General features: G+C 43.8%; 1 protein-coding gene, 1 long non-coding RNA gene and 1 other non-coding gene across 5 annotated transcripts; 2 read left to right on the top strand and 1 right to left on the bottom strand.

Moving 5' to 3' along the window:
* The first annotated feature begins 6,610 nt into the window (after positions 1-6,610).
* LOC124521473 (U6atac minor spliceosomal RNA) lies at positions 6,611-6,740 on the top strand. The gene has a single exon (XR_006964553.1). It is a non-coding gene; the product is annotated as a U6atac minor spliceosomal RNA (small nuclear RNA).
* A 36,179-nt stretch (positions 6,741-42,919) lies between these two features.
* LOC124520674 (uncharacterized) lies at positions 42,920-49,824 on the bottom strand. The gene is made up of 3 exons (XR_006964362.1): positions 49,705-49,824; positions 49,099-49,499; positions 42,920-43,479 (listed from the first exon to the last, which is right to left on the bottom strand). It is a non-coding gene; the product is annotated as an uncharacterized LOC124520674 (long non-coding RNA).
* Positions 49,825-50,170: 346 nt separating this feature from the next.
* On the top strand, positions 50,171-118,966 carry AGPAT5 (1-acylglycerol-3-phosphate O-acyltransferase 5). Of its 3 annotated transcripts, XM_047090804.1 has the most exons (10): positions 50,171-50,529; positions 65,733-65,802; positions 70,693-70,808; positions 73,438-73,527; positions 85,382-85,472; positions 99,692-99,853; positions 106,113-106,236; positions 108,711-108,918; positions 118,162-118,186; positions 118,438-118,966. In XM_047090804.1, coding segments are annotated over exons 1-10 (1,107 nt in total). In that variant the 5' UTR covers positions 50,171-50,310; the 3' UTR covers positions 118,440-118,966. The 3 variants fall into 3 exon arrangements, with proteins under 3 accessions (XP_046946760.1, XP_046946762.1, XP_046946761.1); XM_047090806.1 differs by lacking the exons at positions 118,162-118,186; positions 118,438-118,966 and having other exon boundaries at positions 108,536-108,756; XM_047090805.1 differs by lacking the exons at positions 118,162-118,186; positions 118,438-118,966 and having other exon boundaries at positions 50,173-50,529; positions 108,711-112,863.
* The last annotated feature ends 25,213 nt before the right edge of the window (positions 118,967-144,179 follow it).

Below are 144,179 nucleotides of genomic sequence, written 5' to 3'. Positions count from 1 at the left end.
TAAAGTGACTTAAAAGGAAAGACTTTGAAAACTATTTTTAGCATTTGTTTTCAAGAATGAAAGTCCTCAAACACTGAATGTAACAATACTGCCTCCAATTCTGGCAAATTTGAGTGTCACTGGGCTGTAGACATCAAGGACAATAGGTCCTGAGTGGGCGAGGCGAAGAGGAAAATGTGACACTGGTGACCGCAGTAATCAACTGTGAAAGATTACCTGTTACGCCTAAAGAAAGCTGGGAAAAAAAACTTCCCGCAGTCTAGTGACCTAGCTGACCTACTGAAAAAATCTTAAAGCCTATACTTTTTGTTTGCAAATTAATAGCTTGTAATCAAGTCTTTAAATGTGATTTTTGTCCTACTGGGTGTGCTATTGTAAAATTGAAGTTAAGAGGCAGAGAAAGAAATCAGAATGCTCGCTTTAACGTCTGTTTCATCCGTCAAGATGAACAGAAGCATATGAAGCCAAATTTAAATCAGCATGTAAAATATTACTGATTTATCACACATATAAACACATAAGGCCAATGTAGATGGAGTTTAAGAGTGGAAGTAACAGGGGCTCCTGGGTGACTCAGTTGATTATGCGTCGGACTCTTGATTTCAGCTCAGGTCACGATCTCATGGTTCGTGAGTTCGAGCCCCACATTGGGCTCTGTGTGGATGGTGAGGAGCCTACTTGGGATTCTCTGTCTCCCTCTCTCTTTGCCCCTCACCCCACTTGTGCATGCTTGCTCACATGCTCTCTCTCAAAATAAAGAAATAAATAAACTTTAAAAAAAAACTGTGGAAGGGACAGTGACAGCAGACTGGACAACAGATTGTGTAGCTCGATGCCAGCATTACCATCTCCTAGCTGTATCACCTGGGCAGACTCAGGATTTGTGGGGCCCAATTTCCTCATCTTTAAGATAACAGGCTAGCTCAACATTCTGACAGTCCTTCTTGGCTCCTCTTACGGCAACTTGTCTAAAGTGGGGCATTTTTCCTTCTACCATAAAAAATAGAGGATGCATTTTCTCACCTATGCGGATGACACAGATTTCATCACACACTAGGAGGTTCCAGACAGATAACTGGCCCTGTAACCTAACCACCAATCGAAAGAGCCAGAGATCTGGGGCACCTGGGTGGCTCAGTTGGTTAAGAGTCTGACTCTTGATTTTGGTTCAAGTCATGATCTCATGAGATCGAGCCCCGCATTCGGCTCCGCACTGACAGTGAGGAGCCTGCTTAAGATTCTGTCTCTCCCTCTTTCTCTGTCCCTCCCCAACTTGGGATTCTCTCTTTCCCTCTCTATCCCTTCCCAACTCACGCTCTTGCTTTCTCTCAAAATTAATAAAGAGCTACAGATCCATTATCCTAAAACAAAAGTTGTCATTGTTAATAGGTACCTCCCAACTTCTAACAGATTTTAGGTAACAATCACAGAAAGTGACTCAGTTTAGTATGTTAACCAAGTATAAAGAACCGGCTTATTCCGGAAAGCATGAGAAGTTTCTTTGTTCAAAGCTGAACATTCAGAGATAATTAGACCATATAACTAAAAGCTAAGAGGAGAGAAGAAATGGAAAAAATCGTTTAATGACAAAACCCAAATACGGCAGGCAAAATGTAATGTGGTACTCTGGATCCGATCCTGAAGCAGAAAAAGGACATTAGTGGGAAAATGGGTGAAATCCAAATAAAGTCTAGATTTTAGTTCATGGTAATGCACTCATGTTAATTTCTTAGTTTTGATGACTGTACCGTGACTATAAAAGGTGAAACTTGGTCAAGTGTATACAAAGGTCATTTGTATTATGTTTACAATTTGAAAAGTCTAAAGTTATACCAAAATGAAAGCATTTATTTTTAAAGAGTCTTTCTTCAAAGAAAATTTACAAAAAAGTCCATCTTGGAGGCAGTCCAACATGCTGATGACGTAAGAATATCCTGAAACTCCTTCTCCCATGAGCACATCAAATCTACAGCTACATAGGGAACAATTTCACCCGAAAAACACTTGAAAACTAGCTGAGCAGCTCCTTCACACTGGCAATCACCAAAAGGTCCACATCATGGCGGTAGAGGAGGCCGAGACTTTAAACCCCACCGTAAACCCCACTCTGGTATTGTGATCCATGACCGGGAGGGAACTCACAAACCCAGAGCTTCTCCCTAAGGAGACAAATGTTGTACCGTACATCAGATATCTCAGCTTATAAGCCTTGCCCCTGACAGCAGAGTCCCTATCACATCGGCCTTGGAAAACCAATGGGACTTCCATCCACAAAACTCAAAGGGCTCTAACAAATTAAGAAACTGCTTTTCAGGGGCTTGTTCTCAGACTCACTCCTTTCCTGGCCTCAGCACAAAAGAAGACATTGGAAAAGCCCTCAGAAAACATGTGGAAGAAATTATTTTGCTAAACCTAAAGCATCAGTCAGAGGATCGGGGCCTGTTAGGACACTCTCCAGAGATGAAGGTGTTGGCCGGCACTATTTTTGCTCTCTCCCTTGCTACAGCCATGGGCACCCCTTTGTTTGTTTTTCCCTGGCAGGGACCATTTCTGCTTCCCCACTGAAGGGCACCATATTTACCCTCTCCCTCTGTCTTGCTAATGCTGGCAGGCGTGATTTTACCAGGTGACATCTTCTACTTCTGTTGCCATTATTATGTCAGCTGCCACCCAGGAGACACTCACGGATTACCCGGCTCTGGAGCCCAAGGGGGGGTTGTGCTCCCGAGACACGTGGAACTCTAATAATCAGAGACAGTTCTTGGCAGTTCACACCAAGGACCCTACAGAGATGACAGATGGAAACACAGCCCCGTCTTTCTTAGAAAGAGTTGCTTGTCCGGGAGATTTGGCCTAAAGGGTAGGCTTCCAGTCTGGAACACGTCTCAGGGCCCACAGAGTCGCTCTCAAGAAACGGAGGCTGGTAGACAACACTCTCTTTGTGACCTCTCTCTGCCTCCCTCCAACTTGAAAATATCTCCCAGAAAGGAGCTGATATCCTAACTTTCGCAACTGCTGCAAATCACCGGGCTCTGGTGGCATTATGCTCACAGGTCCCATAGGACCAGAACCAATACAGAAAAAAGCATTAAATATCAACCGCACTCAAGAGTGTGTCAAGAGGCAAAAAAAAAAAAAAAAAAAAAAAAAAAAAACAACTTAAAAAACAAAAAACAAAAATAACCAGGAACTCAATCTTCCTCCAAAAGAGGACTATCAGCTTATCAAACAGAAGACAAGGGGCAGGTTGCTAATTAAACTCCCATTTAGTTCTCACCGTAAACCTTTCCAGAGAACTCAGAAGGTGGGCATTATTTTCTCACTCTAGGCCACACCAGTATCAATTCAAGGAGAACTCTTCTACATGTCTGTTCCCCTAGTTTTCATGCCTGGTGCCCCGCTGGTGCATCTGCGACCCAGGGGATGCTCTTTGACTGCCTGGGTCTGGAGCCAGGGTAGCTGGTATTCCTGGGTCCCTGGTGACTGTAGCAAACGAAGAGACAGTTCTTGGATGTCTCACCCCCAGAGAGTACCGCACAGAGAGTGGCTAGAACACCCCCCGACCCCCGTCCAGACTTTTTGTGAAGGAGACCTCTTTGCTTATCCTGGAACTTCAGCTAAAGGGGCAAACTTCAGGTTTGCCGTATATCTAGAGTCTACAGTTCTTATCAGCGGGCATAAGCTATGGGGATACCATGTCTCTACCATGTCTCTGGGGGGAGAGAGAGGGGATATCATCTTTGTGCCCTCTCTCTACCTCACCGCATTTTTCTGCTATCTCCCTGAAGGAAGCTTATACACTCGACCAGAGCCCCAACTTTTGCAACATTTACCAGTGGATACGTCTAAATCATCTGTCTTCTAGGCCAGAAGGTTTTTTCAGTTGTAGTCCAAAGAACTGTATATATTGTCATATTTTAAAACCTGTTGCCTGTACTATGTTAAATAACAGTGATAAGAGTGGATTGCTGTGTCTTGTTCCTGACTATAGAGGAAAAGCTCTCAGTTTTTCCCCATTGAGAATATTAGCTGCGGGTTTTTCATATATGGTCTTTAATTATGTTAGGTGGGCTCCCTCTAAAACTACCTTATTGAGGTTTTTTATCATAAATGGAGTTGTACTTTGTTAATTGCTTTTTCTGCATCCATTGAAATAATCTTATGGTCCCTAACCTTTCTTTTACTAATGTGGTGTAGCACATTGATTGATTTCCAAATACTGAAAAAGCCTCGCAACCCAGGAGTAAAACCCCCACTTGATTGTGGCAAATGATTTTTTTAAACGTATTGTTGGATTTGGTTTGCTAGTATTTATTGAGAATTTTTGCATCCTGTTCATCGGGGATATTGACCCATAGTTCTTTTTTTTTAGTGACGTTTTTATTTGGCTTTGGTATCAGGAAATGCTGGCCTCATAGAATGAATTTGGAAGTTTTCCTTCATTTCTATTTTATGGACTAGTTTGAGAAGAGTATGTATTAACTCTTCTTTAAACGTCTGGTAGAATTCACCTGTGAAGCCATCTGGTCTTGGACTTTTGTTTGTCGGGGGTTTTTTGAGAACTGATTCAATGTCTTTGCTGGTTATCAGTCTGCTCAAGTTTTTTTTTAATTTTTTTTTTTAACGTTTATTTATTTTTGGGACAGAGAGAGACAGAGCATGAACGGGGGAGGGGCAGAGAGAGAGGGAGACGCAGAATCGGAAACAGGCTCCAGGCTCTGAGCCATCAGCCCAGAGCCTGACGCGGGGCTCGAACTCACGGACCGCGAGATCGTGACCTGGCCGAAGTCGGACGCTTAACCGACTGCGCCACCCAGGCGCCCCTCTGCTCAAGTTTTCTATTTCTTCCTGTTTGAGTTTTGGTCGTTTATGTGTTTCTAAGAATTTATCCATTTCTTCAAAGTTGTACAATTTGTTGACATAGTTTTGCATATCAGACAACAAAAAGAAATAAAAGGCATCCAGATTGGCAAGGAGGAAGTCAAACTTTGACTATTTGCAGATGAGATGATACTCTTTATGTAAAACTGAAAAAGACTCCACCAAAAAACTGCAGGACTGATAAACAAGTTCAGTCAAGTTGTAGGATACAAAATCAATGTACAAAAATCTGTTGTATTTCTATACACCAATAATGGAGCAGCAGAAAGAGAAACAGGAATCAATCCCGTTTACAACTGCACCAAAAACAGTAAGATACCTTGGAACAAACCTAACCAAAGAGGTGAAAGATCTGTACTCTGAAAACTATGAAACCCTGATGACAGAAACTGAAGATGACACAAAGAAATGGAAAGATATTCCATGACCATGGATTGCAAGAATATTGTTAAAATACTTACACTGTGCAAAATAATCTACAAATTTAATGCAATCCCTATCAAAACACCAACAACAATTTTTATAGAATTGTTTTATAGGCAAAGAATCCTAAAGTTTGTATGGAACCACAAAAGACCCTGGATAGCCAAATCAATCTTAAAGAAAAGCAAAGCTGAAGGCATCACAATTCTGGACTTAAATTACAAAGTCGTAGTGATCAAAACATTGTGGTATTGGCACACAAATAGACACATAGATCAATAGAGCAAAACAGAAAATCCAGAAATGAACCCAAAACTGTACAGTCAACTAATCTCCAACAAAGTAAGAATGAATAGCCAGTGGGAAAAAGAATCTCTTTAATGGTGTTGGGAAAACTGGCCAGCTACATGCAAAAGAATGAAACTGGACCACTTTCTTATGTGATAAACAAAAATAAATTCAACATGGATAAAAGACCTGAATGTGAGCCCTGAAACCATAAAAATCCTAGAGGAGAACACAGGCGGTAGTGTCTTTGACATTGGCCATATCGAGTTCATTCTAGATATATCTCCTAAGGCAAGGGAAACAAAACAAAACACTCTTGGGACTATATCAAAATGAAAAGCATCTGTACAGCAAAAGAAACCATCCACAAAACTAAAAGATAACCTACAGAATGGAAGAAGATATTTGCAAATAACATATCTGATAAAGGGTTAGTATCGCTTTAAAATATATAGAACATTTATAAATATAGAGACCATTTATAAAACTCAACACGCAAAAGTGAACAATCCAATTTAAAAAAGGGCAGCAGATGTGAATAGAAATGTCTCCAAAGAAGACAAAGAGATGGCCAATAGATACATGAAAAGATGCTCAATAGCACTCTTAATCAAAGAAATACAAATCAAAACCACAAAGAGTCATCACCTCACACCTGTCAGAGTGGCTAAAATCAACCAGAAAAAAACAACAGGTGCTGGCAAAGATGTGGAGAAAGGGGAACCCTCTTACACTGCTGGTGGGAATGAAAACTGCAGCAGATACTGTGGAAAACAGTGTGGAGGTTCCTCAAAAAGTTAAAAATGGAACTACCTTATGACCAACAATTGCACTACAAGGTATTTACCCAAAGAATACAAAAATACGAATTCAAGGGGATACATGTACCTCAATGTTTATAGCAGCATTATCAACAATAGCCAAAGTATGGAAATAGTCCAAATGTCCACGGACTGATAAATGGATAAAGAAAAGGTGGTGTACACACACACACACACACACACACACAGACACACACACACTGTATGAAAAGAGAGAAGGTTAGCACTGCCCTTGACAAGGATGGAAGAGGCCCCTGGGCCTGACAACACGCATACATGTAGTTAAGGCATTACCACCTACTTTGTGGCATCTACACATATAATGGAATAGTACTCAGCCATAAAAAAGAATGAAATCTTGCCATTTGCAACAACATGGATGGAGCTAGGGAGCATTGTGCTAAGTGAAGTAAGTCAGCCAGAGAAAGACAAATACCGTATGATTTAACTCATATGGGGAATTTGAGAAACAAATGAGCAAAGGGAAAAAGAGGGAGAGAAGAAAACCAAGAAACAGACTCTTAACAATAGGGAACAAACTGATGGTTACCAAAGGGGAGGTGGGGGGGGATGGGGAAAATAGGTGATGGGGATTAAGGAGCACACTTGTGATGAACACCGAGTGAGGTATGGAAGGGCTGAATCACTATACTATACACCTGAAACTAATATTACACTGTATGGCAACTGAAATTTAAATAAAAACTTTAAAAAAGGAAGTAAGGGGTGCCTGGGTGGCTCAGTCAGTTGGACGTCCGACTTCGGCTCAGGTCATGATCTCATGGTTCATGAGTTCAAGCCCCACATCGGGCTCTGTGCTGACAGCTCAGAGCCTGGAGCCTGCTTCTGATTCTGTCTCTCCCTCTCTCTCTGCCCCTCCCCCACTTGCACTCTGTCTCCCTCTCTTCCAAAAATAACATTAAAAAAAATTTTTTTAAAAAGTAAAAACAATAGATGTACAATATAAAAAGATAGAAAATGTGACATCAAAAACCAACTATGGTGAAGGGAGTATAAATATAGAACTTTAGAATACATTTAAACTTAAGTTGTTATCAAAATGACTGTTACAAACCTAAGTTGTTATATGTAAGTCTCCTGGTAAGCACATAACAAGCTTATAGTAAAGAAAAGATTAAAGTGTGTATTCATACTGCTGGAGAAAGTCAGCAAACCACAAATTAAGGGAATAAGACAATAAGAAATAGAGAAGAATTACAAAACAGTCAGGAAATAATTCAAATTGTAATAAGTAATTCAAATTGTAAATGGAGTATATTTTCCATTCATAAGACACTGTGCTTAAATGGTTTAAAAAAAAACCTAAGTATATGCTACCTTCGAAGACATATTTCAGCTTTAAGCACACACACAAATCAAAGGGATGGAAAATGATATTTCATGGAAATGGAAATGAAAAGAAAGTTGGGGTAGCTACACTTATATCAGACAAAATGGACTTTATTTTTTATTTATTTTTTTTAATTTTTTTAATGTTTATTTATTTTTGAGAGAGACAGACAGACTGTGAGTGGGGGAGGGGTGGAGAGAGAGAAGGAGGCACAGAATCTGAAGCAGGCTCCAGGCTCCAAGCTGTCAGCACAGAGCCCAACGCGGGGCTCGTGAGATCATGACCCAAGCTGAAGTCAGATGGTTAACCGACTGAGCCACCCAGGTGCCCCCAAACAAAATGGACTTTAAATCAAAGACTGCAATAGCAGACAAAGAAGGTCATTATACAATGATGAATGGGTCAATCCAACATGTACATATAAAATTTGTAAATATTTATGCAACCAACACGGTAGCACCTAAATATGTAAAGGAAATATTAAATTTAAAAGGGAGAGACAGAGAGGGGTGTCTGGGTGGCTCAGTTGGTTTAGCATCCAACTTCAACTCAGGTCATGATCTCACAGTCCATGGGTTCCAGCCCCACGTCAGGCTCTGTGCTGACAGCTCAGAGCCTGGAGCCTGCTTCGGATTCCGTGTCTCCTCTTTCTGCCCCTCCCCTGCTCGAGCTCTCTCTCTCTCACTCTCTCTCTCAAAAATAAACAAACATTTAAAAAAATGTAAAGGGAGAAACAGAATGCTGCATAACAATAGTCAAGAACGTGTATATCCGATATACATCAATGGATAGATCATAAAGACAGAAAATAAATAAGGATACACTGGCCTTAACACATTAGAACAGACTTCTTAGATATATAGAGAACATTCTGTCCAAAAGCAACAACATAAACATTCACTTAAGGGCACATGGAACATTCTTCAGGATACTTCCATGTCAGGCCACAAAGCAAGTCTTAGTAAATTTAAGAAGACTGAAATCATAACCAGGACCTTTTCTCACCACAGCATTATGAAACTAGAAATTGATGTCAATAAGAAAACTAGAAAGTTCACTAACATGTGGAGATTATACAATATACTGTGAACAAATGGGTCAATGAAGAAACAAAATAGAAATGAAAACACAGCTTGAACAAATAAAAGTGGGAACAAATTATACCAAAACCTATAGGATATAACAAAAGCAGTTCTAAGAGGAAAGTTCATAGCAAGAAAGGCCTACATCAGGAAATAAGAAGTATCTCAATTAACAACCTAATCTTACAACTCAAGGAACTAGAAAAATAAAATAGTAGAAAGAAGGAAAAACTACTAGAGTAGAAATAAATAGAGATTAAAAAGACATGGGGGAAAAAAATCAATAAACTAAGAGCTGATTCTTTGAAAAAATAAACAAAATTTGACAAACCTCTAACTAGATTCTCCAGGAAAAAAAGGGAGAACTCAAATTCAGACATGAAAAAAGAGACGTTACAACTGATACCACAGAAATACGAAGGATCAAAAAGGACTAATATGAACTATTATAAACCAACGCATTTGACAATCTAGAAGAAATGGGTAAATTCCTAAAAATATAAAATCTACCTAGACTGAATCAGGAAGAAATATAAAATCTGAACAGACCAACTACTAATGAAGAGATTCAATCAGTAATGAAAACCCTTCCAACAACAACAACAAAAAACTTAAGGATCACACAGTTTTACTGGTGAATTTTACGCAACTTAAAAAAGTATTTTTTTTTAATGTTTATTTTCCAAGGAGAGAGAGACAGAGCACGAGCAGGGGAGGGGCAGAGAGAGAGGGAGACCCAGAATCTGAAGCAGGCTCCAGGCTCCGAGCTGTCAGCACAGAGCCCGACACAGGACACAAACTCACAATCTGTGAGATCATGACCTGATCCGAAGTCAGACACTTAACCAATTGAGCCACCCAAGCACCCCAATGCAACTTTTAAAGAAGAAATACCAATCTTTCTCAAATACTTTTTAAAAGTTAAAGAAAAAGGGATTTTTCCAAACTGTTTTGTAAGGCCTGTGTTACCCCGATAGCAAAACCAGAGGACACGATCAAAAAATAAAGAAAACATGACAGGCGATATCCATGATGAATATAGGTTGAAAAATCGCCCATGGAATATTAACAAAACAAATTCAACAACACATTAAAAGACCTAAATGATGGTCAAATGAGATTTATTCCAGAACACAAGAAGGTTCAATATCTGCAGATCCATCCATGTGATACCACAAAATAAAATGAAGAATAAAAACTATATCATTAGAGGCTCTCACTCAACATGGCATACACGCCAAGATCCTGTGCTCACCCCTTCCCATGGACATACCAAGGTCTGAGAAGACCTAACAACTAGCATAACAGCTGTTCCACAGCTAAAGATATAAGGAAAAAGGCACATCAAGATGGGGAGATGAGGCAGAAACACATTCAGTTCAGGACCCACATCCCTGGCATGGTGACCCACATCCCTGGCATGGTGACCCACAAAGAGAAGGATTACAGACTTGGAGGTCCTTCCTCAGGAGCAAAGGCTTCAAGCCCCACCCCAGACAATACCCCCCCTACCATAGGTACCACTGGTAAGATCAACTCCCATAAAATCTGGCTTTAAAAATCAGTTGTACTCACCTCAAGGATCTTCAAAAACCAACCAGAATCACCACCAGGAGAGCCAGAGGGCTCTAGAAAGCGGAGGCTCTGCTGTTAAAGTGCAAGTGCATGAACTCACTTGCTCCCAGACTTAGCACAGAGGCAGCAGTCTGAAAAGCACCTGGGACATTACGTGAAGATTACCGACTAATTTTAGGTTGTATGCTGGAGGAACAGAATTCTGTAGGAACTTTATCCAGGGATCAACGTGCAGGCAGGTGCCATTTTTCTTGACCTCCTTCTGCCTAGCAGGACTGATGCTGGTGAGTGTCAGTTCTGACACCTTCATATACGTTGCTAGCAACCCCTACCCTTCCACTATCTTCCCCTGCAGACACACTCCTCCCCATCTGCCCACTCTGGAGCTCTCCCAAAGCAGCTCCCAACCCACCAAACATGATGGTGCCCTCAGCCAGCACTGTTGTCCCTTTTCCCCTCCTGTGGAACCTCTCTGCCAAACCTGATGCATGGACTCAGATGGGACCAGCACCCCACAGAGTGGCTACTGTTCTGCCACATCCAGTAGGCAGTCTCAGCTGTAAACTGGGTCGCTTAAAAGGGGCCCCTGCATTAGGCAGGGCAAACCTCACCTACCAGCACACCTGCAATATTCATAACTGGGCCTAACAGCCAGCCAAACCTGGGGCCAGCCCTGCCCACCAGGGCACCCCCAGCAGATGTTGCCGGTCCTCTCAGCCAGCCAATCCAGGGGCCAGCTCCACCCACCATCTTGCTGGAGCTGTCACACTGCAGCCACAAGAGAAGGCTGCCTGCAGGGGACACTGGCGGAGGGCTCGGTTCTGGTAACCAGGGAGGAATGTGCTGCTGAGAGCCACAGGATGCATTTAACATAAGACCACTCTTTCAAGAATGGTAATACAGCTGATCTAAATAATACATAGAAAACAATACAGATAAACCAAATGAGGAGACGAAGAAATATATTCCAAAGGAAAGAATAAGACAAAACCTCAGATAAAGAACTAAATGAAATGGAGATAAACAATGGACCTGATAAAGAGTTCAAGGTAACAGTCACAAAGATGCTCACTGAACCGAAAGAATGGATCAACACGGTAAGAACTTCAACAAAGAGATAATATATAACTATATATGTTTCGGTGCTGAAGAATAACTGAAAAACACACTAGAAGAAATCAACAGATTTCTGAGGCTAAGAAAAGCCAATCAGCAATCTCAAAGACATGGTAGTAGACACATCCAAGCGGAACAGCAAAAAGAAAAAAAAAAAATTAAATGGTAACAATTTAAGGACCCCCTGGGGTAATATCAAGCATACTAATACTTACATTATAGGAATCTCAGAAGGACAAGGGAGAAAAAGTTAAGGAGATAATTTCTGAAAACTTTGCTAACTTGGGGAAGGACACAGACATCCAGCTCCAGAAAGGTGAGAGATCCCCAAACAAAATAAACACAAAGAAGTCCACACTAAGACATATAGTAACTAATATTTCAAAAATTAGAGAATTTTAAAAGCAGCAGAAGAAAAACAATTAGGTACATACAAGGTAACACCCATAAGACTTCACGCCAGAAGGGAGTGGCAAAATATATTCAAAGAGCTGAAGAGAAAATGCCTAGAACCAAGAATACTCTACTTGGCAAGGTTGTCATTGAGAAGTGAAGGAAAGAGAAAGATTTTTCAAGCAAACAAAAGTTAAACGAGTTTATCATCATTAAAGTGATCTTACAAGAAATACTCAAGAGTCTTCTGTACTAGAAACGCCCTAAGTAGAAGCAAATTATAAAAGAAAAAATATCTTTTGTTGCTATGTAAAATAGATAACAAATCACAAAATATATGGGAAGTTAAAGACAGTTCTTTTAGAATGTGTTTGACATTAAGCACTTTTCAGCTTAAAATAGACTGCTATATACACAGGGTGTTATATATAACCCTCATGTTAACTATAAACCAAAAGCTTGTAATAGATATTCAGAAATAAAGAAAAAGGAATACTAACACTAGATTTCTCAAATCACAAAATGAGAGAGCAAGACAAAAAAAGAACAGAGAAGAACTACAAATAAATAATTACTTTAAAGGTAAATCATCTAAATGCTCCAATCAAAAGAAAGATAGAAGATCACTGAATGAGTAAAAAAAATAAGTCCCATTTATATGCCATCTACAAGAAACTCACATAAGAGCTAAAAACACATGTAGCTTTGAAGTGAAAAATAGGACAAGAGTCCATGCAAATGAAATGTTTAAAAGCTGGGGCAGCAACACTTACATCAGGTGGGGAAAAGACTTTAAAACAGACTATAGCAAGAGACCAAAAAAAAAGCATTACATAATAAAGGGATCAATTCCACAATATATATCAATTAAATATCTATATGCCCAACATAGAAACACCTAAATATGTAAAGCAAATATTAACAAAGAAATTCACAGTAATTTCAAAATAGTAGGGAACTTAAACATTCCACTTACTTCAATGGATAGTTGATCCACCAAAAAAATCAGTAAGAAAGCATTGGCCTTACACAACACATTAGACCAGATGGAGTTAACAGATAACAGAACATTCCATCCAAACAATGCAGAACATATATACATTTCAAGTATATATAGAACGTTCTCCAGGATAGACCACATATTAGGCCACCAAACAGGTCTCAGTAAATTCAAGAAACTGAAATGATACCAACCGTCTTTTCTGACCACAATAGTATGAAACTAGAAATTACTTACTGGGGGAAGAAACTGGAAAAATATTAACAGACTACTTAACAGCATGCTACTAAACAACCATTATGTCAATTAAAAAAAATCAAAGAAAAATCGAAAAATACCTTCAGACAAATAAAACGGAAACATTATTCTAAAATCTATGGAACACAGGGGCACCTGGGTGGCTCAGTCAGTTAAGCGTCCGACTTCAGCTCAGGTCACGATCTCTCGGTCCGTGAGTTCGAGCCCCTCGAGGGGCTCTGGGCTGATGGCCTGCTTCTGATTCTGTGTCTCCCTCTCTCTCTACCCCTCCCCCGTTCATGCTCTGTCTCTCTCTGTCTCAAAAATTAAACGTTAAAAAATAAAAATAAAATCTATGGAACACAGTAAAGCAGTTATAAGAATGAATTATATAAGCAATACAGCCCTACGTAAGAAGAACAAAAAAAAAAAAAAATCTCCAACAATCTAACCTTATACTAAAGGAACTAGAAAAACCCGACAAAGCCCAAAGTTAGTAGAAGGAAAGAAATAATAAAGACCAGAGTGGGAATAAGTAACAGTGTATAAAAAGACAACATAAAAGATTACAGAAACTAAGCTAGTTCTTTGAAAGATAAACAAAACTGATAAAACTTCACCTCGACTCATTTTTTAAAAAAAATCTGAATCAGAAAGAAGTTACAACCAACACCAAGAAAATACAAAGGATTGTAAGAAACTACAACAAATGATTAAATAATAAATCATTCCAGAAAAAAATAATTGGATACATTTCTACAAACATATAATCTTCCAAGATTGAATTGGGGGGATAAAAATCTAAACAGACTGATTACTTATAATAAAGTTGAATCAGGAATCAAAAAGCTCCCAACAAACCAAAGTCTAGGACCAGTCATCTTAATAGATAAATTATACTAAACATTTTAAGATGAGTTAATACCTATTCTCAAATTATTACATAAAAGTTTGAAAAAGAACACTTTCCAATTTCTGTAAGGCCAGCATTATTCTGATAACAAAACCAGCCATAAAAACTACAAAAAGGGGTGCCTGGGTGCCTCAGTTAAGCGGCGGACTTCGGCTCAGGTCATGATCACATGGCTCATGGGTTCAAGCCTTGCATTGGGCTCTGTGCTAACAGCTCAGAGCCTGGAGCCTACTTGGGATTCTGGGTCTCCTCTCTCTTCTCCTCCCCCACTCATACCCTGTCTGTCTGTCTCTCTCTCTCTCAAAAAATAAACATTAAAAAAAAAAAACTACAAAAGGGGTGCCTGGGTGGCTCAGTCGGTTGAGCGTCTGACTTCAGCTCAGGTCATGATCTCGCAGTTCCTGAGTTTGAGCCCCACGTCAGGCTCTGTGCTGACAGCTCAGGGCCTGGAGCCTGCTTCAGATTCTGTGTCTCCCTCTCTCTCTCTCTGCCCCTCCCCCGTTCATGCTCTGTCTCTGTCTCAAAAATAAATAAACATACGTTAAAAAAAATTAAAAAAAAAAAAGGGGGCACCTGGGTGGCTCAGTCGGTTAGGCGGCCGACTTCAGCTCAGGTCATGATCTCGTGGTCCGTGAGTTCGAGCCCCGCGTCGGGCTCTGTGCTGACAGCTCAGAGCCTGGAGCCTGTTTCAGATTCTGTGTCTCCCTCTCTCTGACCCTCTCCCGTTCATGCTCTGTCTCTCTCTGTCTCAAAAATAAATAAGCGTTAAAAAAAATTTTTTAAATAAATAAATAAATATTTAAAAAAATTACAAATAAATAAACCACAAAAAAGTTACAGCCCAATATTCATGATGAACACTGATGCAAAAATTCTTACAAAATATTAGCAAACTGAATTCAACAATACATTAAAAAGATCACACACCACAAACATGTGATATTTAGTCCAGGGAAACAAACATGGTTCAATATCCACAAATCAACATCATACACTGGGTTAACAAAATGAAGGATAAAATCCTATGATTATTTCAATAGATGCAGAAAAATCATTTGACAAAATTCAGCATCCATACATGATAAAACTCTCAACAAATTGTATATAGAGGGAACATACTTCAACATAATAAGGCAATATGTAACAAACCCACCGCTAATATAATACTTTCATAATGAAGAGTTGAACGCTTTTCCTCTAATATCTGGTACAAAACAAGAATGCCCACTCTTGCCACTTTTATTCAGTGTAGTACTAGAAGTCTTACCAGCAGCAATCAGACCGGAATAATACATAAATGCATCCAAACTGGTGAGGAAGAAGTCAATTTGTCACTGTTTGCAGATGACATGAAACTATACATAAAAAATCCTAAAGATTCCACACACAAAAAAAAAAACCTCTCAAAATAAATAAGTAAATTTTCAGGATTCGAAATTAATATACAAAAACCTGTTGTGTTTCTGTACACTAATAATAAACTATCAAAAAGAGAAATTAAATAAACAATCCCATTTACAACTACATTAAAAAGAATAAAATACCTAGAAATAAATTTCACCAGGGAGGTTAAAGACCTGTATACCAAAAATTACAACACATGGATGAAGTAAAGATAATACAAATAAATGGAAAATGTGTCATGTTTATTGATCGCAAGAATTAATGTTGTTAAAAAGTCCATGTTACTCAAAGCAATCTACAGATTATGCAATCTCTATAAAATACCAATAGCATTTTTTTCAAAAGTGGAACTAACAATTTAAAAATTTGTGTGGACCTACAAAAGACCCTGAATATAGCCAAAGCAATCTTAAGAATAACAAAGCTGGAGGCATCATGGTCCAGATTTCAAACTATACTACCAAGCTATAGTGATCAAAACAGATACATTGGCACAAAAACAGGAACATCAATTAATGGAACAGAATTGACAGTCAGGAAGTAACTCACACTTGTACAGCCAATCTACAATGAAGAAGGTAATAATATATAATGGGAAAAGACAGACTCCTCAATAAATGGTACAGGGACGCCTGGACAGCTACATGTGAAAGAATGAAGCTGGACCGCTTTCTTATACCACACACAAAAATGAAATCATAATGGGTTGAACACCTAAACATAAGACCTGAGTCCATAGAACTCCCCAAAGAAAACACAGGCAGTAAAATCATGGACTTCTGTCTTAGCAATTTTTTGGATGTCTCCTGAGGCAAAGACAACAAAGACAAAAATAAGTGATTTGTACTACAAAAGAAGGAAAAGGTTTTGCAGAGAGGAAACCATTAACCGAATGAAAAGGCAAAGTACTGAATAAAAGAATGTATTTGCAAATGATATATCCAGTAAGAGATTAATATGAAAACAACACAAAGGACTCCTACAAGTCAACACTAAAAGAGCTAGCAATCCAATTTAAAAAATGGACAGAAATCTTTTTTAAAATTTTTTTTCTTAATGTTTTTATTTATTTTTGAGAGAGAGAGAGACAGAGCATGAGCAGGGAAGGGGCAGAGAGAGAGGGAGACACAGAATCGGAAGCAGGCTCCAGGCTCTGAGCCATCAGCACAGAGCCTGATGCGGGGCTCGAACTCACAGAGTGTGAGATCATAACCTGAGCCGAAGTTGGATGCTCAACCGACTGAGCCACCCAGGCGCCCCTGGACAGAAATCTTGAATAGACATTTCTCTAAAGATGACACACAGAGGGCAAAGAGGCATGTGAAAAGATGCCCAACATCACTCATCACCAAGGAAATGCACATCAAAACCACAATAAGGTGTCACCTCACACTTTCACAATGACTAGTATCAAAGTGATAAGAATTAACAAATGTTGGCCAGGATGTGGAGAAAAGAAAAACATCATGCACTGTTGATGGGATTGTAAATTGGTGCAGACATACAGTATGGAAAACAGTATCACTGTTCCTCAAAAAATTAAAAATAGAAATACCACCCCACCCAGAAATTCTACTTCCAGATACATATTTGAAGAAAATGAAAAACACGAATTATAAGAGATACATATGCCCCTATGTTCATTGCTCATATTTTACAATAACCAAAATATGAAAGCAACCTAAGTATCCATCGATAGATGAATGTATAAAGATGTGGCATATACATACAATAGAATTTTACTCAGCCATGGGGCACCTGGGTGGCTCAGTCGGTTTAGCGTCCGGCTTCGGCTCAGGTCATGATTTCACAGCTTGCGAGTTCCAGCCCTGCACAGGGCTCTGTGCTGACAGCTCAGAGCCTGGAGCCTGCTTCTGATTATGTGTCTCCCTCTCTCTCTGCTCCTCCCCCACTCATGCTCTTTCTCTCTCTCTCTCTAAAAAATAAACATTAAAAAAAAATTTTTTTTAAATAATTTTACTCAGCCATAAAAAGAATGTAATCTTGTTATTTGCAGCAACGTGGATGGACCTAGAATATATTATGTAAGGGAAATAAGTCAAATACCTTGTGATTTCACTTATATGTGGAATCTAAAAAACAAAACAAATGAATAAAACAAAAGCAGAAAAGGACTCATAAGTACAGAGAAAAAAAAACTTGTGGTTGCCAAAGGGATGGGGGCAGGAGCTTGGTCAAAATATTTCAAGGGGATTAAGAGGTACAAACTTTTAGTTTTAAAATAAGCCACAGAGATGTAAGTACAGCATAGACAATATAGTCAATAGGATTCTAATAGCTATGTATGGTAGACAGATGGTAACCAGACATATTGTGTTCATTTCATAAGGTATATAAATGTCAAATCACTGTGTGGTACACCTGAAATTAATCTATCACATCTCAAATATACTTCAGTAAAATATCATATTATCATCTCAATATCTGCAGAAAGAGAATTTTAACAATTCAACACCCATTCACAATAAAGCTCTCAACAGAGTAGGTATCGAGGAGACATAACTCAACATGACAGAAAGGTCACCTATGACAAGCACTTAGCTAACATTACACTGCATGGTGAAAAGCTGAAAGCTTTCCTCCAAAATCAGTTATAAGACAAGGATGCCCACCTCTTGCTATTTTTATTCATCACAGTACTAGAAGTCATAACCAGAGGAATTAGTCAAAATAATAATAAATTAAACACATTGAAATTAGAATGGAAGCAAACTGTCACCATTTTCAGATGATATATATAGCAAACCCTAAGCACTCCACCAAATAACTGTTCGAATGAATAAAACTCAGGACAGTTGCAGGATACTGATCAATAAATAAAAATCCTGTGTATTTATATGCACTAATAACAAACTATCAGAAAGAAACTAAGAAAACCTATTTCTAAGTGCATAAAGAAGAATCAATTATCTACTAATAAATTTAATCAAGGAAGCAAAAGACCTGTACCTTGATAACTATGCAATATTAATCATGCACTATACAATGATATAACTATAAAATATTAATGAAAGAAATTAAAGACATAAATAAATGTAACGAATTCTTAATCATGAATTAGAAGAATTAACAATCAACAGACATATGCCTATATAATTCCTATCAAAATCCTATTTAATTTTTTTAATCTTTATTTATTTTTAAGAGAGAAAGAGACAGAGAACAAGTGGGGGAGGGTTAGAGAGAGAAGGAGACACAGAATCGGAAGCGGGGTCCAGGCTCCCAACTGTCAGCACAGAACCTGACGTGGGGCTCACACCCATGAACCACAAGTTCATGACCTGAGCTGAAGTCAGACACTCAACTGACTGAGCAACCCAGGTTGCCCCCCCCGCTATCAAAATTCTAAAGGCAATTTTTACAAAGTAGCAAAAAAATCCTAAAATTTGTATGAAATCACAAACAACCCCAAACAGTGAAAACAACCTTGAGAAAGAACAAAGCTGGGGGAATTACATGCCCTGATTTCAAACACTATTATAAAGCCATGGTAATCAAAACAGTATGGTGCTGGCAAAAGAAGAGACACAAAGATCAATGAAACAGAATTAAGATCCCAGAAATAAACTCACACATGTGCAGTCGTTTAGCTTATAAAACAGAGCCAAAAATATAAATGGGAAAACAATCTCTTCAATAAATGGTTCTGGAAAAACTTGACAGCCACATGCAAAAGAATGAAACTGGACCACTATAGTGCTTTATACACAAAAAAGTAAAAATGGATTAATAGCTTGAATGCAAGACTTCCAACTATAAAACTCCTAGAACAAAACATGGCAGGGGGAGCTCCTTGATATCATTCTTAGCAATGATTTTTTTGGAGTTGACACCAAAAGCAAGGCAACAAAAGCAAAAACAAACAAGGACTATAGCAAACTAAAAACCTTCTGCACAGGAAACCATCAACAAAGCATAAAAGCACTCTACAGAATGAGCAAAATATTTGCAAGTCATATCTCATAAGGGGTTAGTATTTAAGATAAAGAAGTTATACAATTCAATAGGGAAAAAAAGCAAACAATATGATTAAGAAAATGTGCAGAGGTTGGGGCGCCTGGGTGGCGCAGTCGGCTAGGCGTCCGACTTCAGCCAGGTCACGATCTCGCGGTCCGTGAGTTCGAGCCCCGCGTCGGGCTCTGGGCTGATGGCTCCGAGCCTGGAGCCTGTTTCCGATTCTGTGTCTCCCTCTCTCTCTGCCCCTCCCCCGTTCATGCTCTGTCTCTCTCTGTCTTAAAAATAAATAAACGTTGAAAAAAAAAATTAAAAAAAAAAAAATAAAAAAAAAGAAAATGTGCAGAGGACCTAAATAGATATTTCCTAAAGATATACAGATGGCCAACAAACACATAAAAAGATGCTCAACATCACTAACCATCAGGGAAATGCAAACCCAAACCATGATGAGCTATCATCTCACGCCTGTAAGGATATTACTAAAAACAAATAAACAAGAGATAACAAGGATAGGCAAGGATGTTGAGTAAAGAGAATATTTTGTGCTGTTGGCAGAAATGTAAATTGGTGTAGCCACTATGAAAGACATTTAGAAATTTCTGAAAAAATTACAAATTGAACTACAATATGGTCCAGCCACTCCAACTGTGGGTATTTACTAAAAAAAAAAAAATAGACTAACGAAAAGATACACACACTCTCATGTTCATTGCAGCATTTATATAATAGCCATGATATGGGGGCAAAGACTGTATCCCCTGACAGATGAATGGACAAATAAAATGTGGGGTGTGTGTAATGGATATTACTCAGCCATAGAAAAGAATAAAATCTTGCCTTATGTGAAAACATGAATGAACTTCAGGGCATTATGCTAAATGAAATAAGTCAGACAGAGACAAATTCTTATGGGTTCACTTATATGTGGTATCTACAAACAAAAAAACATTCAACTCAGAGAAAAGACTGGTGGTTGTCAGAAAGGGAGAAGAGAGAGGAGTTAAGACGGCAGAGTATTATGGGGACCCTGAGCTTGTCGCATCTCTGAAACACAGCTAGATCAGCACCAAACCATTTTGAACACCCAGAAAATTGACTCGAGGATTAATGCAACGATCTACGTAATTGGAGCTGGAGAACTTGGCAAGTATGTGGTGCAGAGAGGTGAACTGGGGGAAAGAAAAGCCGTGGAACTGCAGAGGGGAGGAAGTGATTCTCACGGAGAAAGGAGGAGAGGAGAAAGGGGGAGAGTGTGGCACATTGGGATCCTGCAAGAAAAGCACTCCCCTGAAAGTAGCTGGAGATAAAAAGAGTGAAAACACTTGCAAGGGACTGAACCAGAAATCTGTTCTCCAAGAACAATGATAGGGGGAAAGGAGAGGGTTTCAATACCACCAGCATTCTATAAACAGTGAAGCACAGAGTCTGAAGTTTTGGAGCTCAGTGACTGGCGGTGCTCTGGTGAGGAAGCAGGTCAAATCCCAGGAGCAGACAGCAGGGTCCAAGGGGTCAATGTGCCATGCTGGGAGAAGTGGTTCCCCTGCTTGGAGAGTATTTGGTAGAGATCATAAGCCTCCCTGCAGGCACAGGTCCCAGTAGAGACAGAATAGCCACATTTACTGATACTGGAACAAAGATGCCAAGGGCAGCAAAACCTGAACTGGCTGTTGCTCAGCCAGACCCTCCACCAGAGAATTGGTGGGAGTCTGAGCCATGGGGGTCTCTGAAGTGTGGGGTTTGAAACACAACCCCAGCTGAGATAAAACTCTGAAGGGAGGTGCCACCTGGCAGGTGGACAGCTTAGACACAGACAAGTTGGAGGTAGGGAGCTGACAGGGGCCTGAGACAAAAGAAGGCTGCTTGATCATGGGTTGGTAAGGATGTATCACTCCTGAGGCAGAGACTAGGGAGCTGGGTGAAGCCATTTCCACTTCTAGCCCATGTGCACACATGCGTGCACCATATGGATCGACCCCAATAAGTTAAGCAGCGCTACCAAGTGGAGAACAGCGGCATTACACCAAGTCCTGCCCAACTGCACCCTCCAGGCACATCTCCCAGAAGAACAGCACAAATCCCTTCCACCTGCTTAATAGTCTACAGACTATAGTGCACTGCAAAGTTTCAGTTCTAAGGGAAACAGGATGTAACTTCATTCAAGTTTCATTCTGGTTGCTGGTTCATTTATTTGTTTGTTTTCTTTGCTTCTGCTTTTGCTGAAGTTGTTTTCTTTTTTCTTTCTTTTCTTTCTCTTTCTTGGATACAAAAAGAGCACATTATTTTTTGTTTTTTATTTTTTTAATTCTATTTTATATTTATTTTATTCTATTATTTAAATTTTTTTAAACTTTTTTTTCCCCTCTTTTTTCTCTATTCTATCAAGCTTCTCTCAACAAACAGACAAAAACATCTAGCTTCCTTTATTTGGTTTGTTCTGTTTTTAGTTTTTTAATTATAATTTTTTATTGTATTAATATTTTTCTTCCTCCAAAAATGACAAAATGGATCAATTCACCCCAAAAACACAGGAGGAAATTACAGCCAGGGATTTATCAACACAGATATAAGATGTCTGATCTAGAATTAAAACCAAGATTATAAGAATACAAGCTAGGGTTGAAAAAGCATAGAAGACACCTGAGAATTCCTTTCTGTGGAGATAAAAGAACTAAAATCTAGTCAGGCCAAAATTAAAAATGCTTTAAACAAGATGCAATCTCAAAGGATGCTGTGACAGCAAGGATGGAGGAAGCAGAGTAGTGAAGCAGTTAGATAGTAATGAAGCAGAAAAAAAGAGGGAAACAAAGGCAAAAGATCACAATACAAGACTTAAAGAACTCTATTAAAAAGGACTAATATTGGGCTCAGTCTGTTAAGCGGATGACTCCTAATTTCAGCTCAGGTCATGATCTCACGGTTCATGGGTTCAAGCCCCGCATCGAGCTTCTGCATTGACAGTGTGGAGTCTGCTTGGGATTTTTGTATTCTTTCTGCCCCTCCCCCACTTGTGCACTCTGAATCTCTCTCTCAAAGCAAATAAATAAACTTAAAAAATACTTTTTAAAAAAGGATTAACATTTGAATCATAGGAGTCCCAGAAGAAGAAGAGAGAAAAAGGGGCAGAGGTTCATATGAGCAAACTGTAGCTGAAAACTTTCCCAATCTGGGAAAGGACACAGACATCAAAATCCCAGAAGCACAGAGAACTCCCATTACATTCAACAAAAAACAACCATCACCAAGGCATATCCCAGTCAAATCCACAAAATACACAGACAAGGAAAGAATTATAAAAGCAGCAAAGGAGATAAAGTCCTTGCCTAAAAAGAAGACAGATCAGGTTCATAGCCGACTTGTCCACAGAAATTTGATAGGCTAGAAAGGAATGGCATGGTATATTCAGCAGGCTGAATTAGAAAAAATATGTAGCCAACAATTCTTTATCCAGCAATGCTGGCATTCCAAATAGAAGGAGAGATAAACAGTTTCCCATACAAACAAAAACTAAAGGAGTTTGAGACTGCTAAATGAGGTCTGCAAGAAATTTTAAGGAGGATTCCTTTGAGTGGAGAAAAAACAAAACAAAATTAAAAAGACCAAAACCAACAAAGATTAGAAATGACCAGAGAACATCACCAGAAACACCAACTCTACATGCAACACAATGGCACTAAATTCATACCTTTCAATAACCACTCTAAATGTAAATGGACTAAACACTCCAATCAAAAGATATAGAGTATCAGAATGTATTTTAAAAAAAAACACCCATTCGTATGATGCCTCTAAGACACTCATTTTAGAGCTAAAGACACCTGCAGATTGAAAGTGAAGGGATAGAGAACCATCTCTCATGCTGATGGACATCAAAAGAAAGCCAGAATAGCCATATTCATATCACACTAGATTTTAAAACAAAGGCTGTAATAAGAGATAAAGAAGGGCATTATATCATAATTAAGGGGTCTATCCACCAAAGAGATCTAACAAATGTAAATATTTATGTCCCCAACTTGAAGGAACCCAAATATATCAATCACAAACATAAAGGAATGCATTGGTAATAATGCCATAATAGTAGGAGTCTTTAACACCTCACTTAGCAATGGACAGGTCACCTAAACAGAAAATCAACAAGGAAACAATGGCTTTGAATGACACACTGGACCAAATGGACTTAACAGATATATTCAGAACATTTCATCCTAAAGTACCAGAATACACATTCTTCTCATGTGCACATGGGACATTCTCCAGAATAAGTCACATAAAGGTCACAAATCAGCCCTGAACAAGTACAAAAAGATCGAGATCATACCATGCCTATTTTTAGACCACAACATTATGAAACTTGAAAACAACAACAAGAAAAAAACTGGAAAGACCACAAATACTTGGAGATTAAAGAGCATCCTACTAAAGAATAAATGGGTTAATCAAGAAACTAAAGGGGAAATTAAAAAGTACATGGAAGCCAGTGAAAATGAAAACACAACAGTCCACAACAGTCTGGGATGCAGTAAAGATGGTCATAAGAGAGAAATAAATAGCAATCCAGGCCTTCCTAAAGAAGAAAGAAATGTCTCAAATACACAACATAACCTTACACCTAAAGGAACTGGAAGAAAGAATAGCAGATAAAGTCCAAAACAAGCAGAAGAAGGGAAATAATAAAGGTTAGAGCAGAAATCAATGATATCAAAATTTAAAAACAAAACAGATCAACAAAACCATGAGCTTGTTCTTTGAAAGAATAAGCAAAACTGATAACCCCCCAGCCAAATTTATCAAAAAAAAAGGAAATGACACAAATAAAATCACCAATGAAAGAGGAGAGATCAAAGAAACACACAAAAAGAAAACAACACCACAGAAATTCAACAATAAGAGAATAGTATTAGCAATTATATACCAACAATTTGAGCAATCTGGAAGAAATAGACAAATTCCTAGAAACATATAAACCACCAAAACTGAAACAGGAAGAAGTAGAAAATTTTAACAGACCCATATCCAGTAAAGAAATTGAATCAGTAATCAAAAATCTCCCAACAAGCAAGAGTCCAGGGCCAGATGGTTTTCCAGGGGGAATTCTACCAGACATTTAAAGAAGAGTTAATACCTATTCTTCTGAAGCTGTTCCATAAAATAGAAACGGAAGGAAAACTTCAAATGCATTCAATGAGGCCAGCATTACTTGATTCCAAAACCAGATAAAGACCCCACTAAAGAGGAGAATTACAGACCTATCTTCCTGGTAAACATGAATGCAAAAATTCTCAAAAAGACGCTAGCAAACCAAATCCAACAATACATTAAAAGAATTATTCACCACGATGAAGTCGGATTTATTCCTGGGATGCAAGACTGGTTCCATATCCGCAAATCTATCAACGTGATACATCACATGAATAAAAGGACAAGAACCACATGACCCTCTCAATAGATGCAGAAAAAACCATTTGACAAAATAAAGCATCCTTTTAATCATGGATTGGAAGAACAAATATTGATAAAAACCCTCAAGAAAGTAGGGATAGAAGGAACATGCCTCAAGATCATTAAGACCATATATGAAAGACCCACTGCTAATATCATCCTCAATGGGGGAAAAACTGAGAGCCTTCCCCCTTAATGTCAGGAGGACGACAAGGATGTCCACTCTTACCACTGTTGTTGAACACAGCATTGGAAGTCCTAGCCTCAGCAATGAGACAACAAAAAGAAATAAAAGGCATCCAAATCAGCCAGGAGGAAGTCAAACTTTCACTCTTTGCAAATGACATGATACTCTACATAGAAGACCTGAAAGACCACCAAAAAACTGCTAGAGTTGATACGTGAATTCAGCAAAATCACAGGATATAAAATCAACATACAGAATTTGGTTGCATTTCTATACACCAATAATGAAGCAGCAGTAAGAGAAATGAAGGAATTGATCCCATTTACAATTGCACCAAAAACCATAAAATACCTAGGAATAAACCTAACCAAAGAGGTAAAAGATCTGTATGCTGGAAACCATAGAAAGCTTATGAAAGAAATTGAAGAAGACATAAAGAAATGGAAAAGCATTCCATGGTCATGGATTAGAAGAACAAATATTGTTTAAATATCGATACTACCCAAAGCAATCCACATATTCAATGCAGTCCCTATCAAAATAACATGCACTCTTCACAGAGCTGGAACAAACAATTCTAAAATTTGTATGGAACCAGAAAAGACACCAAAAGAGCCAAAGCAATCCTGAAAAAGAAAAACCAAAACTGGAGGCATCACAATTCTGGACTTCAAGCTGTATTACAAAGCTGTAATCGTCAAGACAGTATGGTACTGGCACAAAAACAGACACTCAGATCAATGAAACAGGATAAAGAGCCAAGAAATGGACCCACAAATGTATGGCCAACTAATCTTCAACAAAGCACGAAAGACTATCCAATGGAAAAATGGCAATTTCTTCAGCAAACGGTGTTGGGAAAACTGGACAGCAACATGCAGAAGAATGAACCTGGACCACTTTATTACTCCATACACAAAAATAAACTCAAAATGGATGAAAGACCTAAACATAAGATAGGAAACCATCAAAATCCCAGAGGACAAAACAACCAACAGCCTTTTTAACCTCAGCTGCAGCAACTTGCTTACTAGACATGTCTCTAGAGGCCAAGCGAAAACAAACTATTGGGACCTCATCAAGATAAAAAGCTTCTGCACAGCAAAGGAAACAATCAACAAACTAAAAGGCCACTGATGGAATGGGAGAAGATATTTGCAAATGACATACCAGATAAAGGGTTAGTATCCAAAATCTATAAAGAAGTGATCAAACTCACACTCAAAAAACAAATAATCCAGTGAAAAAATGGGCAAATGACGTGAACACTTTCCAAAGACATCCAGGTGTCTAATAGGCACATGAAAAAATGCTCAACATCATTCATCATCAGGGAAATACAAATCAAAACTACAATGAGATACCACCTCACCCCTGTCAAAATGGTTAAAATTAACAACTCAGGGAACAAAAAATGTCAGCGAGGATGCAGAGAAAGGGGAGCACTTTTACACTGTTGGTGGAAATGCAAACTGGCGCAGCCACTCCGGAAAACAGTATGGAGGTTCCTCAAAAAATTAAAAATAGAACTACCCTATGACCTAGAAATTGCATTACTAGGTATTTATCCAAAGGATACAAAAATGCTGATTCAAAGGGGCACACGCACCCCAATGTTTGCAGCAGCAAAATCAACAATAGCCAAAATATGGAAGGATCCCAAATGTCCATTGACTTGATGAATGGATAAAGAAGATGTGGTGTGTATATAAATATATATACAACTATATATATATTTATAATTATAATTATGCCCATATTTATTATGCCCATAGTTATAATTATAATATATATAATTATAATTATAATATATATTATAAATTATATACATGTATATATATATATATAAAAACAACTATACACACACACACACACACATACACACACACACACACTGGAATATTACTTGGCAATCAAAAAGAATGAAATCTTGCCATTTGCAACAATGTAGATGGAACTTGAGTGTATTTTGCTATGCAAAATAAGTCAGGCAGAGAAAGACAATTATCATATGATTTCACTCATATGTGTAATTTAAGAAACATCAGATGAATATAGGGGAAGGGAAGGAAAAATAAGATAAAAACAGAGAATGAGGCAAAGCATAAGAGACTCTCAAGTACAGAGAAAAAACCGAGAGTTGTTGGAGGGGTGTTGGGTGGATAGGCTAAATGGGTGATGGGAATTAGGGATGAGCCCTGGGTGTTATATATATGTGATGAATCACTGGGTTCTATTCCTGAAAGCAATACTACACTGTATGTTAGTGTACTTGGATTTAAATAAAATTTTTAACCTAAATACACATTTTTTCCAAAGAATATATATGGTTGGCCAGTTATGTGAAACAATGCTCAATATTACTAATCAGAAAAATGTAAATCAAAACCACATTGAGATATCACCTCACCCCTTTTAGAATGGCTGTAATCAAGAAGACAAGGGACAATAAAAGTTGGTGGTCTGTTGTGGAAATGTAAATTGGTTCAACTACTGTGGATAACAATATGGAAGTTCCCCAAAATACTAAAGAGAAATATCGTGTGATCCAGCAATTCCACTTCTGGGTATATGCCAAGGGAAATGAATACAGGACTTCAATGAGATATGTACACTCCCATGTTTATTGCAGTATTATTTACAATAGCCAAGAGGGGAAACAACTTAAGTTCCCATCAAGGGATTAAAGGCTAAACAAGAGGAAGTGTGTGTGTGTGTGTGTGTGTGTGTGTGTGTGTGTGTGTGTGTGTGTATAAAACAATTATCATTCAGACATGAGAGAGGATGACATCCTGACATTTGTGACAGCATGGATGGACCTCAAGCACATTATGATAAAGGAGAAAAGACAGACAAGTACTCTATGATGTCATTTATATGTGGAAACTAAGACAAACTTACAAAAATAGAAAAATGGTGGTTACCAAGAGATCGGGGCTTAGGGAACAGGACAGATGTTGCTTAAGGGAACAATTTATTTTTAAGTTTATTTATTTATTTTTGAAAGAGAGTGACTGGGGGAGGGACAAAGAGAGAGGGCAAAGAGAATCCCAAGCATGCTCCGCACTCTCAGTGTGGAACCCGACACAGGGCTGGAACTCACGAACCTTGAGATATGACCTGAGCCGAAACCAAGAGTTGGATGCTTATCCTACTGAGCTACCCAGGCACCCTGGGACCAAATAATAAGTAGTAAAAATGCTCTAGAGATATAAAGCATAGTAATAAACATAGAACATACTGTATTATGGGGGTGCCTGGGTAGCTCAGTCGGTTGAGTAACTGACTTCGGCTCAGGTCATGATCTCACGGTTTGTGAGTTCGAGCCCCGCATCAGGCTCTGTGCCCCTGCATCAGGCTCTGTGCTGACGGCTCGGGGCCCGGAGCCTGCTTCGGATTCTGTGTCTCCCTCTCTCTCTCTCTGCCCCTCCCCCACTCATGCTCTGTCTCTCTCTGTCTCAGAAATAAATAAACATTAAAAAAAATACTGTATTATAATCAAACTTGCTCAAAGTCTAGAACTTAATTATTCCAACCAGAACATTGGAATCAAAATAAGGAACTATGAAATATGTAAGTACTATCATTACAATGGTAATCATATTGCAATATATAATATCTAATTACCATGTTATATACCTTTAATTTACATATTTTCTAGCTCAAATATATTTTAATAAAAAATTACAGGAGAAATCAAATACAATTGTAAATGAAAGTCATTTCAACTGATAACACAGAAATACAAAGGAGTATGAGAGACTACTATGAACAACTTTCCACCAACAAAATGGACAACCTAGAAGACATAGAAAAATTCCTAGAAATATACAAACTGCCAAGCATGAATCAGGAAAAAAAAAATTGACAATCTGAATGAATGACAAGGTCATTGACACAGTAATCAAAAATCACTGAACACAAAATGTGCTAGACCAGATGGCTTTACTCATGAATTCTGCAAAACATTCAAAGAAGAATTAGTACCAATCTTTTCAAAAAAAATAAAAAAGAGGTAACACTTTCAAATTTACCTTACTAAGTCAACATTACTCTGATACCAAAGCCAGATAAGGGCACCACAAGAAAAGCCAACTACAATCCAATATCCTTGCTGAATACAGATGCAAAATATCTCAGTAAAATACTAGCAAACCAAACTCAGCAGCATATTAAAAGGATCATATCGGGGCACCTGGGTGGCGCAGTCGGTTAAGCGTCCAACTTCAGCCAGGTCACAATCTCGCGGTCCGTGAGTTCGAGCCCCGCGTCAGGCTCTGGGCTGATGGCTCAGAGCCTGGAGCCTGCTTCCGATTCTGTGTCTCCCTCTCTCTCTGCCCCTCCCCCGTTCATGCTCTGTCTCTCTCTGTCCCAAAAATAAATAAACGTTGAAAAAAAAAATTTAAAAGGATCATATACCATGAACAGGGAATTTGTGTCCCTGGGGTACAAGAATAGCTCCGTATACACAAAAAAGTAAGCATGATATATCACATTAATAAATTACATGAACACCTTATTCAAAAAAGCGATTTGACAAAGTTTGACATCCACTCATGATAAAAACCCAACAAATTATATATAGAAGGAACGTATTCCAATATAACAAAGGCTATATATGATACACACACAGCTAACACCATTCTTGATGGTAAAAGATTGCATGGTTTTCCTCTAAGATCTGGAACAACACAAGGATGCCCACTTTCATACCTCCCATTCACTATAGTACTAGAAATCCTAACCAGAGTGATGAGGTAAGGAATAAAAGGCATCAGAATTGCAAAGAAATAAAATTTTCTCTATTTGATGATGACATGATTTTATATAGAAAACCCTACAGAGCCCACAAAAAAACCAAGTTTATCTACTCAACAAATTCAGGAATTTGCAGGATACAAAAATCAGTAGTACTTCTATACACAAGCAATAAACGATCTTAAAAAGAAATCAAACAATCCTACTTATAATAGCATAAAAACCAAAATACTTAGGAATAAATTTAACCAAGTTGGTGAAAGGGCTCTATGCTGAAAAGTAGAAGATGCTGATGAAAGAAATCAGAGATGACACAAATAAATGGAAAGGCATCTGTGCTCATGGATTAGACATATTATTGAAATGTCCATACTACTTAACACATGTATAGATTTAATGCCATCTCTGTCAGGATTCCAATGGCTTTTTTTTTTTTTTACAGAAATAGAACAATCCTAAAATTCATATAGAGCCACCAAAGACCCCAAATAACCAAAGCAATGTTAGGAAAGCACAACACAGCTAGGGGCATCACACTTCCTGACTTCAAACAATATTAAACGTTAAGTTATCAAAACAGTATGGAAATGGCATAAAAACAGATACACCAATGGAACTGACTTGAGAGCCAAAAGTAAACCCTTGTATGTATGGTTAAATATTTCACAAGAGGGCCAAGAATACCCAATGGTCTCTTCAATACCTGGTGCTGGGAAAACTAGATGCTCAAATGCAACACAGTGAAACTAAAACTCTTATACTACTCAAAAAATTAAGTCCAATTGGATTAAAAACATAAATATATGACCTGAAACCATAAAACTCATAGAGGAATACATAGAGGAGAACATCTTAAGGTGGGTCTTGGCAATGATTTTTTGGATAGGACAACTAAAGCACAGCAACAAGATAAAAAACAAGTGAAAATACATCAACCGAAAAAGCTTCTGCACAAGAAAAAAGAAAAAAAAGGTTTCCTATAGAATGGGATGAAAATCGCTTCTCGGCCTTTTGGCTAAGATCAAGTGTAGAATGGGATGAAATATTTGCAAACCACCCAACTGATTTTAGTATCGAAAATACATAAGGACTCTGACAACTCAATAGAAAATAAAATCCAATTAAAAACTTGGCAAAGAACCTGAATATTTTTCCAATATTTAAGTGGCCAGGAGGTACATGAAAGGTACTCGATACCACTAATTATTGAAACTGAAATGAAAACCAGAATAAGAGATCACCTCAGACCTGTTGAAGGATGATCTTCAAAGTACAACAGATGAACACTGATGAGGATGCGGAGACATGCAGGCTTGTGCACCATTCATGGGAATTTAAGTTGGCACAGCCACTACAGGATACTTAAGAAATTAAAACTAGGTGGGTCCTGCCTCAAGGTGCCACATAGGAGGTTCCTGGACTCACCTCCTCCCATTCGCATGCAGAATCTACAGCTACAAATGGAAAAAAATTCCTTCTGAAAGAAGCCCAGAAACTAGCTGAGGATCTCCTATACATGGGGAAATGAGAAAAACACATCAAAATGGGTAGAAGAATCTGAGAACATTCTGGACATAAATCTCACCCTTGGCACAGCCACACACATTTAGGAGGTAACTCAGAACTCTCACCCTCTCCCTAAGGAGTGGAAGGTGTGAACTCCACACCTACTAGCACCCCCACTTTTAAGACTTCCACCTGAGAGGCCTCCAAAGCTACTAGCTTTGAAAGTCAATAGGGCTTGCATCCATGAGACCCATGAGGTTCTAGGAAACACGTGAGCTCATGGGAATCTCGGTAGTGCCCCCCACTCCAGGGCTCAGCGTAGCAGACTGAGATGGTCATCTTGCAGCCTTTGATGAAACAGGCTTATTTCTATACCTTAGAAGCTGCAGCCTAATGGTCAGGCTTCTTTTTTTTTAATGTTTATTTTTGAGACAGAGAGAGACAGAGCATGAACGGGGGAGGGTCAGAGAGAGAGGGAAACACAGAATCGGAAACAGGCTCCAGGCTACGAGCTCTCAGCACAGAGCCCGATGCGGGACTGGAACTCACGGACCGCGAGATCATGGCCTGAGCCAAAGTCGGACGTTTAACCGACTGAGCCACCCAGGCGCCCCATAATGGTCAGGCTTCTAATTTAACATACATCTAGGCGCTGACTAGAATCCTCCCTGGAGATCAGCAAGGTGGTGGGTGCCATCATGCTCTTTTTTCTGCAGTATGCTAGGTCACCAGTATCTCCCTGAAAGGAACTTGTACAGGTCTGACAACTGGGCTTCTGCAGCTGCCATGGAGGGCACACACCCCTTAATCGCCTGGTTGTGGTGACCAACAGAGCTTACATTTACCAGTCCCATAGAACTGTAGCAAATAAAAGAATTCTTAACTGGCTATTCCCCCCGGGGTTCAGTACAAGGGGAGCAGACAGAAATGCCCACCTCCTGGTCTTTCCCTAAAAAAGTTCTATTTGCCTACTTTAAAAAGGTACTGTCTTCAGGTCTGATTTTAATTACCCTATACCTAGCCGCTGACATCCTCCCCATTGGGACACTTACAGATTTTCATACACCCTCAACAACTGGGGGCCAATAAAAACAAAGGAGGACACTTGGTCAATCAAAATGTTTGAAAGACAACCAAGAGCTAGGGTCAGGCTGAAAGGGAAGTTTCAACTTTTACATGAGACCCCACTTTCAAGATGGGAGGAGGTGGCCATCTCATCTAACGCAGAGAACCCAAAGCACATAGGCAAGGAAAATGAAACAAACATAGGCATATGTTCCAAACAAAATAAGATAAATCTCCAGACCTAAGACCTTAATGAAACAGAGATAAGTGATTTACCTGATGAAAAGGTCAAAATTATTGTCATAAAGATGGTCATTGAGGTCAGGAGAAAAATCCATGCAGAAAATGAGAATTTGAACAAAGTCCTTAATATATACAACTTTTATTCATCAAAAATAAATTAACCTTGTTGAAAGAACAGATCACAATGGATGTAGGAGAAACTTTTAACTGAATGATAAAAATATATCAAATTTTGTGGGATTTAGTTAATGGAGTACTTAGAAATATATGGCTTTAAGTCAATTTATCAGAGTTGATGAAGTGGGTATATATGCCCACCATAGAAGAAGCAGAAGAAAGTTCAACTATATTCATCATAGCCCAAATCTGGACTGAGTCCAAATGTCCATCAACAGAATAGGTAAATTGTAGTCCATTCTACACAATATTACTATACAAGAAAAACCATGCTACACAATAAAGAAGAATTACCGATTTGTAGGATGAGAATGTTTCGAACAGGAAAGCAATCGTATCCATATAAGGGCTACTTGCTCTGGCCACTCCCAATCCGATCGTTTGGAGAAGGTGTGCAAAGGAGGGTTCTCTCCTAAATCTTTAGCACCATCTCTCCAGAAACAAACAACCTCTGATTTTGCCTAAACTTCCATACATTCGCTTATTAAAATGGTTCTTTTAGCTTCTGAAAGATGCCGAGGACTCAACTTACTCCAAAATGCCAGATGGCACACAGATGTTAACCACTTCCTCCATCATCCTTGATCTTCTCACACTTACCCACTGAAAGACCATGGACGCTTACTTCCAAACACTGTCCTTTTCTCTCAGGATTAACTTTACCTAAAATTTTCATACACAATCACATCCCCCTGGCAACGGCCCTAGACACTCCAAAGTACCAGCTTCTTCCGGCTTCCTCCCCTGACACATGGCTCAAAAGAGCTCATCAAGCTTTAGCTGTCACTTTTGTATCTCACCACCCAGAAGATATAAGTAGGAACAAAGGAAGTACCCCTTCTTCTTAAGAGGTTTCCCAGAGGTCTCAGACAAAACCCCTGCTCACATCCCATTAACTGTAGTCAATGTGGTCACATGGCCACACTTTGCTATAGAGGAAGTTAGGGAAAGCCTTTACTTACAAGGCAGTCTTCCCAACTTCAATTCTGGGTTCTTACCACAAAGAACAGTAGAATGGATACTAGGAATTTCTGCTACCACCTCCATTCCAAAAAATAAGCTTCCATGCTCATCAGTAGATGACAGCAATTGTTTTTGCAGCTCTGTGTTTTCCTCTTCCAGGGTGTGCAAGAAGAAAAACAGTTGTCTACTTTATCAGAGTGTAAGTCACAGTTCAGCTGGCTCAGATGCCCAGTTAGACCTGGATCTGGCAAGACCAATACAGAGCCTCTACTCAGCCAGCATCCCATGCTGTGCATGGTAACCTTGAGCCGTGTATATTAAAGGCAATTGTTGATGATTTTATTATTCTCTGATATTGAATACAAATATTTCTTGTACTTCTCTTCAGCAATATTTTTGGGCACTTGGCTCCAAAAGTGGAAGGTCTCCAGAATGCCAGGGTGGCTTAGTTGGTTGAGGGTATGACTCTTAATTTTAGCTCAGGTCATGATCCCAGGGTAGTGGGATTGAGCCCCACATTGGGCTCTGCGGAGCCTGCTTAAGATTCTCTCTTCTCTTCTCTCTCTCTCTCTTTCTCTCTCCTTCTCCTCCTCTGCAACTTATGTTCTCTTGCTCTCTAAAAAAAACAAAAACAAAAACAAAAAGTGGAAAGCCTCTTTCAGGATAAAGCTATGGCCTCACCAGGGAGCTCATCAAGATAAAAATCTTCTGCACAGTGAAGGAAATTTTCAGCAAAACTAAAAGGTAACCAACAGAACAGGAGAAGGTATTTGCAAACAACATATCAGATTGTTGCAGGGAGTATGGCCGGAGTCGCAAAAGATGAGTCCAAAAACAAAGTGCAGTTAAGTGAAGGTCCTCATACTCCAGTCGGAATGAGGCCCTGACTCCAGAATGAAGCCTCTTTTTATTAGGATAGTTGTTAAAGACCACGTGCATAAAATCAGCTAAGCATGTGTCAATCTAATCAATCTAATGGTTTACCTTTTCAAAGTTGAATTTTGAGTTAATTGGCTTCTATAATACTAGGAAGGGTCAGGTGTGAAGGAGGAACTGACCCTGGACAATGTTAATGGCTCTAGGCGTTCCTTACAAGCGAGCCACATTTCAGCTGTGTAAACATGTCCTAAGGCCTTGCACCTTCTCCAGCCCTTCCCTTTTGAAGTCTTTTCCTTTGGTGCTTCTCTCCTGCATCTCCCACATCAAATGAAGGGTTAGTATCCAAATCTATAAAGAACTTATCAAACTCAACACCCAAAAAACAAATAATCCAGTGAAGAAATGGGCAAAAGACATGAATGGACACTTTTCCAAAGGAGACATCCAGATGGCTAACAGACACATGAAAAAAATGCTCAACATCACTTATCAGGGAAACACAAATCAAAATCATAATGAGATACCACCTCACACCAGTCAGAATGGCTAATATGAACAACTCAGGCAACAACAGACGTTGACAAGGATGCAGAGAAAGAGGATCTTTTTGCACTGCTGGTGGGAATGCAAACCGGTCGGTCACTCTGGCAAAACAGTGTGGAGTTTCCTCTAAAAGTTAAAAATAGAACTATCCTACAACCCAGCAACTGCACTACTAGGTATTTATCCAAGGGATACAGGTATGCTGTTTCGAAGGGGCACGTGCACCCCAATGTTTATAGCAGCACCGTCGACAGTAGTTAAAGTATGGAAAGAGCCCAAATGCCCATCGACGGATGAATGGATAAAGAAGATGTAGTATATATAGAGAGTATTACTCAGTAATTAGAAAGAATGAAATCTTGCCATTTGCAACAACGCGGATGGAACTAGAAGGTATTATGCTAAGTGAAATTGGTCAGAGAACGACAAATATGACTTCACCCATATGTGGAATTTAAGATACAAAACAGATGAACCTAAGGGAAGGGGAGCAAAAATAATATAAAAACAAGGAGGGGGACAAAACATGAGACTCTTAAATATAGAGAACTGAGGGTTGCTGGAGAGGTGGTAGGTGGGGGGATGGGCCAAATGACTAAGGGACATTAAGGAAGGCACTTGTTGGGATGAGCACTGGGTGTTATACATAGGGGATGAATCACTGGATTCTACTCCTGAAATCATTTTTGTACTATATGCTAACTAACTCGGATGTAAATTAAAAAATAAATTAAAAAATTTTTAAAAAGAAAAAAAAAAGCTACAGCCTTACCAGAGATGTCTGCATGGCACTGAACTCATGCTCCATTTGAGTAACCACCTATCCTCAATTTTCTTTACTCAGTTTATTATTTGTTTTATTCTGCATGCATCATTGAAAGTTGCCGTAGGGTTTGTTGGTAGCAAAGTGAAATCCACACACAGTACCACGTGTCAAGCTTGAGTATTTTGGAGAGAGACAAAATTAGAAAGGAAGAATCTCATCTGAAGCATCAAGCCAACGATGAGTCATATCTAACGCAGGAGGCCAGGAGAAACAGGTGGCTGGATGTTACAAGTTGCCACTTGTAAGACAGGATGAAAAGTGGATGTAGGTCAGGACAGCAGTTCGGTACTGAGCCTTCATTGCTCTGCTTGAGTGGGGCCAGCCACAGCTGCAGAGCAGGCTGGGCCAGGTCATAAAAGCCCCTGGAAGTCATAAAGAGGTGTGACTTCGTCCTTAGAAAAGAGAGGTCATTGAAGAGTTTTCAGAGGGAGAAGGGCAAGGTCAGGTTTGTTTCAGAAAGGTGGTGCTGGTGAGCTACAGTACCAGCACTGTATTCTAGCAGAAATAACATCCAGGGGCCAGTGGCAAAGACAGGGTAAGTCAAAAGGGATCTGGTAAAAGAAGGAATTCGAATAATTGAAGCCCAATGAAGAAACTGGCCAGTTGTAGAAGATACAGGGTGGGGTGTACCTGGATGAAGTTGCGGGGGGCGGGGTGGGGGAAGTGGAGGGCTATTTCGAGTCCTTTAGCATCAAACTGAGTCAGGGGAGAGCAGGGTGGTAATGGTGCAGGCATGTTCTGCTGAGAACACTTAAAATTCTTGTAGCATTCCCAAGCTCAGATGTCAACAAGGCAGATAAAAAAAAAAAAAAATCTGCAGCTCAGAAGTAATCTGTAGATTTGAGGGCCATTAGCCAAACACAGAGAGGAAATGGAGTCACTCAAGGACATCTAGACTGGCCAAGGCATGTAGGAGAGGCAAAGGCTGATCATAGCCAGCTTTCAAAAATGTTCCGTGAAGGACAGAACATCCTCAGAGGAGAGATGGCTTCAGAGCACATTCTCTGCTAAGACAAACACCAACAAGCATTTCAACCAACTGCAACGACTTGCAATAAATCCTGTAAGCGATGTGTGCTCAAGGGACTGTCGATGGATAAGCTGTCTGGGGAAGGAGGAGGAGAGGACAAAGGCTGGGGGATACTTTAGGCAGGGAGAAAACTGGAGCAAGTTCCCAATGGATGAGTTAGTGGGGAGAACATTCTAGCAGACGTGAGAACACTTCTAAAATACTAAAGGAGCACACAGCAAAGCTGTGTTGTGCTGAACGGAGAGAGAGCTGAACGGAGCTTAGGTTAGGAGGTGTCCGAAACGCAGGCCAGGACCAGACTGGAAAGAGCGTCAGCCTTGTCCCGAAGTGCATGTACCCCAAAGAGATCTAAGCCAGGATTGTTCCGATACACGGAAGACAAACGTACTTAAAGCACATTAGGTAAAAGGGAGTCTATTACTAAGCATCAAGGATTCTTCCCTTTTCACTCCCTTTCTTGGGATGCATGTGGGCTGTGGGCCTGCAGCATTATCATCCCTGCAGGGTTTTTTTTAAATCTAGTTCTCCCAAAGCATCAACATGTGTGCCATTTGGGTTTTCTGAGACACCAATTAAGTCTGCGATTCGCCATGACTTCCATGCTCTGCTGCTCAGTTCTGTTTGGCTCACAATCTCGGTCTCTGATGGTCTGGGGCATAGGTACCACGGGTCCCACACCAGGGGCTGAAGAGAGAGATTCCCTTTTACACATCTCATTCTACAGCTCTCACTTAGCAGGGACCCTGGGGAGCGCAGCCAAAGAAGGGCCCATGGATTAGGAGAGCACCCTTTACATATCAACACGGTGACAGCACGACAGGGGTATTCAATATGCCGTAGGAAGAAAACATGGTACATCTCGCTGGAGTGCAAATCTCTCTAATTCAGGAAGCTTTTACCGATTTCTTGTTTGCTAGGCGTTGGTGCAGGCTGTCAAAATACAGCAAAGACCAAACAAAGTCTCACCTCTCAAGGAGCCTACATTCTAGTTAGGGCAAGACAGAAAATACAGGTCACATAGAAATAAATGTGACATAGAGCAGCATGTGGGGGATTCTGTTAGGATTAGGTTTGGCTTCAAACGACAAGAAAACGGACACTTGGGTGGCTCAGTCGGTTAAATGTCTCTTAGCTAAGTGACTCTTAGTCTTGGCCCAGGTCGTGATCTCACCCTTCAGAAGTTCAAGTCCCGCATCGGGCTGTGCACTGACAGTGCTGAGCCTTTTTGGGATGCTCTCTTTCCCTCTCTCTCTGCCCGTCCCCCATGCATGCTGTCTCTGTCGCTCTCAAAATAAATCAACTTAAAAAAAATTAAAATTAAATAACAAAAAAACCCACTAAAACCAGCTTACACGGAGTTAAAGTTCCTTTTTTGCTTTCATAACACCTGGAGGAAGTTAAGTCCCAGGCTGGTATGAAGGGTCGGGAATTCACGTTCCTTTCAGGATTGCTCTGCCTTGTGTGCCCATCAGTTTGGCTGCTGGAGTGCCAGTCATGACCTATCACTTCACCTAAAAGGAGAAGGCTACCTAAACTCATCCCATCCCACCCGTATGCCACTTCCTTTTACACCTCACCGGCTAAATCGAGCTGCAGGAAAAGCTGGGAAGCTTTTACATGCGCCTAGGTAAACATTAGGGATGTAACTATTATGAAAAAAGGGGAGCGTGAATATTGGAGGAAACTAGCATCTGTTACAGGTCAGGAAAGGCACAAAGGGGGCGCAGGGGTCACGCAGGATGGTTACGGGAGGGTCTGTCAGGCAACGGTCAACAGAGCCTGGGGAACAAACAGCTAAACACACTCGCAGATGAAGGGAGAACAGGACAAATTCGGGGAAGGCCCTCGTGCTCCACGCACGGGAAGGACAGCGAAAGGTCAGGATGGCGGACTCGGCAAAAAGGCCAGAGTAACTTACCGATCAAGTGACACGGGTTGCTCACTTCCCGCAGTAAGCAGGATCATCACCTAGAGTCTTAGGGTCCCAGAAGGGAGAAGAGAGTGCATTTATGGGGTTTTAGGGTCTGGGCCTGAGTAGATTTACGAGGCTCTTTCAATGTGGGGCCCTAACTGGGTTTGGACAAAGTGTGTGATGTGACAGCTGACGACTGGTAGGCACAGCTAGGCGAGGGCTTCGGAACCCGTCTGACATGCAAACAGTTCTTTGCTGAGCACCCCAGGGAGCAGTGTGTCCAGAGAAGGCAGTTTGCCCGGATGAGCTACCCCGAGCCACCGGCTGTCCTGAGAACAGTGTGGTAAGCAGCCCATGGTCTGCATCGAAGGAGTGCAGAGATTCCCGAAGAAAACAACCACCGCGGTACTTACTGGTTTCTGGCCTTATCTTCCCTGCGAGAATTTCCTGGAGCAAAGACTAAGGTCGTGTTGAAGGAGGGCTAGTTAGGTTGCCGAGGTGCTCCGAGTTTTCTATGTGCCCTCAGGAGGCGGCTCGTGGGGGCTGGTGGGCCCCGGGCAGGACTTAATTTGGATTTTACTCCAAGATGGGAGTGTCTCGAGCAGAGAAGGAAAAAAGGATCACCTGCCTGCTGTATTCATTATTAGGGCCATCCTAACAAAGCATCACAGGCTAGGTAGCTTCTACACAAATTTGTTAGGTCACACTTCTGGAGGCTGAGGTGTGTGGGCAAGAGGGTAGTGGCATTGGCTCCTACACGGGGCTGTAAGGGGGGGGATCTGACCCAGGCCGCTCTCCTTTGCACAGAGGGCGTCTTTATCCTAGGTGTCTCTTCGCGTCACATTCCCTCTGTGCATGGATCTCAATCCCAACCCCCCCACCCTTTTAAAGTTTTTGTTAATGTTTATTTTTGAGAAAGAGAGAGAGAGTGCAAGAGGGGGAGGGACAGAGAGAGTCGGAAACACAGGATTTGAAGCAGACTCCAAACTCTGAGCTGTCAGCACAGAGCCCGACACGGGGCTTGAACCCACGAGCCATGAGATCATGACGTGAGCCGAAGTCAGATGCTTAACTGACTGAGCCACCCAGGTGCCCCTCATTTTCCCCTTCTCATATGGACACCAGTCCTAATGAATTAAGGCCCCCAAAGCACCTCATTTAAACTTGATTACCTCTGTACCTCTCCAAATGTCATATTCTGAGATTCTGAGGGTTAGGACTTCATCATATGAATTTCAAGGACACAATTCAAATATGATAAATAGGATTGTGAGGGATGAGAGTATTGGTAGAGAGAGAAAATGGAGGCTATTACAGTTGCATAGCTAAGAAGGTGGCACCTGGGAGGAAGGTGGTCGCTGAGAGGTAGAAAGGGAATGGGTTCTGGGTGTATTTTGATGCTGAAGCCGAGAGTTTACTGATGGATTGCATGCAGGATGGGGAAGAAGAATCAAGAAGGACTACGAAGAGTTAGCCAGTGATAAATTAAAACTGCGACATACTCAGCTCCTTGCTGCCCCAGGATCTTTGCACTTACTGTTCCCTCAGCCTGAAATACTCTCATCTTAGATCTTCTCATCATTCCAATTTTAATTTAAATGTCTCCTCCTTGGAGAGGCATTTCTGGACCTTATCATGTACAATGATCACATCACGTTGTCTTAGCTCACTGCTTGCCCTTAGAATTCATTGATACACTATTCTTCATCTCTCACCACGGACCTGGAAGTAACACCTAGACAGGGATCTTACCTGCTTTGGTGAAGGCTGTGTTAGCAGTTCCTACATCAGAGCCTTGCAAACAAGCCTTCACTAACAGATTGAATCGGCGAATGGATAAGGACCTAGTGCCAACAGGTGAGCAACAGATAAACGTAGAGTAACCCGTACGTTTCTAGAGTGGAGGACTGGGCAGACAGCAGAAAAGAGGAGAACCCACATCAACCTGGCTTTCACAGAGATTGGCTTGCTCCTGTAACCACGGGGTTGAGAGTGGGTTTCGTTTGATTCAGTAGCTGGAGGTTGTCATCAAAGACTTGTCTATTTCTCTGCTGGGCGTCAGCAACATCCCCAAACTGACTTCCCTTAACGTGGCAAAGGGACTATGTAGACGCAGGCGTCCCCCCAGTCAACTCACTCACTGGAAGAGAGAGAGAGGGGCATGTCTTCCGGCAGCTCCTTTAGCAGAGTGGACAGGATTGCTTTCCACACTCCCCCAGTTGTCTTTGGGTCTCAGAAGCCCTCACGGGTTCATTCCTAGACCGATTTTTGTGGCCACACAAGTGGGGCTACTTTGTAATAGACCAACGGTTCATGAAACCTGTAGACAACACTTAAAAAAAATCAGTTCGGGGCACGTGGGTGGCTCAGTCGGTTGAGCGTCTTGACTTCAGCTCAGGTCATGACTCGGGGTTCGTGAGTTGGAGCCCCACACGCAGCTCACCGCTATCAGCGCAGAGTTGGCTTTTGGACCCCCCATCTCCTGCTTGCACGTTCTCTTTCAAAAAATAAACCATTAGGGGCGCCTGGGTGGCGCAGTCGGTTAAGTGTCCGACTTCAGCCAGGTCACGATCTCGCGGTCCGTGAGTTCGAGCCCCGCATCGGGCTCTGGGCTGACGGCTCAGAGCCTGGAGCCTGTTTCCGATTCTGTGTCTCCCTCTCTCTCTGCCCCTCCCCCGTTCATGCTCTGTCTCTCTCTGTCCCAAAAATGGATGAACGTTGAAAAAAAAAAATAAAAAAAAATAAAAAATAAACCATTAAAAAATAAAAATAGATCAGTTATACCTATTGATATTTACCGTATTGGAAATTTAAAACAAGAAACTTAAAAATATCTAGTTCCTTTAAAAACACTTTTAAACCTGTTACATTTTAACGATATTTTCATGAAAAAAGATAGACTTTGAAAAGGAGATTTAGTAAGAACAGTGGCCACAGCTTTACATGGTCTTTCAAGTCTCTTTGATGTCTGGCTTAGTTGCATACACCCGGCTTGTCTCCATTCACTCTGTTGCCGTGATTTTTTTGGTGGAGGCAAATGAAAAATATCCAGCCTCCACCAGATATGCGATTGGAAAAAGGACGGTTTGTATTGGCCTTTCCAGATAAGAAAGAATAGCCACATTATTACAGGAAAACCCAGCAACTGGTAGTTTCTTAGAGGTTGCTAGCCACGTGGAGCTTACTGTAGGACGTTTTTGTACCCTATAATATTAAAATCCTTTGCTCTGTCTTGCGCTCTGAAAGAACCCTTTACCCATGCAATGGCTTGGACACCAAACACTGGCTTACAAATTATTGGTTCACCGACGTTTGCCTATCTTCCAGATAGGGACATAAAATACTGAAAAAGTCACTGTGGTGATTATCGCAGAATTTTTAAAAGTCTGAAGTATTGGGAACACGACAAACTCATGGGAGCAAACTTGAGCTTCCCAAAATTCTAATTTCATTTGAAAGCTCAAGTTTTATTAGCAGCCATATCATCAGTTTTCCTTGAAGTGACACTTGGTTCATTTTTGAGAAAGTATCTTCCAGAATAATCATAGCTTATGTTATTCTTCCGAGTAAAAAAAAAAAAAAAAAAAAGATGTTCCATTAAAAAAAAAAAAGTGGCTAGTTCAGTTCGAAAAAAAAGGTGTTTTTTTCCCATCCAGAGAACTATTGTACTTTGGTGAAATCACATGTGCTTCATAAATAACTCTCCATTTACTCACAAACAGTGTTAAAGTGTAAGGATTTAATAAGCTTGGTATTTTTTTTAAATCTTTATTCACTTTTGAGAGACAGAGACAGAGCATGAGTGGGGGAGGGGCATAGAGAAAGGGGGGACACGGAATCTGAAGCAGGTTCCAGGGCTCTGAGCTGTCAGCACAGAGCCCAACGCAGGGCTCGAACCCACGAACCGCGAGATCACGACCTGAGCCGAAGTCAGACGCTCAACTGACTGAGCCACCCAGGCACCCCAATAAGCTTGGGATTTTTTTTTTTGCTTCATCAAGGACATTAAGTGAGATGAGTGTGTTTCTGCTGCGAGTCCGTGGTGATGGGCACCTGGGCACTCGCGTGCTTTGGTACCTTGGCTTGGATGCGTGCTAAGATGCTACCAGGTTCACCTGAAGTCGTCCCTGAAAAGTCAACACAGTGAGAAAGGCAAATCAGGATACAGTACCATCATGAAACATTTCCCCTGGATGTGTCCTGGGGGAGCTTCAGGGGTTCAAGGTCCACACTTCAGACACCACTGCCTGACACCTGCTAATTTTGGCCCATCCCCAGAGCACAGGTGGGGTCAACTTCCCCCCAAATGGCACCTTCGTTGGGGATTGGATCTGCTCAAAAATCTTCATGTGAAGAGGGGAACAGAGCCATGGACGGACAAACATCCACTAAGAGGCAGAGGTAAACAACTAGAAAGTTTTTATAGCTCTAACTTACAGGTGAGAAGTCAGGACTTGGGACAGCGGCGAAAGGGATTTCCAGATTTCATCTAACATTAAAAAAAGAAAAAGTACTGTGTAAGTCTTTTGGAACAAGGATGCCTTGTTTTAGTTTTACAAGTAAAAACACAGGATTGCATGGTAGCTGACTAATAGAGACCAAGTGTTGGGCTAACAAGTTTAGGTTGTTCGTGAATAGAAGGTATTCTCGTTGGAGATCTTCTATCACTCACGCGGAGATCTTCTATCCCTTTCTAAGGGCACTACACCCAGATCAGCACCCTCTGTTACCACCTACGAGGGTCTATTTACAGTATAACCGATTCGGTTACAGCTTTCATGACACTCCACACCTGAGCTCATGTGGATTCAATTTGGGTGTTCCTCAAGGCCCTCAGTGACACTATAACATCTCACGGCATTCAGGGTGAATATTCTGTAGTTTGTAGCATAAATATAATTGCTTACTTAACTCTGCTGTCAGATTACTCTGTGGAGATTCCAAGATCTCTTGAGAATCTATACTCAAGGAGGATTGTCTTAGGATCATCCCAGATAAAATCTCCTCTATCTGAATATTATAAACATATTGTCTTCTATTTTTTATAGTATGCTCCTGTTTTTAATTTTTGTTAACGTTTTTATGTTTAAATCCTGTCTGGTTTTTATTTTGGTGTTAGCTGTCATGTTTGTTCACATTTTTCAAAACATGAACACTAGTATCAACATTTTTTGACTAATTCTTTGTTTCAAAAGCCACTTTCAAAAAATTCAAAATACACAGTACATGGGTTTCTCAACTCTTCATTTTGCTCACCTGAACCTTCTATTTCTTCACTAGTAAAATACTATGACTGTATTTTAGAGCACGTTTTGGTACCTACTGGAGAAATCCACCCTAGCGTGTTTCTATTGCTGCTATAGCAAATTACCATAGTAGCTGAAGTAATGTCTTATCTTGGAGATCAGAAGTCCAAAATTGGGCCTCACTGGATTAAAGTCAAGGTGTCAGCAGGCCTGGTTCCTTCTGGTTTCTGGGAAGGGATCTGTTCTGCAGCCTTCCTCCATCTTCAAAGCCAGCCAACAGGCCGAATCAGCCTGAGCTCCTTGTCTGCCTCCCTCTTTCCCTTTGTAAGGGCCCTGGTGATTACGTGGAACCCACCTGGATAGGTAGCCCAGGACTCTCTCAAGGTTAGCTGATTGGTAATCCTAACTCCAACGGAGTCCCAAATTCTCTTTTGCCATGTGAATTAATTTACTCACAAGTTCAAGTTAGGATCTTTGGCTAGCCATCATTCTGTCTGCCATTCAGTATTCCTCCTTTAAAAAAATTTCTCGAGTTGTTTTCCTTCATGAGTTTTCGAATGGATTTGCCAAGGTCCCACTATATTTTGCTCCTTCACACCTCCTCTCAAAACAACAACAAAAAATCTAGAGTTTTAGTGAACATATATTAAAGTCAAGGTGTGAGGCTGAGCATTTTATTCATCGTAACGATGATAAAAACCCCACTTCCATTTATGTCAGAGGAGCGACTATTACTTCTCTTGCTGTATGTAAAAAATACGGTTTTCATAATCGAAAGGTATACTCTACTTGCAGATACATGATACAGTTACATAATGTTACTTTTCTGGATATTTTATTTTTGTGATCCGCCGGCTATTTTTGTGGGTTTTTTTTTTTTCACTCTAAACAAATATCCATGTTCAAATCTAATTTTGTTTTTGTAACCTGTGTTTTTTTAAAAGGCTCCCACACCACCAGCTAAGTTCCATGCCCCATGGGACTGTTTCCATCTGTAGGTGAAATGAAATTCCACCTGGCTACACAAGCCTGAAACTTGGAAGGCATCGTTCACTCCTCCCTTTCTCATTTATCACCACCAGTCAATCAACTCCTGTGGATCACACCTCTTAGCTACCTCTTACAAAAGGTCACCTCTTGGCTTTTTATTTGCCCACGTAATAAGGAAATCCCAGCTCCTCCCCTGCCCCAACACACACCTCACAAGGGTCACAACCTCAGGGCCTTTACCTGTTCTCCATCTTTACCTCTGAAACCCAGCAGAGTGGGTGGGATATACAATTAGCAGTGGCTATGTATTTGTGGAATCAATATTTCTTTGTAAAAACTTGCAACAATCAAGTCCAGTTGAACTTCATCTGTGCTTCCTTCCCTGCCCCAGAGATAATCACGGCCATCAGTAGTTTCTAGACATTTGCATGTACAAATACATGGTTTTAGTTTTTACTGAAATGGGATAATAACTGCACATGTTATTCAGCAACTACTTTTCCCACCTAATGTCTTGGAGATCTAGGACAGTTCATTTGGATCTCTTTGTTCCTTTTTATCTACAGCATAGTATTCTACTTGGTCGTCTCTGTGAATTCATGTAATCATTCTACTGTGGACATTCATTTAATTAGATGTGTTGACTCAAAGGGTATCTGTCCAGGTTTACTAGATACTGTCAAATTTCCCTCCAACAATGCTGTACCTGAGGAATTAGCTTCTTGTTCTCCATACATGGTCACTAACAAAGTCTAAGCCCACACTATTTCTAGCTAGGAGTCTAGCACATCTCCCAACTGCTTCCAATCTACTTTCCACACTGCCTAGAACAACTTTTTTTTTTAAATCAAGTCTAAGGTCACTTCCCTCTTTAAAACCTTTTAATAGCTTTCCAGATCCTTTAGGATAACGTCTAGAATCCTTTACATCTCCTAAGTTCTGCTGTCATGTGGTTCTTGCCTATCCGTCCTTTCCAGACTAAACCGCTATCATGTCTCCTTCCCTCGCCCACTTTCTCCACCAACAGTTCTCAAACTATTCCACGGGGTGACCCTGAGAGTCTGTAAAGATGTGTTCATAAGTAGTTTTAAAGGAACGTGACTTTCGGATGCTTAACTTTCCTAAAGCTGGTGTATGAAGACTCCTGGAAGGCCAGACCCACCTTGCATGTCATGATGGCTCCACCCACCTGGCCCACCTCCAATCTTACTATATGGTACTACAGGGAGGTGGAAAGGTGTAACTTGAGGATGGCAAAAGACAATTTAAACTTTCTTTTAATGAAGGCATCATTAAGGCACGCATTGCCAATAAAACTTTACTTTTATTTGCAATAATTACCAGATTTTGTGACACACACTGATTACACTGTATGATGCTAACAAAAGTAAGAGCTCAATCCAGAAGGAATTTTTACTCTTAGATACCTGAGATAAGACTGGTAAAAGACTTTGAGTCTTAAGAAGATATTCCATAAAGTCAAATTCTGTGATAGAAGTGGAATGAAATACGTTTTCAAGGAGAAAAAGAAAGGATCACTATAAAATCCTAATTGAGTAAAAATCTTAAGTATTTAAATAAATGATGATGGATAATAAATCCCCATGGTATTCATAATCCACTCAGACCATTTAAAAGATTTCTGTAATCACTTTAAAATGTTGGGGGCTCCTGGGTGGCCCTGTCCGTTAAAGGTTGGCCTCCTGGTTTGGGTTCAGGTCATCATCTCGCGGTCCGTGAGGACAAGTCCCAAGTCAGGCCGTGTGGTGGCTGCATGGAGCCTGCTTGGGATTCTCATCCTTCCTCTCCCTGTGCCCCTCCCCCGCATGCACGTGCACTCCCTCAAAATAAATGTTAAAAGAAATAAAGTGTAACTCATCAGAACTTATTTTGTAACTAATTAAACCTATGACAAAAACAACTTTAGCTATTAACTGTAAAATGTGTGAGGGAAATACATTTCTTTTAGGGGGCATGCAGACAATTTTTTAAAAGTGTGGCCCATTCCATTGCTCCACACGGGGCTTTTCAGAGCTTGAGGGCACTGCACACTCTTTTTGGGGGGGCAGAAGGAGAGAATCTTTTTTTTTTTTTTTAAGTTTATTTATTTTTGAGAGAGAGCACACATGTGCACAGAGTGGGGGGACAGAGGATCCCAAGCGGGCTCCGTGCTGACTGCAGAGAGCCTCATGGGAGCCTTGAACCCACCAACCATGGGATCGTGACCTGAGCTGAAGTCCGACGCTTAGCCGAGTGAGCCACCCAAGGGCCCCAGACACTGCACGCTCTTATTTCAGCCCTTCAGGTACAGCCTTCTCACTCGGGAGGCTCCTCCTCTCCAGCTGCAGCCTAGCTATCTCCACTGTTCAGCTTCATCATAAGCGTCACTGTTCGAGAAGGCTTCTTTGTCCCCAGACTAAATAAAATCTCCTTTAATATCTTGCCCTATCCCAATATCCTGTTTGCATACAAACATGTGGGAACATGTAAGCCCTCACACGACCTTGGCACCAGGAAAGCCTACACAGAACCGGTCTTTTCACTGTTGTTTGTATCCCAGGGGCAATGTCTGCAGGCTAGGGTAGCTATGCTTCTCTAAAAAAACCCGTTTTTCTAGAGTGGTACAAGAGGAAGTCAGATTGCAAGGAATTAAAAAAAAAAAAATGTACAGGGGCGCCTGGGTGGCTGCGTGAGTTGAGCGTCCGACTTCGGCTCAGGTCACGATCTCCCCGGTTTGTGAGTTCCGGGCCTGCGACGGGTTCTGTGCTGACAGCTCAGAGCCTGGAGCCTGCTTCGGATTCTGTGTCACCTTCTCTCTCTGCCCCTCCCCCAAATAAAAAAAAATGTACAAAGTGAGAAGCAGAAGCAGAGGATGTGGGTTGATTACAGCTTGGGGGAGGAGGGGTTGCTAGCAGCCAAAAGGGAAAGTGAATCTGCCACTGTTAGAAAAGAGAAGAGCACACGGGCCGTCACCAGGTAGGGAGGGGCTGGGTTTTGACACCAACGGGGAAAGAGGCTCAGCTCTCAAGAGTCTCCATGCCAAAACACTGCACAGAGCTTTACGACCGGTGACCAACAGTAACTGGGGCGTAATTCACAGAAATAACGCATTTACATACGTCCACTAATTACTGACTCCATACATACAGATTGTAATGTGAACGCCGAGCCTGTTTTATCTCTTCATACATTTTTCTAATTGTAGGGATGTCTGGTCTCCATCAAAGGAAGCAGGAGCGGCACTGGGTTTGCACATATCCATGCCCATGACTCTTTCCCTCCAAAAAGAAATCTAGTTCCTCTCACAGTACAAGCCATTACCTTCCATAGAAAGAGAGGGGAAACCCTGCAAAGTCTTCCTTTTGTGCAACACTTCCTGTTGGCGGTATACTTGTCCAAATACTTGGTGCCTTGAGAACTCTCTGCCCACCTGGCTTGCTCTCCTAACATAACCATCTACCAATCATCATACAGATGATTGTCAATCATGTACAGATAGAGAAAGGAGCCACTGTCCTGGCCCGGATTCCCATTTTCCATTAAAATGCCTCCCTGCATAAAGGTACCTCACTGGCTTCCAAGAAGAGGAAAAACAAAACAAAATTTTATCATTGAAAGCCCTTGGCATTCTTTTGAAGTGCAACTCTCCCCGGAAAGAGTTACATTTTAAACCTTTTGTAGTGAAGCCAAAGGCAGTAGAAGGATCCAAAAGTTCTCTGGATCTGTTTTTACATGAATAAAAATGCCCTGCCTCCGCAGGCTTTTGTGAAGGTCACCCAAGTAGGTCAGTACTTTACATATTCTTTATGCACAGTCCTGGTACTTTTTAAGTACTGCATAAAACATGGCTATATATATATATATATACATACCCTGGCCCTGGGTGGGGGGCGGGGGGTGAAGCAAGCGTGAATTGGAAAGGTCTGATCCAAGTGTGGTAAGAACCTCCCGAAGAGGCCGGCCAGCGGTGCGTTAACGTGTAATTATCATCATTATTGTGATGGAAGGAGGAGGCCTGACTCCCCACCACCCCAGCGGAAGGAAGGGAGTCCTGTGCACTTGCTGGGGAGAAGGGGAAGCAGCAGAGAAGGCGGAGGGTGTGGGAGCCGCCCTGAGACTGAAGCCATCTCGCTAAGCTTAGCCGGGGACAGATAACCCGGGGCGGAGCTTTGATGGCGCTAACCGCTCCAGTTCCGTCTTTCTGGCCTTCCCAAACCAAGCTTGACAAATATTTGCTGAAGGCATGAGTCCTCTTGACTGGAGACCGCAGAGTCTGCAACGCATGAGATACACAGCGCGTCATCTGTGCACCCCGAGTAAGGGGACGGACGTCTCAGCTTAACGGGCGCATCCCGGGGACCTAGGGGCCCTCAGAGCATGCGAGCTGCAGGTGGGGCATGCCCTCAAAGCAACCCGGGCCCAGAATCCAACGGAGGGCGCACACGACCGCCCGGGTCCCCTCTCCTGGCCGCACCCACCTTCACCCCACGGGCCTGGCAACCGCCACCTTCCTTCCCGCTTCTGCAGCGAGGCCGAGCTTTGAGGCATGCGCGGCGGCACAGCCTGACGGTCCGCGCGTCCGGTCGGCAGAAGCGCTTCAACCGTCAGCGCGCTCGACCAATCAGAGCATGTGTTAATTTCACGGAATCCCGCCCCCTGGGGGGGACTATGGCAACCGGAGGCCAATCAGGCGGCGTGTTGTTGCCGCGGAGCCCCGCCCCCAATAGGGGTACTGGGTGACGGGCGAGGGTCATGGGGTGTAAACGCTTCTGAGCTGCTGAACCTCGGAGGGCCGCCGCATCCCCTTGCCCCGCGGCGGCCATCAGCGCGCGCGGCCCCCGCACTCGGCCGCTCACCCACCGTCCCGCGGCGGCGCGGCCCATGCGGCTGGGGGCGGAGGCCGGCGCGGGCGCGGGCGCGGGCTGGGCGTCTCAGGTGCGGCCGGCGGCCGGGAGAGGTGAGGGGGCGGCGGCGGGGCCCGCCCCGGCCCGGTGATTGGCCGCTGGCCGAGGGCAGCTGGGCGGCCTGGAGGCGCCCCGGGCGGGGAGCAGCCGGCGAAGCCTTCGGCGCGCGGAGCCGGGAAGATGCTGCTGTCCCTGGTGCTCCACATGTACTCGATGCGCTGCGTGCTGCCGGCCGCGGTGCTCCTGGGCACGGCCCCCACCTACGTGCTGGCCTGGGGGGCCTGGCGGCTGCTCTCCGCCTTCCTGCCCTCCCACTTCTACCAGGCGGTGGACGATCGGCTCTACTGCGTCTATCAGAGCATGGTGCTCTTCTTCTTCGAGAACTACACCGGCGTGCAGGTGAGGCTCTGCCCGCGCTCGGCGCCCGTCGGCCGCACCTGCCTCCTCCCGCCTCTCCACCTGGGTTCTCGGCTTGGAACCTTCCAACCGGCGCCCCGCCCCCCACCCGGGGGACTTTAGGATCGTTCGGGTCTGCCCGGCAGATCCGGCGCCAGAAACACGTGCCGTCACCTCGTCCTCCCACCGCGAGGGGAGTCTCACGGTCTTATGTAGGCTTTGGCCCCATGCTTCTTTGCAGATACCCCAAGATCACTAGGATCTTGGAGTGATTGTAGTTCTGTTGTTCGCAGGCTACAAGTGGCACCCCCAGGTTTTGTAACTGTCTGTCTCGGGGCTTCGCGGAGTCGGTGCAGATGGACGTTTAAGTAGGGCAAGCAGTTGACAGTTTTTGGCGTTTGGTCTAAGAAGGTTGGTAATGTTTGAGGTCAAAAGTGCGCTGTGAAAAGCCGGAGACATTGTGTTGAAACGGATTGGTGTTACTATCTGGACAGCAAGTACAACTTTTTTTTTTCTTTTTTTGCGTTCTTCCAGTGTGAATGAAAGCTGGACGAGGAAATTAATAATTTGTTACTGTAGAAGCCCTACGGTACTTAAAATTCTGGCCAACTTACACTAGGTTTAAATGTGCGGCTCATTTTTTTCTCTGATAACTTCGCTTCTGTTACTTGGTGGAGATTGGATCTTTAGATTAAAATTTGTGGGGGGGAAATGGATAAGACCCTCTTTGGTTTTATTTCAAGCCTCTTTTACAAAAATAACATCTGCGAGTTTTCCTTTTATTTCCCAGTTGGGACAAAAGAGCTTGATTCTTGGTTATGCCTTATGTCCATCCCGTTCTTCCTCTCCACCCCTCCCTCCCGTGGTCAGGCTTGGGGTGGAGGGAATGCCCTGGTATGGTTTTGTCTTTTATGCCGGTTCCCCACCCTCCCCCCCAGAGCAGCTGTTTTCACCCCGTTGTCGACCAGCTCCTGTTTTCAGTTTGCAGTTGCACTGCTGTGGATCCCTGATGACTGGGAGTTTGCCCCAGTTGGAGGTTGTTTGGGGGAAGGGAAGTAGGAGAAGCCAGGGCCTACATTTAAACCAGTCTCTGTAAGTGCTTCCTAGGAGAGAAAGATCGCTCTTCCAGATCATGGCTTCCTCTTCCGTGACTTTTAAAGTGGGCTTCATTTAACATTTTCAGGAGTTCGGGTCAGTCATTAACCCCCTGTGCTCCTACTTCGCCACATTGGTTTAAACGGGTGGCTTCATCATGATTAAATCTTTAACTTCACATCCCTTGACAGCCGGCCTGGGCTAGGACGAAGACAGAACCTAGGACAAAGTGCCTTACCTTTTAGAAAAATGGTGCTTCCTGTGGTGGATTATTGTGATTTTGTTCAGAGAATAGAGCATGCAGTGCAATGTGTAATATACCAGTGACATACTACGTGCTTAGCAAGTTTCCCATTTTATTTTTTTATTTTTTATTTTTTAATGTTTATTTATTTTTGAGACAGAGAGAGACAGAGCATGAACGGGGGAGGGTCAGAGAGAGGGAGACACAGAATCGGAAACAGGCTCCAGGCTCTGAGCCGTCAGCCCAGAGCCCGACGCGGGGCTCGAACTCACGGACCGCGAGATCGTGACCTGAGCCGAAGTCCGCCGCTCAAACCGACTGAGCCACCCAGGCGCCCCAAGTTTCCCATTTTAAAAATGGTTGCAAAATTTCAGAGTTCCTAAATTGTGTGGCTCACCTCATACCTTGTTCAGTGTGGGCTTCCAGTTTAAGGGTTTTTTTTTTTTTTTAATGTTTATTTATTTAGAGAGAGACAGAAAGAGAGATGACGAGTGGGGGAGGGGGGAGAGAATCCCGAGCGGGCTCCACGCTGTCAGCACAGAGCCGGACTCGGGCTCAAACTCACCAACCACCATGAGATCATGACCTGAGCTGAAACCAAGATTCAAATATTTAACCGACTGAGCCACCCAGGCACCCCTGGCAATCAGCAGTTTGATCTCTGTATTTATGGGTCTGTTTCTTTTGTGTTTTGTTTTTTAGATGACACATGTAAAGTGAAGCCATTTGGCATTTGTTTTTCTTTATGTGATTTATTTCATTTTGTGTAAAACCCTTTGCATCTATCCATGTTGTCCCAAATGCCAAGATCATTCCTTTTTATGGCTGAGTAATACTCCAGTGTGTATGTGTGTGTGGCACATCTTTACACATTTGTGTATGAATGCTTCCTTATCTTGGCTGTTATAAACAAAGCTAGAATAAACATCAGGGTGCATATCGTGTCTTTGTGATTAGTGTTTTCGTTTTCTTTGGGTAAATACCCAGTAGCGGAATGACTGGATCAGATCGTATTTGTGTTTTTAACTTTTGGAGGAATCCCCACGGTGGCTGCACCACTTTGCATTCCCACCAACAGTGTGTGAGGGTTCCCTTTTCTCCACATCCTCGCCAAAACTTTTTATTGTCTTTTTGATACTAGCCATTCTGACAGGTGTAATGTGATATCTCATTATGTTTTGATTCTCATTTGCATGTTAATTAGCGGTGTTGAGCATAAATTAGAATGTTTTTAAATGGCACTTTAATGCTTTTTATTCTGGATTTAAAAAAGAAATGGTTCATGGTAGCGTAACAATAGTTTTTTATGCATAGGAGTTTTAGGCTGAAGGAACAGAAGTCCATGAAATTCATGATTTGTGCTTGGCAGGTAAACCTATTTCAGCAGGTATACTTGAACGTTCCATTGGATTCTAGGTAAATGTCTGTTCTTCCTATTTCTACTACTTTCTTTTCATATGCATTTTTTTTTTTTAATTTCTTTTTTGACAGAGGGAGTGCATGAGCAGGGGAGGGGGCAGAGGGGGAGAAGGAGAATCTTGCGGAGGCTCTACGCTCAGTGCAGAGCCTGACACCGGGGCTTGGTCCCATGACCCTGGGATCATATCTGAGCCAAAATCAGGAGTTGGACGCTCAACTGACTGAGCCACCCAGACACCCCTCCCATGTGGTTTTGACACAGGAGAACATTTCAATCACTGTTGCTAAAGTTACTGTTTATAACTATTTATCCTTTTAGGTTCTCCTAGAATCTTTTTAGTACTGAGATTCAACTGGGTACCTTCACCATTTACTTTGCAATAAGCAGTAGGGTTTTTAAAGTTTCAGGGCACCTGGGTGACTCAGTTGGTTAAACATCTTGACTTCAGCTCAGGTCATGATCTCACAATCCGTGGGTTTGAGCTCTGTGTCAGGGTCTGTGCTGACAACTCAGAGCCTGGAGCCTGCTTCAGATTCTGTCTCTCTGTGTCTCTGTCTGTGTCCCTGCCCTGCTCTCTCTCTCTGTCTCTCTCTCTGTAAAAAATAAACATTAAAAAAAATTTAAAGAAAGGATTTTAAAAGTTTCGTATATCTCCCAATTTGAGACTCACTGAAAATCAATACACACTTCTTTATCATTTTGAGGGGCACCGATTCAAATAATTATATTTCTTTTCTGTTGCTGCCATAACAAATGACCTCAAATTTAGTGGCTTAAAACAAGAGAAATTTAATCTCACAGTTCTAGAGGCCAAGTGTCTGAAATCGGAGAGTTTGCTGGTTTACACTCCCTCCTGAAGCTCTGTGGCAGCGTCATTTCTTTGGCTGTTCCAGATTCGGTGGCTGTTGGCATTCCTTGACTTGTGGCCATGTAAGTCCACAGTCTGCCTCCTCTTCTGTCTCAAATGTCCCTCTGCCTTCGCTTCTAAGGACACTCGTCATGGGTTTAGGGCCCACGCAGATAATCCAGGATGAGCCCCTCAGCTCAGATCCATTGACTTAATCGCAAATGCAAAGACCGTTTTCCTGAGTAAGGTCACGCTCACAGGTTACAGGCGTAAGACACGGACAGTCTTTTGTGGGGTCAGCATTCAGCCCGCTAAGTAACTCAATTCTGCTTATTCTTAGAGCTGGAGTTCGAGAGAAACTTGGGAAGCTAAAGAGAAAGTGGGGAATACTGGCAGAGGCAGTGGTGAGGACTCAGGAGTTGGAAGGTGATGTGATTACTGTAGTCTGGAGTTTCTGTCCTAGGGTGCTGTCCTGAATGTTGAGATTCCTGCGTAAACAGTAATTGTGATAGTTACGGCAGATGATGAAAAATGCAAACATGTTGTTTTGGAAGCTGTTAAAAGTTCATGTACTTTTTTTCTAAATGTCAGAATTCTCTTGTCATTGTTTTCAAAAACAATTCTACTCATTCCCCTCCTTCCAGTGGAATGCACTAAACACTGATCATTGATATTGGCAGGACGAAAATATCTAGAGATACAATACACGTCTCCTAAATCAACATTAATGAACAGTTGAGTCAAATTTTTTTTCCTGCTTAAATCATTTTGTACCACTCAGAATTTACTTTAAAATGGTTTACATTAATAGCGCTATCTTCTAATTTGCTCTTCCTCAAATGCTAACGTGATCTATTGTAACAACAAAATGTGGACTTTGAGATACGAAAAATTTAGTTTTTCAACTGACCTACTTCAAGTACAAAATAGTCCAAAAAACACTGGAAAGAAGATAGAGCCTTTATGCCTAAGATTTTGATGTTTTTTTTAAATGTGCTCAGTTAGAATACTCTTAAATAAATCTCTGATAATGCATACCTTTAATGAAAACATTATTTTGAGTTCCTCAGCAACAACCAAAGCTTTCCTATTCTAGGTATGGTCTCTAAGACCATTTATAACTGGTTCTCTCTGTAGCTAATCTATTAGAATGAAACATGTTTATTTAGAACAAGAGAAGGGCCTTTATGAGTCGGCCTCCTTTTTATTGCATCTAGATGCTGTCTGCATTTCTGCTAAAACATTGCCCAGAGATGTCTTGAATGTCAGTCGTCCTAAAGAGGATATAAATATTTTGTATCCTTGATTTCCTTTTTCTCTATTTATTCATCATCCACGTGAAGACCTTAAAAGACCTTAGATTACTTCCTTCAGTGTAGCGGGTGTAAGGGAGCTGGCCAGATGGGCTTGTGCTTAGGCATTTGCTTGTTCAAGAATGACACCGGCCTTTCAGAGAGGAAATTAAACATTGCCCAAATCAAATATGATGTTAGTCTAACACATTTGAAGTCTGGCTAGGGAATAGACTTCTAAGAAAATCTTAGAGAAATGTAATTAGAGCCGTGCTTTTATACTTTCTATAAATAAAGCCCCCCCATTGAGCAAACAAGTTATTTTAGGTTGCATTGGTGTAAGATTTCTTTTAATGTCTTTTTTCTATTTTAAATCACAGATACAATAAAATACTGAAACACTGATACAATAGTTTGAGAAAGTTAAAATTCCCTCCACCCACACACACCTTTCCCAAGTATGCAACAATTTGGTGTGTAACTTTAGATTTCTTCTCATTAAATAAATGTACATTGTGGGAAGACTCCCCCAATGAATTAACCTTTTGGATGTTTTTGTTTGTTTTGTTTTGTAGTGTTTACTTATTTTAGAGACAGAAAGAGAAGGCAGGGGAGGAGCAGAGAGGGAGACCCAGCATCTGAAGCAGACTCTGCACTGTCAGCACAGAGCCCCACACCGAGCTCGAACTGACAAACCGTGAGATCATGATCTGACCCAAAGTTGGGCGCTTAATGACTGAGCCACCCAGGCACCCTTGGATAGGTTTTGTAGTAGTGCTGTATATGCCTGTGACTCCTGGGGACACCTCTGTGCTGTTACGATGAGGAAAAGTATGAATCTAAAGATCCAGTTTACTTTCCCTCTTTTGTGAATTTGTCTGAATTTGTGGAGCTGAATGAACTGAGAGCTGACTCTTCCTAAATGAAATCACAAGTTTAGTTTTACTTTGATATTTTCTCTTTTTTTTATTTAAATTTTTTTTTAATGTTCATTTTTGAGAGAGAGCGTGAGGAGGGGAGGAGCAGAGAGAGAGGGAGACACAGAATCCAAAACAGGCTCCAGGCTCTGAGTGGTCAGCATAGAGCCCCACGCGGGGCTCGAACCCACGACCCGCAAGACCATGACCTAAGCTGAAGTCGGATACTTAATCAACTGAGCCACCCAGGCGCCCCGATATTTTCTCATTTTATTATGGTTTCTTAAACACAGGTTTAATACAACCCCAAACTAAGTAGTAACTTCTAAGGAGTCCCCAGAAACTATCCTTCCTTCCTTCCTTCCTTCCTTCCTTCCTTCCTTCCTTCCTTCCTTCCCTCATACATACAGTACTGGAGTATGCACCCTGTTCCAATCCTGTGCTGGGTGCTAAGGGGTAGGTGGGCAAACCGGAGACAAGATCCCTCCCCTCATGGAGCTCACCCTCTGGTGGGACACAAGCAGTAGCAACAGAATTACAACGTACTGTGCTGTATGAGATTGAGACTAGTGGGTGGAGGGCAGGGGGCTGGGGAAGTTTGCCCAAGCAAGTGACATTTGCATGGAGCTCTGACAAAGGGCTGGTGTGGGAGGGTTTGTAGTAATCCCGGTGAGAGATGGTGGTCAGAGTAATGGGCAGAGTGGACATGGAAAGAATGGAAAGAACCCTGGATCCATTTTCAAGGTAGCTGGGCCTTGTGACTGGAGGTGAAGGAGAAAGGAGAGGAAGAGGTTCCTAACAAACTTGGCATTTCGTGAGTGCTGTGTGCCAGGTGTTGTACTGCCATCGGCCTGTCACCCTTACAAGGTAGGCGCCTTCTTCCCCCTTTACCCTGGGGAACAGAGGCACAAAGAGTTCACATGTGTGGTAGCTGGGCAGGATTCCGTATATGGCGCTCCGGCTTCAGGACCCATTTTCTGAAGATACTTTGCCAGGTGATGTTGTTATGTTGCTTGGAACGAGATCCCAGTCTCGATTTATTCATGCCAGGAAAAGCGTGCACGAACAATCCCAGTAGAGGCTGATCCTGAGATGGGAGTGTTCTTGTTTGTCAGCTTGGTGACACGAAGGTGAGACACCTGCCTGGATTATTCAGGAAGGCTGTGTCACTTATCCTGAACTGCTTTGAATCCTATTTCAAACAGGAGTTAAGTATCACGGCATGCTTAGGAGAAAGAGGCCCTCGATTGATAACTGAACGAAAATGAAGATTCCTAAGGGTGGCCTTCAAAGCCGTCTAAATTCTGCCCTGGCCAGTTTTTCCTTTCACTGGTTTCACTGTAGGCCAACCACTGCTTCCTCCCCAGGCCCCAGAGGCCCCTGTGTTTTCAGCCACGTGCCTTTGGACCACTCTTCTGTAGCTACTTTCTTCCAACTCAGGCCCCAGCTCTTCCTCACCCCCTCTTGGTGTCAGGATCACATACGTGATATTAACATAACATTAGCATATTTTAACGTCTGTATTGCCCTTTCCACAAGGTTGTAACCTTTTGGAGATGGCAATAAAGGGGAGAATAGTTTGACTTGATTTTTGCCTTTAACCAAAGGGCGGAAGTACTTGGGATGCTGGTCTGGTTGGGTTTCTGTGGAAGTGCGGATCCACTGTTAATGGGGATGGATTTTTAAAGGACCTTACTGGTTGACAGGTTTTGATTTAACAGGGACAGCAGGTCTAGTGAGTCTGATTGTATTCTTAAGTAGGTAAAGGGGAAAGACAAAAGAACAGTACCCTCAGAGGTACCACTGAGAAAGAGTAACGTCAGACACTTTGTAAAAGAGGGAGTTCTAAGGGCGCCCAGGTGGCTCAGTCGGTTGAGTGTCGGACTCTTGGTTTTGGTTCAGGTCATGATCTCATGGTTCCCGGGATCGAGGAAGTCTGCCTTGTCGCTGACAGCACGGAGCCTGCTTGGGATTCTCTCCCTCTCTCTGCCCCACCCTCCCTCCCTCTGTCTCTCTCTCACAAAAGAAAGAAAGAAACATAAAAAATAAATAAAAGCGGGCCTTCTGGAACAGTCAGCAACATAGAAAAACCTTTACTGACTTGTCAGTAAACACCTGTACTTTTTGCTGCTTTTGAACCTATGCGGTTCTCTAAGGTTTGTTCTCTTTCTCTGTGGGAACCAGCGATGCGCTTGGGTGTCTTAGAGGGTGTTGTAAGTGGTATCTTAAGACAGCCTTACTCTGCCTGGTCTCCGGGTGGGAATTTCAAGAGCACAAAGAAATGAGGGGGTTGACACCTGGAAAGGAGCATCACCTTAACTGCTAACCACATGCCAGGCTCTCAGGTTTTAGATTAAGAAAGTCGTCTCTACTCTCCAGTGACACACAATTCGGCAGTGTAGGAGGAAGTCACTTTAAAAAAGTGCATATGAGATAAGTTATTTATAAAGGAAAGAAGTGAATAAAGAGCTGAGGAAATTGAGGAGTCATGCGTGTGAATCCCAGCACTTGCTTCGCTGTAGGGAGCATCGTGCATAAGCAGGTGGTTCCGGAAGTTGGATCCTGCAGAATGGATGCCAGCGCTTAGCGGCTCACAGATTGCTGTGCTCCCATCCTTAACTTGTATTTCTGGAGGAAAAACATTTTTTTAACTTATTATTTGAGAGAGAGAGAGAGAGAGAGCGAGCAAGCGAGCACACACACAGGAGGGGCAGAGAGGGAGAGCGAGAATCCCAAGCAGGTGCTGAGCTGTCAGCCCAGAGCCCGATGCAGGGCTCTGTCCCACCACGGTGGTATCATGACCAGAGTGGAAACCAGGAGTCCCACACTTAACCCACTGAGCCACCCAGGTGCTGAGGAAAATTTTTTATGTCTTATTTTTTTCTCATGAGTATCTTATCTCCTTAGAATTCAGATTGAAAAAATCACATAAGCTCCTAGTATTTGGAATTTTTGCAGAGAATAGTTTTGTGCCTGTCAAAACAGTTTTGGATCTTGGTGTGAGAAACGGGAGCGTGAGTCCTTGTTCTCTGCCACCGTGTGTGTCGACTTGAGTAAGTCAGTGTCTCAACTCCATATTCTCATCCTTAAGTGGACTACTTCCTGTCATTTTATTTTCAAGAGTAAATGAGATAATATGTGAAACTGCCCTCAATGAGGGGTGCATTGTAGATGCTCAGAAAAACACACCCTAGAGAGTAAGGACAATACCAAGAGATTTACATGAGGAATGTACAAGAAAGCTTTGTGATTCGTAAGGTTCCATTTTAAATGTTGCTCCATCATTATTTTCACATACTGGTTTTTAGACAAATGGCTATGTGTATAATTTGATCTTGGTTCTGAGGGGCATCAGACTTCCTGTTCAGTGAAGTGTTGTTTCAGATTGAGCAGAAAAAGACCAGTGTTTTTGTTTGCACTACAGTAAAAATCTTGTACTGGTTAACCGGTAGTATATTCCATTGGCATAAAAAAAAATACTGTTGAAAATTCATTTTAAATGATTATAAACAGTGTAGATTATACATGTAATCTTATTAGAACACATTCTTTATACACATTTCTGTGTAATCAGAGACTTTTTTTGTCTTATTCATCACTTAACACAGTTTTGAATAAAAAACTTCACTATTGGACAGTGGTAAGAACAACAGTTAGCTTTTGGAGGGATAATTACTATATTCAAAGCATGGCACGACTAGTGTCGTAAATTTCACCACAACTGCATGAGGAGTGGTTGCTGTTATTACAATCATTTTACTTGTGAAGAAATAGATGAGAGAGGTAAGGTACTTTTACTCAAGTTCACATAGTAAGGTGATAGACTAGGACTCAAATCGAAGTCATTTTTTTTTTTCTTAATGTTTATTTTTGAGAGTGCTGGTGGGGGAGGGAGGAGTGCAGAGAGAGGAGGGGACAGAGGATCCCCAGTGGGCTACACGCTGTGGGGTTCGCACTCCGGAACCATGAGATCGTGACCTGAGCCTGGAGTGGAGTCCGATGCCCAGCCGACTGAGCCCCCGGTGCCCTTCACATCCGAGTCTTAATTCAAGTCAAATACTTTAGCCTGGGCTCTTAGTGACTGTTACGTTGCACTGCAGAGGAGGAAAAAGCTCTTCCTCCGCTTTCTTAGGTTTATAGCTGAGGTCTGCGCATCAAACTGATAAAAGCCAGATTAACGGGCGAAAAGACATTTTCTGATGTTAATGTTTTTACACGCATTGGTGCCTCACAGAAAAGAAGTGGAGACCAAAAGAACTGAATGGACTCGGCTTAGGGGTTTATATGTCATGTTAACAAAGGGCAGGAACTTGTGGAAACATGGCTAGATAGAACAAGGGCTTCGGACCCTTTTTGGGCTGGTAAAGTGTGGGAAGGTCCCTGAGGAATGTGCGCCAGAAAAGGGTGGTTTAGTGAGCTGTGCTCTGCAGACTCATCGGCTGCCTCTGGTCTTCCTGGCACTTTAGAAGGGAACACCTTTAGGAAGGGGTATTAACGTCACCTGGACAAACGGAAGTTTATGCCTCAGGCAGGCAGAAGGGGCGTCTGCTGTTCCTTGCTTGCCTTCAGCTCAAAGTAATGCCGTGCCAAAGGGGCATATTTGGGGGTAGCATGCTCCGACCCCCCTCAACAGACTCTATACTTAAGGCCAGTGAGAAAGTTAAAAAGTTCACTTTGCTTGCTGAAAAAAAATGGGTATTATTGGGATAAATGAAGAATCTTGTTTGTTTGTTTGTTTTCCCACAAAGAAAGAATGCTGTACATCCGTGTCCTGGTGGTGTCATCAGTTGGGTATTCTACTGTCTACTGTGTTAAACGTGATTGCTTTCGATTCCATTTCACTACCTCTTTTCAGGATACAGAGAGTCTTCAGGTTGTTTACATATCATGGAGAAGAGTAAACAATGTAAAGATGATGGTGAGGGAAAGAAGTCCAGCTCAGTCCATGCCTTCTTCTGATAGCCCTTTGGGCAGGTTTGCGTGACTAAAGCAGAATAGTCACCAGAGTGTTGCCATGAAGATAATTATTCATGGAGCATTTTTATTGTCCCCTTCTAATAAAATGAAAAGGAAAAAGGACTCTAGATGAGCTTTTAAGAAATGGGTGAGCCTAAAATCGAACAATTATGATGAATCTAAAATTAAAGAGTTAGGAATAACAAAAAAGCCGTATGTTTTTCATCTGCCTGATTTTGAAGGAACAAATTACCTGCGAAAAAACCTGATTAATGTGATTCGAAATACGTGTACTGGAAGATTCCCAGAACGGATGCCTTAAAAAGTCACTGGTGCACTTAAAGCATTTTACTTTGTTTATTCCAAAACCTCTTACTGCTGAAAATGAGATGCAGCTTTATCTACTTGTGAAAAATAAAAGTGCAGCTTAATGATTCAGTAAACTTGTGCTCAAAACCACCTGAGTGCTAAGCCCTGGGGTAGAAAAATGAAGAAGACCCTGCCACGGAAGAGCTTATGAGCTCTAAGGGGTAGGATACGCACAGACGCACACAGCGCGTGGATGCTCCCATAGGAGTGTGAACAGGGTTCGTCCTGGTGCAAAAGGGAGTGTGATTAATCCTGGGCTCTGGGTTGGAATGAGAGGGCGCAGGTGGGCTTGTAAGGTCGTCAATAGAGTTGTCGGGGAGGAAGAACTTCCTCTGCCCTGTGGTCCTTCCAGCTGGACTTAGACTCAAGTTGCCATGAGACAGATGAACAGGAGAAAATCAAATTTAATAGGCATATGTATGGGACGCCACACAGGCGGATTGCGAAGATAGTGAGGCCCTGTGATGCTTACAGGAGCCGAGGACAAGGGAAGGGTCTGCAGATCCAAAGTGGAGAAGGCCTTTAGCAGGAAGCTAAAGGAGATGATTTGAAAAACAAAGACTGCTCTATTATGCAAATAAGTTTCTTAGGTAAAGAGGAGTCTCTGTTAATTGCTCTCTTCCTCGTACAGGCTCCCCTTTTCAATGCAAATTTAGGCAGTTGAGAGGAGGGGAGAGGGAGAGGCAAGAAGGTATCTTTTCCTGCATCTGCTGGGTTTTGATTACTTTGAACTTGAAATAATCTTTTTGCCAAAGTGGACTATCTTGGGGCAGCCTGCCCTTTTGTGTTTATATTTATGTGTATGGGTATGTTGTAAATTCTTAGAAACCTTTTTTTTTACATTTAGCGAACACTACACCTGTCTGTCTCGTTGTATACTTAGTAAGGTAGTAATCGCTGTTAAGTATTTTGAGATTCTGCATTCTTAAAAAATGAAAATTTTTTCTTCCTCTCCATGTTAGTAAATTGAAAAACGAACTTTCCATCTAATGAAAGAAATCTGACAATTTCAAATTAGAACAAAAAGTTTTTTCTTTGAAATCTGGTAAATCAAGTGAAGGACCTTAAAACTTCATATATATGATACCTAACATTGTAATTCTGTGTTCCTTTCTTTGGTTAGTCAACATTTTTTCAAAGTACTTAAGAATGATATGCAACTATTACAATAAGATTTGCAGTTCATAATTTTATTTACTTTGCTTTTAGATATTTTCAAGTTTTAATTAGGAAGACTATTCTTTTCTAACTTATTTCTGTTGAATTTACAGTGGCAAATGAAAAAACTTAAATAGGCAATCATCCAAATGCCTACTTTAAGATATTAAATTATGTTTTGTGAAAGGCTTACCCTCTTTTGTACCATCCTGCATTTCATTTGGAAATAGCTTTTATTTCATATCAAACAGTATTGATATCGTATCAATTAATATCATATCAGTTTGATATTCATATAAAACAGTAATCTTTAAAAGTATGATTGATGTATTATGTATTTTCCCTTAAGTGGCTATGAATTCGTTGTTGTGGTTTTTTCCCCCCTTCTGAGTGGTGTAGCCGTAGAACTACATTTTCTCTATCTGTTTTGCCCAATTAAATTCATTGCTTATCTGGGGCGCTTGGGTGGCTCAGTTAGTTGAGCGTCCGACTTTGGCTCAGGTCACGATCTCACGGCCCGTGAGTTCGAGCCCCGCGTTGGGCTCTGTGCTGACAGCTCAAAGCTTGGAGCCTGCTTCATGTTCTGGGTCTCCCTCTCTCTCTCAAAAATAAATAAACATTAAAAAAAGTTTTAAAAAATTCATTGCTTAAATGAATTAAATTTAAAAAATTTAAATTTAAATTTAAATTAAAAAAATTCATTTAAAAAATTCCTAGCTACTGTAGAGGCCACTTTTAGGCAGCAGGCTTGAGCAATGGAAACTCAAGGCAAAAGGGCCCAGAGCGACCACCAAGCTGAACGCCAAGAGGCTCATTAAGTGACCCACCAGGAATGGCCATAGGCACTAACTAACCAACGGGCTACTGACAGCCAGGCACAGCTACCAAAAACGGGAAAATTCCATACGTTCCCATCCTTCGTCACTCCACCCTGTAACTAAAGCCCCTCACCATCACCTCCTGGAAGAGTGTCTCCTCTGCTGTCCCGCCTGCTGCTTTCTGCAGTGTATTCAGTAAACTTCCATCTCCCTTGCTCTGCCTGGGGTGAATCCTTTCACTGCCTGCGCCACTGGCCCCCATCTAATCAGCACACACCAGAATTACCACAGTCAATCTAAAATAACACCTTTTCATAACTTGTCTGTTATCTGCCCTTCAGAGGCTACAGCCTAGCAGTCTGTTACCCAAGCCCAGAGCAGGATAGGAAAAGGAGGGTCTCTTCTTGTGTGGTTCAAGTGCTGACTTCAGCTTGAGGGCAGGCAGGTCTCCAAAGAGTAGTAACCTTTAAATGTGAGTGTGTCATCCAAGGAACTTAAGCCAAAAAACAGTCGCATCGCTGCAGTACCATAAACCCAGTGCATTGTAGCCAATGGACTCGAAGCAGTTCTGGCTTTTTGGTGAGAGAATGGGGATTGCTCACAAACAAGAACTCCCTATTAACCCTGTGTAGATCAAACTATTGGTTTAGGGTTTTGTTTTGTTTTGTTGGCATTGATTTACTTTATTAATAAAAATTTAAGCAAGTATCTAAACAATTATGTATTATAAATTACATGTATAGCACTGAATAGTTTTCTGAGGAAGATAATAGAGATCTCAGTCTGAGTTCCTGACGTCCAGACCTCTATGCCCTCTATTTCCATTTTTCTACAGAGATGCTGGGTTAATGTCATTTTCTTTCTTCTGTTGTTAAGATAATAATGAAGAGTGTTGCCACCAGTATATCTGTGTGGATATCTAAAAAGCCTTGGTTGATTCATAATCTTGCATAATCCATGATCACAAGGTACAGAAACAAAAATGCCCTGAGTAAAAAAATACCACTGTTAGCAGTCCTTTACTTTAAAGTCTTTAAAAATATACTTTTAACTTCTTTAAATAATTTATTATGAAACATTTACATTTAAGACATGCAGACCTACAGAAAAACTTCTATAACGAACACCTGTGTTCCCACCATCCGGTTTAAGAAATAAAACATGACTTCTAAGAGTTGAAGCCACTGTGTACCCTCCCATGTTGAAGCCTCCCCCCTTTCCTGGAAGTCACCTGTATCCTGAACTTTCTTGTTCTTTTGTTTTATTTCTTATTTTTTAATTTTCTTAACTAAGTTCCATGTCCATCATGGGGCTTGAATTCGTGACTCTGAGATCAAGAGTCACATGTTCCACCGCCTGAGCCAGCCAGGCACCCCAGCGAGCTTTCTCTGTTCTTCACAGAGCTACCGAGAGTCCTAATCATGAACCGTGTTTCCCTGTTACTCACAAAATCACATTTTAGTCTTGAGTGCGGTATTCAGAAGACTTTCCCCTTCTGATTCGGGTCTCTGTGGGGTCTCTCTGCTCCAGCTCACCAGCCCTGCAGGTAGCTTGGTCTGACTGCGATACCGCTAAGATGCCTCAACAGGTCTCAGACACTACCGATTCCATTTCTTCGTCCGCCTTTTCATGAACGTCCTTCCTTCGTCTCATTTGCTGAAATCACACCTAATGGATGCTCCCTCTGCTCCACAGTTGACAGTTCTTTAATATAAAATGTGCCATATTTTCATCAAGTTTGCATTACGTCTCATTACAGTTGTATGTATCCATGGCTGTCTCGGTACACGGTAGGCTTTTTGAAGGGAGGCGTATCTTACAAAAAGGGTTCCGGAGATTGTAAGCGGTCAGTAAATGCTTCTGCTTTTCTCATGAGGATGTTGATCATTCTGTTCCACTCTATGACCTGCTCTGCACTAACTATGATAAACCTGTGCCACTTATGGTCTCTGATGCTTCTGAGAGAAATCTAATCTTTGTTCATCCTGGATGGAGATACTCATGACGTTGCCGATTCTTTGACCTGTTTTGTTACAGTGGTGTATGTTTTGAGATGTTAAAGTAACGTTTCTTTCTGTTTTATCTTTCAGATATTGCTATATGGAGATTTGCCAAAAAATAAAGAAAACATAATATATTTAGCAAATCATCAAAGCACAGGTTTGTATTTCATTTGCATGAAATGTAGGTTTTCTACAGAAAGTAGATGAGCCTTCAAAGTGATGTTTTTATTCCTTTAAATGAATTTTTGTTGCTGTTAAAACATGAGTTTTCAATGCAGACATTATATCATGATCTTACATTTTTATGATTTTACTTTTTTGGAAAGTCAGGAATATGAAAACTGAATTTTCCTAAACTTACCCTTCTCCCTTGAATGGGTGTAAATAAGCCATTTTCTTTCATTTATTCTGCCTCTTTGAATAGTTCTTTAAATAATTTATGCCTTCTTTTTGTAAGTTATGTTTCTGGAAGTAAAATTGGGTCAAAGAGTATACACATCTTACATATTTGACTGTTAACTTGCAGAAAGGTTGTGCTAGTAAGTGACTACTCCTTCCCTAAAGACAGTACTGTATTAATTTCTAATATCTGCAGTTCCTTTTGCCTCATCAAATGTTTTGCTTTAATTATAGCTTGTTATTCTGTCTGAAGAAACACAGAAGACTCTGGTCTTCGATTATAGTGCAGTGTATACTTTAAGGCACTTTAAAAAAAACTTATTATTTTGAAATAATTATAGGTTCTCAAGAACTTGTGAAAATAGTATATGGAGTCCATGACCTCTTAATCAATTTCCCCAGGGATGGTGTGTTATGTAGCTGTTGTACACTATCAAAACCCAAGAAACTGGCCCTGGTTCAGGTACTTTTTAGTTCAACAAATAATTCAGTCCAGAGAAAATCCCACTTCTTTTTATCAAAGCTGTAACTGCTTCTGATGCGCACTCGCCAAAGTCCATTTTTATTACTTTAAAAAGTGTAGTACCCAGGAGTTCAAAGCCACACCAGCCTGATGGACGATTGTACCGTAATGGAAAATCACTTCAGCCTTGGCTGTTTATCTTCCTCCTGTCAACGGTGTACCTTCACGATTATGATTTGGTTGCTTTTATCACTGCCTGTGCCCTAGGTAAGGTAGAGGAAGGAGGCAGAGGTTGAAATGCATTTTTCTCAGTTTTGCTCATTGGTGATTATGCTCTGCTTTATGGGACCAGAGTTGATTTTATGGGACAAGGGTTGATAGGAGTTTTGAGGCAAGATGACAAACAGGCCTGCTTCTAACGCTGGCCTGTAGGGCAGGCCAGGGATTTCAGTGTTTCTCCGGTCGTGCCGGGCTTCCCTACCACCAACGTCCTGCTCCTGCTGTCTGCTGCCGATGACGCATTTCTCCCGGGCTTCCAATCTCTGAATGTGAAGGACTCAGGGGTCCAGGGTAGGGAGCGGCTCATGCTAGCCCAGATTTCCTTTGCATTGACCCACTCGTTAATTTCATTAAAGTTTTTTTTTTGGCCTAAGAGGATTCTGTTTTCAGATTCCTTGTTCAGGTTCCCTGCCCGCCCCCCGTTTTCCAGGTTTCGGTGGGGAAATAGTTGATGAATGGCACTGTGGAGCTAGCGTGAACACATTCCTGGAGGCGGTGGGACAAATAGTAACAATAAGATAAGAACCGCTACTGTCATGCCAGTGTGGGTGCTTCCTACGCGCTGGCCTTTATATACGTTACTTCAGAGGGAGGACTTTTGGAAGAGAGCGGTTTTGTTTTGTTTCCTGCTTGTGTTTGGAGCTAGAAAGCAATATGGGAAGTATGAGCTCCACAGTCAGCCCACAACTGGCCTGAAGAAAGGTCTCACTTCCCAGGTTGGAGAGCCATGCCCTCGTCCCCTTAACCTGACCCCCGAGGGCCTCAGACTTCCTGGTAGTGGGTCCTATACCAGTCAGCCTTCAGGATTGGAGAAAGGCGCTTTTCTGAATGCCTGTTTAAAAACCCACAGCTTGGGAACGTAACTAGATAGTGATTTTAAATTACGTTAGAATTGCCGGTTTTAGTCAGAATATGAAGGAATATGCCCAGAAAAATGAGCACATACAAATTTGTGTGTAGTTCCCGGTTCCAGAGGCCCCCAAGGCATGTTCACGGGTCATTGGCCGGTGGTGTCTGGGTGCCCTTTTTAAAACCCCTCTGAGATTATTAACCGCAAATGAGTATCTAAAAACATAATTAACAGAAAGAATATTTCTGTGTTCACCTTAGACTTTCTAGAGCACCATCTACAAGGCCTGCCAGAATCCAAGTCTCTTCTCGGCCTGACCTTCCAGACAACTGACATTTTAATTAGTTTCTCTTCTCTGTTGTTTTCACTTGATGTGTCCTTAGTCTCTTGTAACTTCTCTGCAGTGAGGATATAGGGGCCATTCTTCCTTCCGCTCAGCCTGTTTAAAGATCTGCTTTTGACACTTTGCCTCAATCTCATGAAATGCACCCTTTTCTTGGTTTAAATGACATTTGTCTTGACTGACCGCATATGTGGTGAGTAGATGATCATAAAAAGACACGGGCTTTGCAGTCAGACCCTCGTTCATAAGCTGTTCCGCAACAGGCTGTGTGACAGTGGGCAGATTACTTAGCTTCTCAGCCTTCCCTGTAGGCAGTGAGTGATGTCTACTGCTCAGGGTTTGGGGGCAATTTCCATAGGCTAGCTCCTGGTTTCTCAGCCCGCCTGGCTTACTGGGGACATTTCGCGGGTGGTGGGGGGGTGGTGGTGATGATGATGATGATGATGATGGTGGTGGTGGCGGCGGCGGCGGCTGAGGAGCAGTGCAGTGCTAAATACACCCTACGGAAGTGCGTCCTGCCTGGTGTGTCTGACTTTGGGCCTCTTGTTACATAATAACGTAGGTGAGAAAAGCCTGGCTTTTCTTGCTATCCCTCCGCACTGCCCTCTCTTTTAACAAGTTGATGGGAATGATGATACTGCCTTGGCTGGATCGCTGTTGAGGAATTCTTATGTAGCCACATTTCTTGATCTCTTCATTAGCGTATTCTTGCCGGAAAATAAATGGTGAATAGTTACTGTAAAGGTACCTATTACCATCTCTGCTTTCAGTAACTTCGCTGTAGTCTAGAAACCCTATCAGAAACCTAGTTGAGAACAGTCAGGAGAAGTAAAGGTCATCGAGTAGCAAAAATTGATGGCACAAAGTGTGTGTGTTTTGACTACTAAAGCTTTTCCACTAAAATTTGCAAAAGTTTAAAGTCCTAGCCTAGGAGAGTTAATACCCTCATGACGGATTTCACACTTCGTCTTCGGAGTCCTCGGGAGACGCTTTCTTGGCCCTGTATACCATGCTTATTTCAATATAAAAATGTGTCACGAAAACGCCTCCAAACTTTAAAAAGAAATTGTTCCAGGAAAAGATACCCTGTCTTGTTTTTAGCCTTTGATTTAGAATCCCAAATATATCCCAGGATGTATTACAGCCTTGGAACCATGCATTTAGTTCTCAGAATTTATTTACATTAGGTACCATTATAACAAGCTGGTTCATTTGGTTTCCGGGACATAATCAGAAAGAGAGGTGTTTATCAGTATTGTTTAGGTGATTTTAATTGGAAGGAAGGGGGTTGGCCGTTGGCCTCCATAGGAAGTTACGTGCTGGAGAGTAAGGTGGTAGTTGATGGTTCTTTAGCATAGGGACGTCCAGCCGACGTGGCTCCTACGGTCCCTGCTCGGAGGGGAGCGTCTGCATCACTCTGCCCAAGGAGAGCCTTAAATAGAATTCATGCGTGTAATTTTAACTCATATCCTTGAGAAAGAACTTGTGAATGAGAAAAAAGATTAAAAAGAGATTTATAATGATGGAATGTTTTTCCACAAGAATAATTTTTGGAGTTCCAGTGGCTAAGTCTTCAGGGTATTCTCCCTGGTATGATGTGTTGCCCAAAGGATTCGCACAGCCATGACTCTGCGAAGGGCGCTCCTTTTTGGTTTAAACTAACACTAGCTCCTTTAATTCCCAGGCCTTTATTTGCCCCAGATTTTAACGTTTTTTCTCTAATTCAGTCCTTTTGTTCCGGCTTATCAGGCCCTGGATACGCCTGTGGTAGTAGGACTGTATATTTTTCAGAGATTCTTACCGATTTGTTTTTCCACGTAGCCCATTCTCTGCTTCAGTTTTCATTCTTCTTGAAGAGATGGGGTAGTTCGTAGCCCTTGGATTTCCAAGCAGAATCTCTGGGCTTCGAGACTTCCTACTGTTTGCCCCCTTCGTGTCATTTCCTCTGACTCTTTGCACCGTGTCCTCAGTTTACCACCTTCTGCACACGCTTGCCCGGTTCCGATTCTTTGCTTCGGCCAGGGCTGGTCCTTCTACTGGGAATTTCTTCTCTCTTCCTAGAAGTTGTGTTATTATTAACACACTCATGTCTTCTTATTTTTATTTTTGTGACCCCTTAGTAGTAAGTTACCTGTGTAATGACACTCACTAGCAGCCTGGGTCCGTGTCCTGTGGTTCTGTAAGGACCACTCACCTGCCCGGCACAGCCGTGAACTTCAAGCGGGTGTTCATTCTGACATTATAGCCTAGGATCGTGTCCCGAAATTCTTCAGTCAGGACACAGTGTCCTTGCCTTTTGTCGTGCATGTTAGTACATACACAATATTTAGTTGCACCTCACCGTTTCACTGAACCACTTTTTGCTGATAATTTCGTCCTGTTTTTTAGACTAAGAATTAGAGGAGCTTTATTCCTTGTTCATGCCACTTTTGTGTCACTCGTAGTGGTTTGTGACTTTTTTGCATTTTATCTGTGAAATAAAAAGCCTTTCAAGTAATGCGGGGAAAAAAAAACACCAACAAAAAAAAAATTAAAAAGTGGAATTTGTAATTTTTTAAAAGTCTGCATTTGTTACAAAGTAACTTTAAAATTCTAATCATACTTTCCGAGTACATTCCTAGTATAATCTTGGGAAGAGGCTTTTTCGGTCTCTGTGAAGGGAATACTGGAGTTTACATGTGGATCGTTCACGCATTCATCTGTGTCTTTGCAGTGGACTGGATTATTGCGGATATTTTGGCCATCAGACAGAATGCTCTTGGACATGTACGTTATGTGCTGAAAGATGGGTTAAAGTGGCTTCCACTGTATGGGTGTTATTTTTCTCAGGTAACTTTTTCCATACTTTTTCATATATCTGTACCTTATAAAAATTTTAGATTTAGAAAGCTAACATGCACTTAAAAAAAATGTATAGGTTGTTTTGTTTATTTTTTAGGTTCAATAGCTTACTCCAAATGGAAGTCATTTCATTTGGCATTTTTAATGGTGGGTGTCTATATACATATCTGATCACCTAGGTGGGTACATAGCATAAATACAAATGTACAAAAATCAAACAACTAGGAAAAATTAAAGGCATAGAATTTGAAGGACGATTACCTTAAGAAGCTAATAGTAAAAATTAATCGTGATCAGTAACACACTAAAAAACAGAGCTGTATATGCGAAGTGCTTAGCATGAGTGTCAGACACATGATTAATATTTAATAAATGAAATTTTCCAAAATGCCTTTTATTTACTTTTCAAGCCATAAATTTGGTCAAGCCACTTGTCTGCTCAAAAATGTGTGTTTCTCAGCTGCATTAGGTCCTAGTTGCTATGCAGGCATTCACGGTCCACTGTGATCTATCTCCCTGGAACCCACTTTCCTTTTTCGAGCCTGAATTGGTTTCTCCCTCCCTATCCTTCTTCAGGCTGTCCCTTCAGTTCAAGGTAATAGGCTCTCCTCTGCCTCCAAGGCCCAGTTTAGATGCTATTACGAAACCTTTCCTGCGCCTGGAAGTTTTCCTCCTCCCTGCTTTTATCTTAGGCTCTTTATTATTACACTCCTCAGATTCTCCCGTTATCATTCTTGCATATGTATTTTACTGCACCAATAATTTTTTAAGTTCCTTAAGGAAATATACCTGTTTTTCACTTTTGTAGCTTCCATATACCTGGGAAAGAACCCAGATGTTTTTGAAATAAAATAGACTGTAATAAGCAAGTTAAACAACAGGAGAGAAATAGTATGTAAAGAATAGACATAAGGTCTCTCCCAACTCGGAGAAATTTTACTCGCGGTCTATGTATCCCGTGGCTTTTAATTCCAACGAGTTGGTGAAGAAGGAGTTTCTTCTTCGCAGTCCTCTCTGGGTGAATAATGACATGCATTGTGTAGAGCACGTGGAGTTCTTCCTGTGCACCCAGGCAAGCCAGTTTCTCTCTGGAGGGAACCACAAGCAAGCTGGAAGGCCACTCCACCTCCCCCCATCTTGAGATCACCCCCTCCTTGCTTCTTTCTGTGTGTTTCCTCTTATTTTTGCTTAAGACAAAGTCAGATTCAGCCAGCTGGTTTATTTTACAGACGTGTTCGAATTAGCACAAGCAGGTACAGATAATATGGTGACCTGATGCAAAGTTTTGATGAAGTACACTCATGAAGTTTATTTTTTTTTTTTAAGTTTTTTTTTTCAACGTTTATTTATTTTTGGGACAGAGAGAGACAGAGCATGAATGGGGGAGGGGCAGAGAGAGAGGGAGACACAGAATCGGAAACAGGCTCCAGGCTCCGAGCCATCAGCCCAGAGCCCGACGCGGGGCTCGAACTCACGGACCGCGAGATTGTGACCTGGCTGAAGTCGGACGCTTAACCGACTGCGCCACCCAGGCGCCCCAACACTCACGAAGTTTAAATAAGGATGCCTTCATGTGCATGAAAGTGCTTGTGTCAGTCAGCCAGGGCTGCCCTGACAAAGTACCACAGACTGTCTCAAATGACAGACATTTATCGCCCCAGAGTTCGAGAGGCTGGGGGTTACAGATGCATGTGTCATCAGGATCACTTTTTCCTCCGTGTCTCTTCTTTGCTTGCAGTTGGCTGCTCTGTGTCCTCCCTGTGCACGTACCTGTTGGTGTCCTAATCTCTCCCTATAAGCCACAGCCCTACTGGATTGGGGCCTACCCTTAGGACCTCATTTAACCTTCTTAAATGCCCCATCTCCATAGACCATCACTTTGGGGGTTAGGCTTCAGCATACAAGTTTTGGAGGAACACAATTTACATTCATAACAGTGTTACATAAACATCTGTAGCTGGGTCGGTTTTAAAAATCCCTAAAGATCCGGGTGCCTGGGTGGCTCAGTCGACTTTGGCTCAGGTCATGATCTTGTGGTTTGCTCGTTTGAGCCCCGCATCAGGCTCTATGCTGGCAGCTCAGAGCCTGGAGCCTGCTTCAGATTCTGTGTCTCCCTCTCTCTCTGCCCCTCCCCTGCTCATGCTCTGTCTTTCTCTCTCTCTGTCTCTCTCTCTCTCTCTCTCTCTCTGTCTCTCAAAGATAAATGAACATTTATTAAAAAATCCCTAAAGATCATGAGTATTGACATTTTATGGACACTTTGAGTGATTCTGCGTCATTGGAAAAATTGAAAGCTAAGAATTATGTTACTGATCGAGTTTTTTATTTTAAAAATATATTTTTGAGAAAGAAAGTATTTTTGTTTTAACTGTTAACAAAACTATATTCCTGTATTTTCTGGGACTATGTAGCACACAGTTTTTATTTCAATTATGTTGAAACCTAGGGGCAATTTCAGCTAAATGTTCGTTAGATGGTAATATTTCAGTGTATTAGGAACAGTTCAATTCCTAGGATGTAATTTTATTCTTTACTTTTGGGGAGTCAAGTTACCTTTTGGATGGCTGGCCGCTGGATATTTTAATAGTAAATACCCCCGTTTTTTTCCACGTGGCAGCATGGAGGGATCTACGTAAAGCGCAGTGCCAAGTTTAACGAAACGGAGATGAGAAAGAAGCTGCGGAGGTACATGAACGCAGAGACTCCAGTAAGATTATACTCGTTTCTCTTTTCCTTTTCAAGTCCAGTGTTTAATTTAAGAACTAAATTACAAGTTAAGAATTGTTTAGTCCGCAGGTCATAAACCACTGAGCTTTGTTTAGGCAATAAGAAGCCTCGGGATACAGGTGAGATCTTGGCAGGCCGAGGCGAAGAGGCGGCAGACGAGTCCGTGCTTGCGGGAGGCCGTGGGTCCCGGCCCGGAGGCGCGGCAGGAAGCCCGGGCCGCACGCGGGACCTTGCCCTTGGGCTGCTCACTCCTCCTCGTCAGTATCGCCTGTGGTCGCGGAGGAAGCAGCTTTCCTGTGCGTGTGCGTAAACAGTGATTGCTTGTGCATAGTGAGTTATTTGAAAAGTCAAAAGGGTGTGAAGAGCTGCAGGTGAAGAATCATTCAGTGTAAATGCAATTTGGGAAACCTTTGCTCCCTAAAAAAGGAATCTCCATATTCTCCTCGAAGAATGCTACTTGCGGCCCGGTGACACCTTGACCTGTAGTCCCCAGCGCTTGGGAGCCTAGCACGTGTCCCCCGTCAGGTCTCGTGTTCTCTCCGCCTTCCTTCCTCGGCAGGGCTCGTGGGTGGCAGGCCAGAGCTCGTATTTAAAGACGAGTTTCCACAGTCAGCTGACGGAGGCCCTGACATTCACAGTTTTTGCCCGTAGACATGTCTGGTTGTTTCGACCGTGTATCCCGGTTCGTCCTCTCTGAACTGGCATTTGTGGCTGGGGGACTGTCACTAATTTTGGAACATTACGGGCTCTTAGTTCATTAAATGTTACTCCTGCCCTGTTCTTTCTTCTCCAGTTACATCTGCTTTGGGCCCTCTGTTCCACAGTCCTTGCATGCTGTGTGTTTGTTTGTTGTCTGTTTTTCTTCACACTCTTTTTCCCTGTTGTGTTCCAGCTTAGGTCATCTCTGTTGACCTGTTGTCATGTTCATGGACTGTCCCCTTGGCTTGGCCCCGTCTGCTGATGAGCCAGTGCAAGGCATTCTTCACGTCTGTTCCTGCTTCTCATTCCCAGTGTTTCCCTTTGCTGCTGTGTCACCATGTCTGGGTCCGTGCTAAAGTATCCATCTGACCATGAGGCTCGCCCACCCCATCTACTGGGCCCTTGGTCGTGTCGTTAGTAGTTACTTTAAATCCCCCTTCTGGTAATTACAGCATCTCGACTCTCCCTGAATCTGAAATTTTTGATTGCTCGGTTTCTTCAGACTGTGCATTACCTTGCCTTTGCTTTTTTATACCTTCTGCGATTTTGTGGAAAGTTGGGCCTCTTGAGTAGGACAGTCAAGATAGAAGTAGTTTTGGTACCCGAGAATGGGTACACTTTTCTTTTTTGCTAGGACTTCATGGAGGGCTGGAGTCCATTTAGGCAGTTTTCCTGGATTTGGGTTTTACTGTTGCAGTAATGTTTTTCACAGACTTCAATTACTGTAGCATTCGTTACTCTGTGTTTAGGGTGGGAGGTGTTTTGCTGAAGATTTTTCCTTCGCTTTTTTGCACTACACGTAGAGTTGGTGTCCTTTCTGCATCTGCCCCAACAGAAATCTTCCTAGTTTGGCAGGTGTGGAGGGTGAGGCGGAGAGGGCAGAGAGAGGGTCTTAGGGGTGGAGCCTTCTCCGATCCTGCCTTGCTCCCAGCTCTAAGTCTGTGCCCAGGATGGGTTCCTGCCCCATCCTCTGTGGAGAGTTTTTCCTTTCTGTTCATTTCCCCCAGCTGCAGGGGATTTTCAGCACTTTGAGAATTTAAGAATGTCGTCCCATGGGAGAGAGAGAGGCTAGGGCTCCGTGCTGGGTGCCGGGCTGTGTGCTTCCTGAGCCCCAGCTGCTGCTTCGGGTCCCCTCAAGCCTGCCTCATCATCTTCATTCAGGGTGATGTTGCCAGATGTTGCCCTGACCCAGGTTTTCTTTCTCTTTCTTTTCTTTTTTGGGGTGTGTGTGTGTGTGTGTGTGTGTGTGTACAGTGTGGTCTGTGGAGTAGACCTTGTGAGTTGTGGTAAATCCTCCTGTGTCTGCAGCCCCCAGGGGTTCTTCTGGAGAACTAGCTCACATTCAGCCTTTTGCAATTTGTTAGAATGTTAACCGAATCTTTTTATTGGCATCCGTTGGCATTTGCCCAAGTCAACGAGCGCACGATCTCATCTCTCTTTCGAATTGCTGCTTCCCTTAGATCTCCAGGGGGGGTTAGTCGCTGTGCAACCTCAACTCTCCGGAGGGTTCACTTTGCAGATTGTCCAGTGTTTTGTTGTTCTCCTTTTAATAGTCTTTGTCCTAAGCCTCCTCTTTTTTGTTAATGTGTTCTAAAACTTGGAGTAATCTTAGATTTACAGAAGTGTTGCATAGATAGTACAGAGTTCCCATTTATTCTTGGCCCAGTTTTAATGTTAACGTTTAATATTAAAATCTTTCCTAACCATGGTACATTTGTCAAAACTAAGAAACATTGGTGTCATCCTGTTAATGGAACTATTCAGTTTCTCCAGTCTTTCCACTGGTTAGTCCTTTCTTTTGTTCCAAGATGAGTCCACTGTACCCCAGATCCGTTTAACACCTATGCTTTAAGTTGACTGTACTTTTCATGGCGTGCTGTACTATGCAGTTACTATCAAATCTGCCATTTTTGTTCTAATCGTCAAACTTTGTTTCTTTAAATGTTGAAGGCATCATTTAAGAGATGTATTGAGTAAATATGTGTTTAGTGATCTCAGTATGTGAAGCCTTGTTATTTTCTCCCAGTTCCTGCTCATGGTACTTTCTTTCCCTGTGTGCTTGGTTATCTTTATTTGCTGCTGATTGTATTTGGAAAATTATTTGTGGAAGTCAGCTCAAAGCTTAGAAAGCGCCTTCCTCCAGAGAATATTTGCATTTGTTTCAGCTGGCCCCCTTAAGGCTTCTCTAGTCTGAGCCCATCCAAATTAGATTGCAAACTTGAGGTTAACTGGACCAAGATTGCAAATCCACGTGAGACTGATTTTGATGTCTGGTTTATTTTTGCCCTGAGAGTGTAGCCTCTGATGTTCCCTTCACTTCTTTTCCCTCTTAATAGAAGGTCCGTGGGCTTTGATTTTTATTCCCCTCACTTTTCAGTCTGTTAAAGCAAAAGTTGTGTGGTATGCTTACTTCTGCTTTACTGTGTTTGTGTTAATTTTGGTCTTATTATCTTGTCAGCTCTTTGATAGTTTTAAAATGATGTTACATCCAGCTTTTTAAATTTTCAGTGGGAAGTCCTGTTCACATAACCTAGTTTTTTACTTTGGGAACCTGTCTGTTTTTCAAGGGCAAAAGACTAGCTTTTTGATGTTCATGCAACAGTGTTGAACAATAGACTGGCAGTGCCATGAGTGGTTGTCGCTTTGAGGCCACTATGGTCTAAGGTGTGGATTCTTAGAATCTGTACAATTGCGTCAGCTTTTCATATTTAAGGACCGTGAAACAGACTTTCTTTGTTATTTAATCTGTTGTTTCTGGAAGTTAATCAAGTAACTGACATGGTAGAATGTATGAAATAAGTCCACTTTCATAGGGCTAAATATCCTCATAGGAATCTATTTCCCAATTAAATCAGCTTTTATCATTCAGTATTAGTATTATTTGAGAGACTGCAGAATTTTGTCTGCAAAAAATATATCTGCATTATAAATTACTAAGAAATATATCTACTCAGTAATTACAGCTGGGACAATATTTTCATATGGTACTTACCAGTTGTGGGTGCAAATGAAACATTTGTAAAAATCGCTACTTCATCTCTAGAAGTCATAGAGTCAACATTTGAGCTAGTACAATTCATGGCACGAATGTTAGAGTCTTACACTTTATTGTTGTTTTTCAAATTTAAAAATTTTTTAAATTTATTTAGAGAGACAGCGCAATGGGGGAGGGGCAGAGACAGAGGGAGAGAGAGAATCCCAAGCAGGCTCCACACTGTCAGCGCAGAGCCTGACACAGGGCTTGAACCCACAAACTGTGAGATCATGACCTGAGCTGAGATCAAGAGTCGGATGCTCAACTGACTGAGCCCCTGGTTTTCCAACTTTTACTCAGGTTCCTTCTTAAAATGGAGGCAGCCTCAGGGATAGGAGTGTTGGCTTCGAAATCACATTTGTTGACTCTCAGATCTGCCATTTAAACTTTAGTACTTTGCACAAGTCACTTTTCTAAGCTTGTTTTCCTTATATGTTCCATCTACTCATAATTACTTAATTTGGTAGCTGGGATTAAGTAACATGTTTGAAAACGATGCTTATCGTATTAGTTTACTATTGCAGCTATAACAAATGACCACAAGCTCACTGGCTTAAGTCACACAAATTTTGGCTGTGGCAGCAGGAGCAAAACTACACAAGTAGGACCACACCACACCAGACTAAGAAGTTTCTGTGCAACAAAGGAAGTAATTCACAAAAGGAAAAAAACCTACAGAATGGGAGAAAATACTTGCAAACTGCGTATCTGTTGTTAATTTCCGAAGTTAACCTGTAATTCACTAGCAAAAAAGCCAATAACCCAATGAAAAAAATGGGCGAAGAACTTGAATAGACGTTCATCCAAAGAAGGCCTACAAATGGCCGACAGGTGTATGAAAAGGTGTTCCACCTCACTCATTGTCAGGGCAATGCCAGTCCCAGCACACGGACGTTAACACCTAACACCTGTTAGCATGACTGTCCGCAAAGGTCAGAAGATCAGGGTTGGAAGGGATTTAGAAAAAAGAGAACCGTTAGATGTTTCTGGTGGGGCTATATATTAGAACAGCCGTTATGAAAAACGGAATGGGGTTTCCTGAGAAGTTTAAAAATAGAAATATCATATGTAGCAATCAATTTCTGGGTGTATATCCAGAGGAAACAGTATTTCCTGCTCTCTTGTTCACTGCAGCATTATTCACAGTAGCCAAGGTATGGAAACAACCTAAATGTGTATCAACAAATGAGTAAATAAATAGTATATAGTATGTATACACAACGGAACATCTTTCAGTATTAAAAAGAAGGAAGTCCCGTCACTTACGACAGCAGAGATGAACCGTGAGGGCATTACACTAAGCGAATTAAACTGGACACAGAGCGACAAATACTGCATGGTCTCACTATATGTGGGATTTTAAAAAGTTGAATTCATAGAACGGTGGCTTGGGGGTTGGGGTTCGGGGGAATGGGGAATATGTTAGTCAAAGGGTACAAACTTTTGGTTTTAAGAGGATTAAGTTCTGGACACGTAAGGTACAGCGTGGTGACCATAGTTAGTAATGCCGTATTGTATACTTGAAATTTGTTAACAGAGCAGATTTTAAGCACACACAAAAAATATGGTAACTATGCCACGTGGTGGATATCTTAATTACTTTATGGTAATCATTTCACAGTGTCTATGTGCATTAAAACATCACATTGTGCACCTTAAATGTATACAATTTTTATTGTCAGTCATACCCCAGAAAAAAGCTAGAAAAAGTGACAACGTTATCTTCACCATTCCAGAGATGAGCAGTGCAAACGGGGTCTCACTGGACAGAATCACAGTGTCTTTGGGGCTGAGGTCCTCTGGAGACTCTAAGGGAGAATCCATATTCTTGCCTTTTTTGGATTCTAGAGTTTGCCCTCATTCCTTACCTCATGACTTCTTCTGTCTTCAGAGCCAACAGTGGCCGGGCTGGTCTTTTTTTGCCAGCGTTCTGGTTCTGACTCTTTGGTCTCCTTCTTTCCTGTTTAAGAATGCTCATTGTTAACACGGGGCACACCGGGACATTCTAGGCTAACCTCATTGTTGTGCAGTCCACAGTCAGCAGCTCTAAGACCCCTGCCACGTTCCATAATGTCCGCAGATTCTGAGGGCGAGGATGTGGACGTTTTGGGGAGGGGACATTATTCTGCCCGCCACATGCATGTATGCATTTACATGACTTTGTAGTTTTTTTTCTTTTTTTTTAATTTTTTTTTCAACGTTTATTTATTTTTGGGACAGAGACAGAGCATGAACGGGGGAGGGGCAGAGAGAGAGGGAGACACAGAATCGGAAACAGGCTCCAGGCTCTGGGCCATCAGCCCAGAGCCCGACGCGGGGCTCGAACTCACGGACCGCAAGATCGTGACCTGGCTGAAGTCGGACGCTTAACCGACTGCGCCACCCAGGCGCCCCTGTAGTTTTTTTTCTAATCATACATGTAGCACTTTCATGCTTAAATTATAAGCTCTTTGAGAGATTGTTACTTTGTATCCTGCTGCTTTTTTGCATTTTTTTTTTCTCTGTAAATGTAATGAGTTGAATGTGTCTGGTCGTTATTTTAGAAAAACCTTTTTTAAAAGTTGTGGTTTGCCAGACTGCATTAATTTTGGGGGAGGAAAGCAGAGATGAACCATCTTGTTTATATTCTGCACATCTCAATCCGAAATGGCTTTTCATTTAAAGAGAGAGAAGTAACTAAAAGATGTCTAGCTAATCAAAGTTTGTTAAGTTCTGAGATACTATTTCCATATAAATACGTCTGCTTTGAAAATACTTAGTGAGGGGTGCCTGGGTGGCGCAGTCGGTAAAGCGTCCGACTTCAGCCAGGTCACGATCTCGCGGTCCGTGAGTTCGAGCCCCGCGTCAGGCTCTGGGCTGATAGCTCGGAGCCTGGAGCCTGTTTCCGATTCTGTGTCTCCCTCTCTCTCTGCCCCTCCCCTGTTCATGCTCTGTCTCTCTCTGTCCCAAAAAAAAAAAAAAAAAAGTTGAAAAAAAAATACTTAGTGAACTAGATAGAATTTTAAAAACCAGAGGGGAAGGAAACAATATAAAGAGCCTGCCACGTGGTGCTTAATATTCTCACGTGTAGGGGCGCCTGGGTGGCTCAGTCAGTTGAGTGTCTGACTTCGGCTCAGGTCATGATCTCGCGGTCCGTGAGTTCGAGCCCCCCGTCAGGCTCTGTGCTGACAGCTCGGAGCCTGCAGCCGGCTTCGGATTCTGCGCCTCCCTCTCTCTCTGCCCCAACCCACTCGCATTCTGTCTCTGTCTCTCTCATAAATAAATAAACATTAAAAAAAATTTTTTTTAAATTCTCACGTGTTTCCTTTTATCTCTCAGCTATCCTGAGTCTTCATTTGGGAATGAAACTGAAACTCAATTAAAAGTAAATTAACTTATCCAATGCATGGAGGAAAGGCTATTTTTAATAGAAAGTCATCAGTTCCATAACTGGTTGAATATGAGTATATTTTAAACTCTTAAGAAGCTCTTTTCTTTTTGAATGGAATTTTAATATGGAATTGCTCACTGGTTTCTATTAGACGCTGAAGCATCTGTGCTTAGAATGGTTCATCACATCTTGAATATAGATCTTCTGTGCAAAGTCAGTCCCTGTTAAAGGAAACAGAATCTCTGGTTCCTTCCGAATGAAACTTTAGCAGAATAAAAGATTTCTGTGCACACTAGCAGTAATCTACATGATTTGGTTTGTTTGGAACTGTCAGTTCTCTGTCATTCCTGGGGCTTCCCTGTCCTTGAGCGGGAATTTTCCTTAACTGAGAAGTGGGTCCAGGAATGTCACACTGCTTTGTGGTAGTTTTTTCTTGCCCTGATGCTCCCTGTTTAATCCTTCCTGTCCTCTGTTGCCACCTTCTCCGTTTCCATGGGAACTAAAGAAGACAGCTGCCTTTTTTGTTAGCAGTGTGAACGCAGTGCTGAGGAGGTCATCAGATGCGAACCGCGGAAGGAGGAAGGAAGTTTGACTTGGCGGTCTTGACTCTACGTCTGCTGTGTGCCACAGTCCGCTGGTGCTGGAGAGAGCCAGACCTGCCTTGGTTGCACAGCCTCTAGGGGCAGTTGTTCTCGAGAATGAGGCGCTGAGCTGCATCTGGGGTCGCGCTCCCAGCTGCTCCTGTCATGTGCCTTTCTTCGAACCACATACGTCCTCTCCCTGCCACCTCACGTTTCTAAAGCAGATGTGTTTTACTTTTAACAACAGCAAATTGCACTGTTATTTTGTGCCAAGCACTGTGTTAACGTAGATTACACAAGTTATCACCTTTTGTCATTACAGTATGTAAACTGTCATTTCATCTTGTAGACAGGGAAGCTTAAGGCACAGAGGGGATGAGGTCATCCCGGGGATCGGGGCCTGCGAGTGGAGTCTGGGATGTGAAACTGAGCATCTAGACTGTTGTGTTCTGTGTGCTTTGGTTACGGTCTTTGTAGATATGATTTCCTATAGAAGATCGCCCGCTTTGTGAAGTACCGCTTTGTGAAGTAACGGGCGGGTTTGGGCGTTAAAATGTAACTGCTAAGAATTTGCATCTGTGGCTTGCCCTTTCATATCCCAACAGAATCTTCAAAAAAGTTTTAAGATTTTTGCCTAAGTGCAGTTTATTGATTTTTCTCTCCTAAAATTTTTGCCTTTTCTGCCCTATTTTAGAAGGTTTATAGTTTCAGCATGCATTTAGGTCTCTGCCCCGTTTCGAGTTAACTTGTATATCTGGTGTAAGGCCAAGGCTCCTGTGTCTAAATACGGATATCCGTCACCACTTATTGACAAGGTTATTCTTTTCCCCATTGTTTGAAATAAATTGATTTCATATATACAGGTCTGTTTGTGAACCATTTGCTCTGTTGGCACTGATCTATACGTAGATACCCCCATGCCCGCACTACACTATCTTGATTACCCTTGCATTACAGTAAGTTTTGAAATCTGGTGTAGTTAAGTCTTCTAAATTTGTTCTTTTTCAAAGGTGCTTGGCTGTTTTCGGTCCTTTGCATTTCCATATAAATTCTGAAATCAGTTGTCAATTTCTGCGTAAAAGCTTGCTGGTTTTTTACTTCAATTGCATTGAATCTGTAGATCCATCTGGGAAGAGTGATGTCACAACGATATTGAATGTTTGGATCCAAAAGCGCAGTATTTAGGTCTTCTTTAATGTCTCTCAGCAGTGTTTCATGGTTTCAGAGCATACAGATTTACACACATTTTGCAAAAGTTAACCACATTTGCCAAAATAAATTCTTAGTTTCCTGTTTTTTGACGCTATTGTAGATGGCATTTTTAAAAATTTTATTACATGCTGATAGCATGTAAACATACGGTTGATTTTTGTATATTGATATTTTCTTCTGTAACCTTGCTAAACTTATTTATTATCTAGTAACATCTAAAAATAGTAACGTTTCTTAGGATTTCCTACATGGAGAGTCATGTCATTTGTGTGTAAGTACAGTTTCATTTCTTTCTTTTAATCTGGATGCCTTTTGTTTTTTTTGTCTTGCCTGGAGTGCCCTGGCCAGAACCTCTAGTCTAGCTTTGACCAGAACTGGTGAGAGTGGGCGTTCTTGCCTTGTTCTGCATCTGTGGCAAAAGCACTCATTCTTTCCCCATTCCTTAGGTCTCAGACCCACCATGCATTCAGTCACCCTCTTGTTACTCTCCTTCATAACATCTTGCTCTTTTTCTACACGGTCATATAAGTGTAATTACATTTTTATTTGTATTTCGTTTAAGTTTGTTTATTTCCAGTGAGACAGAGACAGTGCAAGTTGGGGAGGGGCAGAGAGAGAGGGAGAAAGAGAAACCCAAGCAGGCTCCGCGCTGCCAGCACAGAGCCTGATGTGGGGCTGAAACTCACGAACTGAGATCATGACCTGAGCCGAAACCAAGTGTCAGACACTTAACCAACTGAGCCACCCAGGCACTCCTGTGTAATTATATTTTTAAAACTTATTTGTTTAATGTACTTTTTTCTCACTTGTCTCCAAAGCCATATCTATTTCATTACCCTCTATAGTACCTGGCACATAATACTAGGTGTATAAGAAATATTTCTTGAATGAATCCTGAATGAATTGTTCATTCTTGCCTTCTTGCTGACCATCAGTTCTCTTTTTAATTAAACATGTAAAGAGACAGAAAATAATAACCACTTGAATTATTAATCATTCAAATCATGAATCATTTTTATTAAAAAAATTTTTTTTAACCTTTATTTATTATTGAGAGAGAGAGACAGAGCATGAGCATGGGAGGGGCAGAGAGAGGGGGAGACACAGAATCTGAAGCAGGCTCCAGGCTCTGAGCCCCGACACGGGGCTCGAACTCACAAACCGCAAGATTATGACCTGAGCGGAAGTCGGATGCTTTACCAACTGAGCCACCCAGGTGCCCTGGATCATTTTATTTTTGAGTGCTTGAACTAAAAGCTAAAATCCATCAGTAATTGCTTTCATGGCGTTGAATACAAACTTTACTTATTTAAAATGTATTCTCCTGATAGTGAATTTGTGGTTTTTGGAACTAATTTTAATTTTTTTCCTGTTTTTCCTTCTACTTACTGGAATATAATAAGGAATTCTTAACTTTTTTTCTTAATTTTACCCATTTTTCTACATTTTCTTGGTAGCTCTGGTTAATCTTTATTATCCAATATTAAGGTACATAGAAATCTATTAATTTCTATGTTTGGCAAAAATAGTGGGCTCCAAAGACAATTTATGTAGATAAATAAAAAGTTAATCTATTTTCAGGGAAGCTGAAAATGCAGAATTGTAGAGCCACCATTAATTCAAGTTTTTCACCTAGAAGATTGAAAGAGATAAGCTTGTCTAATGAAAAAATTTGAACTGTCACAAAGGTTCATTAGGTAGGAGTTTTACAATCAGAAATCATTCAGATAAGGGAATGCTTCTGTACTAGACATCTAGACAGACAGCATTACCTACAATCTGATGAGGGTGAATTAAATGAACAGAATGTTCTTTCCTTCTCTCCCACTGTCCTTTTGTTTCCTGTATTCTGTTTGTACTGGAAAAGATTTGATATGAATGCCTTACTTTTGTCTTTTGGCTGTCACTTAACCGTGTTGGTGTAGTTTTGGTAACTCAGTTCTAAAGTTAGGAGTTTCTCCCAATGTTGTATCGTATGTTAACTAATTAGAATTTTTTAAAAAAATTTTTGAAAAGAAAGAAAAAATCAAGTTAGGAGTTTCTCATTGTATATTTTTATGGTCTGTATTTTTCCAAGCAGATAGAAGTAAAAGCTCAGATGAATTGATTACTTAGTAAACATTCACCTTCCTTTTTCACTTATACATGCATTATTTCAGTTTATGAAACTGCTAATAAATTGAATTATTTAAAATGCAGTAAGGGAGCTCCGTAAAATAAGAACACTGTGGGAATCTTTTACAATATGAATACTTAAGTATATTTTATACTGTGGAAATTTAGATATTGCCTCAAATGAGATGTGCTTTTCTTATCGATACTTAGGGACACTGATGCGTGACATTTGCAACTTTAAAAATTTTTTTTTTTTTTCAACGTTTATTTATTTTTTGGGACAGAGAGAGACAGAGCATGAACGGGGGAGGGGCAGAGAGAGAGAGAGACACAGAATCGGAAACAGGCTCCAGGCTCTGAACCATCAGTCCAGAGCCTGACGCGGGGCTCGAACTCACGGACCGCAAGATCGTGACCTGGCTGAAGTCGGACGCTTAACCGACTGCGCCACCCAGGCGCCCCAACATTTGCAACTTTTAAAAAAGTCGTTTTTCAGAATCTTAGGGCAGAAAAGCTCTTTATGAGTCAGCATTTCATGGGCAAATTTTTAATTAAGGAATATTAGTGTGTAATTAGAAACATTGTTAGATTCTTAATGATTGACCTACCAGTGTATGTAGGACTGCATTTTAAATATAATCCGTTTTAAGACTTAATTGCATTTTTTTTTTTGCATTTCGGTTGCTCTGCTGGAGATGAATCGTGTAAAATGAATATACATTTTTCCCACCATAGAATCTACTCCCTTCGCATTGGCATTAAGTTAACAAGAACCACAAAAAAAGCTCACATGAAACAAACCATATTTCTTTCTGCTTCACAGATGTATCTTGTGATTTTTCCAGAAGGAACAAGGTATAATCCAGAACTAACAAAAGTTATTTCAGCTAGTCAAACATTTGCTGCTAAAGAAGGTAAGTAAAACTTTGACAGTATTTGAAAAAATAATTTTTAAAGATACCTTTGCAGTTTTTCTTCCTGGAGAAGATATTTATTTATGTTTTACAACAATGGAAATGAATTCACTGATTCATTTCTTTGGTGAGTGCGTATATTAATTACTTAGGAAATGAAGTTTCTCAATTAATTCATATGTGTGTTATTATATATGTCTGAAAGATTAATTTCAAGTGCTTGCTAAATACGTATTTCAGTGCCATGGGTTTATTTAAAATCTGTCTAGGTACCCGACTGTGCAGAGGGAGCCTTTTTCTTCGTTGTGGCTTCTGTGTGGTGGAAAGGATTTGTGTTCTGTGGGCTCACAGACCTGGGTTGGAATCCAGACTCTGACGTCTGCCAGCTATGTGGCTGCAAGTTGCCTCATGTTACAGACCTTGTTTTCTCGTCTCTTAAGAAACACATACCGCATAGGTATACCTAACTGGGTGTAAGAATGAAGCTAGAAGATATGTGAAGTTCCTGTTGGAGCATGTTACACATAGTACTTGGAAATTATTAATGTCCCCCAAGACAGGAATGTTTCCAGTGTCCTTATTTTAGAATGTGGGACAACTAATACACCTATAAGCTATTCACTTTAACCAAACTGGGACGTCAACAGAAAACAGTGGCCATGCCGTGTTTTCAAAGTTGTCCTTGAAGATTGAGTTAGTATACGATCTCTGTACATGGATCACCAGACACTCACTGAGCAGATGTCTTGTTGATGGCGTTCTGCCAGGGTCTGTGCAGTGCTGTCTGGAAGGATTGGCTGCAGCAATGGTAGTCTTTTCTCTGCTCTCCCCAGCGTGGTAGCTCCTGCCCACATGAGGTGGTGTATCAGGGGAAATGAAGTTTTAATTTTGTTAAATTTTTTTTTAATATGAAATGTATTGTCAAATTGGTTTCCATACAACACCCAGTGCTCATCCCAACTAACTTTGTTGATTTTAATTAATTCATTGTGATCTGAAACAGAATTCTTGATACTTTTCCTTATTGAAATTCTTTCCCTAGACTTCTGTAGGGCTTGTCTCCATTTCCTTCTCCCTGTCGGGTGATTCCTGCTCAGTCTCCTTTCCAGCCTCCTCTTCTGCTTCACTCTCTCCCGTTTCATATGTTGTGTCTGTTGTTGGCTGGTCTCCCATTCATTGCATTGTCGTGTTTCCCTGTGGGCTTCATCCACATCCCTAGCGTTGGCCTCCATTGATTTGGTTGCTGATGACTCACAGAAACCTTTCTCCCATCCATATCTCTGACTTTAGACCTAGAGGTTTGGTTGCCCAGTAGACAACCTCCCTCAACCAGCCCAAAGGCCAGTGATGCTCAGCATCACTCGTCAGGGAAACACAAACCAAAACCACAAGGAAACATCACCTCACAACTGTCAGAATGGCTAAAATCAACAACACAGGAAACAGCAGGATGTCTTTGGTGAGGATGTGGAGAAGGGGGAACCCTCGTGCACTGCTGGTGGGAATGCAGGTTGGTGCAGCTGCTCTGGAGAACGGTGTGGAGGTTCCTCAAAAAGTTAAAAATAGAACTAGAACTACCCTGTGGTCCAGCCATTGCACTACTAGGTATTTACCCAAAGGATACAAAAATACTGACGATCAGGGACACATGCACCCCAATGTTCATAGCAGCACTATCAACAACAGCCAAAGTATGGAAAGAGCCCAAATGTCCATCGACTGATGATTGGATAAAGATGTGGTATATGTGTGCATATAAATACATAAATAAATACACACTCAGCCATCAAAAAGAATGAAATCTTGCCTTTTTCAATGATATGGGTAGAGCCAGAGAGTATAATGCTAAGCAAAATCAGTCAGAGAAAGACCTGCATCATGTGGTTTCACTTACATGTGGAATTTAAGAAACAAAACAAATGAACATGATGGGGGCAAAAGAGAGACAAACCAAGAAACAGACTCTTAGCTATAGAGAACAAATTGATGGTACAGAGGGAGGTGGGCAGGGGGGTGGGTTAAAGAGATGATGGAGATAACGGAGTACGCTTGTCATAATGAGCACCAGGTGAGGTGTGGAAATGTAGAATCACTATAATATACACCTGAGACTAATATAACACTGCGTGTTAACCTGCTGAAATTAAAATAAAAGCCTAAAAATAACCTATCTCAAGGGAGAACTAAAAGTTAAAAATCAAAAAAATAATAAAAGCATATCTTACAACAGAAGTCACAGATACATGGCTTTTTTAGAAAAGGGTTTTATGTCCAAAAGTGTTAGAGAATGTTGCATTTTCTATCCTTCCCTTGGGGAGGTACAGTTCACATTTATGTATTAGTCTCAGAAAAGTGCTATTGTAAAGATGTCTGATTTTGTGTATTGAGCTGGGGTTTTTTTAATGTTTATTTTTGAGAAAGAGAGCGTGAGCGAGCATGAGTGGTGGAGGGGCAGAGAGAGGAAGACCCAGAATCCAAAGCAGGCTGAGCGGTCAGCACAGAGCCTGATGCGGGGCTCAAACCCATGAAACACCAGATCATGACCTGAGCTGAAGTCGGACAGACAACCGACTGAACCACCCAGGTGTCCCTATTGAGCTGCTCTCTAATTTTCATATTTAAAAAAAAACTTTTTTTAACGTTTATTTATTTTTGAGACACAGCATGAACAGGGGAGGGGCAGAGAGAGAGGGAGACAGAATCTGGAACAGGCTCCAGGCTCTGAGCTGTCAGCACAGAGCCCGACGCGGGGCTCGAACTCACGGGCCGTTGAGATCTTGACCTGAGCCGAAGTCAGATGCTTAACCGACCAAGCCACTCAGGCACCCCTCTAATTTTCATATTTTAGAAAGGAAACAGTGATCTAAAATTACTAAAATTTGGAATTTTTGTGGGGTAAATGTTTAGAGTTGCAGAAAATTCTGTCTCTAAGATTATTCCTTCTCTAAAGATTCTAGATGGCTGAGTTCTGACTTCAACAAAATGTATATTTTACTCTGAAACTTAAAATAGCTTATAGATGAGTCAGTTGTGGGATTCTTTTTGTGTGTGGGGTGGGGAGGGGGGATTCTTGATAAACTTGAATATAGACCTTACACTATATAAATTTTCAACTACTCATATGTGTCGTCTCGTGTAGCCATGTTAATTCTGTTCCAGAATTATAGTTTTGGATTAGATAAGGTGAAAGGGAAATAATAAACATGTGGGGAATTTTTTTTCTTGCTGCTTTTCACGTGTATTGTAAAATTTGACACATTTCGTTGTTACTGTATGATCGATTTCATCTTGAAACACTTGTGTTTTTTATGAGTTGAACAGAGTTGGCCTTGAGAGAAGTTTCCTGGAATGCATTAGATGCTCAGAGTCTGCTGATTTTGTTTTTAAAACAGTACAGTATTCTACCTTTAAATATTAACAAATCTTTATTAAATTTTGAATATGTAAAACGTTCCGCTAAGTGGTAGAACTAACTTTGATGTTTTCTAGGAAGTTATAATTAAATAGCAGAAATGAAACAGAGTTGTATTCATCATCTGTTGATGTGTAACAAATTATCCCAAGCCCTCGCGTGGCCTCAAACAGTAAACATGTGTTATCTCCCAGTTGATGTGGGCCAGGAGTCCCGGTGTGGTTTAGCTGGCGGCTTCTTGCTCCGGGACTGTCACTGGCTGCAGTCATTTCAGGGCCCCCCCAGGGAGGATCTGGTAAACGCCCTCTCACATGGCTGTCGACAGGCCTCAGGTCCTCACTGGCTGTTTCTTGCCACTCGGGTCTCTCCACTGAGCTCTTCAGGACATGACCACTCACTCCCCTCGATCACCAGAGCAGAGAGGGGTGGGGAGGGACCGTGGAGGACGTAGTGGAACGGTGAGAACATAGAGTAGGGTGAGCAAGACAGAAGTCACGGTCTTCCTGTAACCTAATTCTGGAAGTGACGTCTCATCATTTCGCCATATTTTATGTGTTAGAAGCACATCACTAGGTCCAGCCATGCTCAAGGGCAGATTACATGGGAGTGTGAATACATGGGGGTAGTGGGGGACCAGTTTACAGGCTGCCTACCTCAGTGATGTTGAAATCAGATTTCTACGCAGTTACATCAAACTAGAATAAGGTAGGGATAAGCAGAGTATGCTTTAGGTTAGATTACCTGCAGATGTGGGCTCAGCAGGGCTGTGTGGAGGGGGAAACACTTGGGCTGGGCTGGGAAGAATTTCAGCAGGTGGAGGTGAGGAAGGGCTGCGTTTCCGTGGGAAGGAATGGGTGAGAGGCGGAGAAGGGGAACCGTGACAGCCGTCCTCTTGAAAGAGCAGTGAGTACGGGGAGAGGGCAGACAAGCGAGAAGCTGGAGTATTCTTGGTTACGTGGGAGGTCCTGCCCCGGACTCTGCAGGAGAAGTCCAGCTGATGGAGCGGTGATCCACTTTCCGAAAACCCCAGTGTGCCGTTTTCCAGCAGTTTTGCCTCTGGGAATGTGTGATGCACTGCTTCATTCATTTTAAATATGTTAACACAGACATTTTATTATATCTTGTTGCTGGGCAGATCGCCATTTGTTGAGGTATGATAAGTTTGCATGACAGAATGGGTATAATCCGGGATTACTGTGTTTGTGTGAAAAGTAATGTAGAATTCTTGTGTGTTTTAGTATTCAAGGACTTCTGACTTCTTTTGTAAAATTTACCTGTGTGTGTGTGTGTGTGTGTGTGTGTGTGTGTGTGTGTTCCTATTTGAATATTGCCATACTGCTTTCAGTTGGGCAAAACAAATGTTTATGTGGAAATAGATTTATTTGCTGTGTAATAATTATTCAGAGTTGTAATCTCAGTCCACGTTTTCGGGCCTGTGCTAATCCCCTTGGCCGCCGTGACAAGACAGCACGCTGGGGGCTTAAACAGACACTGATTTTCTCACAGCCCTGAAGCCGGAAAGTTCAAGATCAAGGTGCCCACAGGGTTGGTTTCAGTGAGACTTCCCTTCCTACCTCGTAGCTTGGTCTCCTTCTGGCCGTGCCTTCACGTGGCCTACTTTCCGTGTGCTCACACACAGAGGTCTCTTTCTGTGAGGAGACTGGTCCTGTCGGATCAGGGCCCCACGCTTAGGACCTCATTTCACCTTAATTACCTCCTTAAGGCCCCGTGTCCAACTACAGTCACGTTGGGGGCGGGGAGTGGCTGAGACACACACAGGGTCTTCACTTATCTTTCTCTGTGGAATTATATTTAATACTAATGTTTCTTAGTATTTTTAAAACAAGTTAAGATGAATATTTACCTTATGTCTTACAATCTTACTGAGATGACTGTTTAATATAGCTCCCAGAAGTTACTTATCTCTTAAAAATCCACACTAATTTTGTAATGCCAGATCAAGTGTTTTTAAGTAATTCTCAAAATGGCATAATAATGACATACACTCTTTAATCTGATAACACCCCCACTCACCTATAATCGATCAATTATTGGTCTGTCATTTTTCCCTGAGTTGTAGATCTTTCTCAAAGTTACCAAAAGGGGGGAAATGAATAATTTGTCCTGTAGATAATAATTTTTCATTGCTGACTGTTCTTTCTTTAAATTCTTCAACTGGGAAAACTCGGTATCTATCAGAACTATATTTTCTTGTGACTGTAAAGGTAATTATTTCCCACCGTATACAAAAGAAATTGATTGTGAACTGTATATCTAAAGGAAAGAGAAGAGGAAACCACTTCCTGTTTTCTTTCCTCTTAGGTCACAACTAATTGAGATTACTTAAAAATAAAAATGAGGGGCGCCTGGGTGGCTCGGTAGGTTGAGCATCTAGCTCTTGATTTTGTTTTGTTTTGTTTTGTTTTGTTTTTAATTTTTTTTTTTAATTTTTTTTTTTAATTTTTTTTTTCAACGTTTTTATTTATTTTTGGGACAGAGAGAGACAGAGCATGAACGGGGGAGGGGCAGAGAGAGAGGGAGACACAGAAACGGAAACAGGCTCCAGGCTCTGAGCCATCAGCCCAGAGCCTGACGCGGGGCTCGAACTCCCGGACCGCGAGATCGTGACCTGGCTGAAGTCAGACGCTTAACCGACTGCGCCACCCAGGCGCCCCTTGATTTTGGCTCAGGTCGTGATCTCACAGTTCACGGGTTCAAGGCCCACTCCACACTACGTGCTGATAGCACAGAGTCTGCTTGGGATTCTGTCTTTCCCTCTCTCTCTGCCCTTCCCTGTTCGTGCTCTCAGTAAATAAATTAATTTTTTTTTTAATTTTTTTTTTAACGTTTATTTTTGAGACAGAGAGAGACAGAGCATGAACAGGGGAGGGGCAGAGAGAGGGAGACACAGAATCTGAAACAGGCTCCAGGCTCTGAGCTGTCAGCACAGAGCCCAACGCGGGGCTCGAACTCACGGACCGTGAGATCATGACCTGAGCCGAGGTCGGCCGCCCAACCAAGCCACCCAGGCGCCCCTAACTAATTTTTAAAAAATGAAACAACTTGTTTATCTGTTAAGCTAATTTTTCTTCAAGAAAGATGAATCTTAGTGGCACTTGTCAGTGTATAATATTTAAAACATTATTATTATTCCGAAAGTAACTTCCTTTGAACATGACAAAAAATAAATAGAAAAACCAAAGCCAACCTTTTTAATTTGGATTTTTAAACATGTTTAAATAATTATACCTTATTTTCCTCTTCAGTTTTCTGTCAGCAGTTACTTTGGCCTAAAAAGTATGGGTGATGGGTATGGTTTGTCTGTCTTAACTCTAAATATTTGAAGGTTCTGGTTATTGCTATTTCCTAGAAGTGTTTTCCTTCGAAAATGTGTTTGCCACACACTCTGTCCATTCGATATCAGGGGTGTTACTGAAGATGATGTCTGTGTTACAGTGTCATGAATTCTTAATGTTTACTTCACAGTTTGTCATGATAATGCTTTCTAAATTTCTCACTGAAAACTGAATGTTACTTATTTCTTTAAAGCAGACTTATTCAGGGGCGCCTGGGTGGCGCAGTCGGTTAAGCGTCTGACTTCAGCCAGGTCACGATCTCACGGTCCGTGAGTTCCAGCCCCGCGTCGGGCTCTGGGCTGATGGCTCAGAGCCTGGAGCCTGTTTCCGATTCTGTGTCTCCCTCTCTCTCTGCCCCTCCCCCGTTCATGCTCTGTCTCTCTCTGTCCCAAAAATAAATAAACGTTGGAAAAAAAAATTTTAAAAAAAGCAGACTTATTCATATTTTTAAATAAATTAGCCAAGATTTTGTTTTTAGTTACAGTCTCTCCAAGACAAAAATTGAGATCTGGAGAGGTCTGAAATATAGGTAGAGTCTCCAAGCAACTACTAAACGTCAAGTAAGCGAGGTATATGTTGAGGGCTGCTCAATTTTGTAACAGTAAGTTAGGGAAAAGAGAATTTTATTTTCAGAATGGCTAACATGGAACTTGTCATTTAACAAATCAGTGGTGAAACATTTAGTAAGAAAAGCTTCAACATGTCAATAAGACAGTATTATGTAATTGTATTATAAATATAAGTGAAATGGCATGATAGGTAAAAATGATCATCCTATATGTTAGTAAGATGTTTTGCTAAGTGATTAGATGAATGTAAGTCCAACAAACTGGTCACGGAGTGACCTCTTCCTCTGACCTCCCCAGCCAGCTCATTTCCGCGGCAGGTTTCAGCTCTTATCGCTGTATTGTGTGGTCGGCTCTCCATTCGTTCATCTTTGTGGTGATTTGTGGGTGCAGAATGCTGCCTGCTCCCAGAAGGGCCACAAAATGAATGTCAGGGGCCTCGATTACTATTGAATGAAGGATCATAGATGGCTCAGGAGATAAAAAACAGAAAAGAAGCACATTGGAAAACCACACTCAAGAAGACCACACTGGGACTTTCATTCCCAGTGTAGAATTATTTTTTCTTAGATGCTAGGCATTTTTGAAAAAGAGTAGGGATGAGTAAAGGGAGTGAGAAAGCTTTCAAATTTATAGTGATCCTCAAAATGAATCAGCAAGTTTCCCTTTGCATATCAACTTCCCCATCAACAGATTTCACTTTGTGTAACAGCTTCTCCTTCCGGGTCTGAATTGCAACTGTATTTCATTCTTAGCCTTTGGCCCTACTCTCCTTCCCTGTTTCTATAGCATGGTTCCAACTGGCGCCTGGGTCAGGTCACAGCCTTAGGGGTGACAGCAGCAGGGAGCGTTGCCGGTAACCCCGCGTGTTCTGAGGGGGGACCAAGTCACCACCATAACGCTCTCAGGTGTGACTTGGGACATCGCGAACGTTCCAGTGGCTTGGAGAGTTCGGTTTTCCCTCTTTGAGGCCATTTCCATACCATTGACTTACAATTTTTTACCAAAACAAATATTACCCCTTATTCCTCCAGCCTTTCCACTGCTTCAGCGGCCCGTTGATCTGCTCAAGCCGCAGTCTCAGTTCTGAGTCAGTGGTGCAGGAAGTGGTGCCTGAACCAGCGGCCGCAGCGCAGCCCTGAAGGTTGCCTGTCACGCAGCTTGTCCATACCACTCAGACCCCCTCCATCAGCTGTTCCAGGATAGAGTTCTGCCCTCCGCGCGATTCTCACGCACCCTAAAGTTTGAGAACCGCTCGTTTCAATGAGATTAGTCGTGCTCCGCAGGTTAGTGGAGTCAGACTTTTGTGTTTTCCAGAACATGCAGATCTGATATTTATTGGTGAGCCTTCATTTTGTACTTAGGTTTCATTCAGAGACAGGGAAGTTTGGTAGCAGTTACCCACCCAGTGTAGGGGACTTGAGGCGGGCAGGGAGGCTCCACGTAAACATCCAGGCACTGGTGGAATAACTTACACCCCTCTCACTTACGTGAAGTCTTTCATTTCAACTAAGTTTCCTTAGAGTCATTTTAGATATTTTGCTTTTCATTGGTTACTGAGGGATTTGGAAGCTGATGTATCTTAATCTTCTTCCTGAACCTATTAACATGAGCCCCATGGTGGCTTTCTTTTACTATAGCAGCTAGCAAATTGTATATTTAGACTTAATTGTCCTCGTAATAGAAGGGAGGAATTTAGCAACACATCTGTAATAGCAAACCAAATACCTCAAATTTTCATATTATTGAGCAAGTAAAAAGATCCTTGTAGTTTTAAAACTCTTTAGAATTTATGGAATTTGGCTTTTACTATGTGAATAACACTGGCTATTATGTAGGCTTAATTGTCCTTTTAAAATATAAAAACAAAAGGTTTTTTCTCCTTTGTAGACTTAATAAAAATTATTGTTATATCTGTGATACCATATTAACAAATTTAGGTGGCAAATGACAAGCTAATGATAATTGTAATAGATGGCTTATTAATAAACTTCATATAAAAATCTCTTGCTTGTTAAGAAAAAGACATGAACTAGAAAACTGGGAAAAGCACATGAATGGGAAATTCAAGAGGTATGACTGACCCACGCACATGAACCTGGCAAACATTAAAAAAGGAAGTTACTGGGGCGCCTGGGTGGCGCAGTCGGTTAAGCGTCCGACTTCAGCCAGGTCACGATCTCGCGGTCCGTGAGTTCGAGCCCCGCGACGGGCTCTGGGCTGATGGCTCAGAGCCTGGAGCCTGTTTCCGATTCTGTGTCTCCCTCTCTCTCTGCCCCTCCCCCGTTCATGCTCTGTCTCTGTCTGTCCCAAAAATAAATAAATGTTGAAAAAAAAATTAAAAAAAAAAAAAAAAAAGGAAGTTACTGTCCTGTGTTGGCCCAGCTTTTGTGGAACAGACGCACTTCTCCTTCATGCGGGAGCCAAGATGGCACGTTTGCTCCCCGTGGCTGCAGCCCGTTAAGAGACGTGGTGTCTTAAGACAATGCAGATGTGTTCTTTCACACTTCAGGAGGCGGGAGGTCTGACACGGGTCTCACGGGGCTGAAGTCGTGTGTGGGGAGGGCTGTGCTACTTTTGGAGGTGGGGAGAACCCGTTCTCTTGCCCAGGATCCCGTGCTTCGTTGAATGCTCTGCTTTCACGGTCTTAAGATTGCTTGCACTGGGTTGTGCACATGATGTCCACGACGGTTCTGCTTTGACCTCTTCCTCGCTCTTTCTTCCCCTGAGCCTGGCTTTTGGTTAATTCTGACCTCTTTTTCCCTGGCCCCCAGGCTTTCCAGGCCTGGAGTGGTCCTGGTCTGCCCCCTGCCCCGCGGCCCCACCCTGCGGTTCACACTCAGCGCGTGCGTGCGTGCGTGCGTGTGTGTGTGTGTGTGTGTGTGTGTGTTGCGTCCTCCCCCATTCTCAGCGGTTCTCAGCCACGGGGAACCTGCTTGTCTGCTCCCTTCTTTCCGGCTGGGGAAGTGAAAGTGTGTGCCGATCGCCAGTCTGTACCGTCTGGTCTCAGAGCCCGCTAGTGTTGTTTGGCGCTTCTCTTTTTCCTTGTGGACCATGTCTTCTAGTTTTCGGACTTCTTCTCCTCGCATCTCAGAGTGCCTCTGCCTGAATTGGAGAAGTTTTCTCTGACTTCTGCATCAGGCAGTCACGCCTTCCCTTCTTTACTTCAAACTTTTTATGTGATTGCTCCAATAATTGCCTTTTGCGTACCTCACCGCCACGCTCCTGTCTGCTGGGTTTCCCCCGGTTTATGAGCACAGTCTGGTTCTCATACAAAGGAATCTGTGTGTTCATATGGCCCCATATGGCCCCCCTGTGGCTTTGCTGTTTTCTTCTCCCGCTCTCTTCCCGCTAACGGAGGAGTTTGGGCCCCTCGCCTTCTCCTGGCTGACTCCGTCCAGTCTCCAGAAGCGTATCCCACTGCCAGCTTACTGGTGACCTGTTAGTGACCCCACTCGCCAGAGAAGCTTCCTTTTATCGGTCCTCCTGTCTGTCGGGGTTTCTGGCAGTGCCTGGGCTGCCTCATCCCCCACCGTCTGACTTTCTCAGGGCGGCCAGTACGGCCAGTACCTCTGCCGACCTGTCTGTTCAGGTGATCCCAAGTGTTTGTGGTTGCTGGTTGCCACTTTACAGACCCTGGTTCTCACCACTTCTGGAGTGTTCCAGCCAACAGTGCCTAAGTTGAACACACGTTTTCTTTCTTTAGCTGCCTCCCGCCCTCACCTGTGCTCTCGGACGATGGGCGTCCGCACACGTGTGCGTGCGTGCGTGTGCACACGCACACCCCCAGCTCTCCTGCCTGGCCGTGCTCCGTGTGTTTATGGTACAGCCTCCTGTCTCCAGGGGCAGAAGTCTGGTTATGTTTTACTCCTTTTCCTTTTTTACCATGTTTGATAAGCTGCTGGATCAATGTGTGTTTGGTTCTTGTAACATCACTTGACTGCATTTTCCCTGTCCATTTTGGTTCGGTCCTAACTCAGTACCTTGTTGCCTGTGACTTATGCCCTAAAGTATTTCGGAAAACTAATGGTTCTCTTGGCACCTAGATTACATCTCTCCTTTGGCCTAAGATCCGTGGAGTCCCACAGTACCAGCCTGTCACTGTGCAGCTCTTCTCATGGGATGCCAGTGCCCTCCTCAGTCCTGCCGCTCACACGCTGGGTACCTGTGCTCCCCAGGCCTTCCGGACCCTGACTTCTTACCTTGTTCATAGGTCTGCCTGTCCCCGCTTCGTATGCCCCATGCCTCCCTCTTGGCCTCTCTCCAGGCTCCTCTTTAGCCTGAAACTTTCACCAGTCAGATATGACAGATTGAAAAAATCTTTAGTATGAGGAACATTTTTGTATTCTGGGAATATTTTGTATCTCTTCTAGGACATTCTACCACGTTATAGCTACTTATGTTTATTTTATTGACTCATTAATCTTTAACCTACATGCTTAGAGTGTTAGATTAGTATCTTGGTAATAGACACGAAATAGAAACTAAGTACTAAACGGGACATTATAAGGTCTTGTTAGCTAGCTATGTGACTTTGAGCAAGTCACTTTACCTCTCTGAGCCTTAGTTAAATTAATTTCCGGGAGTCAAGTCAGATGGTGAGATATATATCATCTAGAGGTTGTAGACCATTCCCTGCGTGGACCGGAGAGGGTCATGGGCTCGGACTTAGGATTGCGAAGTGACTTCTGGTCTTCAGAGAAGGGCCGCTGTCTATTTGTTGTCATGGTAAGGGCATCCGTGTAATTCTAAGCCTTAGAAAGTCCGTCGACTGTGTGTTAGTAAGTCCGTGCGGAGAATTGGCAGCTGCTGTGTCCTTACCTCACTTCACCCACTCTTGGAGCTTCCGTTCCTGCCGCTCCACGGAAAGTGCGAGTCCCATGACACATAGCCTTTGTTTGGCCACACAGCCCCTTCTCCATTCCAGATGTCTCGGTGGCCTTCTGGAGATGTTCTCTTCTCAGGGCCCCTGTGTCAGCTCAGTCTCCTTGTTCTCCTTCCTCGTTGGCTGTTCTGTCTTAAGAGCTGGAAGATAAAAGCTGGAATATTCAGGCTGTAGACTGGACTAGAAAATGTGTCTAGTGCATTCCTCAGTAAGAAGGTTATTTTCCTTAGTCTTTTTTTTTCTTTTTCTTTTCTTTTTTTTTTTACACACAGTAGTAATGGGCATTTCTTACTCATCTGTCACAAAGCTGATATTTTCAGGCCTTCCTATAACTTTTTTTTTTTTTGAAATACTATTTTTCTGTCTTCCTATCTTCTTACTGACTTACTGGAGTTTTGTAATTGTTCTCACTGAATAAATACCACAGGGTGATTCTGTGGAACTTTGGACTTAATATTGGGTGAGCTCCAGTAGTGAAGAAGGAAGTATTAACTAATTTAATTGACAAATAGATGTTTCCCAGCCTGGTATACTATTCAGATTTTTTGTTATAAGTTCGTGAATAAATTAAGCTGCTTCTGCCCTAGGGACTTAAGTCAGATATGTGGTTGTGGGAATCTCTTTCTTTCCCACACTGCTTTGCATTTTAAAAATTCTTCTGCAGGAAGATCCCAACATACTATAGCTGTTCGTCTTTATGCTGCCTGTTTTCCCTGGAGAGTCGGGAGAAAATCCAAATCAAATTTTGTCTAGTCTAGGTTCGTGTCACTTCAGAGAGCCACTATTTTCTGTTAAATGGTCAGTACATATTCTCATTAAGAAAAAGGGAGGCAGTGGGATATGGGAAGGGGAAAGAACAAATTCGTAATACTGGTAGAGCACTCACAGATATGATGAATTCTTCTATAGGAACTGCAGTGTTTTCTCCGTTACAGAAACTTCATATATATAAATGTGTGTGTACATATATAATGCAAATGTACCCGAGAGCATTGAAATCCTGTGTCTATACAGAAACTTACTTAGCATTCAGTTTATATCAATGTTCATGGCAGGATTATTTATAACAGCCAAAGGTTGAAAACAACCCAAGTGTCCATCAACTGATTGTCGATAAAATGTGGTATATACATACAGTGGAGTATTATTCAGCCATAAAAAGTAACGGAGCCCTGATACTTACCCTCAACATGGAGAAGCCTCGAAAACAGAATGCTAAGTGAAAGCAGTCAGGCACACAAAAGTCCACAAGGTGTGATTCCATTTATGCGAAATGTCCGTCATGGGCAAATCCAGAATGTGCAGTGTCTGCAAAAGGTACAGGGTGTCTTTTTGGAAAGAGGAAAGTGGTCTGGAATTTGACAGTGATGATGGTTGCCCAGCTTTGCGAATATTCTAAACACCAGTGAATTGTACAGTTTAAAATGATGAATTTTATGGCATGTAAATTATACCACAATTTAATAATAATAATAATAATAAAGCATTCCGAGTATCAAGCCTGGTTTTCCACATAATATATATCACTTGGGGTATCGTGCAGCAGGGCTCATTTGGGCGATTCCGCACTCCCACATCCCTGTTTGAATAGAAATAAAATTAAATCATGGACTAGGAGTTAGAAAGTATGAACTGTATTCCTGAATCTTAAGTGACTGTGGATGTTCTCACCTTTAATTCTATTGCCAGAAACGAGGATGATAATACCTACCCTTGTCAGGGTTTACCAGATTGAAGGGTTTCTGGTTTTCTGACAGCTTCCCAAAGTATCTCATACATGTAGATGTTTCATAAATACATATTAAATGAATGTTTGATTTAAAGAGACCAAGTCATGAGAGTACTTTCTAAAACGGCAAGCCCTGTACCTATGAATGAGAATATGGCTTTAATATATTCTGGTCTGTCTATTCCTGGAAGTGTGAAAACAATTTGGATATTCTACTCCTGAGGTGTTTTGTAACTAACTTATGGCCACACTGAATCAACTTCTTTTTTAGGCCTTGCAGTATTAAAACATGTGCTGACACCAAGGATAAAGGCAACTCATGTTGCTTTTGATTCTTTGAAGAATTATTTAGATGCAATTTATGATGTGACAGTGGCTTTCGAAGGGACTATTGACGATAAAGGGCAGCGGAAAGAAGCACCGTCCATGGCTGGTGAGTTTATATTTTCAGTGGAGTCCTATATTTGTGAATGTGTCGTTACTCTTTTTAACGGGTAAGTAAATGTGCTTTGTAACATTTACTCGATATATTTTCCGAGGATATACTTGATGTGTTTTTCAAGTACTTTTTATTAATCCGTAACAGTTTGAATTTCCCGAGTCCTGCTAAGTTTGATATCTCCTGGTTGCCATAGGAGTCCTTTGGACTGGCCCATTATCAGCCCCTTTCTACCCAAAGTTTCACACATAAAAATGGAAGGCTGCATAACTCAAAGGGGGGAATGAGGAGGAGAGTGCTAAGCTAGCCACCCGGAGATGTGCATCGATGGTTAGCATTCATCTTTGTATGTACTTTTATAGAATACTTAGGAAACTCAGTATCATTGGCAAGAAGAAAAACAGTTAAATGTGGCTCCGTTTTTCAAACCTGTGCTAGGTTTTAAAGACCTTTTAGCTACTGTCTATGTGTCCTATCAGATATGACAAGAAAAAATAGAATTTTAAGTGAGTGGAATATTTTAGCTAAACATAAACAGAGACACTCTTGCCTGTTAGAGAAATTGAAATATGGGAATAAGTAAGCATGCAGGGAAGCCTGTGAAGCTGCTGCCTGAGCTCTGAGCCCGAGGGAGAACACCGGGCTTTTGATTTCACGTTGGTGGCTGTTGAAGGTCGGAATCCCAGGCCTGGAAGAGTGTGTCAGTGGGTCCTTGTGAAGCCCGGTGTCCCCAGTGTGTCCCGGAGACAGCGACCTGGAGGGAGGACGGGCGGGCGAGGCACGGGGGGGCTGAGCGGTGTGGGCATCCGTCGCGGTGGGGGGAAATACAGATGCGAAGTAGTGACCGCGATTGCTGTCACAGTTGCCTTTGACACAGAGCAGTCGTTATGTAGGAAGCTGAAGATTTTCTTCACTTTAATTTTTTGGAATATATTCTACATCGAACAGTTTAAAAGCCAAAACTTAATAAAGTTCACAGTGAAACAGCTTGCTTTCTGCTATGTCCCCTTCCCACTCAGGATCCACCTTCCCCTGCTCAGAAGCGACCACTTTTCTTAATTTCTTAATTTTGAGTCTGCATTCTTACTCTCCAGTTCCTCCTTCATGAGTCCTTCTTATGAAAAAGGCAGTATATTAATATTTTTCTTTTTTTTAACCATCAAAGGAGTCGACCTATTTTTACATTTGGAAACACATGAATTTAGTTGTTCAACGATATTGTCACCAGTTTATCACCATTTAAATAATGAGATTTATTAAACATGTTTTTATTATAAGTTTCTAAGAAACATATAATTCCCGTAATGACCTCTGCAACATGCTTCCATTGTGTCGCCGTCCGGACCCTAAGAGCTCCTTGGGCCAGGCTCATGTGCCCCGGCACCCCCTCGTGAGCCTGCCCTCTTGGACCATGCATCCTCACTGTCCTGCCTCTCTTCCCCCCCACCCCCCTTGCCCCGTGTAGGCCACGCCTCCTTTCCAGGGGAAGCCCCTCCCCTTGCAGCCTCCCCCACTCTGCCCCACATTGGTCTTCCAGGGGCCCACTAGCTTTCTCCTGCTTTAGCGCTCCTGCCCTCCAGCCCCACGGGGAGTGCTCAGCATGTGGCAGTTCTTTTCCTCCTCTAGACCGGAGGAGAAGGCCCTGAGGAAGCCAACCAGTTCAGAGTTGCCTTGTCTAGGTCCCAGCCCTGCCCCGCTTCTGTCCCGATTCCTCTGTCTCCTACACATTAGCTGACAGAGGTTCTGTGTTTTCCTTACAGATTGTCTCTTCTTGAGAAAGCTGGCTTTTCTATCACACCCAGAAGCCATGTGGCAAATAAATCTGTCATTTCAGTCAATTAAGCGTGAATATTTCTGCAAGGAAAAGTATACCAGAGTAAAATCAAAAGACTGAAGACATACTGGGGAAAATATTTGCAATTTAGATCACAGAAAAAAGGCCTGATTTCCTTAATGTATAAAGTCCTTCTACAAATTGGTAAGAAGGTGATCAATAAGTCAGCAGTAATTCACAGGAAAAAAAGTGTTCAGTCTCATTATACTAAAAATGCAAATTGAAATTTACAGCGAGATACCATGTCTTGCTATCATATTAGCAAAAATCCCAGTATCAGATTTTCTAACAGGCCCTGTGGGGGAAATACTTTCCTACTTTGCTGTTAGGAGTGCAGTGCAGTTTAGCCCCCCAAAAGTTTCCTGGCAGTATCTATCAGATTTATAAATGTGCTGCTGAGAAATCATTCTACCAGTATACCTGTCCGCGCGAGATGGTTTTCCGTGTTACCTGCTGATTTTAATTATGAGTTGGGATCTGTAGCTTGAAAAACCCATCTCTCATTATTATGTAAATTGATTGATACTCTGCTCTACTTATAATCTATTATAGATTAAGATGCACCTTCAATTTATGATGTAAATTGGATTGGATAGAAAAATTCCTTAATTAGATATAAAATTCCAGAATATTGTACATTCTGCGTCTGGGTGGTTGAGTTTAATATTAAGTATAATCCCCACACGTGGTGGGTTGTCATTTAATAGTTGTATTTTGTAGCCCACTTAGAAAACATTTCCGTAGTTGCTAGATTGTTCACGTATAAGCTGTATGCCAGTCATTTCGAGCACTTTAGGAGCATTAGAACTCCATCAGAACCGTCTGGGATGGTTGCTGGCTGTGCGGGCCTCAACACCACCCTAGACCCCCCCCCCCCCCCCGACCCAGGCTGGCCGCAGGCAAGGGTAGACTGCAGTGTCAATGAACTCTCGGGATCACTAGTGTCATGATTCGGGCCTGAAGGAGGCGTCACGAAAGCTAGGCAGCAGTGGTGTCCCTTGTCCTTCCCATTGTGTGGTGTGTGTCATTACAAGGTGAGTGGGCTTGCACTTGTGATTCATCTGGTCTTGTCAGAGTCAGTCTTCCCTGGACGGCGTCATTGGCCAGAGGTGAGCCGGGCCCGTCTGAGTATAATGGGCTTATTTAAAATCCTGTTTCTACAAGTGGGTGGTATACTGTAATGAATTCATGAAGTTAAGGATAACATTTGATGCTCTGTTTAACCATTTAATATGGTTCTAGGTAACTTTTTTCTATTAGTATTTTCTTATATGAAAATAAAACTTACAGGTAACCCAAAAGAAGAAGGAAAAAAACTCCACAGGCTCACCTGTGCAGATGGAACCCCAGTTAACAGTTTGGATGTTTTCCTCAAAATCTTCCTTTTCGTGGTGTCCATATGTTGGAGTATGTTTGTGCCTCTGGATATTTTTTTAAGTGAGATCATTTGTGTATATTGTTTTCTTTACATCCTGCTTCTATTTGCTTAATAGGGTGTCATAAACATCTTTACATGTCAGTATATGTACTTCTGTAATTTTTTTAAAATGTTACATAATGTCCATTGATGTGGACATTGATGTGACTATGCCGCAGTTTATCTACCCAGTTTGCTACTCTTGGATTTAGGTCATTTTTTTCCCCCAGAGGGAATGGGGGCAGGTAATAAGCCAGTGAGCCAGCGGTGTGGGGGCCAGTTGGGGGCCAGGGCCACATGGGCATTTTCTGCCCTGCTCCCTGAGGTCTGCTTTTCTCTTCTGTCTCTGCCTTGCCTGGCTCCCCAGGCCCAATGCGCATGGGACTCAGTTTCTCCCGAGACCAGACCCTGTGACCTGTGTGAATACTTGGAAGACTTTTGTATCACTCTAGCAGATCAATACACTCTAGGCTCTACTAGGAAAGTTCTAATTAGGAAAAAATTATACCTTAATTAGAATACTTTTTCCCTACGTATCCTAAATATTATGGGGCAGTTTTTGCTCATGCGATACGAAATAAGCTCCAACTGAAATAGATATTACAAGTATAGATACACGAGCTTTATTAGACATTGAGGAAAAGATCTATGCCACTTCCTTGTCTGCTGGAAGTCATTTAGTGTTTATCTGATGATTGTCTCGTGGTCTATGTTTGGGTCCTCACGACAGACCCTGGACTGATCGGGCTCCACTGCTGTCGCTCGGGGCCTTATCCTCTCTTGGCCCTACAGGGGTAATAGTACTTGCCTGTGAAGCCTCGTGGACGTCAGATGAAATCAGGCACATGAAAGTACCATGTAAATTTTAGGGGAGGGGGACCCTAAAAGCACCCGTATGAATGTGGGAGGCGATGCCTTTTCCCTTCTCAGCTGATGTCTCATGAAAGACATCACTTCCCAGGCACTGTGGTTACAAGCATCCATTTCTGACTTGGGAGGTACGCTCACTTTTTCCTTACGGCCTGTGGCTCTGTGGCTCTGCCCCAGTGTGTGCAGTGTGAAGGAGAAATCCAGGTCCCTTGCACTGCTATTTAATTATGGAGATATGGTGGGGGGGGGGTGGATCATTAAATGGAGGTAGGAAAATTGGTGTCAGGGTCTACGTTTTTATGAACCAGAAATGCAAATAAGAAGGCCTGCTGAGAAGTCCTTGTCACAAACACATCGAGCATCCCAGGCGCTAGGCACTGCTTCCCGGGCCCCAGCTCTCCTCACTGTGATTCTGTCAGGCAGCTGCTGTCCCAGGGTCTCTGTTTTGCAGACTGGGGAACAGGCCCAGAGAGCTAACACATGTGTTCAGGGCTGACCAGGGATCGAAACCCTGGCTGCCTGCCTCCCTGGTCGTGCTCTTAACCACTGCACACGTCTGCTCTAAAATACCTCTTAAGCAGTTCTTGGATGATATACATGAAAATGGAACTTGAGGAAAATGAAGACAAAAATATTGAACAGTAAAATCTTCCCTATAGCAGTGCTTTGTGCACATTTATCATCAAAGCCAGTTCACTCCTAACGTATATAACCATGAGATAATTTTGATGACAGAAATGCGTGTTATTAAGGATAGCAGTGGTAAAAAAAACAAACAAACAAAAAAACAACTGTAGAGAATACTTAACAAAACAGAGATGTGTGTGGAGTCAAAAGAATAGAGACTTCTTTAAGCTTAAAGTCTTCTTCAGACTGTAGAATATACAATCACCTTTTAGAACATGGTCTTTGAACATACTTAACTTGAGATAACAGGGTCTCCGCCCCCTTCTTGCATACCCACCGAGGGAATGAGGGAATGTAGCTTTCTCTTGGATCTCTTAGGAACGTTTCCTTGTTCTCCAAGGAATTTAAATATGTTAATAATCTCACCTCTTCACCAAAAGCCACCTACCAAAAAGGGAATTTCCCAGCTTAGAGTTCTATTTTGTCTTTAAATAAATTCTGGCCTCCTCCCTTGTGCAACCAGGCCTGAAAAAAGACTGTCTGCTTTGTTCAAAGGAGCATGTTTTAGGAATTGTAGTTAAGAGCTCATAGCTATTCCCCAAAAAGAATGTTGGTTCCTAAGCCGAATATAATATGTGAAAATACAGCAAAGGCAAGGAGAGCAGTGAGTACCAGTGAATAGTAACCAATAGCAAGTCACAGAGGGACAGAGATCTCTCTACCATGTCTGTAGTGGGAGTGCAATGGTGAGGACAGGCTTCCGTGCCTCCGTGCCCCCAGGGCTTTGGCAGAGTGAACCTGACAGACCTATCTCCGTCCTTCTGGGTCTCAGTCTAGTGGGAGCAGCAGTGACCATGTGTGGTGCGTGAAAAGCTTGGGAACAGCAGACTGGTGGTTTCCTGCAGATTAGCGAGTCTGGAGGTGGTTGACATTTAGGGGTCCCTTCAGAGGGTGGGTACGAACTTCTAGCGGAGTCCAGCTTCCTATTCCTAGGCCATCTGTAGAACTAGAGGTTATTGTATGAAAAGTAACATTGGGGGGCGCTTGGGTGGCTCCGTCCGTCAAGAGTCTGACTTCGTCTCAGGCCATGATCTTGCAGTTTGTGAGTCTACGTCGGGCTCTGTGCTGACAGCTCAGAGCCTGGAGCCTTCTTCAGATTCTGTGTCTCCCCCTCTCTCTGCCCCTCCCATGCTCATGCTCTGTCTCTGTCTCTTGATAATAAACAAACATTAAAAAAATTTTTTTTGGAAGGTAACATTTGGTACTATTGATGTAACGTAATGACTTCAGGTAATTGCGGTAGACTCAGAAATTATAACAGGTTCTTCTACTTTAGCTTGAAACCTAAAACCGTCAGTCTGTAATTCTTACTTTTAACTTCTTTTTTTGCTAAAGAAAGAATCTGGTTTTTCATCATTTGAATTTTCTTACCTCATTTTTCAATTGTTTTCTATAACCATGAGTTCTAAAACAATAAAAAATGAAATATTTTTGTTTCTTGTTAGAATTTCTCTGCAAAGAATGTCCGAAAATTCACATTCACATTGACCGTATAGACAGAAAAGATGTTCCGGAAGAACAAGCACGTATGAGAAGGTGGCTTCACGAGCGCTTTGAAATAAAAGATAAGTGAGTAACACCAGTTCTTGCGCTTGAAAACCTTGGGTTCAGCTAAATTTCACTATAATACAGTCTTTTTATCTTAAGAATGCTTTTTTATAAACTCAAGTCCAATCTGTCCATGTTTTCAGCCTCACTGTTACAAAGTCCCATGAAAGAACTTATTACAGGAGGCCTCTGTTTCCATTCATGGTATTTCCTAGACACTGTTCTGTGGGGGGATATGAGATTAGATCTCTCTCTCTCTGCCTCTCTCTCTCTCTCTCTCACTCTCACTCTCACACACACACACACCCCTGCAGCCCCAGGTCAGACGAGGCGATGCTGTGGTTGAGGGCTAGCTGGACTGCCCACGTTCCCGGGAAGCGAGGCTGTGGGATAGAGGCGTTAGTCTGATGTACGTGTGGAAATGACGTGGGTGTACTGGTTGGAAGAGGAAGGGGCGGGTGACATGTTTCTGACCAGAATGTCTTTTTGCTGTTAGTATTTGGGGCCTAAATGGTTTTAGGCTTGACCTTGTGTTTGTCCATGCTAATAACATCACTTGGAGCAAACAGTGTTGACCCTTGCTGAGCGTTACCTGTAAGTAAAGTACAGGTGTGTTTAGATACCTATTGGGTGAGGCACAGCTTAGCGTCAGGCTGAGGGAGGGGATGTGACGTGCCTGGAAGAAACAGGTGCCCCCGGGAATAGAGTATATCAGAGCCCTTTTGATTCAATATAAATTTCTTTTTTTTTTTTTTAACGTTTATTTATTTTTGAGAGAGAGAGAGAGAGGGAGACACAAATCTGAAGCAGGCTCCAGGCTCCGAGCTGTCAGCACAGAGCCCGGCGCGGGGCTCGAGATCATAACCTGAGCAAAGTCGGACTCTTAACCGACTGAGCCACCCAGGCGCCCCTCATACAGATTTCTAAAGGAAGAAATTTTAGAATTTTCTTCTGTTTTTAGGAAGATAAAAAGTGCATCTCGGTTTTTATTTAATACTTAAAAATTGAGTTTTCTTGGGGGAAAATTTTAGGATATATTATTTATTTTCTGTTTGTTTGCTGTCAGTGGAGGTTTTTATCCTTTCTGATACATTCCCTGTTTTCTGAAAGGTCCGTTTTAAACATCTCTATTTTTTATCCTCCTTTTGAAAAAAATGGGTCCACTAGTTTCAGGATGCATCATTTACTAAAACCACATTGAGACGTGTGGAATTCTTACAGACTCAGAAGTAAGACTTCCAAAATTATGTTGAGAAACTTTACCTATTTCCTTCTCCTGACACTCTTCTCAGCAAATTGCTTCGTGCCCCCTGTCTTGTTGTTTTACAGTAAAATTATCTCCTCATTAGTCCTTCTATGTTAACTCTAAGAAGTGAAAATTACTGAAAGTGTGCTGCATTGAAAATGAAACTTCGTGGGGCGCCTGGGTGGCGCAGTCGGTTAAGCGTCCGACTTCAGCCAGGTCACGATCTCGCGGTCCGTGAGTTCGAGCCCCGCGTCGGGCTCTGGGCTGATGGCTCAGAGCCTGGAGCCTGTTTCCGATTCTGTGTCTCCCTCTCTCTCTGCCCCTCCCCCGTTCATACTCTGTCTCTCTCTGTCCCAAAAATAAATAAAAAACGTTGAAAAAAAAAAAAATTTAAAAAAAGAAAATGAAACTTCGTGAAGCTTATAGACAAGTAGCTGGATTCCTGTGTTCCGTTGACTGTCACTTGCATGTGACAGAATTGATTCAGCCAACCATCAATGCCACCCACTTTGGTTGTGGAAGAAATTTCGAAAAGTGAAATACAAGTGTTTTGACATGAAAATCAGTTCTCAGATAAAAAGCCTGAACAATATGTTTAGTATCCAATGTATTTTGTGGTATCGGTGCTTATGTGTACTTAGACTGAGTCTGGACATTTTGAAACAGTGGTTACTTTAGGGAATGTGTTCTGGTAAAAGAAGCACTTTCCGTTTTTTATTTGTGTTTGAGAGTTTTAGGCTGAGTCTCTTCTGTAAGCTTATATTTTTTAAGTAAGATAGGAACATGAGTTAACTATGCTGTTTTTCTAATTCCATGCAAATAAGGTGTTTTGGGGGAAACTCCTACATGTTATCAGAACTGCTGATCTTTTCCTTGACTTTCTGGTAGAATGGGAGGTTTAGGAGGAAGGAGGAAGGATTCGGGAAGCGAGATGGGTTATTACCCATGTGTGAAAAATTATTAAAAACTTAAAAGACCAAAATCATCCCCATAAATTTACTTAAAGCCATCTTTTAAAAAATGTACATATAATTCATCTACACTAATCATGAGCATATTAAATATATTTTTCAGGTCTGGAAACTCCAATTAAATCAAGTCCCTGGGTATTTTCCTTATTCATCTTTAGTTCCCAAGGACCTGTAACTTCTCCAGCATGTAATTATCATCTAGTAGCTATCTGTTAAATTAAAATCTTAAATGACTAAACCTGAAACTTTACATTTCTTTTTTTCCATCCTGACCCTAGGTTGCTTATAGAATTTTATGATTCACTGGATCCGGAAAGAAGAAACAAGTTTCCCGGAGAAAGTGTTAATTCTAAATTAAGTCTCAAGAAGACTTTACCATCATTACTGATCCTAAGTGGCTTGACTGCTGGTATGCTTATGACCGAGGCTGGAAGGAAACTCTATGTGAAAACGTGGGTTTATGGAACCTTAATCGGCTGCTTGTGGGTTAGTATTAAAGCGTAAACAAGTAGCCGTGTCCAGGCAGTGGACTGTGCTACGCGGTTTACTGTTGGCAGCCACACGGGACATCAGATTGTCGCCTGAATTTAATAAGAAGTGTAAATAAAGCCTTGTTGATTGAACATTGGATAAAATAGAATTTCTGACTAAAGCCGACCTGCAGGTGGTCTTGGGCAAACATACGTGGTTTTGCAACTTTAGAACAAGCTGCTGGAAGGGGAAAGCTAACCTCTCTGCCATCCTTGGTGTTTCCGTGATCTAGTGTCATCTTCAGAAGATGGTTAGGATTGTATGCTTTGGTATCGGTTCGTGACTCAGATGGCTGCATTCATGAACGTTAATTTGCAGCGTATTTCACCGTATTCGTTATTTTTAGTTTTTTACAACCTGACTAGTCCCAACTCTCATCACCGAAGTATTTAGTATCTTGCAGCTGTGTACTATTTTGCCTTTTGCTTAATGTCTCCAAGTGGATGAAGGAAATTGTATTTGTGTATCAAGAAGGATGCAAGGAAAAGGTCAAGAAATGTCTGCGGGGAAGAAGCTGTGGTTTGCGCATGCTTTGATTGTAGTGTATTATTAGCTGGTTTTATTTTCTCTTTGCAGAGTAATTAACATGTCTAATATTTATTGAAGCAGCTTAATTTGCACGCCCTGCATTGTACACAAAAGGATAATGTGTCAAATGTGAGCGTTGAGTTTCGGTTGGAGGCGTGACCCTGGCCCGCTGTCGCGGCACTTGACGCTGCCCAGCGTTCTGAAGAGCCAAGCGGAGCCCTCAGTACGTCCCAGTGTCTGTGCCAGAATTGCTTAAAAGCCTTCAGGCTTCCTGTTATTTTTACATCAAAACAATCAGTGTGAACCTTGGTGGGACCTGAGTCCACAGATGCTTGAGGTGATGGGAGCCTTCAAACGTCCGCCTGGATTTCCGAGCATGTGCCTTTTGCCTATTATTACTCTTGGGTTCGGCGGAAGCCTTTTCTTTTCCTGTCATCATGGTCGATTTCCACTGTGTTTGAATTCTTTTCCTCTGGATTCCTGGCAGCGTGCTGCTCGGTGCCTGGCACAGGACGGGCGCAGGGGAGAAGCCTGGAGCCGGCCTCGGTCCTGCTGCGGGTTGAACTTGGTCGGCGAGGCTCTCTTGAGCCCGCCCCAGTGGCTGCGGCTAAGACGCTCGTCTGTCTCCCTCCTCAAGCCAGTGAACCACAGGCTCAGCCCGCGAGGCCCGGATGAACTCGTGGCGTCCCCACTAGTTTTAGTGGGGAGTCCCCACACAGTTCATCCGTGCCCGCTCAGAACAAGAGCCGTTTTCAGTCAGGAAGTAATAACTATGGCCTGTGGCTGACTTAAACTGGATTGTTGCCTACTAGTCCCTTAAGGTAACATTTCTGCCTAATGGATTTTTGTTGTAAACTCGTGCCAGTGTCCCCAGATGAAACACACCAACTGAACCATGATGAGCAAAATGAAAATAATAAGTAAGGGAAATTTTGTGTGACTGACTCTCCAGACCCAGAGACCAGGCCGTGTGAGACAGCACCTTTGAAGCTCTGGGTAGTCTGAACTGGTTTGTGTGTGTGTGTGTGTGTGTGTGTGTGTGTGTGTGTGTGTGTCTGTGTCTGTGTGTCTGTGTGTATGTCTGTGTGTGTGGGGGTGGACATGTGCCCGCAGGATATGGTTGGTCTCCTTATGCATGGGGGTGTAGGTAAAACTTCTGAAAAGTGTTCCCATGCCAAATTGTGATTTTCTCTTACCTGTAAAGTGAGATTTCAATCAGTCTCACCGTCTTTGTTAATACTTTTTTTAAACAGTCCTAAAGATTGAACCGATTTCTAATTTATTCAAAGTAAATGTAAGTTGCGTAACTTACTTTGAATATCATGGATATGCTCTAAATTTAAACTTTAAGAAGAAATATCATTGGAATTATGTTGATTATAACTGATCATAAGAAGTTACAGTGAACTGCATAAGATCACTTTGAACATCATGTCTCTTATGACCATACTTATATTCTCACAAGAGTTCTATAAGATATATTTGTTAGTTTAAAAATTTTGTATTAAAATATTTGGAAATTAGAAGCTTCTTTTTAACATGTGTTGATATGACTTGAATTCTTACTTTCTAAAATTAGGAGCCCTGTATCTCCCTGTAAATCTTTTCACATATCTTTTAAGCCTGTGTTTCTGTTATTATTGTTCATTTGCAGCTTAGTTATTACTTAGTTTTTCTTTATAAGAATGCCATCAATGTGCATGCTTTTATGTTTTCCAGAAAAGGGTGTGTTTGGATGAAAGTAAAAGAAAAAATAAAATCTTTCACTGTCTCTAATGTCTGTGCTATTTAACATTTTGCGACCCAGAAATTCCCCATTGGTCTTCTGTTACGTTGACTAGGCTTCGTGGCTGGTCTTGCATTCTGAATTTATAAAATTATAATATTTTTTCTTAAATGTTGAACAAGTATAAAAAATACAGTACTCAAAATTGTGAAGCAATATATTAGTTTTGTTATATAAACTCATATTTTATACAATGAATATAGCAAGTACTAATTGCTTGAGAATTCTGTAATCATTAGGGTATCTCACTGAGATTTGTCCAATGCCTAAATTTAGCCGGGTTGGTAGGGAGAGTAACGATCTGACTGGTCCTTACATCACACATACTGCTGCCTTCTTCCAGGTTGGTAGGGGAAGGGCCATCTGACTGGTCCTTACATCGTACATACTGATGACTTCTTCCATTTATTTCATTTCTGGGGGATTTTTTTCATTTATAGTCATACCAACTTTCCTCTATATCCAGATTATGTAAGCTTTATTTTTCTTTTGTAATGCTGTGTGGTTTGTTTTTACATTCACTGAATGAATCTTTGTCAGTAAAGTGATCTTTTAAATAGATGGGCCATTATAAAAATACAGTCTATATGAAATTTGTCCTCTCCCAAAATGTGCCATCAGGAATAGATACAAAGGGACTGCCAGATACATATCTGACTCATTTAAGAAGCTCGAGAAATGTCTGTCACGGTGCTATTTCGTGTGCACAATTGTAAATGTATAGTACAAATAGATTTTAACCATAGTAGTATTTGTTCTTGACGTATTAGATGAAAGACAAGATGGCCGACACTCCAGATACCACCGTGTAGTAAGTTACATATCTTTATAAGTAGGTTTTGGGGGGCAGGGGGAGGGGTTAGACCAGTTTTTATTGTGAGTTACCCATAACTTCAGATTAAAGACTGGCTTACTTAGAATGTTGCCTAATCAGTTAGTATGCTTGGCATTATACAAATTGTTAATTTGGAAACGTTCAGATATTTGATATTATATAGGTAAAATAACCATGTAATCAAATTTAAAATTTCCTTCAGATATCTTTAAGTGGTAGATCTACAGTTACTGACTTAGTTGAGAGTAGTTACGGCACGACATTATCCCCAGGATTTCATTTGACACATTTTCCAATTTGTGGGCAATGAAGTAAATCCATAACTTTTACCAACCGGGGAGTCATTCTTGGTGTAGTCCTGCATGAGGTCAAAGAGACAAATACCTTATCCTGAGCAGGAAAAAAACACAAAGTTATTTTTCAGAAAGCCACTCCAGATGGAAAGCTTGAGTTATTTCTGTTGTTAAAGGAAAGTAGGATCCTGTAGGTGATACAAACTCGCAGTGAATGTTTTCTGATGGTCCGTTACTCCATCCAAATTAGTAATGGCTCGTGATTTTGTATGTGAATATGTAAGAAAGACCTGTTCTGCAATTTTATTTTTATAAATCATTATGTCCTAAAAAAAAAAAAAAAAAAAACAAATGCTACTGATACTCTCTGTGTGTTCAGCAGGAGGGAATATTTGACTAACAGTCTTGGCTCCTTATGATGTGTTCGGAATAAATTGTGATTTCTGTTCTCGAGTTTATTGGTGCTTCATTAATCCAGAAAAGGAAAAGGAAAATCTAAATCTCAGAAGTTACTTGGTGATACATAATACATCTATTTCACGATAGTCATTTCATATATATGTGATAATATGTATGTTTTATATACGTATATGTTTTACTGCCAAACAATAGCTACAGAATACATTATTTTAAGATTTTACTTTGTTTTGATACTTGCCAAGATGTGTTGAGTGCTTGCCGTCTGCCGGGCAGGGCGCTAACCTCCTCTGAGGCTCTCTCCCTCCACACACGTGGCCCCCAGGCCGCAGGCCGGCTCAGCCTTGAGGTCAACAGGTACAGGCCGAAGACCAGTTTTGGGTCCTGCTTCGACCACTCGGGATTCAACCTCGGACAGGTTAATGTTTCGGTTTCCATTTCATGTTTCTGTTGAAAGTTTCCCAATTTTCTCTTCTGTCAAATAGTGATAATAATTAATATATTTACCTCAAAGGGTTGCTGATGATGCAGTAAGTTACCAAACCTCTGGATGTAGGTAGGGCATGAAATGTGGCAGGTGCTAATTAAATCTTGTCCTCCAACTACTCTTGCTCCCAATTTTACAGCTGAGAAAACGGAGACTTGGAGTTTGAATAAAATACCCAAAGTTACACTAATATTTCTAGGAGAAAAATGTCTGCCCACTCTTTCCTGCTTAACAAAGATGTATTTCATACCACCTAAATGCCTTTAGAAGTAGATAGTCATGGGACACCTGGGTGGCTCAGTGGGTTGAGTGTCCAACTCTTAATTTTGGCTCAGGTCATGGTTCCAGAGTCATGGGATCAAGCCCCACGTCAGGGTCTGTGCTGAGCACGGAGCCTGCTTAAGATTCTCTCTCTCTGTGTCTCTCTCTCCCCTGCTTGTGCTCTCCCTCTCTCTCTAAAAATAAAATTTAAAAAGTAGGTGGTCATAACTGTAATCTTAGTCACTTAAAGATATTTTGCTTAAAGTCTAAATCAAACAATACAGAGATGACAAAAGGAAAGATTATCTTTCATGAGAAAATTTCATGGTCTCCAAACCAACTCCATGTTGGGCTTGAGGGCTGGGGTGGGGGTGGGGGGTTGTTGCCTGTCCCCTGTGTTGGTAGCACAGCCCTCACGATGGCAAAAGATGATATGAAATGGCGAATAGATTCAAAGATCTTTCCTGATAGTGGCACAGAGAACAGTAATATTTGAAATTGTTCCCCTGAAGGTCACTCACTATGGGAAATCCCAAACTACAAAATGGTCTGTGTTGCATCACTACATGTATATAACCTTAAACAAACTACCTTCCCTGTTTGAGCCCTTGTTTTTTTGTTTTTTTGTTTTTTTTTTTTTGAGAGAGAGAGAGACAAAGTGTGAATGGGGGAGGGGCAGAGAGAGAGGGAGGCCCAGAATCCCAAGCAGGCTCCGGGCTCTATCAATAAAATAGGGGGATTGCTTATTTGCCTCCTAGAGTTTACTGCGAGTCAAAGGAGATAATAGTAAAAATGCATTTTTATATAAAGTTCAACATAAATGTGAGACGTTACTGTAATTCTTCCTAAATCGTTTCGGCTTTACTTTCTACAGTGTGTGAATAAGTCCATTCTTCTCTGATGCAGTTTGGAATTCAAACACATGATCGTTAGCACTTGTTATTTTGAAATGTTTTCAGTCATTCAGTGGTCTGTCCATGCACACTTGAGTTATTGTCTATTTGGGTCAGGTCAGTTTATAATTTCTTTTTATTTTTTTAATGTGTATTTTTGAGAGAGACAGAGCACAAGCAGAGGAGGGGCAGAGGGACAGGGAGACACAGAATCCAAAGCAGGCTCCGGGCTCTGAGCTGTCAGCACAGAGCCGGACGCAGGGGTCAAACTCACGAACCATGAGATCATGACCTGAGCTGAAGTCGGATGCTTAACCAACTGAGCCACCCAGGCGCCCCTCTTTACAATGTACGGACAGTTCATTGCTTGTGACCCTTGGGTCTTCTACCTCCCCAGTGCCCTCCTTGTGTAAAGCCCCTGGAAGGGTGTGGAGGGGAGATGACAGAGATCTGTTCTCCCCGTGGACGCCCCGTCCCAGTGTTTTGTCGCGGCCGCCATGGGAGGTGAGTTCTCATCCGTGCAGTGGAGACCAGGATGGAGCGAGAAGGCGGTTTGGAAGGAAGAGCGCTTGGAACAAAGTGTGCATGGAACAGACTTGGAACCGAGGAGGACATGGGGAGTCAGGGCGTAGGGCCGCGGGAGAGGTGAGCGTGTCCGCCTGGAGAACACCTGCCGGGGGTGTGTGTGCTTGCTTCGGCTGGTTTGATTTTATTCCAAATGGTGGGAGTTGAAGTTTGGCCTTAGAGTAGAAAGCCAGGCAGAACTGTGAGCATCACAGCCCTCGTCTCCCCCCATCCCCCCCCCCCCAACCAAGCCAGAGCAGCATGCGGCTACGTGTTGTGCCCCCTCCTGTCCCCACAGTGTTGTCACCGCACCAGCGTCGTGGTTCGCAGACCCCGGTCCAAACGGGGCGCTGCTCTCCAGCTGAATCCGCGGACTGGCCGGTTCGGCAGAGTCAGCCAGGTCAGGGGGCGACAGGAAGGCCCAGTCGCTCCGCACGCTGGACTCGGCCCTCCCTGCGGTGTGACCATCAGCGGGCTGTCCGCGGAGGTCCTCCTTCCTAGGAGGGGGCTCCCCTCAACCCAGGGAGGGTGCTGCTGTGCTCCGGGCGAGCCGGAGGGCGAGGGCACCCCCGAGTCAACCTGGACCCCGCCGTCGGTTACACATTCGTGCGTCTCTCAAAATCGTGGCTTTCTGTTGTTCACGTGGTGGAAACAAGGGTCTTTAGAATTCATTTTATCTTCTAACGTCTCTTTGTGAAGGAGATTGGGGGAGGAGTGGTGGGGGGAGCACGGGTTCCGGGGCCAGGTCCCTGGGGCTTGAATCCCAGACCTGCCCCTCGCTCGCTGTGGGAACTTGATCTCCTTCCCGGTCTCTGACGCCTTCATTGTAAGCTAGAGACTCTGATGGTGGGACCTGCCCCCTAGGCGGGTCACCTCCGTAAAGTACCTGCATTCGTTTCTGTCTCATCCTCTGGATAGCGCTGGTTCTCGGCCAGCTCTGTGTCCCGGTGATGGCACCGACCCCCCTGCCCGACGTCCCAGTGCTGGGTAGTGGACTGCAAGTTCTGTTATCCTTGTGCCTTTTGCTGAAACCCCCTCAAATACTCTGCCCACATGTACGTCCGTCTGCAAGTGGGTTCTGCCGTATACTAGAACTCGCAACTTTTTGCTTTTAGGTTATGGGATGGGTACGTTGGTCCGCTTCGGCGTGTGACAAACACAGACTTGACCTTGTGACGTGAAATAAAGTATATTAAAAACAGCCCAAACAAGGTATCCTCTGTTCTCGTGTGCTAATGTCTTTGTTTTTGTCTCTGTATTTCCTCCCCTCTCTCTGTTTCTAGAAGTTGAGATTTAAAAAAAAAAAAAGGAGGGGAGGTGCATTTGGGGTGAGAAATAAATCCACTACAGAGCATCCCGCCACGTGCCTTGCTCTCTGCTAGTTCCTGGCTCTGGTTGTCTTCACCAGGCCCTAATTCCTGGTCGTCTGCCGGCTTTCCAACCTGCCCTGTCGTGTCGCTATTGTATTACTGACCCCAAGCTCCAGTAAAACATAAAGCAGCAAAGGCCCAAACTGAGGTTGGCTTCAAGGTGGTGCAGGGCACAGAAATGTTCGTCTGCGGTGGGTCACGTCCATCTGGACCGCCGCGTGTTCTGTGACACGGACGGAGTCTCGTTGCTGGAGACGTCGACCTTCCCATCTGTCATTCCCTCCTGCACGAGTGGCCTCCCGGCCCACGGGCCCCACGCGGGGGCACCTCCCACCTGTGTCCTCAGGCGAATCTACTGGATGGTTTCTTCTGCTTCCAGCGGCTTCCCCTTCCCTCACCCCCCAACCCTCCACAGCCCCTTACCCGGCAAACCCCTGGCCAGTACGGTTTCCCAACTTCCCTCTCGGAATGCGGGAGCCACACCTGCACTTGCCCGTGTGGTGACCCTGATCCCGTGTGCCACAGAGCCCCAAAGTGTGCGAGATGTGCTGTAAGTGTACAATGCACTTGCTTATAATTAGATTGCTTATAATTAGTTTTTTAAAAAAATGAAGTTCAGTAGTATTTATATTGATTACATATTATAATAACATTGGATATATTGTGTTCGGTAAAATCCGTTAAAATTTCACCCGTTGTTTTTAAATGTGGCTACTGGAAAATTAGGAATTGTGTGTATGTCTGACATTGGATTCCTTGCTAGACTTTTCTATCCTGAGAGTCTACCACAATTGTCAGCTTATATTAGGCACTGAGCACGGTTTGTCTATTCAGTAGATGGAAATCTGAGGCCAGACGTTTTGCGATTCGATCAATTGCATTATCAGATGACGACAAGTTGAAGTTTTTCTAAAGCAGTCATGTTTCTACAGTCTGAGGCCAACAGGTTGCTTTTAAAAGTAAGTGGCACACTTGGGGCGCCTGGGTGGCACAGTCGGTTAAGCGTCCGACTTCAGCCAGGTCACGATCTCGCGGTCCGTGAGTTCAAGCCCCACGTCGGGCTCTGGGCTGATGGCTCGGAGCCTGGAGCCTGTTTCCGGTTCTGTGTCTCTCTCTCTCTCTGCCCCTCCCCCGTTCATGCTCTGTCTCTCTCTGTCCCAAAAATAAATAAAAAACGTTGAAAAAAATTTAAAAAATAAAAAATAAAAAAAAAATAAAAGTAAGTGGCACACTCAACAAATACTTCATAAGTGATACGGAAGTTACGATTTGGAAGGATCAGCAAGGAATTCTCGGCGTTTGGGATAATAAAGCACAACCAAGAAACAGAATCTGAAGAAATATGGCAACACGGAACTGTGTCATTCTTGGGCTTACAGTGGGTACTGTATCATCCTATTCTTGGTGGGGTTTTTTTTTTTCAATCTTTAAATGTTACCAAATTTTAAAAATGTTAAATATAGGCACATAGGTTATTTTGTTTAAGCTGTGTTATGTGAGGATGATTCCATATCATATCGTCATCACTAGTTAAAGAAGTCACCACTTTTCCTTGATCACTAGTCCAAGTGTGCAGGGCATCAGTAAACTCTCATCATCTGCCAGTAAGTGAAGAGTCTAAATGTATCTAAATGAATGTAATCAGTTAACGGTACCTGGTACTGCGATGCCAAGTAATTAGTGGAAGTATTTCTTTACTGGTGCATCTGCTTATAATAAAGAACTAAAATCTTGTTACTTCTGTCTATTTTATTCTTCCCACAGGAACTTAGTTGGCATGAATTGTGTTGAAAACCAGTGTCTGCATGGGGTGCCTGGGTGGCTCAGTCGGTTAAGCGACCGACTTCAGCTCAGGTCACGATCTCGCGGTCCGTGAGTTCGAGCCCCGCGTTGGGCTCTGGGCTGATGGCTCAGAGCCTGGAGCCTGTTTCGGATTCTGTGTCTCCCTCTCTCTGACCCTCCCCCGTTCATGCTCTGTCTCTCTCTGTCTCAAAAATAAATAAACGTTAAAAAAAAATTTAAAAAAAAAAAAAAAAGAAAGAAAACCAGTGTCTGCAGTGGCCTCAGAAGACACATTAAAAATGGCAACAGCAGAAGAATGAGTTTTCACAAGGCAGCAGCTAATAACCCTGAGCGGTGTGTAGGAAACCAGAGGATTCCGCTTGCATTGCTGAAAGAATGTTCTTTTTATCTAGTAAATAATGTGGGCACTGTAGGTTAAGGCTGATGGTTACCTATAAGATCGATTTCTAAATAGCTCAGTGCAGTGATGCCGTTGGGAAACCTGAGAGTTGTGGGAGCAAATGTAGAGGAGGAATCGAGCCCACTGTCTCACTTTCCGGATACAGAACCGACCGTCCGGACACAAGGGAATGCGGGGACCTGATTAAGATCTCCCAGGCAGAGGGAGCGAGTGGTAGAGATGGAACGAGAGCCTGGTCTTCCTGGCCTTCGCCTGTTTGAACCGTAATCACCAAGTATTGATGTGACTTTATTGTAAGGAATATAATACGTACAAAAGAACATATATGATATGTAAATCTACTTTCAAATATACGAAATACATATGTGTGTGTGTGTATATACACATTTCCCACCGATGATAAGGATTTTCCAGGCTGCTGAGTCGCCTGTCTTCTCATTTTTGACGTTTAATTCAGGGTCTAGGCGACCTCGCCAGAGTCCCTCCACGCTTCGTAGGTGAGCAAGCAGCTTGCTGTTCAAGGGCACAGTGAAGGCTTTAGCCCATCTCCGCCTTGAAGCCTCAGTCAGTTTGCAGACAGCCGACTTAGACATAAGTGACTTATCCATGCGTTCCTTAGTGTCCACACATGCCCGATGACCATGTCTCTTGGCACCTGGTGGAAATCTTAACTTTCTAGAACGGATTACCTTTATATGCATAATCATGCCATGTTCATCTGTCCCCACTGAATAATGTCAAGTTTTGCAGTTGACAGATTCTCAAAGTATCAGCCATACCCAAATTCAGACGGATGGTCCGTCGTAACAGAAGAGCCATCCTGGATCACTTACCATCTAATGGGCAGGGTGCAAACCGCTTCACATATTCTTTTCCTTGATAACCTTGTGACATAGAGAAGGGTCCCCAAGTGTCCTGCAGGGACTTACCTATTTCGTTTTAAAACTATCATCCCGGGGCACCTGGGTGGCTCAGTGGGTTAAGCATCTGATTCTCGGTTTTGGCTCAGGTCATGAGCTCACGGTTTGCGAGTTCAGGCCCCACATTGGGCTCTGTGCTGACAGTGTGAAGCGTGCTTGGGATTTTCTCTCTCTCTCTCTCTCTCTCTCTCTCTCTCTCTCTCTCTCTCTCAAAAACAAACAAACAAATAAATAAATAAACTTAAAAAAATAAGTAAATAAAAATATCATCCCAAAGCAGAGCTGAGTCCTTAGAGATGCCTGACATTTGCTCTAGAACACGACACATGTCTGCCGAGGCTGGGGACGGGACAAGGTCTCCCCCATAGGACTATAAAGAGAAAGCTGCCACTGAAACCATAAACCTTTGACGCTATGAACACACAAACGCCGAGGATGCCTGGTTAATAGGATCAAACACACTGTGGGTTTTCACACTTCAAAGCCTCTCTCGACCGGCCGCGTGGGGAGTGGTGTGGTCGCTGTGCATTCACGGACCTGGGACTCACGTCAGGTGTGGGAACAGGGCACTGAGCCGAGCTGAATCTCACTTTGTATCCAAGTCTTTGCCACAATTGTCTGCCACCCCCTGGTGGCCACTTAATGGCAGCAAAGTGCTTCGGGAAGGGGGACAAAGACCTGGGGAGAAGTCACGCTCGCCAGGTGGACAGCCTCACATCCTGCACCGCCCAAAGATGGGGAAGCCACAGGGAGTGTCGCTGGCATCTTCTCTCCCTGCTCCCAACCTGAAGGACCTCATCTCAGCCTCTTCCACGGCCACGCGTGCCAGAAAAGGAGCCCACGGGGCAGGCTGTGCTGTCCTGCAGGCCAAGTGCAAACCCACAGCGTCTACCCAGTGCCGGGCCCGCCCACTCTTGTCTGGCCCGTCTCCCCCTCTCGGGCTGCGTTCTCTTCGAGGTCACGAGGCTCGGGGACCCTCGGAGCCCTTGGGAACAGCATCTGCAATGTCCTAAGTGGCTCTGACGGGTCAGTGAACCGGCAAGAGGGGCTCTGGATCGGTGCCTTGGTCAGATGGGCTCTCAGTCCCCCACTCGGTTGAGGCCGTCACCCCAGGCCGTTGCACACACGCAAGGCAGACAGGCCTCTGGGCGTTCCTGCGGGCCTGGAGAACCTGTTCTTCCCTGCCCGCCACCCGGCCGCGCCCACACGACAGGCAGGCCCTGCTCCAGAGGCTGGAGCCCCACATCTGGGAGCTAGGCAGTGACACTGAGATGAGGAGGCTGAGGCCAGAGTGGAGAGTCACCTCCTCTGAGGGGACGGGACCAGGGTCCTCTGTTAGTCCCACATGACAGGGTGTCCGCCATCCCCGGAGCAGCGGGGACCCCGACCTTGGCGACCGAAGCTTGGACTCTAGCTTGGAGCTAGAGGGCTCCCAGCGGCCGAGTGCCAGCAGGAATGTTCCGGAAGGCGGGCTGCAGAGGGCACCGGTCTGTGCAGGCCCCAGGCCTCATGGGTACGGCCACAGCTGCCCTCCCCACCTCCAGGCTGGTTTCCCTCAGGGCCTATGTGGATATTTGTGTTAACCTTGAGAGGAAGGCACAGGGACATTACCATGCTATGCTTAATCCTTGACATCTGGAGCTTTGGGCCTTGTCCCTGTCCCTCCCCGAGGGACAACCTCAGCCAGACTCCTGCCAGTTTGAAGGTGAGTGTCTGGCATCTTCCCGAGTCACAGGACGAACAGCGCTGATGCGTCCTCACCAGATTGTAAGCCGCTGGAAAGGGTAGCAAAGCTTCATCGGGCGCCGCTCTGGCTGCCGTGACAAGTGACAGCCCAGCCACCGAGCGCTGTCGTGAATCCTGCCTGCCGTGACCCAGAGGAGCAGTGTCCTCCCGCTTCCAAAGTGCAGCCACCTGTACCGGCTGGGCACCGTCTCTGCACCTAGAGCACAGCCCAGCAGGGGCGGGCCCGTGACCAGCCCAGGAAATGACCGGACACCTGCTAAGGGTCCAAGTGCGTCTAACGGCTTCTAATTTCCAGGGGGAAATCAGGGTTCGTAGAACAGATGGACCCTGAGCTGCACTTGAGTAGTAACACCACCAAATGTCAGTTATCGTATCTCGGGCGCCCACTGCACAGGTGTTTTATTTTTAAGTTTATTTATTTTTATGATTTGAGAGAGACAGAGAGCATGGGTGGAGGAGGGGCAGGGAGATGGGGGAGAGAGAGAATCCCAAGCAGGCTCCCCGCTGTCAGCGCAGAGCCCGACGTGGGGCTCGAACTCGCGAAACTTTGAGATGGTGACCTGAGCCAAAACCAAGAGGCAGGCTCTTTACCAACTGAGCCACCCAGGCGCCCCTGCACGGTAGGTGTTTACACGTTTTCTGCCTCCTCACAGTGGGAGCTCACAGCCAAGGAGGCCTCAGAGCTGGGAGGAGACATGCCCTTCGCCACAGAACTGTCACAAAGAGCTGCCGACACTTGACCCCACGAGCCTTAGAGGGCAGAAAACCGGCGGGGGGAGGGGGGGTGGTTCAGGAAAGCAGAATATGTGAGGAAAGGTTTGGCATCTGCGGATGGACAGAACATGCACGGGACAATAACACCAGCAGGGGCGTGGGGAGGGGAGGGCCGCCTGGAGAACGGGACAGAGGAAACATAAGGAGATGACTCCACACCAGACCATGCCCACACCTGCCAGCCCTGGGCTGGCATTTGGGGGTCTCATCCCGCTCGCTCCTCACAAAACCCTCAGGACACAGAAGTTCATCCCGCTTCCGCCGCTGAGGTGAACGAAGCCACAGCCTACATAATGCATCCAAAGTTACTGGAAGAGCGAGCGGCTGGGCCCGGACCCCACAACCAGGGCTTTCCCCACACTCCCCAGGGCCTCAGAGGAGGCCTCAGGAAACACCACCGCCTGGAAGTGAGGAGAGGCAGGCCTGCCCCCATCTTCATGCAGCCGGGCAAGGCATCTGCTGCGCTGGGTCATTTCCCGCGTCTGTGCAAAAGTACAGTTAATCCACAAGCTCGCTCTCAGCTACGGAACTACCGACAGCTAACTGAGAAGCTGTTTGGACATGTGGGTTTGTACTCTGCCCGCAGAGCGGGCGCGGGCGAGGTGATCTGCATTATAACCCGTATGCAGCTGGCGGAGAAACACGGGCCCACCTTCTCCTGCCCGCAGCGTGCACCTGCCGGGCAGGACTGAACTTGGCCCCGGAGAACAGCTGATGCTTCCTGGTCCCGGTTCTTCCTGCTTTCTACTTGTTCTTCTGCTTGCACAACATCTTCCTTTGGGGGACTTGTGGCTTGGACAAGCACGACCTCGCTGTCCCAACTCAACCAGAAAGGATGGGCTGTGCCGTCCACATTGTCTTTCGGTGCCTCTCTGCCTTTCATGGCTTCGGTCCCTTCAGGCAGGCTCCTGCGGTGGGGGTGTTGCACGGGCGACGAAGAAAGCAAGTGTGGTCAGTGAGCAAGCAGTTGGCTCTGTCTGTTTTTGCCACCGGTGGCACCAGAGCTAAGATTGATTGGTGGCGATGGAGGGGGAGACAGTGAGTCTGTCCCTATCCACTCTGGCTGGGGCATCTGTCTGCAGGGGGGTGTTATTCTGTGTGGACGGTCAGGGTGAAACCCAGGGGATGAGCAGCAGGTGGGACACCAGACAGGCATTTCCCCAGGAGGGAGCTGTGCGCAGAGGAGCTCCTGACCACCTCCTTCCGGAGCACGCGGACACGCTCAAATGCCCAGCCCAGCCCAGTTCATGGATCCTTTTCTGCCCTCGAAGTGCCTGTTGATGTTTAGTCTATGTAAATCCACTGTTGACAAGTTAGCCCATTTTTCTAGGGCCGACGGGGGTGCCGTGGACGCAAAAGGACGTTGGGTTGAGTGAATGAATATGTGTCAACACTCCCCTCTGCAACATGCCAGGTGGGTCTGGAATCATGGAGCTGTTATGGACTGAACTGTGTCCTCCCAAAGCCGTATGTTGAAGTCTTGACCCCAGGACCTCAGAGTGTGACTGTGTTTGCAGATACGGTCTTGAAAGAGTTGAGGGAGGTAAAATGAGGTCGTTAGAATTGGGCCTTAATCAAATCTGACCGGGGTCCTTATAAGAATTGAAAGAGAGGGGCGCCTGGGTAGCTCAGTCGGTTAAGCGTCCGACTTCGGCTCAGGTCATGATCTCACGGTTTGTGGGTTCGAGCCCCCCGAGTCGGGCTTTCTGCTGACAGCTCAGAGCCTGGAGCTGCTTCAGATTCTGTGTCTCCCTCTCTTTCTGCCCCTCCCCCACTCATGCTCTGGCGTTCTCTCTCAAAAATAAACATTTAAAAAAATTAAAAAAAAAAAGAATTGAAAGAGAGCCCGGGGATGTGTGTGTGCACAGAGGGGGACCATGTGAGGACACAGCAAGAAGATGGCATCTACACACCAGCTTTCAGGACTGTGAGCAAGTAAATTCCTGTTGGTTAAGCCCCCAGTCAGTGGTCTTTGTTACGGCAGCCGGAGCTGACTGATACAGACTTCAACGAGAGATCCTCTCCGCCTCGGAGGCCTCACTGTCTACAGGTGGCGCTCACACCTACAATGTATGTGTTGTAGCAGAAAAGGAACATTAGGGCACCTGGGTGGCTCAGTCGGTTAAGCAACTGTCTTCAGCTCAGGTCATGATCTTGCAGTTCATGAGTTCAAGCCCCACCTCGGCCTCTGTGCTGTCAGCTCTCTCCCCCCTCTGTCTGCCTCTCCCCTGCTCACATTCTCTCTTTCTCTCTCAATAGTAAATAAAAACATTTAAAAAAAAAAAAAAGAAGAGAAAAGAAAAGCAGCATGCTTTCCGTCTGACTGGCCTGCCTCTCGGTGTCCCCCTCCACACCTGTATTTAATTACCAGTTCAGGATAGCTCTCCAGGCACATCCCGTATACAGTGAACCTGCACCAGACAGAGGCAAGTTGAGATGGCCTTGACCGAGGCTTTTATATCTCCCTGCCATCCCAAATCACTGAGATCTAAATACCTCTTATTGTTGACGTTCTGAAAGTAACTCAATACTCGTCCATCCGTCTGGAGATCTCTTAAGGTCCATTACAGTGGAATGGTCACTCTGGAGATTCTATACGGACTCACTTCTCAATGCTGTTCACGAGGGACACCCCTTTGAGTGAGTTAAATGCTTTGTGGAGGAGTGATTTATTGGATGGATTCGTCCATTGTTTTACTCTTTGAACAATTAAGAAAAGTTGCTACCGCCTAAATCCTTGGCTGGGATTCCCTTTCCCTTGGTCTGCTACTTACTTCATCCTTGACAAACTCCTACACATCTCTCAAAACCCAACTCAGGGGTTTGTCTTCCCTAAGCTGAGCTGACTAGCCCCTCTTTAACACTATCACTCCTTGTTAAACCCCATGACCAGTTTGCTATGGACTGAATGTGTCCCCCCTAAATTTAATACGTTAACACCCTAACCCCCAATGTGATGGCATTTGGAGGTGGTCCCCTTGAAAGGTGATTAGGTTAGAAGAAGTCATGAGGATGGGGTCAAGGGATGGAATTGGCAACCTGGTAAACAGAGGAAGAGACCAAAGCTGGCTTTCTCCATAATGTGAGGACACAACAAGAAGACACTGCCTGTGAACCAGGCTGCAGAACATCCCCAGACACCTGACCTGCTGGCACCTTGACCTCAGACTTGCAGCCTCCACAGCTGAGAAACACGTCTGCTGTTCAGGCCTCCAGTCTGAAGCATTTTGTTACAGCAGCAGAGCGGGCGGACGGAGACACGGTCTGTGTGGCTTCCAGGTGGGGTGGGGACCCCTGGAGGGGAGCGGGGCTTTGGCGCCGCTCTCTGGAAGCATCTGGGCACAGCTCTGCGCATAGGATGATGCCCCCCAACGAGGAGGCGAATGAATGAGCTGCCACCTCAGGGATCCAACCACCCCGCAGGCCCCAAGCAACCTCGCAGGTTGTTGCTTAACCTTAGGGTGTGATGGTTTCCGGACGTTCTACGCCGGAGGCAGCCCAGAACAAACCAGTGGTATTTTAGGGGGCGAGGAAAAGCCTCTTCCTTTATGTGATAAGAAAACCACTATCAAAAGGCGATCAAAGTGAAGTGCAGAGCAGCCGAACCGTGCTTTCTTGATCCTGGTCTCCAGGCCTTGCTGGTTTTCCCGGTGGGCGGAGCTTGTTAGGAGCACAGCCCGCTGGAGCCACGCCGCCCGCTCAGCGCGGCCCCGGTGGAAAGTCACAGCAGCGCGCCCGGAAGGACGGTCTGCAAGGTCTGCACGGTTTGCACGGTTTGCACGAGGAAGGTGGCGACCCCGGGCAGGCTCCGGCTTTGAGGGATTTACAGCTAGCCTCGTAAACACCGCGCCCGAGCCCTCCGGGGACCCCAGAGGCACAAGCAGCCCGGGGCTTCCTGCGGGGGGCGCTGCGGCCCGAAATGCCCGGGTGCAAAACAAGACCCAGTAGCAACTTCCGATGCCGCCCTGGGACAGAAAGCTGCGGGTCTCACGGGCCCCGCTCGGGGCGCCCGGGTTCTCGTGCACTTTGCCGGGTGGGGGTGGAGCTGTGCTGATTTTCACCGAGAACACGCCACTTCCGGTGCCCCACGCATTATTTCGGCGCCATATTGTTTCCCAGACCCGCGTCCAGATTTGGTGCGTTTGTATTTGGCGCGTTTTCTGCAAATCTTTTCTAGATTTGACGGCCCTTCTGGCTTCTCTCACGCGGTCCTCCCGGGAAGGGGCGGGGGGGGGGCGGTCGCACACTCCCCCCGGGTCGGGCCCCAGCTGGTGCGGCGCAGAGAGGCGTCCCTGTGGCTATCGGCCGCTTGAGGCTGCATATGAGCTGGGAATTAGATAAAGTAGACGTTTATCCACGTCCCTCAGCCAGGAGTTCAAATCCAAAGATGCACAGAGCAAATCGAAGTTACGGGCAGGTGTCTGTGTTAACGCAAACCGGTCCTGCCTCAGCCCCCCACTTGGGTGGGGACAGCACTGTAGACCCAGTGGGCCCGGGTCTTCGGTTCTGCCTTGGGACCTACTTTACAGAGAAGCTGTGGGTGCAAGGCCCGGGCTTGACCTGCGGGGATTTGTGTCTGCCCGCATCCCGCATCCCTCCGGGTTCCCTCCTGCCTCCCAGCTGCTGCCAGAACAGAGCCAGCGTTTCCCATCGGCCTAGCTCTGCGCAGAGCCCTGCACACTGCAGGGAGACGATGAGGTTAGCGTCCCCGATGGTCTGGTCACTAAATCACCCAGGTCCATCCTCCAGAAGCGGGGTCAGTAGGTCTGGGAGGATCCCAGAAACTCTCTGCCTTGAACACCTGCCAGGTGAATCTGAGCCAGGCTGTGTGGACAAGGGGCAGTGGCTCCCAGTGGTAAGCAGGAGTTGGCCTGTGTGTGGCCACCCCACATTTTCTGCCACAGCCACCCACGTTCATAATTTCGCGCACCAGTGACCTGGGCCAGCTCTTCCTTTGAGGATACAGTGGCCGCCTTGGGGTGGCACAGGCTTTCGTCTCTCAGGAGGAGACTGGTTGTTGCAAGGACAACCGGTTTGGGTCCTGCTGACATGTGGTGGACTGTGCAAGATACCTAGAAATAGGTATTTCTGCTTTCTCTTTGGACACCGGGGGTAAGATATTCGCTGGAAATATAAAGCAAAGGGACAGTTTCAGACAGCTGCAAAGAGGAGAATCACAGAGAGCCTGGCCTTTGAGTCCTGTGATGGATGGGGTTTTCAGAGGCAGGGGACTCGGAGGAGACAAGCCTCAGCCATCCCTTGTGCAGTCATGCCTTTGTTTTCACAGAACAGTGGAGAATCATGCCCCAGAAAGCACACGGTGAGGTCTGAAGAAGGTCTTGGGAAGAAAAGCATTATGGAATATAACTAAAACAGGGTTAGGGGCCCACATATAATCTGCAACAGATCATAATTCTTAGGGTTGCTATTAAAATGTGCTTATTTCCAGGTTGAATGAAGCTGGCATAGACAGGAAAGTTATGAGGTGTGGAGTTTCGCTCCCGTGTCCTGTGGTGACGTAAGCGTGGACCTCCGGCTCTGGGCAAGAGTGTCTCCAAGTTTTGCTGGCCTCATCAGCAGCATGGGGAAGAGGTAAACAGTTCCCTCCCTGCTGGGTTGTTGGAGGGATCGGGTGAAACACTGCATTATGTCTGACACGTGTAACAAGTGCTTGATAAACATTTGCTACCTGAAAACAGTATAACTCGTTGAAAGAAGTCCAAAGAAATCAGTGGAAATGTTAAGCTGGTATGTTTTCCTGTGAATGGAAAACCATCGTCTTTAGGCTAAAACCAAACAAAAAAACCCCAAGTTGTATTTTCCTTTTTGGCTGGGTTTTCCATTAAAAAAAATTCTTCCTAAACGTAAACAAGCAAATGAACTAAAGGAAATTTACAATTGTGGGTTGTCATTAAATTGCAAGGCCCCCCCTTGGGACCGGGTAGAAGCCCATTGCTCCATACCCCTGGCCCGCGGAGTCATTCAAGGATGCCCTTCCCGCGACTGGACAAAACGATGCAGGCCGATTTTCCATGTGTGACGTCTACCGTGCTCTGGGGATGGTTCCCACTGGCCACTGACCAATCTGAGGTGACTGCTTTCTTTCCACATGGAAAAACTGCATCTACTGGGAGAGATCAGAGTCCCGGAGTCCTTTGCGTCTCATGACGTCAGAAGCATTTCCTAGTCCATTTCCCTAGAGTCTGACCACCAGGAGCACTGACCCTGTTTTAAACGTGAAAGTCCCTCTGACATGACTAGAATTTTCCCTGACCACAGCCATTCGACTCAAGTTGGAACGCACTGGTAGTGTGGGTGTTCCTCGTTCGTACCAGGGCCCCTACTCAGAGGATGAGTAGGAATTAGCCTTTGCACGGACACCAGGCTGCCCTCAAGGGTATTTACCAACTGTATGGTCTTGAGATATTCTTCCTTTCCAGTTTCTGGGTATTCATCTGTAAAATGAGGCAATAGAAGCTAACAGGGTTAGCGTGTGAGGAATAAAACCCCAGAATATGAAGGTTTGTTATACAACGCTGGATGTGTAAATACTAAGTGAATAGTATTTACTTATTCACTCATGTATGTATGAGTATGTAGTAGGGGAAGGGCTGATATGTTGGTAAGGTTAGGATTGCAAAAGGTTTGTGGAAACTGTGAGAAAAAACTTTCAGTATGTTGGTGAATATATGTCAAATGCTCCCACTTATCTGAAGGAGAGATCCGGCAAATACATCAGTGTGGGTACAGGAGGAATTAGTCTGTTTCCTAAAGACTTCTGGAAAAGTCTCAAAAAACCTTACATGCCTGTTGCTTTTTAAGAATGGTGATGGCACTAGGTTTCCCCCTACAAAGCTGTTGCGGATTGTGCTGTGTGTGTTGGGAGTAACAGAAGACCCACAGGGACACCAGGGGTAAGGGACTAAGGGACTAGGTCAGTGACAACCACACCATGGCACAAACCTAGAAGAAGACCAATTGAGTTCCATTGGGCTTGGTGTGAGTTTCCACCTGATACGGGTCCGCCATGTTGAATGGGAGCAAACAACCCCATCGAATCCTCTTTGTGGATTCCTATAACATGAGGGTGAACCCTGAGAAGCAGGAACACTTGACTTAGGCTGTATTCCGGATTGTGGGGAATCTCTGCACCACTTCTGCATGCGTCTGACTGTGCTCCCTGGTCTCAGAAAACAAGCAGGAGTAGTGTCCTTGTAAGAAGGGACACGAGAGAGCACACTTTCTCTTTCTCTCTGCCTCTCCACACACACACACACGCATGCACGCACGCACCCATGCAGAGAAAGGCCATGTGAGCACACAGCAAGAAGGCAGCTCTCTGCAAGCCAGGAAGACAGCCTTACTAGAAACCGAATCAGCCAGAACCTTGATCTTGCACTTGCAGCTTCCAGAACTGCGAGGAATACATTTTTGTTGTTTAAGCCCCCAGCCTCTGCCGTGGTATTTTGGTACAGCAGTCCTAGGAAGCAGTTTAACCGGTCATATCAATCAGGGCCTGCTCCAATGACCTCATTTTAACTTGATCACTTCTGTGAAGACTCTATCGCCAAATCAGGTCACATTCTGAGGGACTAGATGTTGGACTTTGACATACGTATTTCAGGGAAACGGTTCAGCCTATAACCTAATATGGGAGCTAAGAATACCTACTTCACTGGCTTGCTTTGAATACTAAACATGTGTATAAAGCACCTGACACAGAGTAGGCCGTCAATGGCAGTGGCTTTTATTATAATGACTGCCAGTCAACATCTTGCTGATACTCTTTTTTTTTTTTAATGTTTATTTATTTTGGAGAGAGAGAGAGACAGAGTGTGAGCAGGGGAGGGGCAGAGAGAGAGGGAGACACAGAATCCGAAGCAGGCTGCAGACTGAGCTGTCGGCACAGAGCCTAATGTGGGGCCCAAATTTGTGAACTGTGAGATCATGACCTGAGCTGAAGTCAGACCCTTAGCTAACAGCCACCCAGGTGCCCCTTGCTGATACTAATAATACTACTAATAAAAAAGACTACTACTACTAATAAATTATAAGTAATATATAATATATAGTTAATAATAATAATAAAGCTTCCAGTGCCCTCCTCTTTGCTCCGTTACCTGGGTTGGGGGGTTTCGAGCCGAGGACCATATGGTCTGCACACCCCTGGAGGAGGCCATCCAGGGAGTGGGGCATGTTGAACCTGGGCGGTGGACCCCACGTTGAGCCTGGCACAGGCCTGCTCCCCATCGTAAATGCTCTGGGAATGTTGGCCTCCCCAAAAAGCTGCTAACAACAGCCTACCTCTCTTTCTTTCCTTGTTGACTTGTCAAAATTATGGTAAAAAATACACAAATTTACCATCCTAACCATTTTTAAGGGTACAGTTCAGTGGCATTAAGTGCATTCCCATTGTTATTCAGCCATCCAGCCTCCAGAACTTTCTCGTCTTCCCAGACTGAAACTCTGTCCCCGTGAAATCCTAACTCCCCAGGCCCTGGAAGCCTCCGCTCTATTTTCTGTCTCTATCAGTTTGGCTCCTCTAGGGGCCTCACGTGAGTGCGGTCAGGTCACACGGCTTTTACCCTTAAGTGACTGGCTCGTTTGACCTCGCATGACGTCCCCAGGACTCATCTGTGCTGTTGGCGGTGTCAGGATCCCATTCCTTGTTTGGAGACTCATTGATATTCCCTGGTATAGGGTATGGCCGCACCACATTCCCCCGCACCGCCTCGGTGGTTTCTACCTCTTGGCTGTCTTTATCTGTCCTAAGACCTCGCTCTTCCCCACTCCCGCGTGCCCTAGGGCACTTCCTCCTTGTCATTCATCATCATGTGTGGTTACTACTCTGGAGTTGCCATTTATAAATCATGCCTTTTCCCCTAAAACTTACTTTGGCTCATGGGACCGAAAAAGGACAAAAAACCCAGGCAGGATCACCATGGCCGTCGTAAGCAGGTTCTCTGTCCGGGAGATGGCAGCTGGGTGCAGGTGCATGGGGTGACCAGCCTCTCCGGCATCCCCTGTCCAGTTTTATATATCAAATCTGAAAGCTTCACTACGGGAAAGTTTTCTGCAGCCTAGTAGTTTTCCACATTGGCGCTGAGGCCAGCTGCAAGGGGTAGGAATTACCGGCTGACTTGGCTCAGTTCACCTGGTTTTGTTTCAGGAAATGACCCTGTTTTTTTCAAGAGGTCAAGAGCCACCCACCCAGTGCTCGCTGGCAGGCGGGAGGTGAGCAGGGCGGGCCACGGGGACTCCCCTTCCAGGTTCAGGGTGCAGCCCGCAGGCGGGGACCCCGGGGTCACCCTCTGTCTGCGCACTGGCAGGTGACCACCTCCCTGAGCACCTGCCTGGCGTTGCCCCCACTCCGGCATCTGGGTCGTGCCCACCATGTCCCCCCACCCCCCCCCCCCGGGGCTCTGGCCCTTCCCACCTCGCGGGGCCCCAGGAGGGCAGCTCTAGACCAGCTGTGGTGCCCCGAGTCCACAGTGTGATGCCACCGGGGAGTCTTCCCGACAGGCCACTGCGTTTCCTCTTCCTAATCACACCCCCTACTCGCGCTTCCCTCTCCACCTGCTGGCAAAGTCAGTTCCTTTCGTGCTGTTGATGCCTCTTGGATGTTTGTGGGCCGTGAGGGCATTCCCTTCCCTCTTGTCCGTCCATTCTAGTGACATTCCGCACTTGGGCTGGCCCTGCCTTTCTTCCTCCATCAGTCCCTCCTCCCTCACCACCACTGCCTTTTGACCCGTCCCTGCGGCGCACGCTCACACCACAACACACACTGACACGTGCGCACTCGCACCCCCGAACACACTCGTACCGACACAACCAGCAAACACACGCTCACACCCAAACACATTCACACCCCCAACACACAACCAACACAGGCAAACGCTCACGCTCGCACCCGAACACACTCGCACTCAAACACACGCGCTTACAACTGAGCACGCTCACAATCCTAACGACTCAAACACGTGTTCACACCCGAACACACGTGTTCACGCTTGAACACACATGCCCCAGCACACGTCTAACACTCAAATACATGCACTCACACCTGAACACATCCATGCGCACTCACACGAGCTCCCTCTCTCACACCAGCTCACACTTACACCCCACAGGGGTCTGCGCTTCCCTGCTCTCTCCCTCCATGACACACACTTCCCTCTGTGTTTCTGTCTGTTCACCTGCCCCTGACCAGGCCGTGGAAAGCCAGGGAGAAGAGTGGTGTGGCCCAGCCAGCTGGGAGCCATCTTGTCCAACAGACAGATTTTTAAAAGCAGCCTTCCTCCCAGTGTCTTAACTCACCCCCAGCATGAAATAACTATTCTTATGGCTCTGCAATGGGAGAAGCACTACGCAGGGGTAGTTCGCTCTGGAACAACCATGAGAAGCCAGTGCCTGCCCGCCACCTGGCTTTTTGTTTAACTGAGCTCAGTCGACAACTTAGCCAACTCCTCCTACATCTCAGAAGCCGACCTAGTTTACTACCAGTCAGACAGCCTTTCTCCGCCCTGGAGGGGCTAACAGTCTAGTTATACACGAGTATAGGAGTCGGAGTCCACAGATGAATGACTACATTGTTACCCACTGTAGTGAGTGCTCCTCAAGGAGAACTCCCGGCCCCTCACCTCTTTCTTCTCAATGGTGTCTGCCTTCCAGCTCAGACATTCATGCCGGTCACACCCTCAGAGCCATCCCTCCAGAATCTCAACGCCCACTACTGCACATTTCAGCCGTCACGTTCTTGCTCTGGGGCTTGCTTCCTCCAGTGCCCCCATTCCTGCCGTCTCCTGACGCTGGGGACCTGGGGACCTGCAGTCCTTCCCTGGAGTGCCTTTCCTAGCTTTCCTCCCCACCACCCAGCAGAGATGCACCATTGATCACTGCGTGGCTGCCTCCCAGGCATCTCCAGCTCCCCTGTCACATTCTGCTTTGTCCCTCTTGGCAAAGTCAAGGTCCTGAGTCAACGCACCTTGCACTTGGCTGCAGGAAACTGCATTGTATGGTGACTATCCTCCTCGAGGTCTTGGTCATACTCCTCAAATGTGCCCTGAAGGCGGCCCAGATCTGTTTTCTCGTTGTGTTGTGTCCTCTGAATGTGCTGTCAGTACATTCAAATGGCTCCCCTCCGTCCCCACTGAGATGCGTAATAAATACGACACTGGGAAACCAGATGGACGTTTGATGCAGAGACAGGTGATGTCAATGAATACTTAGGTGTGCGCCTTTCTTTAAATCTTAACCATGTATTATGTGTGTAGAGTGTAGGATACAGTTCTCTTGACTGATCATTTGTATTTATGTATTTAGCATTATATCCTTGTTGTTGCAAACGGCAGGATCTCTTTTGTTGTATGGCTGATTAATATTTGGATAAATACCCAGAAGTGGATTACTGGATCATAGGGTAGTTCTATTTTTAATGTTTTGAGGAACCTCCAGACTGTGTTCCAGGGTGGCTACACCAGTTTGCATTCCCACCAGCAGGGCACACGGGTTCTTTTTTCTCCACACCCTCACCAATACTTGTGATTTCTTGTCTTTTTGATCCTAGCCATTCTGACTGCTGTGGGGTGGTAGCTCATATGGTTTGGATTTGTGTTTCCCTGATGATGAGGGCTGTTGAGCGTCTTTTCACGTGCTTGTTGGCCATCTATATGTCTTCTTTGGAAAAAATGTCTATTCAGATCTCTGCCTATTTTTATTTAACTTTTTAAAGTTTATTTATTTTGAAAGAGAGACAGTGCACACACAGGAGGGGCAGAGAGAGAGAGAGGGAGAGAGAGAATCACAAGCAGTCACTGTGCTCACAGCACAAGCCTGACATGGGACTTGGTCTTACACACTGTGAGATCATGACCTGAGCCAAAATCAAGAGTCAGGCGCTTAACCGACTGAGCTGCCCAGGTGCCCCTGCCCATGTTTAAATCAGATTTTTTCTTTGCTATTGAGTTGCATGAGTTCCCTTTAGACCGCGTCTAACCATGTAGTTCAGCGGCATTAAATACATTCTGTGTCAACGTCACTATTTTCCCCTTTTAAATAGAACTTGTTTTCCCCTTTTCAATAGACATTATGTTTTAGAGCAGTGTTAGGTTCACAGCAAAATTGAGCGGAGGGCACTAAACTCCCATGTACCCTCTGCCCTGCCACGTGCACTGCCTCCCCCATTACCATCACCCCCCACCAGAGTGGGGCATTGGCTACAACTGATGGACCTACAGTGACATGTCACAATCACGGCGAGTCCACAGTTTACGTTAGTCCACAGTTTACTCTGGCCGTTGCACACTTTATGGGTTTGAACAAGGGCATAATGATATATATCCATCATTATAGTATCATACAGGGTGTTTTTACTGGTCTAAGACTCCCCTGTGTTGCACCTATTCATTCCTCCTTCTACCCCTGGAAACCTCTGACCTTCTCACTCTCTCCATAGTTTTGCTTTTTCCAGAATGTTATATAGTTGGAATCATTCAGTATGTAGTCTTTCCAGATTGACTTCTTTCCCTTGGTGATATGCATTTAAGATTTCCCGAGGTCTTCCCATGGCTTGATAGCCCTCTCCGGAAGTTTTTCATCATCCAGAATTGAAAATCTGTACAGCTTAAGTTTCTTAACTGACATAAATTTGATCAAGAAATAACCTCTGCAAAGCTCTGCTGCCCAGTGCTACATTGAGGTGTCATTACGGACCAAATGACATGGATCTTTAATTTAATATTACTTTACTTTTTATGTTTTTTAAGTTTATTTATTTATTTTGAGAGAGAGGGTGTGTGGGAGCTGGGGAGGAGCAGAGAGAGGGAGAGAGAGAATCCCAAGCAGGCTCCATGTTGTTAGCACAGAGCCCAATGTAGGGATTGAACTCACGAACCCTGAGATCATGAACTGAGTGGAAATCAAGAGTTGGACACTTAAACGACTGAGCCACCCAGGTGCCCCTGGATCCTTTGTTTTAATACCCCAAGTAGCTCTTATGTTTTACTGAATCATTTACAACAGAGGACATGACATGTGATGTCAGGAGTGCCCTCCTCCCTCTCAAGGTGCCCTCTCTACCTCCTGTCCCCCCTTTTTCCTCCTCCTCTCTGCCATCCCACTTCCTGGCTCCTTCTTTTATGAAAAGTGCTGATAGGATGGTATTAGGTGTGCTAGGTTATTATGGTAACAGACAAACAACGAAAGACAAAAACTCTCAGAACTTAGGACTAAAAGTTTTTTCTTGCTCAGTCTGCCTGTCTGGTCGGACTGGCAGGTGTCCCTGCTTTTGGAAATTCCTTAGGGGTCTAGACTTATGGGGGCCCCATTGGAACACGTGTTCCCATGATTGCTGCACCAGGAAAGGGAAAGTAGATGGAGACACGGCAACTTGAAACTCCCACCTAGAAGTGACACACATCAGATGCTTTCGCATTTCACGGGGCAGAGCACGTACATGGCCATGCTTTACGTCAAAAGGGACATAGTTCCACGTGACCGAAAGGAAAGGAGAACCAGAACATTTGTACAAAGCCCTAATGACTATCATAAGGAGAATAGATTGCATTAAAACCACTTTGTATGTAAGCATTTTTTTGGGATGCAGATAACCGAATCTTTGTCTAAAATCTCAACTTTCCAATTTCCCAAATATTTACACATCTAATACAGCCTTTGTTTGAAGCATAGCCTTGTGACAGGCTGGGTCTAACGCTCTTTCCCAGTGGAAGCAGCGTCATCGGAAGCCAATGCTTGCAGGTGAGCTGGTCCATTTGTGGGCACCAGGAGCCTTCAGCCGGGGCTGGCAGGATCCCTCAGAGTGTTTTAAAGAATCAGTACGGCATGATAAGTAAAGCCAAGAGGAGGTGCAGGCCATCTGGGACCTTGTGCAGGGAAGTGAATGTGTGCATCGTCAGTGGGTGATGAGGCTTTGCAGAGGGACGTGCGTGTGTCTGGGGAAAATGGGGTGACAGGGGGCCATGAGGAGGTGTGTGGGGTTGGTGAGGAAAGAGGGGCAAATGGTCAGACAGAGCTAGGTTCTGTTTGTGACTCTGACAACTACCAGCTTAGGACATTGGATGAATCCCTTGTTTTCTCTAAACAGCAGTTTCATTATCTAGAAAATGAGGACACTATGACGAACTGAAGTAAATTGAGACAAGGCATGTATGTGCTTAGCACAGTGCTTGGGTCAGTAAAGTATAGCTGCGATTATGATTTAATGTCACAGACAGCCACGACCTGATTCTAGGTGGTTCTAGTCCCTATAGCCTGTATAAGGTAGCCCTCTGCCACACCCCCACCGCCTCCCAAAAGACCCCATAACTGAGGGAGAAGTTCTGATTGCTCCAGTCTCCTCTTCCCGTCCCCCAGGGAGACTCATGAACGCTCCCCTTGAGTTCAAGCCAGGAACCACCCCCATCTTGGCCATGCGAAGTTTTTCCTTATACACCAGCCCCATGCCCCACCAGGGGCCATGTGATGGGGTTCCACTGCTCCAGCTTTCCATTTTCCGGGCCAAGATGAATTGACAAGAACTCCCAAGACACTGCGAAAAGAGCGGCCACACAGCGCTACACCTAAGAGCTTTGGTGGCCACAGGGCAGGATGCACATTGAGGGGCTGTTGGAAAGGCGCGAGGAAAGGGTCCACACCTGCACTAACACTCACTTGAGATGCCTCCTGCGTCCGTGGAGCTCAGAGTAATTGCTTCCTGGCCGCTCCCGCCACCTGCTTTGGGCGGGCTCCTCGACGGCCTCTCCTCCAGGGCTCCCAGCTGATAGCGTTCTTCCTGAGGTGCTCCCTCCCAGCCAGCCTGTTCCAGCGGAAGCCCACGCCTCTGCCAGGGGCGTGTCTGCCTTGGATTTTGTGAGAAGGAGTCCGAGGTGCGTGTGTGTGGATGTCTGGCTGAGGTTCCGGGCCCCACAGGGGCTTTTAAACTGGGGCGTGGAGGAAAATGGGGCTCCGCCTGCCCAGAGTGAGATCGGTTGATGGGAGAACTGAGTATCCAGGTCCATCGAGGGCGCTGAGGAGGCATGGACACCGGTCTTGTGTGTGACAAAGCGGGGCTGTGGTGGGAGGGTCACCGGGCACGGCTGTGTGAGTGGTATTTCGCAGCAGGCGTCTGGGAAAGAGGGAGTCCAACCCAACCCAGATCGGGGAGCCCTTTCTTGACCTGTATGAGGGGGGCCATGAGGGCTGGTGGTGTTTGGAACTGGAGCCCGCCGTGCTGTGGTGGCAGGGGGCCGTGGAAGGGGAGAAGCTGATGTGCAGCACGAGGTTCACTGCCACAGTAGTTCAACCAAGTTTCTTTCTTTTGTTCTTTGCGTTGTTTTGTTTTGTTTTTGTCACTGGCATTTATTATGAGTCTAAAATGCCAAACACCACGGTAGGCACTTTACTTCCATGATGTCCCTGCACAGCAGCTGTTAGGTTAGACCCACTCGACAGATGAGGAGACTGAGGCCCCAGGTCGGTGACCTGGCCACAGCCATCAGCAGGATGGCTTGAGTCGAGAGCTAAGAACTTTGCTTTGCATTTGTCTGCTCCTCCCCACCCCGACGTGGAGGCCTCCCGATCAATGATGTATTTTATTTTCCTCCCCACCTTCGTAGTAGACATTACATCAATTTTCAAATAAAAATAGCATCTTTCTGTGGGATGGGAAAAGCACAAAGAGAGTGTCTTGAAAATTGCTAAGTGTCCCAGAGACAGTATTGCAAACAGCCTCATTATACGGTGTGGCACAAAGTGTTGTGGTTTCTCTTACTAGGATGCTGTAAACACGTCCTAGAATTGGCGTTTCCTTTTACTGCCTAAGGACTGACCCGGAGATGGGTGGGAAAGGAAAGGAAGAAAGGACTTCTCTGACTAGCTCTCCAGACAGAGGCTATCCAAGGTGTCTGCATCCAGACAGAAATCAACCTCACTGAAAGAGAATCGGTTAAATAACTAAAGGAAAAATGAAGAGTGAATGAGTGAATGAATGAAAAGGTGGTAAGGACCAGAGTAATTGCTTCTGGAAGAATCTTTTTTTTTTTTTTTTTTTTACTTTTTTAAAAGTTTATTTATTTATTTTAGAGGGGTGGGGGAAAGAGAGAGAGAGAGAGAGAGAGAGAGAGAGAATCCCAAGCAGGTTCCACACCGCTAGTGCAGAGCCCATTGCGGGGCTTGAACTCACAAATTACAAGATCGTGACCTGAGCTGAAGTCAAGAGTCTGACGCTTAACTGACTGAGCCGCCCAGGCGCCCTGCTTCTGGAGGAATCTTGACCCTAACTGTCAACTGGATTCTAGTGCATCTGTTACCTTTTCTACGGGACAAACCTATAGGGCCTCTTTAACTTTAGAAGGGAGCCAGAACGATGGAATTGATAGGCTTACTGACCAGGCCCTCCCGAAGGAAAACTATGCTGTTTAAAGAACGCTATGAATATGAACAAACCAATGATTGGATGCTAAGTAATTTCAAAATGTCTTTTGCCTCAGCCCTGTTCCGCACTGTTGGAGACACACTGGGGAGGTCTGTGTGCACTGCCTTCACGATTCCTGCAGGAAGGACTCCCCATTTCAAAAGCAAGCCCCCAAAGTGGAAGCAGGGAGCCCGTGCCCTTCATTGCATTGTGGAAGAGAAGGGGCCAGGGCGTCACGTCCAGGGATGAAGTGTAGGGGCGGGAGGCACTGACCCAGGGCGGCTTGTGGGGAGTGAAGAAGGGCTAGCAGGGCAGCCCTGGGGCCGGTGCAGAAAACCAGCCCAAGTGGGAGCGGAAGGAGGGGGACCAGCTGAGCTGTGGGTGAGGGAGAGAGCGCGTTGTTAGGTGGTCCTGGGGTGGGGAGGGGCGTGGGAGAGGGGAGCTCTGAATGGGAAAGTAGTTCAGGGCTCTGATCCCGAGCCCGCCTTCACTCCTGTGACTCTGGGAGGAGAGTGTCACCTGTACTCACCCTTCAGCCTAGCAAGGAGAGCTGAGATCTCCTCTAGATCAGACACAGCCTGCGTGCCGGTGGCGGCTGCCACAGTCTGGGAGAGCGCTGGCAATGGACGCAGAGGCTGGGGTTGAGCCCCAGGGGGTGAGGCATGGGGGTGGAGAAGGGGGGAGTCGAGGAGGGAGTGGGGCGAGAGAAGGGTGTAGGGCAGTCCTTCTTAGTGGAGAACACTCAGATGCGCTTGGGACCTTAGGGGAGGCATCTAGAGAGAGAGAAGCAGGGTCACTTGTGGAGGAAGGGCAGGAGGAAGCAGGAAGGGGGGAAGCACCAGAGGGGGAGATGGGTTTTTGTAAGGAGGAGGGACAATTCAAACCCTTTATAGTGGGAAGACCTGGGACTCAAGGGGGTTCCTCACACGGACACGTTCTGTGTTCCCTCCAGAGGAAGGTGTTTGGGTAAATGGCGTGGCCAGCGTCACAGGGACTGAGGGGCGGGGAGTCCAGCATTTTCAAGAAAGCACAAAGATCCTCACTTGGAATCAAGAGGGTGAATTTATAGTGAAGCTGGTTGCCTGCTCTGCTGCTTTTCTCCAGGAGCCTAGAGAATGGTTCCTAGGGCTCCAGGATAAGGTTCACAGTTGCCATTCCCTGTCCTGCACTTCCCAGTCAGTGTCAGTGGGCTGTGATGGCCGGATGAGGAGGGAGGGGCCCGGTGCCCTTGGCAGCAGGTGCACACTCCCTCGAGCCACGGGGACCTGCAGTCAGTGTCAGGGGCTTTCTCCCCAGGGTCTGGAGGCCTCCCTCATTTTGGGTTCATCATGAAAAAGAGGAATAGCCTAGGTCTCATCACCATTTCACTGCAGAGTCGAAGGCACTAAAAAAGTCAGTCTGTTTAGGAAACACGCATTGAGCACCTAGGGTATTCCGGGCATGGTTCTAAGCCCTGGGGATTAGAAGCGGGTGCTGTCAGTGCAGAGCCCGATACGGGCTTGTCTCACAGACCTTAAGATCATGACCTGAGCCAAAATCAAGAGTCGGATGCCTAACCGACTGAGCCGCCCGGGTTCCCCGGTGGATGCTTCCGAAACCCGCTCCTCTGAGTGCGCAACAGGGGTCCCTCGCGGAACAGAAACACATTTAAGAAGTTCGCTTAATTTTCAGTCGGGAGCGTGTCATCACCGCTGGCCTCTGGCCAGTGTTTCTGCCCCCGCTCAGTGAGGAAGCTGCTTTCTGTGTGATCCGAATCGGTCCGTGCAGTGGCTTTGACCCGCGTCCTGCCTTCAGCTCAGCCTTCTGGATGGAAAGGGCAGAGACGGGTGGGGTCATTGCTGTGTGGGAGAAACCAGCCATCCTATGCTGAGTCAGCACCTGTTGCTGAAGACACTGCAACACCGGTGCTCAACCCCTGTAACCTTTTGCCGCTTGTTGAGCCAGAGCCTTTTTAAATGTTCCAGAACTCTCTCTAGGCAGAAAGAATGCGCCCGCAGCCCTCATCAGGGCAGCCCCCAACAGGACAGTTGGCTGAAAGCAGGAATCCGTGGAAATGGGGTCACCTTCCCAGTGCACGTGGTAACGGGGCCCGTGGGGGGCCGTCTGCAGTGAGGGTACCCGTGGGGAGCCTGTCTGGATCTGAGGTGTAACGCGAGCGTCCAGGTCTCGGCCGGAGCAGCGGTCTGCCCGGCTGGGGGTGAGGATGTGGAGGAGGCTGGGGCAGCAGTCAGGGCCCCCGGGATACACCACGCTGCCCGCTGGCCCCCCTGCAGCGCCCGCCCTGGACTGCCTCTAATCTGGGGGGGTGTGCCCCCTGGAGCTCCTCCCGGGGCTGACGTTTCTCCCGGGGCTGGAAGACTTCTCTCGGTGTGCCTGTGTGACGCTGAAAACGTCCCGGGTCCCAAACGAGGCGAAAGGGAAGCAGGCCCAGCCAAGACCTGTTAGTCCTTCTTACGGCCCCGCCTCTGCGGGCCACCTGCAGCACAGTGTCCCCGGGGCCTCCGACCCCTGGGAGGGCCCGGGGAGTCTGCTTCTGTGAGCGCTAGCTGAAGACAAATGGTCGCCCGTGGCACTTTCCTGGGCGCCCTCGGTGAGACACCGGTTTCTATTCGGTGGGTGTTTTCCTTGGTCCTTCGCCAAACACGGCTTTCCAGGAGGTGGAGCAAACCAATTTGTTAACAATTGTCATAAAATGAAGCCAGAGGAGGGGAGGGAGAAGAATCTAGAGGCAAAACCCTCAAGGCAAGGACCACAGGCGGAGTGAGAGGCTCTGGTCCAGGCACTCCCTTTGCCTCCGTGCCTGGCCCTCAGTCCGACACACCCTCCTGCCCCTCGGGGCCTCCTCCACCAGGAAGTCTCCCTGCTGTTCTCCATTGTATTACCCGCTCTCTTTATTACCCCGAAGGACATGACCTCCATATCATTGTCATTTTGATTTGTTTTTATGTTTCGTCGTATGGTGCAGCCCTGCTTCAAAGTGCCCTGCTCCTGAGCCATCAGGACATTTTTGTTTCCTTGTTTATTTTTTTTAATGGAGTTCATTTTTTTAGAGCAATGAGACATTGCTTGATTCCATTCAATCATAGCAAAATTGAATGGAAGGTGGAGAGATTTCCCACTTAGCCCCTGTCCCCCTCACTCGGCCTCCCCCCAATATCCACATCCTGAACCACAGTGGTACAGTTGTTGTGATCGATGAACTTCCATTGATTGGCGCGTCATCATCACCCAGAATCCGTAGTCCATATCAGCATTCATTCTTGGTGTTGTGCATTCTGTGGGTTTGCACAAGTGCCTAATGACACGTATACACCATTGTGATATCACACAGTCTTTTCACTGCCCTAAAAAGCCCTCTGCTCGTCTATGCCTCCCTTCCCCCAGCTGCAAATCTTCTTACTGTCTCCATAGTTTTGCCTTTTCTAGAATGTCAGATAGTTGGAATGACACAGTGTGTAGCCTTTTCACATTGGCTTCTTTTACTTAGTAACACGTCTTTAAGTTTCCTCTGTGTTCTCGTGCTTTGGGAGCTCGTTTCTTTTCAGCACTTAATGCTGTTTCGTTGTCTGGGTGGACCTGTTTATTTATCCATCACCTACTAACGGGTATCTTGATTGCATCCAAGTTTTGGCAGTTATAAGGCTCCTGTCCACCTCCATGTGCGGAGGTATGCGTGGACATAAGTTTTTAAGTCCTTTGGGTAAATACCCATTGCCGGGTCACATGGTAAGAGCATGTTTAATGTGTAAGAAATTGCCAAACTGTCTTCCAAAGGGGCGGCGCAGTTTGCATCCCCACCGGCTGTGAGCTAGAGTTCCTGTTTCTCCACGTCGTCCCCAGCATTTGGTGTTCTCAGTGCTTCCAGATTCTGGCCGTTCTCACAGGTGTGCAGTGGGGTGTTCATAGTCGCATTTCCCTGATGACAGACGATGTGGAGGGTCTTGTCCTGTGCTCATTGGCCATCAGGGCATCTTTTCCCCAACGCAGTGACAGACACACGACAGCCACCACCAGAACTGAGTATGGGCCTCGTTCCCGAGTTCCTTATTTCTGAAATGAGGATGAGAGCTTCCCGCAGGCAGAGCACGTCTGTCCTGTCTGCTACAGTGGGCCCAGTGGGGTAAGTAAGAGCCATACCTGCTCATGTGATCACGGAGAGACTGCTTCACCAACCTGCGCCTCAAGCTCTTCATCTGGGAAATGGGAGATTAATAGGACCTACTTTGAGAGAGTTTCCAGCGGTAAATGTGCTAATACATATAATGTAGCTCAGAGCCTCTCACACGGGCAACGCTCAGGAAAGATTAGCTGTCGACAATGATTCATTGCTTTTTGGAAGCACGACGACGTTCCATTAGTCCAAAGAAGGCCTGAGCTGGGACAGACCAGCTGGTATTCTCTGACACCAAGAAACATGAAGCCAAGCAAGCAGAGTGGTTTCTTGCATTGTTTTCTTGTGGATATTTTTTCTAAAATAGGTGCCTAGGAGCTTTTGGGTAATGGATAGGTAGAAAAGGTTAAAACAAAACAACCATGCCATGGAGACAGCTCAGTAAACTTTAAGTCCCCAAGCAAGTGTCTGCTGGGAAAACACAGTTACGATTTAAGAATTAAATTTAGAGATTAAGAGGAATTAGCTAGTTTTGGGATGTCACCCAGGAGTCAGGCTCAAATGTCAGCAAAGGGGTCAGCTGGTTAACGGAAGACTGGTCTCTATGCCACTCAGTCATTTTCGCGACTCTGCTCAAGGTCAGTGCTGGCCTGGCCTCCTTCCTCACACCATTAACACGACAATTAATGAAATACTGGAACAGGGCCCAGACGAAACACTTGTTTAGAACACTTCCTCTCCACTTCACCGGCACAAACATCTATTCTGGGTTTGGGCTATTTTCCAACGTGGGTTACATGATGATAAACAAGTTGTTTTACTTTAATTAATTAATTATTATTATTATTATTATTTTTGGTAAGTGAAATTTTAACTGGGTACTTTGCAAAACACAATTAAAAAAAAGTTATTTGAAGAAACTATTGAGCGGAAAAGTTAGAGACGTAAAGAATTGCATGTGGCTATAAAAATGTTTTCCACTAAGCTCTGTTTATTCCTTGGCATTTGAAAAGACCTGCTTGGACACGTTTCTGACCAGAAGTATGCATTTCCCACAGATTTGGGGGTTTTCTTATGTAGACCGTCAATAATTATCCATCTTGTTTTAAGGACAAAAATGGAAAGTGAAAAGTTCAAGAAATCAATTAGCTGGCTTGAATTTGCTGAGGAATTCAGAACAACGTTCATGGCTGAAATTTACAAAGTAAATCAACATAATATGAAGAAGTAAATTAACCCAGAATGACACAATGCAAGGATGGTTCCCATGTAACCTCATAAATTTCCTGCTTGATGGATTTCAAGTCTCTGATTTCTAATAAAATTCTCATGAGAATGTGGTATTGCTCCATAAAAACTCCTGAACTCTCCCCATGAGAAACGGCTAGTTTATAAGGGCACATGGGTTCACGGCTGTGGTTTATTTATTAAAAATTTCTCAGTAAATATATCACAGTCCAGTGGATAGCGCCCCGTGATTGTGGAGGGGCTGTGTGTCATTTCTGCTGCTCCCAAAGTATGAAGAAAAACAAGAAGAAGCATGTCAGGAACTCTCTGAACCAGAAAAAAAGAAAAGAAAAAACCCACAGCACTGTAACCTTTTTTTTTTTTTTTTCCAGG

The sequence above is a fragment of the Lynx rufus genome, unplaced genomic scaffold (genome assembly GCF_022079265.1).
Source record: "Lynx rufus isolate CCGP_SWC_20201006 ecotype Redwood Valley unplaced genomic scaffold, mLynRuf1.p SCAF_3, whole genome shotgun sequence".
Classification (NCBI taxonomy): Eukaryota; Metazoa; Chordata; class Mammalia; order Carnivora; family Felidae; genus Lynx; species Lynx rufus.
Note: the sequence above shows the minus strand (reverse complement) of the source record. Positions and strands in the feature narration are given on the sequence as shown.

Bases quoted from the DNA above. Each gene is read 5' to 3' on its own strand.
- AGPAT5 (XM_047090804.1), top strand. From the start codon at position 50,311: ATGCTGCTGTCCCTGGTGCTCCACATGTACTCGATGCGCTGCGTGCTG. The intron at 85,473-99,691 runs GTAAGTAAAACT...CTTCTTTTTTAG, and splicing joins AACATTTGCTGCTAAAGAAG to GCCTTGCAGTATTAAAACAT. The intron at 99,854-106,112 runs GTGAGTTTATAT...GTTTCTTGTTAG, and splicing joins AGAAGCACCGTCCATGGCTG to AATTTCTCTGCAAAGAATGT.